Here is a 144,179-nt window from a genome sequence, read left to right as displayed (position 1 = left end):
TGCTTTCTTCTATCCTGTGATGCAGTTGTGGTGGTTTTGCCAGCCGGGAGACTTTTAGTACTGTGTAGTCAAATTTGTCCGTATTTTCTGGCTTTCGCGTCATAGTTAGAAAGGACTTCTCCACTCCAAAATTAAAAAGGAACTCTCCCGTTTTGCCTCTGGCAAATGCATGGTTACATTCACATCTTTGACTCCTCTAGAGTTTATCCTGATGGACAGTGTAAAGTTGAGATCATAGATTTACTTTTCCTCACAGCTACTCTCCGGTCTCATCAGATGACAGGCATTTTTGCTGTGTCATACAGAAAAGAAAGCAAGTCATTACTGTCAGAGGTTTTGTTTTTCATCCCTCCACAGAGACTCGAGGATATGTTCCTGCTGCATTCTCTTGGCTGCCTTTCCCACCTCTCTGCCACTGTTCAAACCCTGGGAATTCCTAGTCATTTTGTTTGTCAAGTCGGTCCTTCCAATCACCCAGCCAGTTTTGTCCTTTGTCTTTCTAATGAAGCTTTTTACGGAAGTATGACACCCAGACAGAAAAGCACACAGGTCATAAATAGCTTTATGAAGTCTCACAAAGCGAACACACCCGAATAACCACCCGGCTGCAGATCGAGGGCGTCCCAGCATCCCAGAGCCCCTGGGTCCTCCCTGCCAGTGTCTACCCCCGCCCAAAGGTAACCGCTCACGATTTGTCACCACAGGCTGGTCTGCTTTCGTTAAAGTGTGTATCAATCGCATATACCACATGCACTCTCTTGCCTCTGACTTCTTTCTCCCCGCATTGTGCTTATGGATTCCAACACGTTGTTCCCACTGTAGTTCTTCCTTTGTTCTTGTTGCTGTGCGTCTCACTGTGTGAACAGAACACCATGGGCTTATCCATTCTCCTGCTGACATTTGCATTGTTTCAAACTGGGGACCATTATGAGGACCGATGCTATCAACATGCTCGTTGTGTCCTTTGGTGCACCTGCGGGAGCTTTTCGACTGGGTAAATACCTTGGTGTGGGAGTCCTGAGTTAAGATATGCATACGGCTGGCTCTCCGCTCTACGGCGATGCAGTTTCTAACTATTTTTAAACTCGATTCAACAAAAGTGTAGTCACTTAAATCCCCAGCGAAATACAGCCCGTTAATTTCTTGGTGCCCCGCTGTCTTCAGATACCTTACATAAATTCTCTCTCTAGATACCCCCCATTGTCCCGAGATGTCATTCTATTATTGCCCCACTTTACAGCTGATAAGACTGAGCAGGGTCATGTTCTCCCAGTGGAGAATTTTCACTGCCGCATTGTAAAATGCTGACGCTATCATATTTTATAAAGCTACTTATCTCTGCAGCAATTTTGAGTTTGACTCCTGGGTTTTTAAGATAGATTTCAGAACAGGGATGGGTTTGGGCTATGAATACAAGAAGCAATTGCTAAGCGTTAAGAGATTGATGTGATTCAAGACAATGTGTATTATACTTAAGTTGTCATTTAAACTGCAGTGAGTTTCTATGTCTACAGGTGGTTGGGTAAGAAGTGTAAACATGTAAGAGGTCGTGAGTATCCATTCATTCATTCATTCATTCATTCATATGTTCCAGCAATGTTACTGAGCCCCTACCGAGTTCAGGACTAGAACAAAGCTTGGGGAAAATGGTAAAGTAAAATGGAATAAAAGATTATAAATGTCCTAGACATTGAAAGCTAAGACTCGCCAGTTTCTATTGAAACTAAAGCGAAACAATTCAAAGCAATCTGACAAGTACTATCAAAGACTATGGATAGGGTGCCTGGGTGGCTCCGTGAGTTAAGCGTCCGACTTCGGCTCGGGTCATGATCTCGCGGTTCGTGACTCGAGCCCTGCGTTGGGCTCTGTGATGACAGCTCAGGGCCTGGAGCCTACTTCGGATTCTCTGTCTTCCTCTCTGTCTGCCCCTCCCCTGCTCATGCGCACACGTGCTCTCTCTCTCTCCCAAAAATAAACATCAAAAAATTTTAATATTCTAACAAAAAAAAAGATTATGGACAAAACTATTGCAATAAAGGAGGGAATTGGAGAAGGCTTCCCAGAGATGGGACATTTGGGCTGGCCTTTGAAGGATAAATAGGGGTTCTCTGCACAGCTGAGCAAAGGAAAGAGCACGGTTGCAAAAAATGATAATTTAGGTGTTGTTCAAGGTATACAAGGGGAAGAAGAAAGAAGTGATGGGGAGTGACAGACGTATGTTGCTCAAGTCAAAGAAATCTCTGAATGCCACACCAAGGATTTAGCTTTTATTCTGTGTGTACTTGGGGGCAGGGTAACGACTCAAAGAGTTTGGCAACAACAATGTATAAAATGTACAAGTTTGTGCAATTTAAACACGAAATTGCCATTTTTGAATTTGTTTCATGTTTTTTATTTATTTTTGAGCCTCCTTTGGATTCTGTGTCTCCCTCTCTCTCTGCCCCTCCCCTACTCACGTTCTCTCTCTCTCTCTCAAAAATAAGGAAACATTAAAAAAAATCAAAACAGATAAATTTACATGGATTTGACACTATTCTAATGTAGGGACAAGACCTCTTCTTTCAGTGTAAAGTATTCAAATGCATTTCCAGTGTCTTTTTTACATATGAAATTTTTACACCATTAACACATGGCATACATTTTTGAGGAACTTTACCATGGAACAAGAACTTAGACACTTGCAAATAATCTTTTAAAATTTTCTAGCTTAGGGGAAACTGGGTGGCTCAGTCCGCTAAGCGTCCGACTTCAGCTCAGGTCATGATCTCACGGTTCACGGGTTCAAGCCCCACCCGGGGCTCTGTGCGGACAGCTCCGAGCCCGGAGCCTGCTTCCGATTCTGTGTCTCCCTCTCTCTCTGCCCCTCCCCTGCTCATGCTCTGTCTCTCTCTGTCTCCCAAAAATAAATAAATGGTAAAAAAAATTTTTCTTTCATAAAATAAAATTTTCTAGCTTCCTGTGACTCTTCAGTTTTCAATTACTGTGATTTTTTTTTAATCATTGTCTCAGCTACTCCTAATTCTATAGCAATTTTTCAATGACTTATCCATAGCATGTCTTTTTAATAGCATTCCACTCATATTTTTATAGATACAGGTCTTTTTCCCTTACCCCCCCCCCCCCCGTATGTCATTCATTCAGTCAACACTAAATTAGATGACCGGGTTACACTAACAAGGGCAACTGACATAAACAGGTTTGGGAACTAACACATTAGACTCTGGGCGGTCACACAATCCAGCCGGTGGGGAAAATGCATAGATGTCCTGAGTGAATGATCTCTAGACCAGCAACATCAGTATCCCCGACGACTGGTGAAAAGTGCAAATGCTTCAGCCCCACCCAGAGTTATTGAAGTAGAAACTGTGGGGGTGGAGCCCAGAAGCCCACGGCTTAACAAGTCTTCCAGGTACTTCTGATGTTCCCTAACATTTGAGAACCTCTGCCCTGCAGAGCAACCTGCTGGTCCCATGCTTTCTCCACAAGTGTGAACCATGTTTCGTCAAGGAATGGAGGGCACCAGTTCATCGGTTCACGGTCAAGAGGCTTCGGCTGCATAGCTCTATGTAGATATGGAAATTATTTTTTAACCGAATTGGATCAGTCTATAGTGGACTCCTCTGGGACCCTGGATCACATCCCCTGGACCACTCCTGATTTCAGCCCCAACGGGGCCAGGCAGTTGTATGTGAGCACCAACCTCCTCTCACACATACTGCCCACCTTCCTTTGCATCTTCTGTCCCAGAGGCTCCGTCTCCTGTCTTGCAGTCAGGGGACATCTCTGGAGCAATTCCGCCCTCTTCTCAGGAGGTTCCAGGTGGATGAAGCCTTCAATTCCCATTTTATGTGATGATTTTGCTTTTTCTTCCTCCCGGACTCACTCTCCCTGCCACCTCACTCCTGCTTCCTGGGATCTCTTCCCAAAGAAACTACCTGCACCGCACCCTTGTCTCAGGCTCTGCTTCCAAGGAAACCCACACTGAGACATAACCCCTTTTTTCTTAATCACATGCCTTCGATATTGTTTTTCAGCATAGGCATCTACCGTAATTCGACTAGTCATCTACTGTTAAGACACTGAGAGGGTTTCCAATCACAAGGTGATGACATTTTTTACAAAAGTCTTCCTACTCTTATACCGATATATCTATTGGGAAATTTTCAAAAGTAAAACTGCTGGGTATATGCATTTATTTTTTTTTTAATTTTTTTTAACGTGTATTTATTTTTGAGAGAGACAGAGACAGGATGCGAGTGGGTTAGGGGCAGAGAGAAAGGGAGACACAACATCCGAAGCAGGCTCCAGGCTCCGAGCTGTCAGCACAGAGCCTGACGCGGGGCTTGAACTCACGAGCTGTGAGATCATGACCTGAGCCGAAGTCGGACGCTCAACCGACTGAGCCACCCAGGTGCCCCTGGGTATGTGCATTAAAAATTTTTATTAGTGCTGCCAGATTTCCCTCCCAAAAAACTATGCCACTACGAACTCACACCCAAAGTTTATAATACTGCCTGTTACATTATCTTTCCCATCATTTAGTGTTAGCATTTTTTTAATCTCATAAGAAAAATTTATCTGACCTCAATTATAAGCTCTTTTGAGCATGAAAAAAACTTTAGTCTCTCCAATAGTCCACCCTTTTTTTCTACCTTTTGTGTTTTATTTTTGTTTCTAGTCTTGTGCTACTGTAAACAATGATATACAGTAAACATTGTTATTTATAAATTTTGACTATGTTTCTAATTGTTTTTAGCATAGATTTTAGAAGTTGAATTACTTGGGCACACCTGGGTGGCTCAGTAGGTTAAGCGTCCTGCTTCAGCTCGGGTCATGATCTCAAGGTTCATGGGTTTGAACCCCGCATAGGGCTCTGTGCTGACATCTCAGAGCCTGGAGGCTGCTTTGGATTCTGTGTCTCCCTCTCTCTCTGTGCCTCCCCAACTCATGCTCTGTCTGTGTCTCTCAAAAATAAATAAATGTTAAAAAAAATTTTTTTTAAGTTGAATTACTTGGTCGAAAAGTATGAACATTTTACAGGTGCCTGGGTGGCTTAGTCGGTTAAGCATCTGACTCTTAATTTCAGTCCAGGTCATGATCTCATGGCCGTGGGATTCAGCCCCGTGTCAGTCTACTAAAGATTCTCTTTCTCTCTCCCTCTGCCCCTCTCCCCTGCTTGTGGGCTTGCTCGCTCTCTCTCTCTCTCTCTCTCAAAAAAAAAAAAAAAAAGGTATGAACATTTTAAAGGCTTTTGAAGCATACTAACAAATTGCTTCCCAGAAACGTGGAATCATCCCACATGCTCAACTTAAGTAGATAAGAATGACTCATTCTTATAATCTTTGGAAGACATGGAATTTTATTGTTGTTTTTATTTTAATTCATTTAATGGCTAGTAAAGCAAAACAATTTTATGTTTATTCTCCATTTGTATTTTTTTCATTGACTTCTTACCCTTATCTTATTTTTCTATCATGTTGGACATTTTTCTTATCAGGTAGTGAGAACTATTTATATATTATTTTGACACTGGGTCTCTTTTTACTTTATATCTTTTAAGGGAAATCTATTAGAAATAAACAAGATCTAAATTTAAAAAATTATAAAGCCTTTTAACGAGAGACATTAAAGAAGGCCCACATGGAGAGAAAGCGTATGTTTATGGATAAAACAACTTCTCTTTTACTTTCTCTTTTTATTTTGAGTATCTTTGGAATATACATTTTTATCACGTATAGTACAGTTTTACGGTGAAAATATAAAAAGAACATGTTTCTATTGGGTTGATTATCTTTATTTTTAAGGACTTCGAGGGGATTTTTCATATTTTCTTGGCGATCAGACTTTGTCCCGTATCTCAACTGCAGATATCTCCCAGCTCGTGACTTTCCATTTCACTTTAAAAAAAATGGTTGTTGTTGTTTTTAATGGTTGCAGATTAAAGAAGACGAAGAATAGGAAGAGGAGGAGGAAGGCTTTCATTTGCATTTAGTCAGATTTAGCTTTCTTGCCTGTTGAAATTCACGTATTGGAGTTCTGTTGAAAAAAATCCATCCTGGCTCAAGATGAGAACGATATTCACCTCTATTTTTAACTTTTTTTTTAAATGTTTATTTGTTTTGAAAGAGAGACGGAGAGAACGCAAGCCAGCGAGGGGCAGAGGTGTCGGGGAAACAGAGCATCCCAAGCAGGCTCCACACTGTCAGTGCACAGCAGCCCGACACGGGGCTTGATCCCATGAACCGCGAGGTCATGATCTGAGCCGAAATCAAGAGTCGGGTGTTCCAGCCACTGAGCCACCCCAGCACCCCATTCACCTATATTTTGAAGTTTCGCTTTAATTCACTTGGAGTTGATAGAGACCCAATTTGGTTTTTCATAAGGGTAATTGACTTTTCAGCTTCATTTGTTGAGTGGTCGCTCTTTCCCCAGTGTTCTCTCATGCTACCCGCGTTGTATTTCAAAGTTCCACATACGCAAGGATCTCTTCTTGGTCTCTCTCTTCTTGGTCTCTCTTGGTCTCTCTTATTAGGTACTCTCACCTTCCTCCTACTGCTCCCTACACTTTCTGGAATTAACTTGTCAAACTCCACAGACCAGAATCGTGCTCACTCTGTATAGATCCAGTTGGGGGGGGGGGGGGCGGGTAGGAATCAAAATCCTATCCATGAATATAGAATATCTCTCAACTTCCCTAGACCTTCTGAATGTGACTCACTAAAGAATTTTATGTTTTTAAGTTTTTGCCTCGCACACCTTTTGTAGGGCTAATTGGAGGTGTTGTGTAATGTTGCTTGGCTATTATAAATAAGGACATTCTTTTTTTTAAAGATTTTTTTTAACATTTATTCATTTTTTGAGAGTCAGAGAGAGCACAAGCAGGGGAGGGGAAGGGAGAGGGGGAGACCCAGAATCCGAAGCAGGCTCCAGGCTCTGAGCTGTCAGCACAGAGCCCGATGCGGGGCTTGAACTCATGAAACGCGAGATCACGACCTGAGCCGAAGTCGGACACTTAACCGACTGAGCCACCCAGGCACCCCAATAATGACATTCTTAATATTACATTTTCTAACTGTTTATAGATGGTGTATAGAAATACCACTGGCATTTGTCTATTGGTTCCATATCCAGCCACCCTGCTAAGGTCTCCTGTTTTAGATTATTTGGAGTGTTCTATGCACTCAGTAATGTCATCTGCAAAGAATAATAGTCATATACTTCTTCCCAATCCTACTGTCTTTAATTTATTTTTCATGTCTTTATTATTCTTTGACAAGGACCTCCAGGACAGCATTGAATAGCAGGGGCATTAGCGGACATCCTTGTCTTATTCCTACAAATCAATGTAACAAAAACAAACAATGTAGTTGAAAAACAGAAAGGACATAAGCCTATAAATTCAGAGGGGGAAAAAGATATAGCCTACAAATGTATGAAAAGATATCCAATTTTATTAGAACTGTGAAAAGGCAGATCCAGACCACAATAAGATGCTATTTTATTCCCATTCGACTGACAAAAATTAAGAAGCCTGGCGTAGAAGTGCTGGGCAGAATGTGGACTGATGGGGTCTCTTGGACCTTGATGGTGGGTTGTAGGAGACGCTGGGGGGGGGGGCAGTACACAGGAAATGTAGGCCAATCTTATCGCTGGAGAGCTCAAGTTGGTTGTTGGGCATAGATGGTCACTGCAACTATCAGGCAAATCCTCAGATTAAATAGTCAAACAAGTAAATAAAAGAGAAAATAAAAGAGACCATTTATGAGTGTGTGTCCTAAACCAAGGCTTGTCATTAATCCTCCTCTGGGCATCAGAAGTCCAGGAGGCAAAAAAGGAAGAAGAAACAAAACAGAAAGTCAAATCCACTCATTAATCCCATTGTTGCGGGACACCTGCCATCAACATTTTCTGAGCATTCTTTCAGTCTGGTTTTATGCACACTTGTAGATAGATGAGATCGGCGGACGAAAGATAGACACACAAACAGCACAGCAATAACAAAACTGGGATAATGCCGTGTATGCTGCTTTATAAATTGATTGGTGTCTTTAATTTGCAGGCGTTTCTAAAAGTTCCTATTGTCCTCTGTGACTGAATCTCATGCTTTTCTGCTCAGAAATATTTTGAGAGAAGAATAAATAAAAATCATATGAGTAAATGAGAAGGCGGCTAAAGAAAAGAAAAAAATTAAGTTTGGCTTTAACATTTCCCTTGCAGATAATTGAGAAAAGGGTGCTATGGACAGACGGGGCAGGGGAGGTGAGAAAAATCTAGTAGAGAGCTGGTTTGAGAAGCATGCTCTGTAAAGCTTTAGAGACCTTGAGTTGAAGGTGAGCAACCAGTTGGGTATTTGGTTGAAAGTTCAATATAGAGATGTGAACTTCGGGGTCATCGGATTCAGGATGATGAGTGAAGCCAGGAAAATGAACGTTAGGGATGTCTAAAGAATAAGAAGGATTTGGGGCGCCTGGTGGCTCAGTCGGTTGGGTGGCTGACTTCGGCTCAGGTCATGATCTCGCGGTTCATGAGTTTGAGCCCCACGTCAGGCTCTGTGCTGACCGCTCGGAGCCTGGAGCCTGCTTCCGATTCTGTGTCTCCCTCTCTCTCTGCCCCTCCCCTGCTTGCTCTCTGTCTCTGTCTCTCTCTCTCAAAAATAATAAACATTAAAAATTTTTAATAAGAAAATAAGAAGGATTTGAAGAGATGGTCAGTGCTAAAAGAACGATATTGTAAAGAGATAAATCAGCGGACACTGTGAAAATCCATCATTTGGGAAAGAAAAAGAGAGACAGTGAGCAAGAGAAATAAGAAAGGGATGCCAAAGTTCCCACAGAATAAGGGGCCAGAGGGAGAAGAAGAGAACAGAGCAGTGGTGGGGGGAGGAAAGGCAGAGTTTGAGGGTCAGTAGGATCCAATCCAACAACAAAAATGGAGGAAGAGAAGAAAGCATTGTTGGCAGAGTGTGTGGAACAGAAATCAAATTGGAAGGGGTCAAGGAGACTGAAAGAAATGGAAATCGACCAGGAGGAAATAAACCTGAGGGTCGCAGCTCAGTGCCGTGAGCCATTGACAGGCCACGCAGATTATCTCCCGGCTCCCCCGGGATGGGCATCTCCATCCTGGCCAAAGAGGAAGGGATGGCGGAGGTTAAGGTCACACCCTCTGCAGGGAAGCAGGCTGGGGTTCCGACCATGCCCTTTCTGCTCTGCCATGTCGCTTCCCATTCTACCAGCCTTGAGAACCTCTCATTTCCCCAGAGCTGAGCACAGACCTGGCACTTGTCGGTGCTTAATCACTGTTTTCTGGGTGAATGGAAGAATAAAGACATTTTAAGGGAAGTTCTCAGAGGCTCCTGGTTGCCCTCTGGGGACGGGTGTCTTTCCCCAGCAAACATTAGCATACTGTCAAAGCTGAAACACCGGGTACTCTGCCTCCACTTAGAAAATAAATAAATGGATCTTGGCATTCAGGGAGCAAACCGCTAGCGGCCAAATATTTTTTAATTTTAAATAAGTGCCATGGGACTTCCGGGCTGAAGGATGAAGGCCCTTTAATTTGAACTTCAGCATCTTCCTATCTGCTACTTTCTCTAATATATGGCACAAAAATACTGAGTGCACGTGTATTTGCTAATGTGCCCGAAGTGATGTGAAAATGAAAAGCCTTAAGAAATCACACTTGCTATTTTCCAAAAGACATAGAGAAAATGTGATATCTATAGCCTAGATTACACAAGAGAGTTGCGTTTCTTTCTTTCTCCTGTTTAATCTGTTTACTGACAGGAAGGAAAAAAAAAGCAATAATGGGGGGCAGAAATCTGCTTTCTGCCTAACACATGATTCGGCTGACGGCACAAAGAATCAGATAATTCTACAAAAAACTGACTAGCTTGATAGTGATTGGGATGAGGGTGTAGACTTCTCTAAATACCCACAAATATTACCGTCTGATGCTTAACATTCACAAACCATTAGATCCAACGTGTATATTTACGGCTTGAAAATCAGCTGTCATTAAGAGGTGAATAAACAACATAATGCTCATGTTTAGAGGAATATAAAAGTGGGAAAAATAGAGCCAACAACCCAAGAACATTTACCTTGTTCCCCTCCACGAAAACAAAGGAGAATGAATCTCTATAGTTTTGATCAATCTTGTCTGATATCCTGTCTTGTCTTAGATGGCAGAGCCCGAGACTTCTCTTTTTTTTTCACATGAAATTTATAAATTTAGAATTTAGAATTTATAAATTTATAATTTATTTCGTCTCAAGGGAAAAGGTTGCATTAAAGTTACCAGATTAGAGATCATCATTCAATGGCTGTCTCTGTCTAATCAACCCCCAATAGCATCTAAGCAAACAAAAGAGGTCAACTATGCCTTTCAGGCTGAGAGAATGACTCGGTGATCTTAGTTGTACCTCTCACTAGCTTAGGGAAGTCACTTAATCTCTCCGGAGCTCAATCTCTTGAGCTCCCTCTTGGATTATGATAATGGACCTGGCAGTGTGCCAAGTAAAACTCCTCACCCTGGGTTATTGCATGGATGACAATGTGATGGTGATGATAATCATGATCATGATGGCGATGATCCCCTCTCAGTGCAATGGGAAATGTACACACAAATACATTGGATTTGGGGGTGAGTGGTCGGGGTCTCTTGTATAGCAGCCCTTTTAAAATTCAACAATGGTCATACAGCCATGTTCACAGCAGCATGACTCACAATGGCCAAAATGGCCAAAAAGGTGGAAGCCACCCAAGTGTCCGTTGATGGGTAAATGGATAAACAAAATATGGTCTATCCATACAACGGAATATCGTTCACCCTTAAAAAGGAAGGGAATTCTGACACAGAACCACAAGGTTCTGGACGAACCTTGAGGACCCGATGCTAAGGGAAACAAGCCAGTCACCAAAGGACACATATTGCTTGATCCCACGTAGGTGAGGTAGGTACCTGGGGCAATCAAATTTAGAACGACAGAGAGGAGAGTGGTGGTGCCTGGGAGGCGGGATGGGGAACCACCGTGTGACGGAGACAGAGTCGCTATTTGCAAGATGGAAAGAACTCTGGAGATGGATGGTGGTGGTCCCATGACACACGAATGTCCTTAACGCTACTGAACTCCACCTTTAAAACGGTTAAGACGTAAAATTCTATATTATATATATTTTACCGCAATTAAAAATTGAATTTTTAAAGCAATGAAGCTTAAAAAAGAAACTGCAACGGTAGCCTTCCAGGTGAAAACTGAACCCAGCATTCTCTTTCCCCCCGAGACTCCATTAAAATAATACTGAAGGAATAAAAAAAAAAATGGAGGATCTCACACCAATGAAGGAAACCAAAGGGAGCCATTAGAGAATAAGTCATATAAACCAGTTTCTAGGTAACGTAAACGTGATGGGTGAATCTTGGTTGTTAAATCAGAGCAGAGGGAGGCAAGAAGCTGTACATGAATGGTGTGCACGAGGGGTCATGCAGCCCAGAAGTACCCAGAGAGTCTCCAGACTTGAAAACTGCAGCCAGCTGGACCTCTCCAGGCACCTGCCCTTAGCTCTACTATACTCATGACACAAAAGGGTATGTTCATCGTAAGTACAGTATTTAAGGTAACCCCCCCGGGCGCCCGGGTGGTTCAGTTGGTTAAGCTTCCCACCCTGATTTCTGCTCAGGTCATGATCCCGCGTTGTGAGATCAAGCCCCACGATGGGCTCCATGCTGAGCACGGAGCCTGCTTGGGGTTCTCACTCCCTCTCCTTCTGCCCTTCTCCCCTGCCCACCCTCTGTCTTTCGCTCTCTCGCTCTCAAAACCAAAACATTTTTTTTAATTTAAAAAACAAAATAACTCACCAACATGAGCTACAAGATACCAGATATTACATACTGATCACCGCTACCATTTATTGAAGCTCTGCTGTGTGCCAGGCACCGTTCCGAGCACTTTGCTGCATTATCACGTTTGAGGCTCATGGCAATCCTATGGGGCGAGCAGTTTTATTACCATTTTCACTTTACACACCAGAAAACAGAAGCTCCAAGACGTTGCCCAAATCTGACTTCATTCACTTTGGTTTAAGTAACCCCCACATCTAGCTGACTTCTTATTGTCAACCACTGTGCTATTAGGCCTCCAGTATGTCCTGTTGAGAACACTGGGGGCTTAGACACAGACACATACGCAGCTACGGATATCTGTACGCAGATGTGCGTCCAAATAGGTATTATGGACCAGATATCTCAGGAGCGGGAGGAACAAAATCTCCTCTTGCCCCTACCTCTCAAGGACTGGACCCAATGGGGGAAAGTTGGACACAAGAGAGGGTATTGATGCAGTCCCCATGGACCACCAGGAGCACAGAGCCTCTCTGGGGTGAAGGAAGAAGGGGGGAGAATGGAGGTAAAGAAGGGAATCTGTCACTTTGGTTTGTTGTCTATTTCCCAATAAAAATGTAAGCTCTGGAGCCCCTGGGTGGCTCAGTTGGTTCAGCGTCCGACTTTGGCTCAGGTCATGATCTCACGGTTTGTGAACTCAAGCCCCGCGTCGGGCTCTGTGCTGACAGCTCAGAGCCTGGAGCCTGCTTCGGATTCTGTGTCTCCCTCTCTCTCTGCCCCTCCCCTGCTCCCGCTCTGTCTCTGTCTCTCTGTCTCTGTCTCTCTCTCTCTCAAAAATAACTAATCCTCAGTGTTTAAAAAAAAAAAAATGTAAGCTCTAAGAGCATGGAACTCTATGGACGTTTGCCTGGGCTGTTCACGGATAGATCTCCAACAGCTAGAACTGTGGGCAGTTTACAAGGCACCGAGCAGATGCACAGTGAACTTTTGCTAAATAAACGAACAATTTATTGCCTGAGCCAGCTGGCCAACCAACATCATCTAGGGCAGGAATCAGCAAACTCCAACACGGAGTCAAATCCTGCCTTCTTTCTGTTCTTGTAAATAAAGTTTTATAGAAACGCAGCCATGCCGTTTGTTTACACGTTGTCCGGGGCTCCTTTACATAATAACGGCAGGGTCGAGCAGGTGCTATGAGACTGTACGGCCCACGAAACTAAAAACGGTTACTATTTGGCCCCTTCCAGAAAAAGCTTGCCAATCCCTCTGGCTGTGGGACGGGGAGCCGGCGACCACGAGCTATTGAATCCCGACACCGAAGCAGCGTGTGTGGATGGCAGACGGTTTCCGAGCCCACGATTCCGTCTTGTGACTTGCCTCTGCCCAAACCCCAAATGATCCTGGAAGAAGTAAGTCTGCTTATGCAGAAGGAAACTCCCTCGCCAGGACACCTCACGCATAGCTGAGGACAATGGCGCCACCCATGAAGAGGAGTTTCATCTGAGGCGCTGACAAGGGTTTCTCATCTCCTCAATCCTGGTGACTTATGCGGTGAAGAGGTGCCCGAGGACGGGCCTGCCCAACAAGCTTCCATTTTCCAAAATTCTTGAGCCAAGCAGAGTGGCCAGGTAGAAGTCCCACCCTCCTGCCTGCCCTCTGCTCACCAGAACTCTCTCCTCTCAGAAGCTCTGCGGGGTTTGCGTTCAACCGTGAATCACATATTCCCCTCAGTTTTGAACCGGAAACCACACACTTCCACTTAGCTATTGACCTTTAGGGAATAGCAAGCCGGGGGACAAGGAGTGCAGGGTGGTTGACATTTCCAAGTCTCCCCATCGCGGCAGGGCTGAGGTGGGGCTTCTCATCGCGCGAGGGTGGCGTAGCCCATCCAAGAGGCCGCTCCTCCGCGCCTCACCTCCCTGCGGCTCTTCCACAGCCATCCTCTTCGTCTCCCTCCCAGAGGGACATCTACACATCCCTTTCTGCTGTGGACTGAAGGTTTGTGTCCCCCTGAAATGTGTATGTTGAAACCTCATTCATACCCCGGTGTGATGGCATCTGGAGGTGCTTTGGGGAGGTAATTCAGTCATGATGGTGGAGCCTTCATGACTGGGGCCACTGCCCCTACCAGGAGAGATGGCAGAGACGATCTCTCCCTCCGCTGTGTGAGGATACGAGAAAGAGGCTGTCCACAGCCCCGGAAGAGGACCCTAACCAGAATCCAACCACACGGACATCCTGATGTTGGACTTCCAGCTTCCGGAACCGTGAGACACAAGTGTCCGTTGTATGAGCTCCCTCAGTCTGTGGTACGTGTTGCCACTGAGCTGACTCTCCAGGTTCCCAGCTTGCCGGGGTTTGCTTCCTGCCCATGAGCTCTAGCGACACCTGGCCATCCACTCCACAAAGCCCGCCAGAACCACCACGGACGTCAATCGGACAAAAATTATGTGCGCCCGAAGACACATTCTTTGCACTTATAAAATGGCGTATTCAGGGGCACCTGGGTGGCTCAGTCGGTTGAGCGTCCAACTCGATTCTGGCTCAACTCGTGATCCCAGAGTCACGGAATCGAGCCCCAGAGTCATGGGATCGAGAGATTCTCTCTCTTTCTCTCTCTCTCTCCCTCCGCCCCTCTCCCCAGCTTGCTCTCTCTCTCTGCCCAAAATCAAAAGTAAAACAAAATGCTTTTCTAAATAAAATGGCATATTTATTTGCAGAGACACCAACAGCAAGCCATTTGCCTCTGGGATGAATAACTGATAATGAATAACTGAGTCCTGACCAACAGGGTCAAGGCTTTGCTGACACAGCACTGTATTCACTTTTCCTGGTGAACCTTCATTTGGGAGAATGACTTCTCAAGGGTTTCAGGAACTCCCTGACGAATTTTTGTGCCTGGGGACACACACCTATTATGCTACATAAATCGTGGTTCTGCGAACCTGCGATGAATACAAACATTTCTGTAAGCACAACTTATTACTGGAAGCTTCTTCATATTGCCAAAATGCAGCCGTAGTAATACTATTAACATTGCATTTGGAAGAGCCAAAACTGGGAACAGAGAAGATGCATTCCCCACCACTTCTCCGCACACTTCCAGAATACAGGAAATAGTTCCGAGAGACATGTGACTCATTCTTGGTGACTTTATCGTAACCCCCACCAGTCTTGCTTGAGTTCATAACGTTCTGTTCATGACAGCCTCTGAAGAGCAAGCAAGGTGCGTGGAAAGGTATTTCTGGCTCCGGGGAGGTTGTCTATTTGCCCGTCTGTTGTAGTAAGTGCTGAAAGTTGCAATGAAAGCTTCAATACTTATGCAAGATGGAGAGAGATGTACTCACATCTGTGTGTCAAACGAACAGATAAAATGGTGCCCACATTGGATGTGACGTCCCCCCTAGTGTTGGCAACATGCGAGGGAGGCCGGCGAGAGGTGGCAGGTGGCAGAGAAGGGCAAAAGTACAAGACCAGCCCGGTCCAGGCGGCAGCTGTCAGGTGACCTGCCCTGCCCATAGAGAAGCAAACGGAAAACACTGCAGGAATTGGGGTGCTGATGGCTGAACAGTGATCTGAGGAAGGCCGGCGAATCCGGGCCCGATCACAGCATTCGTCTGAAGCCCCAAGAACTGCAAGCCCGACGTTTAATTCACTTACACCGAATCCACCCAGCATCCCAGGCAGGCCCGCGTATCGCCCGGATTGCCCTGTTCAAATGCGTGTCTCCTAAAGGAACGTGGTAAGTCTTGGGGCTCCATCTCACCAGTTACTGGGAAAATTGGAAAGATGTTCCCGGTGCCATTTTGGAAAATGGAATCCAGCATATAAGCCACCCTGGAATGAGAACAAAGATGGCTTCCTGAAGCTACCACTTGGGAAAAAACAAAAGCTCTAAGAAAAAAAAAGCACAAATGCTCTATGACCACCAGCTAATGCATATGGAGTCAGCCTAGCCCAGCCTTGGACGGTGGGTGTTACAGGTTTCTGTCCTAAGACATTCTTTTTAACGCCGACATCTTGGCCCCGAAGATAAATGTTGGCTCACTCGTTCAGAATAAGAAATGGGTTATGCCGGTTTGGAAACTCAGAACGCAGTGGAATTTTTCTTTTATTCAGAATATATTACTTACCAATGGCATGGGAGGGGAGGAAGAGGTCTGCTTCAAAGCAAAAACAAGTTTCCTACAAGGTCATCTCAGTGGCCTTCTTGTGGACACGTGGACACACCAGCAAACGCAAGAGAAGTAGGTCCGCTTAGGTTTCTCCCTGTTCGGAAAACAAAGCAGTTTCCTCTTCAGCTTGCTATGTTATAAACAATTTGGTACAATGATACTGCCTTCCGTTTTCATTTGACAGCGCGAGGTCAAATCGAAACGCTACAAGGAAGTCTTCAGAGGGTGACGCTGGAGGAGGTTCAGAGTTCAAGGCTCGCCCACCGGGAGGGGAGTGGAGGAGGGGGACAGGGAAAGCCTTGCTGACCACAGACCTTGAGCACCAGGCAGCACAGGCCCTGGAAAAGCAGAGGGGGGGTCATACGGAGTCAAGCTCCTCTCTGACAAAGACAGGAGATCACTTGTCCTCGAAGGATACGGAAAGCGGCCGCCCCCGGCCGGGTGACTGGGGAGACGTTTCTGAAAGCAGTCTTCGGGTATCCGCAACCTGCCCGAGAAGCTGTGCATCTGAGCCGCTTTTGATTTTGAAACGAGGCTGAAGGGGTACGGAGAGCCGGAAGCCTGCAAACACCTCCCTTGCCAAAGCCATTTCTGTGGCAGAGCCTCCGCTCTGCTCATACCTGTGTCCAGATGGACACTTTGACCTTGGCCGCGGCCACTCGGGTCCTCTTCTGTCCATGCCGGGCCTGGGTTTGGCCGGACTGCCGTGGAGGGGCAGGAGGGATGGCCATCTGGTGTGGGAGGCGTTGCCTGACAGGTGGCTCAGCGGCGGGAGAACTTACCGGGCCGAAACGAATCCGAGGAGAGGCTGGCGGCCGGGGATGACGAGGCTCACAGAAACCTCCCAGGCCAGCTCAGGCGGTGACGTGGAGAGGCCAGCAAGCAGCGAGGAACTGGGTCACCCTTACCACTGCTGCCGTGGCGTGGCCCTGAGTGAGGTCCCTGGACCCCAAGCCTGCCAGCGACAGAAGGGCCAGCCCCAAGGTGAGACAAGGGGACCTCCTCCCTGGGGAGGAGGACGGGTTCTGTGAGTGGGCCCCTGTATCTGGGCCCTTGTGTCCCAAGCCACGTTCAGGGTAGCCTTTGAGGACCATCTCTGTGGCTTCTTCCTGAAGGGGACTGTGGCTCAGTCCAATCCAAAGTGACTCGAGTTGAGGATGCCATAAAGAGGGAGCCCCATATGGCATATGAGGTTTCTGTTCCTGGTGCGTGGGAACCAGCCTCCAGCAGCCTGGGGTCACCCAGAGCCGGACGCAGTACCGAAGGACCTCTGGGGGCCACCGCCTGGCAAGGAAAACAGCTGTTTGACACACCCCCTCTGACCCTGGTGAAGCTAGTAAGCTCTGCGGGCCACATTGGTTCACCGAGCAAGTGAAGGAGACACACCTGGTAAACTGTGTCTACACCCCTCACGGGAGGAATGAGGGCATCAGAGCCAGATAATTCGGAGTTTGGTCCTCCGAATTAGGTCCTCCAAGGCTCTACACCTTGCAAGTTATGTGATATTGGGGAGCTTTTTTTTTTTTAAGTTTATTTATTTATTTTGAGAGACAGAGGGAGGGAGGGAGGGGCAAAGAGAGAGGGAGAGACGGAATCCCAGGCAGGCTCCGCACTGTCAGCACAGAGCCCAACTCGGGGCTCGATCTCGCGAACCGTGACGTCGTGACCTGAGCTGAGATCAAGAGTCGGACGCTTCACCCGACTGAGCCCCCCAGGCGCCCCTGATCTCGAGGAACTTTCTTCCCTCACCTGACCTTCATTCTGTCGTTGGTAAGGTCCCGCCATAATGCATCACGTGATCCAAGGGCTGAGTGAGACACAAGGGCACCAGAGAGTGGATGACACAGAGCAGGCCAGCCTTTCTTCCCAGCCATCCTCCTCCCTCGGGTCCCTCCAGCTTAAAACTTCTGCAAATCCTGGAAAAGCCCATTGTTGGCCTATAACATCTTTGGGATCCTGTCCTCTTAAGGCTGACTTCATTTGCCCAGGTAGGGGATTTATTTGCACAGGTAGGGGATTTGCACAGGTAGGGGATTTATTTGCACAGGTAGGGGATTCGCACAGGTAAGGGATCCCATCAAAAGGTGCAGGTGCCATGCTATCACCTGGACTGGCTACACTTGCGCAAATCACCTTTCCTTCTGTAGCCACAAATAAACCACACCCGTCATTTCTCCTGGAGCCGCTGAGCGACAAATGGCATCCCCACACACCTGGTGTCCTTCTTCAGGGGCATCCAGCACTCTCAGAGATTTGCTGTCATGTCGTGTGGAAGGGGTGCTCACATCGGTGGCTCGTGACCACGACAGCACATCAGGACCACCTGAGCGGCTTGCCAAGGGGAGGGCAGCCAGCACCCCCACCCCCACCCCCCGCCCCAGGGCTCCCGCACCAGAGGTGTCCAGAGGGGGTCTGCTTTTCCGAAAGCTGAGGTTTCATGGAACAAGGAAACTGAAATCTAGGGGGCAAACGGTATCGAAGGAAGATTTTGAAAACAATGGGGAATTTGTTAGGGAAAAGGAGGGACTTGTCTAGGATTTTTTTTCCCCAAGGCTGATTATCTTTGCCAAAAGTCCAGATGAGCAATGCACTCTTGTGTTGATTCAACATCAACTTATTGGCCACCTAGTTGAGCATACACATCACACCGTGGGCTGGGGGGTTCAAATTCCTGAGGCTGAACAACACTTTAAAGATGGAATCTCCTAGACCTGTGACTCTATGGGATGAAGAAAATGAGGCCCAAGAAGGGACATGACTTGGACGATGTCACACAGCCAGTGGCTCTGGAGAACCAGCATCCAGGGGCCTGACTACCCCCTCCCCTGCCCCTCCACACCCTGCCTTCCCCTGGCTGCCCCCATGTGGACTACAGACACGCTTTGTTTGGCCCAGCCATGTTTTTCTGCCAATTTCAAGAAGTACAGAGAGCCATCTTCTCTTACTAAGATCTGACCACGCGGGAACACTGGGCCAGTGTTTCTCACAGGCAGGAATCTGCTGCCATGCTTCCTTTCAAAGCGAGCTGAGGGCCTCACTTGGCCACAGGCCTACCCTCCATGTGCCGTTTATTCCCGTCACCCGCCTGGCCCCTGAAGCCTGGGTTTGCAATCCCTGCATCAGGGAGAAGAGGCCGGCACCCTCCCCGCACCCCACACCCCACACCCACGAGAGAGGAGGGCCAGCAGTCAGGTCCCCCCGTGAAAGCTCATGGCCAAACCTCAGTGAGATGTTCGACCCTAAGAACGGTCGTGTGAACGCAAAAATTAAGAAGTATAATTGACATGTTTACATTTACATTTTAGCAAGAGTTATCGTCCAAGGGATTTCCACTGGGCCTGAAGCCGTGGGTCCCAGAATATGGGGATCCTTTCCTAGAGAACTCTGATATCCCCAGTGGGCCACAAAGGTTACAAAGGGTTTTTTCTCAACCTTTTCCCTGGCCCCACGCGGGTTGCCACAGAGAGATTCTGCGTTTCCTGCTGCCCTCGCCAGCTGGGACCAGTTACCTCCTCCACCAGATCCTGACCCGGCTTCTCACAAGCCCACCTCGGCCCCCCCTCCCGCCCCGCCCCACCACCGTAGCTGGTGTGGGTCCTGGAGAATTCGGGCTGCGTTTGTTGCCAAGTTCAGAGGAAAGGGGGTTCGCTCTGCAAATTAACCGTGTTAGCAGAGCAGAAAGTAAATGTTTCACCTACAGAGAAGATGCCATTTGAAAACACTTAGCTGCCCTTTTCTGCAGACAACCCACGTGCTTCTTGTGAAGACGTACGTTAAAACAGGCCCAGCCTGACCTGGGGGCCGGCTCGAGCACCTGACGGTGAGCCTGAGCGAGAGCGAGGGGCTTTGAATGTGGATCTGAGCAGGTGCTTCACCAGCCAGACCAGCTTTCCCGCGTTCATTTCACTTTTCAGTGCCGAGCTCCCAGTGTCTCGTAGGACATCTGCAAACAAGAACAATGGATTCAGTCTCTTCGGGTCATTTTCTTAAAGGACACTGGAGCAGGGCTAGGGTGACAGAGACTTTGTGACCAGCCACCGACCGGGAAAACACTGCTGGTCTTCCCAGAAAAGCGCAGTTCTGGAGTCAGTCTGAGCCACCACTTGAGGTAAGAGCCAGAGAGACCTCTGGAGACACCTCGATGCTTCTCCCTTGATCCTTCCAAAGGGGGTGGGGAAGGGGCTGGAATACGAGAACAAACGGGGAGCGTGGGCACCGAGCACGGGTGTCCCGTCCTCCAGGCTGCCGGTCAGAGCCCCCCATTCGTCCTCCGGGCTCAGCCCAAACCTCCCTCCCAGTCTTCCGCCGTCTCCCCAGTTCAAGCGTCACCACCTCCAGCCCCTTCCGCAGCTCCCTGGGTCCCAGCCGCCGCAGGGGGCCCTGAAGGCAGGTCCACTTTTCTTACTCACGAGTCTCCCCTGCCCTCTCCCCACCGTGAGCACCAGGACAGTGCTGAGCCCAAGACAGATGCTCAGTAAGATTTGCGGAGGTGGAGACAATGAGAGTTTAGAACCACAGGGAAAGACACACGGGAAATCGACAAGCACATTATGCTGAAGAAAGCGTGATACAAACTTGCAGGGTCAGGGCGGGGCTGCCTAGGAAAACACCTTGTTTGGAAGTTGGAATGTTCTCTTAACTGATTCGCTTCAGGGTGAGCCACTCAGTACCTGCTCTGGGCAAGGTACCACGAGCGCGTTGGTTCTCTGGAGTTGGACAAAACCACCCAGCGTCAGGGCTGAAAACCAGGGTCCGGGTGTGGGGAGAGACTAGTGAGATCCCCGGAGCGCGAGATCTAAGGAGGTATTCACTCTCGAGGTCGAGCAAGGACCTGAGAGCAAAACACCTCCTAGGTGCCTTCTTGCCCCCCTAGACCCCACCCTGCTTAAAACAACCAGTTTAACATCCCTTGTGGGGGGCACCTGGGTGGCTCAGTCGGTTGAGCATCCGACTCTTGATTGCGGCTCAGGTCGTGATCCCGGGGTTGTGGGATGGAACCCCTGCGTGGGGCTCTGCACTCCGCATGGAACCTGCTTGGGATTCTCTCTCTTTCCCTCTGCCCCTCTTTCCTGCTCATTTTCTCTCTCTTGAAAAAAATAATCCCTCCTGATACTGCAGGTTTGAAGGGCTCAGCTGGGCAGTCCTGCTGGTCTCACCCGAGACCTTGTGATCTCGTGAAGTGGCAGCCGATTGGCAGCTGGGCTGGCGTCCCCTGGAGGTTTTGCCGAAATGGCCCCACAGCTGAGTATCGTGCATGTAGCATTGCCCCGTGGCCTTTCCAAGAGGACGGTCGGTCTCACAAGGCTGTTAGGTGGCCCAACAGTAAGCGTTCTAAGAGGGAGGACGGCAACGTTGCCGGTCCCCTTGGACGCCGAGCCCGGAACTGGCACAGCTTCCCTTTTGCAGCCATCCTCTTGGTCAATGTCAGTTCAGTCTCAGGAGCGTCCCGGATCCGGGTGCAAAGCATGGACCACGTCTCCAGAGAGAATGTGATAAAGACTTTGTGGCCATTCTAACCCATCCTGGTGAATTGATGAGAATCCACTGTTTCCTAATTCCAAGAGGGATTATGGAAACAGGAAGGTTGGATGACCCGGGTCGGAAACCAGGCTATGTCACTTTCGCTGAGTTTCACTGCTGTCATGTATAAAATGGAGATACAAATATTTGCCCGACAAATACGTATTAGATGCCTTCGTTGCGCCAAGCACGCTGGCAGGGACTGGAAGTACGATGGCGAACAGGACGGTTGACCTGGCTCCTAGTGCAATTTTATTCTGAGAGAAATAAATTGTTTAAAAAGGAAACCTAGAAATAGAAATTGCAGCAAGTTCTGTGAAAGAAAGGGAAAGGGTGCTGAAAGAAAGGACAGATTGGGGAGAAGGGCTGGTGGACTCCTCCAGAATGATCACAAAAGGTCTATCTCGGGGGGGATAACGGTAGACTGAGATCTGAATGCTGAGGACTAAGGATTGATGGAAGCTGAGGGGCAGGGGAGGAGCTGGGACAGGGGAGGAGCTGAGAGGTAGTGATATTTTGAGCTGAAAGGGCATGAGAAGGCTTGTACTTATTCCCTGGCTTTCCACTAACCCTGAAATGTAAGTAAAATAAAACATTAAACAGTTTGCAAATACATTATGAGCACAGAATGCCAAGCAGTAGTTGCTCTAGGACTGCAAAGTATTTGATATTGACTATTCTTACTGAAGGCTTGAGTGATGGGACAGAAATAATCCCCCTGATGATGTCGCTGTTGTTGTTGTTTTTAATGGAGATGACTCTTAAGTGTTTGTTTGTTTGTTTTGAGAGACAGTAGGGGAAGGGCAGAGAGAGAGGGGAAAGAGAGAATCCCAAGCAGGCTCCTCGCTGTGAGTCAAGAGCCCCATGAGGGGCTCGATCTCACCAACAGTGAGCTCATGACCTGAGCCCAAACCAAGAGTCCACGCTTAACCGACTGAGCCCCTCCAGCTGCTGTTTTTTGTTCGTTTGTATGCTTTATTTATTTTTGAGAGAGTGCCAGAGAGGGAGGGGCAGAGAGGGAGGGGGGACAGAGGCTCTGAAGCGGGCTCTTCGCTGAAAGCAGGGAGCCTGATGCAGGGCTTGAACCAACGTGAGATCTTGATGACCTGAGCCAAAGGCAACTGCTTAACCGACTGAGCCACCCTCACGCCCCTTAAAAGTGATAAAGCTGAAGCTTTGCTCTACCCCAAAGCCCTGATCTCTTGGGGGTGTTCATGGCCCCACGCGCCAACACCACAGGGACAAGGGTGGTGGGGTTGGACTTCAGAGCCATCGCCCCTTTACCTTCAGGTCACCCCGTTCTTGTGGGGCCCTCACCTGTGGCTTTCAGGGTACCACTCTCTCGGTTTCCCTCCCAGGCTGACTGCTGTTTCTGGCTTTTTTGCTGGTTCTTCTTCTCCCAACTTAATTTTGGAGGGTGCACGGCTCAGTCTTTGGTTTTCTCCGCTGTATCCATATTGTCAATTATCTCACCTAGTTTCGTGGCTTTAAGTCAAATCTGTATGCTGACAATCCCCCAAATATATGTATTTGTCGCTGAGCTGTAGTTCCTAAGCTGGGCACTTGCATATCAATGGCCTACTCAGCAAACATCTCAAATTCAACGTGTCCAAAACTGAACTTCTGATTTCCGCCACCCCTCCCCCCACCACCACCAAAATCTGCACCATCCCCAGTCTTCCCCAATTCAGTTGGTACTAACTCTATCTTTACAAGTTTCCAGTGAAAACTCCTTAGAGAAAAACCAAAATTCTCTCAAGTTCCACAGTCTAACTTCAAAATATATCCAATCCTGGTTACTGTGCGAAGTTCTAATCAAACAGACTCTTGTGCAGATAATCAAATATAAAAATATAAGTACCCAAAGGCACTGGAGAACAACCCAGAGCAGATGGGTTTTTGAGGCGAGTGGACACCTGGGAGAAAGTAATGACCCTGGATGAGTTTCCCACTTTTGATGGGTGTTATCCGAGGGAAGCCTCAAATGTACACCAGGGGGGGCGTCTAAAAGTCCAACAGCAAAACTTTAGTCTTGTTCGAGGAACTAGAAGAGAGGGTCCAGGTCCACTGCATCTGATAGAAAATGAGAAGGGAAAGGTTGAAAGGGAGAGAACCGTAAAACTGAAACCTGAAATTCGGGATGTAAACTCAACCCAGATCTCTGAGTGACACCAAACCACGTGTGGGAAGGGCAGATTCCAGAGGCCCAGCTTGGGCTAAAGGAACTGAACTGAGATTTGATCGGCCGCCGACCGCAGGAATTCACCTGGACTGCACGACTTACGCCTGGGATTCACCCAGTTAAGTGACTGCTTAAAAAAATGGGCACTCTTCAAAGGAATATAATGGAACCCAGTGACTCCACAACATAACCTTCACTGTACAATCCAAAATTACTCAACAGACAAAGAAATGGGAAAAATGTGACCCATTTTTTTTTCAAGAGAAAAGATGACCTAGAAAAGACCATTTTTCTGTATTTTTTAAATGCTCATAATAACCTATGGGAAACTATGAAAAATCTACATTTCCAGAATCTGATCACACCTTAACCACCTCCTCGTCATTGCCCTGCTTAAATGACAGGTGGGAGCAGTGCACTGGCCTTCAAATTGATCTCCTGTTTCCACCGCTGCCCCCCTCTAGTCTACTCCCAACACAGCACCCAGAGAAATCCTCTCAAAATAGAAGTCGGATCGTACAGCCTGTGCTCAGAACCCTCTGGCGGCTTCCATCTTATTCAGAGTAAGAGCCAAAGCCCTTGCGATGGCAGATACAGCTATGTCCATCTGTTGAGGTTGCTCTAATGGAATATTGGAGACTTAATGGCTTGTAAACTACAGACATCGGTTTCTCACGGTTCTGGAGAGTGGAGGTCCAAATCAAGAAGCCAGCAGTTTCCATGAAGGCCTGCTACCTAGTTCGTGGCTGCCCATCTTCCCACTGTGTCCTCACAGGGCACGAGGGGTGAGGGAGCTCTGTGGGGCCTCTTGTACAAGGCCACCAATCCCGTTCGTGAGGGCTCCCCCCTTACAACTTAGCCGCCTCCTAAAGGCTCACCTCCTAACAACATCGCCTCGGGCTTAGAATTCAACATAATGGATGGTGGGTGGGGACGCACGTATTCAGTCCTTAGCAACGACCGTATGTGATCTGACCCCCATACCTCTTTGGCCTCTTTATCTCTTCCCTTCACTCACTGGGTGCCAGTCACATCAGCCTCCCAGCGGTTCAGAGGCTCCAGGCAAATGCTCCCTCCTTAGAGGCTAGTATGCCTTCTGCCGGGTCACTCTTCTCCAGATGCCTACTCGGTTAACTCTCTCCCCCTCCAGGTCTTTGCTCAGATTTCGCCTCCCCACTCGGACCACCCTGACCCCGCCCCCCCAGCCTGTTCTAATCTTTTTCCCATATGACTTACCGCCTTCTGACATATTCTATCGTTTTTCTTTTTTTTTTTTTTTTTTAATTTTTTTTTCAACGTTTTTTATTTATTTTTGGGACAGAGAGAGACAGAGCATGAACGGGGGAGGGGCAGAGAGAGAGGGAGACACAGAATCGAAAACAGGCTCCAGGCTCCGAGCGGTCAGCCCAGAGCCCGACGCGCGGCTCGAACTCACGGACCGCGAGATCGTGACCTGGCTGAAGTCGGACGCTTAACCGACTGCGCCACCCAGGCGCCCCTCTATCGTTTTTCTTTAGTCATATTATTTGTGGCAGGTTTTCCCAGCTTTGAAGACAGGAAGCTTTGTCTCTTTTGTTCACTAGTATGTCCCAAGAGCCCAGTACAGTGCCTGGTTCGTAGCAAGCACTCAGTAATGAGTGAAATGAATAAATACATTAACTATTGCTAGGGAAAACCATGTCATTGTGAGGACAAAAATCACAGGCTAAAATATATACACCTGTCTTTCCTTCCTTGCAAATTCCCACTGAAATGGGGGAAAAAAAAAAAAAAAAAAAGGAGATATTTTAAAAGATTTTAAAACTCGTCTTGAGGGGCCCCTGGGTGGCTCAGTCGGTTAAGTGTCGGTCTTCAGCTCAGGTCACGGTCTCACCGCTCATGGGTTCGAGCCCCTCATCGGGCTCTCTGCTGTCAGATCCTCTGTCCCCTTCTTTCTCTGTCCCTCCCCCACTCATCCTCTCTTCTCTCTCTCTCTCTCTGTCTCAAAAATGAACACTTTATAAAAATCAAAATCAAAATCAGCCTTGAAAAACAAGAAAGGGAGTCTGCAGCCAGAGTCTGTGGAAACTCTGGAAGGTAAGCCACAGGTGGACTGGATCAATTGTTACACAAAGCAGGTTGTCACCAAGCATGTCCCAGCACCTTTTATGATGAGGTACTGTTCCCAGTGCTGAGGGGGACAAGTCAGTGAATGTCCAGCCCTCAAGGAGTGTGGGGAAGGTGGGCAGATAATAGGAACGAACCTACTATCTTATACAGATAAGTGCCACAGATAGAGAAACACCGGTAATTTGGTAGAGAACTTAGAAGTCTGGACCTAGAACAAAAGGAGTAGGACACAAGATTTATAAGCTCTCCAAGGACTGGGTCCTTTCTGAAACCCTGTAAGAAGGTTGGATTTTACTCTAGCTACAAGGGGGTTGTGGTGGAAGGGTAAAAGCAAGAGAAGTGACATGACCAGATAGAGATTTTTTTAAGACCTCTCTGGTTTCTGAGTACTGGGGAGGTTGTGGGGACACAGGGCAAGAGGGGAGGCGGGGAGGTGAGTCAGAGACAGTTGCAGAAGTCCGGGCAAAAGGAGACCATGACTGGGACGAGGCTATGGCAGTGAAGACGTGAGAAGTTCTTTGAGTTTTTTTTTTTTTAATTTTTTTAATGTTTATTTATTTTTGAGAGAGAGAGAGAGAGAGAGGGAGGGAGGGGGAGAATCCTTAGCAGGCTCCAGGCTCTGAGCTGTCAGCATAGAGCCCGATACGGGGCTGGAACTCATGAGCTGTGAGATCACGACCTGAGCCGAAGTCGGATGCTTAACCGACTGAGCCACCCAGGCGCCCCAGGAGTTCTTTGAATTTTGATTTTGGGTGGCAATACCACAACAGGAATTGTCAATATATTGGATGCCACGGGTGAGGTAAAGGGAGGAATCAGTGGTGAATAATACTGCCTCGGGCCTGACTGCCACTGGATGGTGACTCAGTTTACTGAAAGGCTCAAACCGCGCAAGGCAACAGGTCGGCCCGAGCGGGAAGGTGCTCCCCCAGCAGGTGTCTCCGGATCCCCATCCGCGGGGCTTCTGTAAGAATCACGGTGTAGCCTGTGGGTAGCGGGCTGTCTCCGAATCTGCCATCAGCAAGGAAGGAAAATCACAGGCCGGCATCCTTCATGAGCATAGATGCGAAAGACCTAACCAAATATGAGCAAATCAACTTCGGCGGTAAGTGTCGGCTTCCAGCGCCACGCGTCAGGGGCTTGGAAGTGGCCACTCCGTCCCAACAAGTAAACAGCCAGATAGAGTGAAAACACGAACGGTTCTTCTCGAGTCCGCGAGCGAGGGGGAGACCGCGTGCACACGTCTCCCAGTGCCGGAGAAACAGGCGAATATAGCCAGTCACAGCTTCCCAGAGCAGAGACTTGCGAGCAGAAACCGCAGAGGGAACCGGGGCCGTGGTAGGAGATCATCCTGAGCTCTAATTGCCAAAGTTGCTCGAGGCTCAGCGCAGGCAAGTCTGAAGTTGAAAACTCCAGGGGGACCCGGTGGCGAGGGAGCCTCCCCCAGATATTGTGAAAGGTACTTCCAGGAGCTCGGCCACATTCCCACGGTAAATATCAGACGGAAAAATACCCCCTCGGGTTCCGGCAGGGGGCGTGGGAAAAGAGCCAGCCTGACACGGGTCTGAGCACCCTGTTGTTCCCTGGCCTCAAGGGAATCTCGTTAACCAGAGCCTCACTGGCTGTGGGGAGGAGAGATCCCCAACTCCACTCCAGCCACCCTGTCCCAGCTGAGGGAGAGAACGACACGGAGAAACACTTGTGACATTCCCGGCCCACAGGGCTAGGCTCACTAGACAACTGAGACCCAATCGCGGGACCGTAGAATGCTTCCCGACACGTCACCACCACATCCCTAAAGGCCTATTTACCCAGTACGTTCCTTCTACCTGGTGCATCATGTCTGAGTATCACTCTAAATTATAAGGCACACTGAAAGGCAAAAGCCACAATGTGAAGAGAGAGCAAGCATCGAACCAAGCATGGCAGGGACGTTGGAATTCTCAGACCAGGAATTTAAAACCACTGTGATTACTATGCCAAGGGCTCCGACGGATGAAGGAGACAGCACGCAAGAACAGGTGGGCGATCTAAGCGGAGAGATGGAAATCCTAAAAAGAACCAAAAAGAAATGGTAAAGGGGCGCCTGGGGGGCTCAGTTGGTTGAGCATCCGACTCTTGATTTTGGCCCGGGTGGTGATCCCGGGGTCATGAGATCCAGCCCCGCGTCGGGCTCTGCGCTGTGCGTGTGCTCTCTCTCTCCCTCTGCCCCTCTCTTCCACTCATGCTCTCTAAAAATTTTAAAAAAGAGAAGAAATGCCTCTGAATCCCCCGCGGAACCACACAAAAAAGAGAGTAGAGCAGACTATTTCGTGTTGAGACGAAAACACCACCAGCCTAGAATTCTGTGTCCTGTGGAATTATCCTTCAAAAGCGAAGGAGAAATCAAGACTTTTCAGATGAACAGAAGTCGAGGGAATGTTTGCCAGTAGTTCTTCCCTGCAGGAAATGTTACAAGGACGTTTTTTAGAAGGAAAAAAATAGAGCAGAGATGTGGATCTACATAAAGGAAGAAATAAGTGAAGGTAAAATAAAAACACTTATTTTTCTTAACTGACCAAACAGAGAACAGTTTGCTCAAAATAATCAGAGCCACGATGTATTCAGGCATGTCTGGTTTTGTGTATATCGTATATACGTATACCATATTAGTATATACCCAAAGACGAGTGTATGTGTACATTTAAGTAAAATGAATGACAGCAATGATGAAAGGGACGGAAAGGAGGAGGATCATTTCATGACTATAAGGCACTTGCACAATCCATAGAGTTCTTTGCAAGGGGATTTGGACTCATTGCAAGTATATTTTGCAAACTCTGGGGCAACCGCTGAAAAATGGAAGAAGAGGGGGTATACCTGACATGCTAAGAAAGCAGAGAAAATAGAATCCTATAAAATGCTCCATTCAAACAACAAAAGGCAGAAAAAGGAGTGGAAGACAAAAATAACAAAGAACAAGGGTAGCAAATGGAAACTGGAAGCCACTAATATCTAATGGTAGATAATAATCTAACTATGTCAAATTCAACGATAGATAAAAAAGGATGATGCATCATTATTAAGTTGGGTTTATGCTAAGATTTGGAAAGTTGTTTAACATTCTAAATTCAATCAAAATAATGTACCGCGTTATCAAATTATGCAATCATCTCAATAGATGCAGAAAAAGCACTTAATAAAATTCAATACCCATTCATAACAAACATATGGATAGTAAGGAACCTCGTTAAACTGAAAAAGAGTACCAGACAAAGAAACCGAACGAGCATCATAATTTAGTGGTGAGATACTGAAACTTTTCCCCCCTCGAGATTAAGAATAAGATACGATTGCTCACCACCACTTTTGTCAATATTGTGTAATAGAGGTCTTTGCTAGTGCAATAAAGCAAGGGAAAAAAATTTAAGGATAAAAAAAAAGCAAAAAACTGCCATTATTCACAGGCAACGTGTTTGAATGTTAGCAGTTGAAAAGATTTACAGCTAAGTGAATTCAAGGTCACTAGATATGAGGTCAATATACAGAAATCTATTGTACCAGCCACAAACACGTAGAAAACTAAATTCAAAAATGATATCACTTTACAGTGGCGTCAGAAAACAAAATGTCCAGGAATCAATCTAACAAAAGATGTTGCAAAATCTATACGCATCGCAAAATGCAAAACAGTATCCATGGTAATTTTCAAAGACCTGAGGGAGGGGAGGGAGGGAAGGAAGGAAGGACACATTCATGAATTTGAATAGTCAGTATTATAAAGATATTCCCAAACTGAATTACAGATTCAGTGCAGTCCCAATAAAAATTCAGAAGTTTTTTTTTTTTTCCCCTTTAATGTGTGTGTCTAAACTGACAAGCTGGTTTTCCAGTTTATGGGCCAATGAGAAAGGCCAAGAACAACCCAGATCATCTTAAAGATGCACAGAGCTTGAGGACTTACATGACCAGGTGTCAAGATTTGCTACAAAGCCACAGTGATGAAGGCAGTGTGGTATTGGTGCACGTACAGGAAACAGAGAAGTGGAGTGGAACACAGGATCCAGAAAGATCCGCGCATATACAGTCACTATATTCATAACAAAGGCGACATGATCTGCCTGATAGGAAATCTGCGTGATAGGAAAAGATGGCACTTTCTAGAAATGAAACCGAGTCAGCTGGATATCCCCGCGGGAAAAACAAATCCTAGCCAGAACCTCACGCCATTAAAAATCAATTCCAGATTGATTGAAGGTCAACTTGTGATGGGGAAAACAAAAAACCTTTTAGAAAAAAAAAAGCACAGGATTATCTTCATGGCTGCAAAGTGGGCACAGATCTCCTAAGCATAACTGTGAGGGGAAAAAATTAGAATTAAAAAAAAATTTAAGGTAAACATTTTTAACTCAAAAAATTAAGTTAGGGGTGCCTGGGTGGCTCAGTCGGTTAAGCATCCGACTCTTGACTGGGCTCAAGTCATGATCTCGCGGTTCGTGAGTTTGAGCCCTGCATCGGGCTCTGCACTGACAGTGTGGAGCCTACTTGAGATTCTCTGTGCCTCCCTCTCTCTCTGCTCTTCCCCTGCTCACGCTCCCTCTCTCTCTCTCTCTCTCTCTCTCTCTCACACATACACACAAAATATTTTTAAAAAGTCATCAAACAGACAAAAAACACCATAGAGAGTATAAAAAAGGAAAGCCATGCGGAGTGACAAGGCAGTCATTCCAAAATACATAAAGAATTCCTATGAATCAGTGAGAAAAAGACACACAACCCAGTGGAAAACTAAGATACTTGAGCAGATGCCTCACAAAAGAGGCTGCCAAATGGCCCAAAGCACATGGAAATCTCCCAAACTCATTAGTCATTAGAGAAATACAGATTAAAACCACAGTGAAAACTAACACGCATCCAGCAGCACGACTAAAATTAAAAAGACTGATCCTACCAAGCGCTGGTGAGGACCTTGAACTGACCTCTCCAACACGGCTGGTGGGAATTCGTCAGTATCAGCTACGGGTGAACATATTCTGTGCCTCAGAAATCTCTTCCCGATTAATAGACATTGACACGATAACATGTGCAAGAATGTTTATGGTAGTGCTATTTTCGATAGCCCCAAACTGGAAACAACTTTAATAGAAGTGTTAAATACACTGTGGCATATTTGTGTAATGGAATAGTATGTAGAAATACGAGGCACAGTACTTAGAAATGCGAGCAAACTGACGGCTACATACTTATGTGGATTTCACAAGCATAATACTGAGTGAAAGAATTTAGACCTAGAGAGATACATCCCGCATGATGCCATTCCGATAAAGTTCACAATTAGAAGTCAAAACAGTGGTTACCTTTTGGTTGGTAGCATATGGGAGTACAGAGAAGGTTTTTGGCGTGTTGGTCATTTTATTTATCTTTTGGTTGGTTATACGAACGTGTTCCCTTGGTGAAAATTTATTGAACTTCCCACTTATGACTTGCGTTCTTTTTTGTACTTGTACAAAACGCTTAAAAATGAATATTAAACCCATAACAAAACTGCCGATCCATCTGATACAAAGAATAACCAGAGAAATAAAGTTCTTAGAAATTAAAAATAATTAAAAATAGGGAGCCGGGTGGCTCAGTCGGTTAAGCGTCCCGTCTTGGTCTCCGCTCCGGTCGTGATCTCACGGTTCGTGAGTTCGGGCCCCGTGTCCGGCTCCGTACTGACAGCACAGAGCCTGCTTGGGATTCTCTCTCTCAGCCCCTCCCCTGTTCTCTCTCTCTCTCTCTCTTTAAAACTATAGTAATTAAAAATAATGATTGTTGAAGAAAACTTTCAGTGGACCGCCTGAGCAATAGAATGAGCATGGCTAAAATCCATGCTGGTATTCTCGGACAGGAATCGGCAAACTTTCTCTGTAAAGGGCAGATAGTTAATATTTTAGGCCTTGTGAGCCATACGGTCTCTGCCACAGCCGTGTAACTGCCATTACAGCCCAAAGCAACCGGAGACCACATGTAAGTGAATAGGCGGGACTGTACTTCAATGAAACTTGATGTACGAACACTGAAATTTAAGTGTCCTATAATTGTCAACTGCCTTGCAGTATTAGTTTTCTTTTTCTCCACCAGTTAAAAATATACGTTAGCCCGCAAGCCGTAGAAAACCACGTAGTAGACCAGATTTGCCCCATGGTCCACATCAGCCAAGGAAACCTCGTATACTTTAGAGCAGACCCACACGGAAAAATTAGCAAAGGTGAAGAAAGAAGCATGGCAGAGCCAGAAGGCAAAATATTACTTTTATTCGACTTCCAGAAGCGGGGGGGGGGGGGGGGGGGGGGAAGAGTACATAAGGGTGGAAGAGAAGGTGTGATATTCAGACTACCAGGGACCATCAAGTGCCCCGAGGGACCAATGGAAGAAGGCCCACACATAGACACTTGGGGTGCCATTTCAGAGCTCCAAAGGTGAAGAGGAAATTCAAAAATGTTCTAGAGAGAACAAAACATTTTACCAGATAGGCATGAGAGTCAGGCTTACCTCAGACATCTCTTCAGACACAGTGAGTGCTGGAAGGTGGCGGAACCATACCTCAAAGTCCCCGGGCACAGTGCTTTTGATCCGGAAGTCTACACCCGGCCAGACCGGCAGTGAAATATAGTGGCAAATAGAGATACCTCTGGGTACACAAGGAGTCAACACTGTCTCCTGTGTAAAATGAAGATCTCCAGAGCGTTTCCTGGGAATCAGGATGGGCATGTTTCTTGGGTGCTCTGTTGTCACCAAAACCCGGGGGGCTGCAGACGCGGTGAGTCGCTTGTCCTACAGCCGCTTCTCCTCACTCACGTGGCTAACAAACCCCGATTTTCTCCAACACCAGATGGCAATGTGCTTTAGGCAGGCAGCTCAGAAAGTTCAATGTCAATCTACACCTTTCACGGGAAATACATTCCCTTTGCCACCGACCAGTCAAGGGTGGGTCTATGATGAAATCCTGGACTGTGAGATGTTAGGGGCAACTTCTAGAAGGCTCCGGTGCAAGTTCTTCCTTGCTGATAAAGGGAAACACACAGGAGAAGACGGCTCCCCTCTGCCACTCCCTTCACTGTGTCTGCCCAGAGGGCTGGGCACTGGGGCACCGATCGGTAACGACAGAGAACAAGCCTAAGAACAATAAGTAACATGAGGGTTGTGACGGAGTGGAAAAATAGAAAGCACCTGGGCCTCTGATAATATCTGAGCCGCTTAATTAACCCGGCCTGAACCAGCCTACCTCCAGAATTCTTGACACGTGAGGTAATAAATACTCTTTTGCTTAAGTCATTCCTGGTTGGAGTCGTTTCTCACCAATTGGCATCCAATTGACATAAGTGCATAAAAAGACTGGACAGCGTTTACCTGTCTCCGTGTTTGTAAAACCATGGCTCTGGGGCCTAGGCTAGGCCGCCCAGGGAAGGACTGCGGAAATGACCCTGGGGCTGCTGGGAAGGACAGGCTGCAAGCTTGGGGCCTCTTTGGTCCAGACAGACTAAATCTGGGAGTAAATACGATCAAAATCCATTAAGAATAGATATCGTTGATACGATCGGTGTGGACTTGGATGCCACATCCAGATATGTCGGAGCACCATAAGCATCAGTGGGAACACAAGCCCTGCGTAAGTAGCCTGAGCTGTGGGGACACAATCTAGCTGAATCGCTAAGACCTCTCGGGACTTAGGACCTTTGCCATCCAGCCAGGACTTAAGAAAGCCACAAGCCTCCCGGCACACTGTTCTATAAACACCTGGTTGACGCTCATCAACCATACAGGAGCTATGCATTATTCAATTCCGCAGAACTGGAGGAAGGTGGACAAGTGCCAGCCTGTGGTCATTAGACCACTAATTACCCTGCGCCATTCAGGATCCATCCCGGGTGTGTGTCAACACGGGATCAGCCTCAAAGTCATTTCCTCGAGGGCCTTCTAGTGGATACTGACGCCATCATGAAGCATTTTCTTAGGTGAGCTTCGATTTTCCAGTCATGCCCCTTGAGGACTCGCCAGGAGGCCTGTCTCCCCTTTGCTTGGGCTGTGTGCGCGAAGTGTGTGGGCCCAGAGACCCTGACGTTACTGGAAGAGCTGGGTCCTTTGGAATTCCTATAATTATTTGGTGGGAGTGGAGATCAGATCTGAAGTCTGGTTGGTCGTGAAGCCCGCAGGCTCAACAGGTAGGACACTTCTCTGCGTCCTCCTCAAAGCGCATTTTGTTGCTGTCGTTCCTGTCGTTGATGTTTTACGTGGCTTTGTATATCACCCCGAAAAGTCAGGCACAGCTGAGAAGTAGAAGCACCCCCCGTGTCAGGAACAAGATATTTTCTAATATTTCATTTGTGAGTTGGTGATTCGTTGTGTATACGGGGTCGGCCAGTGGAGGACTGCCCTTTCGGTTTTGATTGCTTGTTGCTTACTTTTTCTGCTGCTCTCAACTTGACCATGGAGCAGGCCTCCTACAATTACCGTGTCCTTCATTGCTTATTATTCGGGTAACACACAGGAGTGTGTTGGGGCTGGCTTGTACCAGCTCATGGGAGCTAATTGTCTGTGTCCCTTCCCAACTCTGCATTCAGTGCCATTACATCGGGAGCCGGAAATTGGCCATGGTGGCAGGATTTGCACCATGAAAATGAGCAAATGCTACAAATCAGGGCTCCCCCCACCCCCCCGCCACCCCCAGAGGGCCACTCATGCAGCATTTCCCGGCACACCATTGAGTTCACATCTTCATATTTCAGGAAGCACATAAAACAAATGAAGATACTCACTATTCATGGTGAAGAATTGACTATGTGCATTTATCTTTCCTGCCTCCTGTCACCCCTCCTAAATCATGGTAAACAACAACCAAAAAGGGTATAAGTCAATGACAGAGAGAACAAGAGGCAGACCACTGGCCAGAGTCGTTCATGGGATATACCTACCTCTTCAGCCCCACTTCAGAAACTCTCGTCCTAGCCACAGAGCAGGGAGTGCTTTGGCCAGTTTCCAGCGGGCAGGACCTGACAAGGTCTTACCTCCTGCTTTGGTCTTCCCTGGGGCATGGGATGCTGCAGACGGCTCCAGGACTTCTGCAACCTGGAAGTGTGGGGTGGTCAAGTCTCAGGGGGTAAGCCTTTGATTAATGAGAGATGGGGCCACTGGACCCCTCACGGTATCTTGGTCCTGCAAGACCAGTCTACTGAACTTAGTGGGCCAGCACATCCTTGTACGGGTTCTCCCTCCTCCCCATGGCCCTTTAACCTGGAGTTGCACCTCCTAGTAAAGTGGTAGCTCGTCAGCCTTTACCTCTGCTCAGTCTGGAACAGGACAAAATTTATGGAGGACGGCAAGGAGGTAACTGCTGAGGCCCAGGTGACAGAACTGTAGCAAGGAGCACAGCACAGGAGTTGGACTCCTATGGGGGAGGACTGGTCGACCCCCAAGGACCTTGGATGCCCAAGAACAAGAAATACTGTGCCTGATAGAAGGTGGGACAGAGACATAGACCAAAGAGTGTCGGGGAGGGGGGGATTCAGTGCACCCTGTAGCTTTCTACTCCAGGCCACTCAAGGTAAACGTGGTCAAATGACAACAGGGAGGATTAACTCATGGTGTGTGGGTGAACCAGGACTCTTGGGAAGGTCAATATCCTAGGGGAAAATCCAGATTTTAAAAACCTGAAAAGAAATGACAGTGCAATGCATAAAACATCACTGGATCCCGGTTCAAAAAATGAAAACCAGGGCACCTGGGTGGCTCAGTCGGTTAAGCATCCGACTTTGGCCCAGGTCATGATCTCGCGGTCCGTGAGTTCGAGCCCCGCGTCGGGATCTGCACTGGTGGTGCGGGGCCTGCTTGGGGTTCTCTCTCTGTCTCTGCCCCTTCTTTACTTTCTCTCTCCCAAAATAAGTAAATAAACTTTAAAAAAAAAAAAAAGCTGAGAAACAGTGAACATTATATATACCATTGGGACAGCTGGGGAAAACAATATGGACTGGATATTAGATGACATTTTGAAATTTGTGTTAATTTTTTTAGGTGTGATAATAGTATTGTGGATATATCGGGGAAATGTCCTTATTTATAAAAGATACGTGCTAAAGCAGTTAGGGATGAAGTGACAATTTTGCCTGCAACTTACCTTCAAATAGTTCTGTAAATAGCCGTGTGTATGTAAATGCAGGTATATACATTATACACACGGGCACACACACAGATAAAGCAAATATATCAACCTGTTACCAACAGTTGAATCTAGGTAAAGGATATCAAGGCGTATATTGTAGTATTTCAATGTTTCTATTCATGTTTTAAAATTTATAATAAAATGGGGATGGGGAGGCAACAGACTAATGGTTTCAAGATCTGAGGAAATGTCTTCTTTGCCAAATAAAATCTACATATGTACGCACATATATAATTTCACACACATATATAAATACATCATCAGTGCTTTGTAACATACTCTTATTTTTTTTGTTTTCCTTTCTCATTTGACTTTGTTTTCTCCCTCTTTTTCCTTCCCACCTCCCTCCAACACCAACATAAGTAACTTATGTTGGCGATCTATAAGGAAGCCTTTATTCTCCACGCTCATAAAATTGTAAACAGACACAAAAGTGCACATGTAAGTACACGTTTGCATAAATACACATACACACGCAAGAGGTTTTATACTCCATTACACACGCATTGTGCTATTTTACTTTTAAGCACTCTTGTGGGTTGAAAGATTACATAGCTAATTTGAAATTCCCTTAACACCGGTACACTTAAGCCTCTTTGCCTGTTGGCTGACCTTTCTGTTTTGTGCTCTCTTGAACGCCCTGTTCACATCCTTTATCCACTCTCTTCTCGATTGGATCGCTTCTATCAGCTTTTTATTGTCATTTTGTTGACTTTATTTATAACATCACTCACTGTGCAAAGGTTCTTAATTTCTATATATTCAAATGTCTTTTTTTAATGAAATTTTTTTTAACATTTTAAGTTTTATAGCAGCACTCTCAACAATAGCCAAATTATGGAAAGAGCCTAAATGTCCATCAACTGATGAATGGATAAAGAAATTGTGGTTTATATACACAATGGAGTACTACGTGGCAATGAGAAAGAATGAAATATGGCCTTTTGTAGCAATGTGGATGGAACTGGAGAGTGTGATGCTAAGTGAAATAAGCCATACAGAGAAAGACAGATACCATATGTTTTCACTCTTATGTGGATCCTGAGAAACTTAACAGAAACCCATGGGGGAGGGGAAGAAAAAAAAAAAAGAGGTTAGAGTGGGAGAGAGCCAAAGCGTAAGAGACTCTTAAAAACTGAGAACAAACTGAGGGTTGATGGGGGGTGGGAGGGAGCGGAGGGTGGGCGATGGGCATTGAGGAGGGCACCTGTTGGGATGAGCCCTGGGCGTTGTATGGAAACCAATCTGACAATAAATTTCATATATTGAAAAAAACCAAAAAAAACAAAAAAGCAAAAAAAATGAATAAAGACTCATGTATCAAAATGTAAAAAAAAAAAAAAAAATTTTAAGTTCACTTAGAGAAAGAGCGCAAGTAGGGGAAGGACAGAGAGAGAGGGAGACAGAGAATCCCGAGATTCGAACTCACGAAACCAGGAGATCATGACTTGACCCAAAGCCAAGAGTCGGATGCTTAACTGACTGAGCTACCAGGGGCCCCTGTCTTTTTCTTTCAAAGTTTTTGAATTGTCGGTCTGATAAAGAAAGTCTCCCCACCCCTCATTATACACAGAGTGGGCCAGGTTTTGCTTCTTGTATTTATTCCATATTCTGTAATGTGTGATCAATAGATATAAGATAGAGATTCACTTTTATTTTCTTCTAGATGTTAGGTGGATTGTGCCACCGAGACTTATTAAATAATCTTGTACTTTCCCAAAAACTAAACCACCATTTTTGTCCTATAGAAGTTTTCTTCTGGCTCTGATTTCAGATTCCCTCTTCTGATTCACTGATCTATTTGCCTGTTTGGAAACAAATACCATGTTGATTTCCCTGCAGTACCTTTATTGGATCATCTGACACCAGATAAGACAAATGTCCCCTCATTAAGCTTCTCTCTTACGTATCCTTGACTACCCTCTAGGATTTATCCATTCGCAGAATTTTTTGGATTATTTTTATCAGGAAAATTCCAATGGCCTTTTTTTACAGAATAGAAACACAAACCTAAAATCATCTGAAGCCACCAAAGACCCCGAATAGCCAAAGGAATCCTAAGAAAGAACAAAGCTGGAAGCATCACACCTCCTGGTTTCAAACTATATTACAAAGCTATCGTGATCAAGTCAGTATGGTATCCGCATAAGAATAGGCACACAGACCAGTGGAACAGAATCAAGAGCCCAAAAATAAACCCTCACATACATGGTCAACTAATATTTGACAATGGAGCCAAGAGTATTCAATGCAGGAAAGATAGTCTCTTCAATAAATGGTGCTGGGAAAAGTGGATGTTCACATATAAAAGAACGAAACTGAACCCCTATCTCATACCATTTACAAAAATTAACTTGAAGTGGAGTAAAGACTTAAAGGTACAACCATAAAATTTCTAGAAGGAAACACAGGGGGAAAGCTCCTTGACAGCAGTTTCGGCAATGATTTTATAGATGTGCCCCTAAAAGCACACGCACCAAAAACAAAAAAAAGTGGGTCTACATCAAACTAAAAAGCTTCTGCACAGCAAAGAAACCATCAACAAAACGAAAGGGCAATCTTTAGTTGAGTGGGAGAAAATATTTATAAACCGTACACCTGATAAGAGTTCATATCCAAAATATACAAGGGATTTATATAACTCAAAAGCAGCAAAAACAAAAAACAAAAAAAATCCAGTTTTAAAATGGGCAGAGGACCTGAATAGACATCTTTCCAAAGAAGATATTCAAATGGGCAACAGGTATAGGAACAGGTGCGCAATATTGCTGATCATTGGGAAAATGCAAATGAAAACCACGATGAGCTGTTACCTCACACCTGTTAGAATGTCTGTTATAAAAATGACAAGAGATGACAAGTACTTGCAAGGACGTGGACAAAAAGAATCCTATTACACTGTTGGTGAAAATAGGAATTGATATAGACACTATGGAAAACAACATGGAGGTTCGTCAAATTAAAAAAAAAAAAAAAAGCCAACAGAACTACCATATGATCCAGCAACGCCACTTTGGATATTTATCTGAAGGAAGTGAAATCGCTGTCGTAAAGAGGTATCTGCACCGTCGTGTTCATTACAGCATCGTTTACAATAGCCGAGATACGGAAACAACCTAAGTATTCATCGATGGACAAATGGATAAAGAAAATGTGCTGCACCCACCTACATATAGCTTTCTTCTTGGTTGCATTTGCTTAATGTCACTTTGCCAACCCATTACTTTCAACCATTTTTATCACTTATCTTTAAATACGTACACGTTGCATTTAGCTGGGGTTTTTTTCTTTTCATGTTTTAAATTCCCATGTACTTAACATAGTGTTCTATTAATTTCAGGTGTACAATATGGTGATTCAACAATTCTATACATTTCTCAGTGCTCGTCATGATAAGCGTGCTCTTAATTCCCCTTACTTCATCCGTCCCCCTACACGCCTCCCCTCTGGCAACCATCTGTTCTTTATCCTTAAGAGTCTGTTTTATTGGTCTCTTTTTCTTTCTTTGTTCACTTGTTCTGTTTCTTAAATTCCAAATATGAGTGAAATCATATGGTATTTGTCTTTCTCTGACTGACTTATTTCACTTAGCATAATACACTCGTTCCATCCATGTCATTGCATGGCAAGATTTCATTCTTTTTCATGGCTGAGTAATATTCTATTGAAGATAGATGTACCTTCTGTATCTTAGTTGGCTTTGGTTTTAAACTCTAATATGAAAATCTCTGTCTTCAGGGATAGAATTTAGTTCATTCATTTTTAATATAATGACTGATATACTTGATTTTATTCCTTCTGTCTTTATTAAAGTATTAGGTCCTTTTACATTTTCTTTATTAAAGTATTAGGTCCTTTTACATTTTCTTGTTTTTGCATGTTTGATCAAGTTGCTAGTCATTCCATTTCTCCTCTTAAAATTGTCTCAATTTTTTTATTTGTCGTACTCAACTTGGGCTGCTATGACAAAATACTATAAACGGAGTGGCTTATGAACAACAGAAATTCATTTCCTATAGTTCTGGAGGCTGAAAAGTCCAAGATCAAGGTACCAGCAGATTCAGTGTAGGGTGAGAGCCTGCTTCCTAGTCGATAGATGGCTCTCTTCTCACTGGGTCCTCACAGAGAAGCAGAGGCAATCTAACTCTCTAGGGTCTCTCTTATACGGCCGCTAATCTCAATCATGAACCTTCATGACCTAATCGCCTCTCAAAGGACCTACCCCATAATATCATCACCCTGGGGATTAGGATTTCTACATATGAATTTTGAAGGGATACAGACATTCAACCTACAGCATTATTATTAAATGAAACACACACCCAAAACCTACATAAAATAAGCAGATGACAATGTATTATTATAAAGTGAACACCTTATAACCACCACTTCTGTCAAAAAAATAAAATTTTGCTAGCACTCCAAGAGCGTCTCCAAAAGACCTGCTTCTTTTAGTGTAAAGGACCAGACACTGAGCAATAGAGATGCCCGTTGCTATTGAACGAGGTTGGTGTTACGGGCTGAATCGTGTCCCCCACAGAACTCATATGTTGAATTCGTAATCTCCAGTACCTCAAAATGTAACTGCCTTCAGAGATGGGGTCTTTAAAGGGATAATTAAGGGGGCACCCGGGTGGCTCAGTCCGTTGAGCACCCGACTTTGGCTCAAGTCATGATCTCATGTTCGTGAGCTCGAGTCCCACATCAGGCTCTGTGCTGACAGCTCAGAGCCTGGAACCTGCTTTGGATTCTGTGTCTTCCTCTCTCTCTGCCCCTCCCCTATTCTCTCTCTCTCTCTCTCTCAAAAATAAGTAAACATTAAAGATGTTTTTTTAAAAAAAAAAAAAAAAAAGAATAATTAAGTTAAAATGAGATCATCAATGTTGACCCTAATCCAAAATGGCCAGTGTCCTTTTAAGAAGAGATCAAGACACAAGGAGAAAAACCATGTGAAGACACTGAGAGGAGGCAAACATCTGCAGGTCAAGGAGAGGGGCCTCTGAAGGAACCATCACCTTGATCTCAGAACTCCAGTCTCTGGACCTGTGAGAAACTACTCTTATTTAAATTTTTTTTTTTAACGTTTATTTATTTTTGAGACAGAGAGACAGAGCATGAACGGGAGAGGGTCAGAGAGAGAGAGGGAGACACAGAATCTGAAACAGGCTCCAGGCTCTGAGCTGTCAGCACAGAGCCCGACGCGGGGCTCGAACTCACGGACCGCGAGACCGTGACCTGAGCCGAAGTCGGCCGCTTAACCGACTGAGCCACCCAGGCGCCCCAGAGAAACTACTCTTATTTAAGCCACCCAGACTGTGGTCCTTTGTTGTGGTAGCCCTAGCAGACCAATACAGTTGGTCATTGGATCTAGACCTTTCCAGCAGACAGAGCTAGAAAATAAGTAAGCAAATGCACATGCCTGCTATTCCCTCTCATCCATTACATCTCTATCTCCCTTCCCCACGCTGAGATCCTGGTTTTTAAAGTCATGGGGGGTGATAGGATTAGAATGTCCTGTAACTCATGATTTGTTTTATCCTGTGTAATATGTACAACCACCCCAGAAGAATAATAATATAATTACTAGGCTTACTAAAACTGTTAAGCATTGTATATGCTCTCCCACTCTCCCCCATTGTGGTAGTTTGACTGTATTGTAAGAGTACATGGCCGTTATACACTGGACGTGCTCTCTCTTTCCCCTCGCTGGGTCTACGTTCTGTGGGTAATTATATTTCCTGCTTCCCCGGTGATTCTCCCATCGTTTGGGGTGTCTGAATCTTGTTCTCTGGTAGGTTCTCAGGAAGGGCCCATGGGATCAATAGTACAATTTGTCCATGATCCCTATGCCTGAAAGTTAGTTTTGCTGGATCTAAATCCTTGGCTCATGTTTTCTTTCTTTGGGATTCAGGTTCCATCTGTTCATGGGTATGGCTTTCTTGCAGGTGTCCGGAGGGTGTTGTTCTGCTCTTTATTCTCTCCCTTTCTTTTTTCAGTAATAATTTTGTATACAATTTGGCCTCGATGCTTTTCTGTTATCTGCCTTTATGGAAAATTAGTTCTTAAATTTTAGGATAAGGGAGGAGTTCAAAACAGTTTTCCTGACTTCAGAATTCCCTCTTCTGTTCTTTGTGCATAGTGTCCCCAGAATACTGTGTCTTGTTTTTTAAGCTCTCCTGCCTCTCTGTTCCTCTGCCCTGCTTTGATCTGGACTTATTTGTTCCTTCCTTTCTCTTGTCCTTGTCATGCTCAGTTTTTCTATTCCCAGAATTTTCTTCCTTGTGTAGGACCCCTTCAGTTCTTCTTACCACAGGCCCCTTGCACTTGCCTCTTATTTAGAGAGGGAAAACCCCTCCTGGTTCCAGCCGTTGCTCTCTAGTTTTCCTACCTTCTTTCCAGTGGGTACTTCCTGGCATTCCAGGTTCTCCTGTACTTAGATTCATTCAACGCTACTCCATTTTCTTCCTCCTTCTTCCCCCTGCAGAACTGGTGATGTGAAAGTCTTACAGTTCTTGGTGTTTCTCCCACCCAGTTGTATTTTGGGGTAGATAGAAACAATTTAGTATTGCCTAGCTTTGTTGTAAATGTGGTCCATGGATTTGGGGTTTTGCTATGTTGTTTCCCTTTCTGTTTTCACGCAGATTCAGAGAAATTGAAAAACTCTACTGTATTCATGAGTCCCTACTACTAAAATGAATGAACGAATGAATGAATGAATGAATGATGGGGGAGAATAGACAAAGCTTCTGTGCAGAAGTCCAGATAATTTATGTGGTGGCTCACTTTCATTCACATATCCTTGCCATATTGTAATCAGAATGACACTTTACCTCTGTGATCTTTCTCCCCACAACCCACGACCCTAGTCTAACCACGAGAGAAACATCAAATTCCAATCGAGGAGTGCCCCACAAAACACCTGACCAGCCCTCTTCAAAACCGTCAAGGTTCATCAAAAACAAAGTCTGAGAAACAGTCACAGCCAACAGGAGCCTGAGGAGATGCGATAACTCAATGTAATGTGGTTTCCAGAATGGAATCAGAAAAAAGATGTTACATTAAAACTAAGGAAATCTAAAGAAAGTATGGGCTTTAGTTAATAATGATGCATCAATATCAGTTCATTAATAGTGACGAATGTACTACGCTAACGTGAAATGTCAATAACAGAAGAAACTGGGTGTGGGGTGTATGGAAACTCTCTGAACTATCTTCACATTTTTTCCTGTAAATCGAAAACTATTCTAAAATGGAAACGTCGTCTTTTTAATCCAGGGGCAGGAGAAGGGCACAGATGTATAAAAAAGGCAGTGCTCAGATATGAAGAAGGGCCAAACGTGACATGATCTTAAGGAAATGATGGAATGCAAAAATGGAGAAGCCATTTGAACATTCCCTTTTCCCTTGGAGTGATCCAGGAAAAGTGATAGCGGAGCGGTAGAGAAGGAAGTACGATCCTGGTACCAGGCTTGGTTCTTTTCTGAAAAGTACTTGGATCATCACGTTGACGTAAATGCCGCTTACGGATTTCAATCCTGTGAAGTTTACTTGTGTCAAACGTTGGCATTCTTTGCAAAACAAAAGTAAATGTACGATTTGGAGACGTTTGGGAAATGGAAGCGGGAGAGCAGGAGCAGCGGGAGATGGGGTAACCATCTTGCCCCACAAAGAAGGAAGTGGACAGCCCTGTTTCTAGCTGACGGAACAAGAGAGAGTTGTGTCATGTTTTATATATTTTAACAGCCCTCTTGAGGTATAATTTACATTCCATAAAATTCGCTCTTGACGCGCACAATTCAATGATTATTAGTCAATCGACAGATCTGTGCAACGTGTCTTTCGGCTCGGGAAGAACCTTCACGCCCAGTTGCAGTTTTGCCCCAATCCCAACCCCCCAGCTCCTGGCAACCACTAATATTCCTGTCTCTATCCACGTGCCTTTTCTAGACATTCTGCACATGTGGAATTCTACAGCGCGTGGTCTTTCGGGTCTGGCTTCTTTCACGTGGCATGATGTCTTCAAGGCTTATCCGTGTTGTAGCACGTGTTGGTACTTCCTTCTTATTGGTGAATAATATTTTTGTCTGGACATAGCACACTTTATCCATTCATAAGTGGACAGACATTTGGGTCATTTCCACCTTTTGGTGATTATAGATAGCGCTGCCATGAACCTTCTGGCGCAAGTCTTCGTGGAGACATAGGTGTTTGTTCCTCTTTGGACACGTGGTAAATTCATGTTTAACTTTCTAAGAAACTTCCAGACTGTAGATAAATAAGTATATGTGTATGGATGCAAACTATTAAAAAAAAAAAAACTAAAAATAATGATATAATTATGGGGGAGAGGACTATAAAGTTACCAAACTATGACTTAATGGTTAAAGGGATCGCCCGTGAGGAGCAGGATTGGGTCATGAGCGACAAGGCAAGGGGCCCACGATAAATCCCTCTGTGCAGCTTTATTTTCTGACCTTGAGCTCGTGTTACTTCGATTTGAATTTTCTTTAGTAAAAATAAGCATGTAGGTGCACATAGATGGGAAGGGAAGCCACAGGAACCGGGTGGGAGCAAGACAGTGGATCAGGGTGCTTGTGCTGGGGATGACGAAAAGACAAATTCTAGTGGTCTTCAGGGAGGAATATTTGAAAAAACTAGAAACGGCCGAATGTCAAGCCACTCCAGTTATGTTGGAATCACACACGTCGTTGTAACTGTTCACAGTCAATACGTAATGTCAACACTGAGAAACCTCTATGCCGAAGATTCAACTTTCTAATGGCCTGAGTCATTTAGAATTCTCCAGAATGAGACGGCTTCTCTGTCCGGTATCCTATCACCTAGAATGACAGACTTTTCAGTGGGATTCCTTTGTGTGCTTTTTAATCACGGCATCACTTAGCGTATTTTCCAACCCAACATTGCATATTCAGGTAAGAGTAGCTTCGGTGTGGGGTTTGTTTCTTTTCTATACCCAAGAGTGTGGGGGTAAGCAGTTTCCAGGGCTCTGGGGCCATACCCTGGCAATCCTCTTAACCTTCCTCCAAAGAATCTCAAGATGCCTGCCGCAGCGCCAGGCTTCACATCCGCACAGGACAACATTCAAAAGCAAGCAGAAGGTTCTTCTAAGGTGTCTGTCTCTCACAGGGAGGAAAGTCTTTTCCGGAAGCCCCCAGCAGACTTTCCTTTATCTCTCATTGGTTAGCATGGGTCACGTGCCCATGCCTGAGCTGCAGGGGATTAGCTGGCACCCGTGGACGGACAGATACAGCAGCCTGCTGGGGCTGCCTAACAGCCTGGGTAGCTGAAGCTGGAATTTGTTTTCTCACGGTTCTGGGAGCTGGAAGTCCAGGATCAAGGTGTCAGTGGGTTGGTTTCCGATGAAAACTCTATTCTCGGCTTGTCGATGGCCATCTTCCCATCGTGTCCTTGCGTGGCCTTTTCTCCGTACTTACGCACTCCTGGTGTCTTCTTGTAAAGACACCAGTCTTAATTCAGGCCCTACCCTTTGGACTTAATTTAACCTTAATTCCCTTCTTAAAGGCCCCACCTCTAAATACAATCACACTGGGAGTTAGGACTTTATCTTATGGATGGGGGGGAAGGCGGGGGACACAATTCAGTACATAACTAACCATAGACAACCAGGATTGTGTGTCCATTACCAGATTGTGGGAGATGATACTGGCTGCTCTTCCTCTCGGAGATAAGTAGCCTTTATGTCTATACACACTTGTGCTTTCCTTTATTTTCATTCTAACATTCTTGGTACAACGGACATTCTAGAAAGCCGGGAGCAGGCGTCGCTTTTGGCTGTCACCAACAGAGCTGTGAAGTCTTCCCACTGTCTTCTCTATCCCAGAAAGCACCCTCTGCCTATCACTTAACACCGCTCACAAGGGTCTTGACTTTTAAGCAATGCGACATCAGTGTGTATTTAAATGCCATCCATTACCATCAAATGGTGACATTTACTTCATTTGTAATTCAGAAAAAAGAAAACACATCTTCGCAGACAGCAAAGAGACACTCATATCAAAGATAATGGACCCAAACAATTGTCGTCCCTTGTATTTCGAGTTTGGAGAACAGAGCTAATGAAAGATTAAAGAGAAGGTCCAGGAGCTGTAGGAACAAGTTTGAGCGATCGCTTGTCACTTGAGGTTAGCGCAGAAGTTATTTTAACAAGATATTACTCGCAAAATTTCCACCATAAATCTTTTATTAAGTCCAGGAATCTCAGTCAAGACATTTTCCATGCAGGATTGTCAGAAATGCTCCTTCATCGCTTCCTTTAAAATCCGAGGATGAGAGAAGCTAAGTGCTGAACGGCTTGACCTTCACATAAACCTAATATTATCATTGATTTTCCTCTACTCAAAGAGGCGAAATATATTTTTTGGAAACTCCCATTAACGAGCCTGTTTGGATAAGCCTGGACAAAGCCACTGAGTATTTATTTTGCACTCCTATTTGCTTGGAACAGAAGCCCCTGGCTGGGCGTAATAAGCCTCGATACATTTTGATTGCCCTGCATCACCCCTGGGCACGATAAAGAAAGGGCAGCCGAGGCAGCATAGTCGGGGGGGGGGGGGGGGGGAAATACTGTAGAATTCTAGCAACCTTAGCAAGACCTGCTGACCTTCCCAATTAGGGCAGAATTGTTTATTAGAGATTTCAGGAAAGAAGTCCCCACTCCCTCCTCGGTAGCCCCACTCTGGCATTTCATCTAACGTTTCCTCCCCCTCATGCCTAATAATCTGGTCCCATCCATTACAAATGTCTAGATTCTTTTTGTTTTTAATTGCATGTGGATGTCCAGCTGTTCCACTACCACTTGTTGAAAAGACTATCTTTGATCCATTCTATGGCTTTTGCTCCTTCTTCAAAGATCAGTTGACCGCTTATATGGGTCTATTTCTCTCTCTATTCCGTTCCATTAATCTATTTGTTCTTTCCCCGATACCACACTGTCTGTAGCTTTATAGTCAGTCGTAAAGTCAAGTAGTGTCAGTCGTCCAACTTTGTTCTTCTTCAATATTGTGTTGGCTCTTCTGGCCTTCTGACTCCGTATAAACTTTAGAATCAATTTGTTGCTATCCACAAAATAACGCGCCAGGACTTTGACGTCCGTCGCAAGTGGAAAGTTCTCTCTGCTCCAGTCGTGTTTTTTCCTTTTACTTACATCCTTTTCCATGTTTTAAAATTAAAAAAAAAAAAAGAAAAAAAGACTTTGGAAGAAAGTGCCAGACTTCCCATTTCTTTCCAAAGCAGGAAGTTTTATTGGCCTTGATTTGATACAACTAAGTCTGGGGCCGAAGCTCAGTCCCCAAAGGCCATTGTGTGGCTGTCAGTGTCACTGATGGCGCTGGGCTAGTGGTTTATTATCGGTCAACTGCCAATATCTTCTTATACATTAAGATCACTCTCTTGGAATCTGAGACTAAGCAAAATAAAAATCCATCATTTAGACAATGGGGATGTTTGAAATGAAGCAGAAACAAATACTCTAAAGAAATCATATGTGTAATATATATTTGATACAGTTATCCTCTTGGCCTTTGGTTTAAAAAAAAAAAAACACCGCTAAATAGGTTGTGAATGTTCTGATGAGTGCCAATTTTTTTAGATCTTCCCAAACCCTGTAAATCCGATAATTAAAATCCATGGTATATTAAACAAGGCAATTTATTAAGGGGGGAAAGACTTTCAAAACAAACTAACAGAGACTGTGTGGGTTATAGGATGCTTATGTTATGCTACATAAAGTGATTTGAAAATACTTTTAAATTTCAGCCGTGCGGGGACTTATTGTGGGCTGAAGCCCGACAAGAACAAAATTCATTAGCCATAATATTTACCTAAAACATGCCCTGTCTTCTGCTGTGAATGCCTGCCAATTCTAAACGCAGATATGCATGATATTTACAGGTGTCTGCAGTTCCTGGGACTCAAAACTTATGGATTGAGTTTTGTTCCGCTTTTTAATTTTTTAAATAACAAAAACTTTTTTTTAATCTTGATTTGTTTTTAAGAGAGAGAGAGAGAGAGCATGAGCAGGGCAGGAGCAGAGAGAGAGGGAGACACAGAATCTGAAGCAGGCTCCAGGCTCTGAGCTGTCAGCATAGGGCTTGACGCGGGGCTCGAACTCACGAACTGCGAGATCACGAACTGCGAGATCACGACCTGAGCCGAAGTCGGACGCTTAACCAACTGGGCCACCCAGGCGCCCCAACAACAAAAACTTTTTTACATCTATCACATACCCTGATGGTGAGGGATAAATTGGAACCATCTCAATGGAAGGCAATTTGGTGATATCAGTCAAAAATGTGAATGAACACCCCCTCTGACCCAACAGTTCTGCCTGTAATGATTTCTCCTACAGATCGACTCACAGACCTACAGAAAAGATGTAGGGACCGCGGTGTTTGCCAAGACAGTGTTTGGTAATAGCAAACAATTGGAAGCGAACTCCACGTCCGTCAATAGGAGCTTAAGAAAAAATTACGGTCCGTTCATAAAATAGAATGCCGTCAACCTTTTATTTTTAAAAAGTGCAGAATTGGGGCGCCTGGGTGGCTCAGTCGGTTGAGCATCCGACTTCAGCTCAGGTCACGATCTCGCGGTCCGTGAGTTCGAGCCCCGTGTCGGGCTCTGGGCTGATGGCTCAGAGCCCGGAGCCTGCTTCCGATTCTGTGTCTCCCTCTCTCTATGCCCCTCCCCTGTTCATGCTTTGTCTCTCTCTGTCTCAAAAATAAATAAACGTTAAAAAAAAAATTTTTTTTAATAAAAATAAAAAGTGCAGAATCTCTGTACGTAAAGAGAGAACTATCTTCAAGATGCTCTGTCAAGTTTCGAAGAGCAAGTCATAGGAAAGTGTGTGTAGAACGCTACCATTTGGGCAAAAAAACACACTTGTGTGAACTCAGACCGTCTCTCGGGAAAAATTCCTAACCGGTAACAGTTGTTGACCGGAGGGAGTTGTTGACTGTAATTGTTTGTAGCTTTGACTTGGTACGGTGTGCCATTTTACCTGTGGAGAAAATAATCATTTGGGGAATAAGACACTTTAAGGAAATGTATAGTAAGATGTAAACTATAAAAATAAATATACGAAGGCTAAATCTAACATGATAAATAAAAAAATAATTACCACCCCATATTCCCGGCGCCCAGAATTGACCACTGCTTAACATTTTGCCATATTTGCTCCCCATTTGTTTATGTTTATTATTTGTAAAGATTATACAACCCATATGAACCCATTGTCCTTTTTTAAAAAATGAAGCTATTCCAAATAAAGCTGAACTCCGTTGACCTTCAACACATCCAGACACCACCCCCCCCACACCCCGCCAGAGGGGACACCCCCACAGGTGGTGTTCGACATTATGCTCTTAGGTAATAAATACACTTACCGACGTGTCCATTGATAGAAAACACTTTGTGCCTTGAAATTTTTACATAAATGGGGGCACCTGGGTGGCTCAGTCGGTTAAGCACCTGACTTCAACCCGGGTCATGATCTTGCGGTTGGTTCAAGCCCCACGTCGGGCTCTGTGCTGACAGCTTAGAGCCTAGGGCCAGCTTGGGATTCTGTGCCTCCCTCTCTTTCTGCCCCTCCCTGACTTGTGTGCATGCGCTCACTCTCTCTCTCTCTCTCTCTCTTTCAAAAATAAACATAAGAAGATGGAAAAGATAAAATAAAAAATAAATGTATATAAATGATGTCATAGAAGAGTCCTCTTTCTCCAACTTAATTTTTTTTTACCGCAGTTCTACCTTTTAAGGTTCATCCGTGTGAATATATATAGGTCTTGCTCAGGGTTTGCTTTTCCGAGATACAAAAATCCCCATGACCCAACTTACCGCTATCTTAAAGGTATCTTATCTTCTGGTTCCCTTCGTCCGAATGAGCTTGTATCCATTCATCTCTTCTCACATGTGCAGCATCCATAAAACACCACGGCGGTCGAGGATGCCGAGCTCCTGAGACGACTCAGAGGATGGGGCCGGACGTCAGGCCCGGCTGCACACCTCTCGGGCGATGCGGAAAGCGGTAACTGCCAGAGGAGAAGCCGAAGGTACCACTGGGGGTTCCGAGGGGGCGCGATGGGCTTCTGGTGGACTAAGTCTACTGGATGGCTCCTGGTTGGAATAACCGTTGCTGTTACCGTTCCCCGCGGCGACCCGGGCCTGGCTCCGTGTGCTTTATGCGGATTTTCTCATTCGATCTTGACGGCTCTCTGAGGTGGTGCTATGACTTGTCCCGTCCTCTGGATTCAGAAGAAGGAGTCTCAGAGAAGTTTAAGGAACTTGTTCATGGTCACCTGGCTAATACGCGGTAGATCAGCTCTAGGCCCTGGCAAGAGGCCCTCAGAGTGCATAGAATTCCCAATTCACAGGGGACGAATAAGAGGCTCAGAGGGTTTGTTAAAGAGCCCCCCCGCCCCCAACTGAGTCACTCGGCTAGCGTTTTGCACGCCGGTTCCCTGGGTCCGCTCTGTCTCCTGAATCGAGTATACTTGTCATGGCATTCAAGGCTTACATTGATGAGGTCACGCATAGCAAGTCCTGCCCCCACAGTGGGTCTGTAAGAGGTGTGGGAAGAAACGGGGCCCACACCACCTGCTGCACCCAGGTGCCTGCACTGTCCCTACTCCCTGATACCCACCCCCTCACCCCATCCTTAAACTTTCTTCCAAGCGTTGTGTCTTTAGTCACGTGACTTCTTCCTTTTGACTTGAGTTTTTCTACCTCTCTGCCTAGGAGTTTCACCATCCAAGTCTATGTAGTGGCCCAAACTTCTGTTTGGTTGACATTTTATGTGCCATGTGGTACTAAATCCGTACCTGTGCCTTCTCTCTCTCTCTCTCTCTCTCTCTCTCTCTCTCTCTCGGCAGAGCCGTCTTTCTGTCACTCCATAGATAGCCTGCACAGTCCATGTGACTCCAGGGGCTGCCCTCGTTCCCTTACACCCGCCAGAGCCCCAAGATGGGTGCAGTGAGGCCAGTGAGAGAAGCCCATGTCCCTGGCCACAATGGCTGGTTCAGAGATGGACGCTTAATCTAAGTCAGGCCAATCAGAGTCTTTCCCAAGCTTTCCTCTCTCTTGGGGATCAGGAGGTATAAAGAGAATATAAGTTCAGAATATAATGCCAACTGCTATTTACTGCATGGAAAGAACATGCTTGGGAATAAACGCAGCTATAGGCAAACAAGCTGAGAGGTGGCAAAAGTAACAGAACTCTGATAACGTTATTTGAACCCCTAGATCCGGCCATTCCTGACTTCCCCCCGAAGATTTCTCAGTTACAAATGTAAACATATTCCTTTCTTTTTTTTTTTTTTTTTTTTTTTTTGAGTTGTGTTTTTGGCTTGCAGCCCAAAGAGTCCTAAGTAGTTCAGACCTCAATATATAAAATAGGTACTTTAGAAATTCTATTTGTATCCTATTTCCTTGGAAATAAAAACAGCAAGAACCTTCATAATCACACAAAAATGAAAACCAGGGGCTACCGATAAAGATTGTAATATCAGCACCAGCAATCAATTTCTTTATTTTGGGTTCTCAATATCAAGAGAATCCGGAGTCAAACAGATAAGTAGCTACAAATGGTAACACTTTTAAGCAGTTTACAGAAACCCCTCAGGCTTGTCTCCTAACTAATTTCAAAAGCTTGAAAGAGGAGTAGGTCAGTTTTGAGAACCATCAAAAGCGTGATACAGCTGCTCCCATGGCGGTGGGAAGTTTGAGCCGGTGAGAGCTGAATATTACATTCTCCGGAATTTTGCTGCCAATCCTTGAACCAGTATAGCTTGGAACTGGCATGGTGAGAATATTTACACCAGGGAAATTAGCAAAAAGAAGTCAGCAAGCACCAGAAGTCAGAGTGGGCAACTTTTCCCCTACAGAATTGGGTAAACATTTGCCAACGCACTGCGGGCTCTAATTTCCTTTACATTTCTATTGCAATGTTACATCCATACAATAAAGTGTGCAAATCTTAGGTGTCCTCTGGGTGGATGGATTTTTACTGTATATGCACCTAAGTAACCACCACTCTGATCATGAAATAGAATGTTTCCATTACTCTAGAAAATTCCCACAGGCCCCCTTGCTGGTCATAGCACAAGCAGGCGCACGCTGTTTTGATCTCCGTCCTTACAGGTTTGTTTTGCCTGTGGGTAAACATCTTATCAATGGATACATGACGTATACTCTTGCGTGCCTGGTTTTTTTTCATTCATTATGTCTGTGAGATTCGTCCGTGTTGTTTTCTAGAGCAATAGTTTACTCTTTTTTTATATCTGTGTCGTATTCCAGTGTATAAATATACTGCAGTGTGTTCATCCGTTATGCTCTTTTTTCTTAAGTTTGTTTATTTATTGTGAGAGAGAGAGAGAGAGACAGAGTGTGAGAGCACACGGGTTGGGAGTGGGGAAGAGAGAGAGGGAGAGAGCAGGCTCCACACCGTCAACTCAGAGCCCAGTGAGGGGCTCAACTCACAAACCAAACGATGAGATTGTGACCTGAGCCAAAACCAAGAGTTGGGTGCTTACCCGACTGAGCCACCCAGGTGCCCCTCTATTTTTAATATTTTGAGGAACCCCCATGCTGGTTTTCACAGGGGCCGCACCAGCTTGCGTTCCTACCGACAGCGCGGGAGGGTTCTTTTTATTCTACATCCTTGCCAACACTTGTTTCTTGTGGTGTTGATTTTAGCCACTCTGACAGGTGTGAGGTGACATCTCATTATAGTTTTGATTTGCGTTTCCCTGATGATGAGTGGTGTTGAGCATCTTTTCATGTATCTGTTAGCTATTTGGATGTCTTCTTTGGAGAAATGGCTGTCCGTGTCTTCTGTCCATTTAAAAAAAAATTTTTTTTTAATGTTTATTTATTTTTGAGAGAGAGAGAGAGAAAGAGAGTGCAAATGGGGGAGAGGCAGAGAGAGGGAGACACAGAATCCGAAGCAGGTTGCAGGCTCTGAGCTGTCAGCACAGAGCCTGACGTGGGGCTTGAACTCATGAACGATGAGATCATGACCTGAGCTGAAACCAGATGCTTAACTGACTGAGCCACCCAGGCGCCCCTCTTCTGCCCATTTTTCAACTGGATTGTTCGTTGTTGTGTTGTACAAGTTCCTTTTATATTTTGGATACGAACCCTTTATCGGATATGTCATTCGCAAATACCCTCTCCCATTCAGTAAGTCGGCTTTTAGTTTTGTTGATTGTTTCCTTCTCTGTGCAGAAGCATTTTATTTTTGATGTAGTCCCAGTAGTTTAATTTTGCTTTTTGTTTCCCTTGCCTCAGGAGATAGATCTAGACAAAATATTGCTATCACTAATGTCAGAGAAATCACTGCCAGAGAAATCCTCTTCTAGGATCTTTATGATTTCAGGCCTTACATTTCGATCCTTAATCCATTTTGAGTTTATTTCTGTGTATGGTGTAAGAAGGTGGTCCAGTTTCATTGTTTTTCAGGTAGCTGCCCCGTTTTCCCAGCACCGTTTGTGGAAAAGACTGTCTTTTCCCCATCGTACATTCTTCCCTCCTTTGTGAAAGATTAATTGGCCATATAAGCATGGATTTGTTTCTGGGGCTCTGTTGTATTCTATTGATCTATGTGTCTATTTTGTGCCACTGCCGTACGATCTTGATCACCACAGCTTTGTAGGATACCTTGAAATCTGGGATTGTGATTTCCTCCTGCTTTGTTCTTTCTCAAGATTGCTTTGGCCCTTTGGGGTCTTTTGTGGTTCCATACACATTTTAGGATTATTTGTTCTAGTTGTGTGGACAATGCTATTGGTATTTTCATGGGGATTACATTAAATCTGTAAATTGCTTTGGGTAGTGTAGACATTTTAACGATATTTGTTCTCCCAACCCATAAGCATGGAACATCTTTCCATGCTGCAATTTCTTTCATCAGTATTTTAGGATTTTCAGACTACAGGTCTTTGACCTCCTTGGTTAAGTTTATTCCTAAGGTATTTTAGTACTTTTAGTGCAGTTGTAAATGGGATTGTTTCCTTAATTTCTCCTTCTGCTACTTCATTACTAGTGCACAGAAATGCAACAGATTTCTGTATATTGATTCTGTATCCTGGAACCTTACTGGATTTATCAGTTCTAGTAGTTTTTTGGTGGATTCTGTAGGATTTTCTATATATAGTATTATGTCATCTACAAATAGTGAAAGTTTTACTTCTTCCTTACCAATCCGAATGCCTTTTATTTCTTTTTCTTGCCTGATTGCTGTGGCTAGGACTTCCAGTGCTACATTGAATACATGTGAGAGTGGACATCCTTGTCTGGTTCCTGTTCTTAGGGGAGAAGCTCTGTTTTTCCCCATTGAATATGATGTCAGCTGTGGGTTTTTCATATGCAGCCTTTATTATGTTGAGGTATGTTCCCTCTAAATCTACTTTGCTGAGGGTTTTTAATACGGATGGATGTTGTACTTTGTCAGATGTTTTTTCTGTATCTATTGAGATGATCATATGGTTTTTATCCTTTCTCTTGTTGATATGATGTATCATGTTGATTGATTTGTAAACATTGAACCAGCCTTGCATCCCCAGAATAAATCCCACTTGATCATGGTAAAGAATCTCTTTAATGTATTGTTGGATTCTGTTTGCTAGTATTTTGTTGAGGATTTCTGCATCTATGTTCATCAGAGATGTTAGCCTGTAGTTCTCTTTTTTTGTAGTGTATTTATCTGGTTGTGGTGTCAGGGTCATGCAGACCTCATAGAATGAATATGAAAGTTTTCCTCTTCTATATTTTGGAATTTTTTGAGAAGAATATATAATTAACTCTTCTTTAAATGTTTAGTAGAATTCACCTGCAAAGCCATCTGGTCCTGGACTTTTGCTTGTTGGGAGTTTTTTATTGCTGATTTAATCTCCTTGCTGATAATTGGTCTGTTCAAATTTGCTATTTCTTCTTTAAAAGTTTTTTAAGGTTTATTTTTGAGAGAGAGAGAGAGAGACAGAATGCAAGCGGGGGTGGGGCAGAGAGAGAAGGAGACACAGAATCTAAAGCAGGCTGCAGGCTCTGAGCTGTCAGCACAGAGCCTGATGCAGAGCTCAAACTCACAGACTACAAGATCATGACCTGAGCCAAAGTTGGGCACTTAACCGATTGAGCCATCCAGGAACCCCAAATTTTCCATTTCTTCCTGATTCAGTTTAGAGAGGTTATATGTTTCTAGGAATTTAGCTATTCCTTCTAGGTTGTCCAATTTACTAACATAGAATATTGCCCTATAATTCTTTGTATTTCTGTGGTGTCCATTGTTATTTCTCCTCTTTCATTTCTGATTTTATTTGAGTCCTCTATTTTTTAATGTGTCTGGCTAAGGGTTTATCCATTTTTGTTGCTCTTTTCAAAGAACCAGCTCCTGGTTTCATAGATCTGTTCAATCGGGTTTTTTTAGTTTTTATTTCATTTATTTCTCCTCTAATTTTTTTTTAACATTTATTTTTATTTTTGAGAGATAGAAACAGAGGGAAAACGGGGGAGGGGTAGAGAGAGACACACACAGAAGCAGGCTCCAGGCTCCAAACCATCAGCGCAGAGCCCGATGCGAGGCTCAAACCCATGAACTGTGAGATCATGACCTGAACTGAAGTTGGATGCTCAACCGACTGAGCCACCAAGGCGCCCCTATTTCTCCTCTAATATTTATTATTTCCTTCCTTCTATTGGTTTGGGGTTTTGTCTGTTCCTCTTTTTCTAGCTCCTTTAGATATAAGGTTAGGTTGTTTATTTGAGATTTTTCTGGCTTCTTTATCCATTCTATTCTTAATGGACATTTGGGTTGTTTCCAGTTTTTTTTAATTCAAGTATAATTAAAATACAGTGTTATATTAGTTTCAGATGTCAGTATAATAACTCAACAATTCTATACATTTCTCAGTGCTCATCATGATAAGTGTGCTCTGAATCTCCTTCGCCTATTCCAGCCATAGTCCCACCCCCCTCCCCTTTAGCAAACACCAATTCTGTATATTTAAGAGTCTATTTTTGTCTCTTTTTTTCTTTGTTTTGTTTCTTAGATTTCACATATGAGTGAAATCATATGGTATTTGTCTCTCCTTGTCCGACTTATTTCACTTAGCATTATACCCTCTAGGTCCATCCATATTGTTGCAAATGGTAAGGTCTCATTCTTTTTATGGCTGAGTAATATTCTTCTGTGTGTGTGTGTGTGTATGTGTGTGTGTGTGTGTGTGTGTGTGTATATATATATATATATATATATATATATATATATACACCACATCGTCTGTATCCATTCATCTGTGGATGAATACTTGGGTGCTTTCATGTCTTGGCTATTGTAAATAATGCTTTGTATCCTAAATTATTTCCGGTTTGTAAACAAAGCTGGCGTAAACATTTTTGTACATTCTTTTGGGAGATAGATAAACTTATGTCTTGGGTATATACCTAGGAATCTAATTACTTGGCCGTAGGATATGTGTTTCCACAACTGAAATAGATTCTGACAAATAGAGATTGTAGCAATTAACTCTCCACGAGCAATGTGTCCTCATCGTCACCAACACTTATTATTAACATTTTTTTCAGTTTTAGCCGTTCTAAAGAGTATACAGTGAAGTCTTATGATTTTAATTTGCATTTCCTAGTGAGTAATGTTGAGTATCTTTTCACATGTTTATTTGCCATTTGAACATTATTTTTGGTGAAGTACGCGTTCAAGTCTTTTCCTTATTGACTTGTAAGGTCTGTTTATATATTCTGGAGACAAATCCTTTGTCAGATATATATGGTGCAAATATCTTCTCCAGCCTTTATTGTACCTTTTCACTCTCTTAATAGCATATTTTGATGGGCAAAAGTTCTTAATTTTAATTGTATCTCTATTTTTCTTTAAGTTCTTAACTTTAACGATGTCAAATTTGGCAGTCTTTTGTGGATCGCATTTGTGAGACTGTGGATATCCTAAGATATCTCTGTCTAACCCGTCCGTGATCATGAAGCTATTCTCCTCTGTTTCACTTTAGATGATACATCGTTCTGCCTTTTCAACTGCCTCCATGTTTTATCAACTAGAAGCCAGACAGTAAATACTTAAAATTCACTAGTTCCAAAACCATAAGACAGCATTATCGTAGCATAAACTGTAACTGCCCTCTTGACTAATTATGTAGTCTAGGAACGTGTATCAGGTAGGTGCACTCGAATTGGCCTAGCCTTTAATTGGGCATGACATGTAGGTTCTGTGATTCATAAGAAGGCTAGTGGAGAGCTGCAACCTTCCTTACAGAAACACATTTATTGGAAGCTCCTACCTTTCCGCAGGAATGATCCCAGAATCCTCACTCCAGGGTCAGCCCATGTGACTGAGCTGGTAGATCCATCTGGTTAAAATTGGACTATTGCACATTTGTGTGGACATGATAGGGTTTTTTTTTTAATTAAAGTCCTATAAAACTTGCCACTAATCTATTTGAAAGGTAAATTTTAAGTCAAATAAATATTTCGTATACCATTGGTGATTCTGGCTTGAAAACCGCTGATATTTAAGTTTTATAAAATTCGGGACAAATCTGCAGCCGTCATCCACCCTTGGAGGGTGACCAAAAGCCCCTTGACCAGCTTGGAAATCTCTATTGATGACAAAGCAGATATTAGACTCCATTCTCCATGACCAATGGAAACCATGCCCGCCTCCGAATCGTGGGGGAGATCTGTCCGTCTTCATTGGGATGATGTACAGAAATTTTATAACGTTTAGTAAAACATGCAGCGGCAATCAATACAGATTTACAGCTGCATCCTCAATGAGTCTTTAAATATTTATGCCATTGCTTTACTTAAGTCACTCACTGAATTATATTGCATGCGATCCTCAGGCATTCAACAAAAGGTTGATTAAATATCTACTATGTTTAGTGTTCTGTATTAGCAAATTACATTCTGTGAGATAGCAAACAGGCGGCAAGCGAACCAGCCCCCGTGGAAGCAGGATGAACAGAAGGACAGTGTACTGGTCTGATGTACTTCTCCTTGTCTGCACGTATGCTGGGGGGCACAGAGGCTAGAAAAGGAAGGTAAGACGTACTAGTCACCCAATCTTATGAGAAGGATATGTTACTCGTGAGGAAACTGAGGTTTTGGAGAGTTTGAGTAACTTGTGGAAGATCACGCCATAACTTCTGGAAGGTGGGAGGTGGGGATTGGGATTCAGTTGCAAGTTTCCCTCGCTCCCAGATCTGTGCCTTGTGCATCCCGTGGTGGCCACATGCTGGAGAGGGGAGCAAAGCCAAGGCTGCCTGGGACAGCTTGTTTCATGTCAGGTGTTTCTAGGTGGGTTTAGGCGGATTTAAGTCTGACTATACCCAAGGACCTTTTGTTTATGTGTAGGGATCCATAGGTTTCTCTCTTGCGGACTTTTATAGTTTTAGGCTTAGTGTTTTTGCTGATAAATGTGTGTGGACAGGCTTTTCAATTTCCTTTTCATTCCTGGAGATATTATTTAGTACATTTCTTTGATGGCTGGTGATGCACAAATCGGTTTTAATATCAATAATGTACCATTTGGAAAACATTCAGTTTCTAGACCCGCCAAAAAAATATCCCTCTGTGTCAGAATTTATTGAATCCAATCCTAGGAGGCTGCGGGAGAGAGGAGTTCCTTAAGCAGAAGAGTAAACAGATGGTCTTTGGAAAGCGCTCACGTTCTTCAGCATTGAATTCGTTTTGGACAGAATGGAGTCACATATGCCAACGCTTGTTGGCCAGCAGGGTGGTAGCACGGAGACATCAAAACTATCATGACATTCTTCAAGCCTTTGGGCTTAATCTGGGCCTCGGTGATCTGAGAGAAATGGTCACAAATTGCCAGATGCCCCTTGGTTGGATAACTTAGGGAGAAAATGTATGACTGGCAGACAGTAATGGGACACCCCAGAGATGCTTAGAGCAGTTGAGAGCATTTGATGCCCAATACATCTTCAGGGTCGCTGCCTCGTTGGGCCAGAAATCAGTAAAGCTGTGACCGCTAGCTGCTGGCCGCATCCAAAATGGTAACCCGCAAGGTGAAACCCACTGGCATAGCACGGCCTGGGTTCAGAAGACTCCAGTTGCCGGTTCATTCAAGGCATCCCTCTCCCAATTAACCCCTCCTTCCCTGGCTCCTTCATTCTCCTTCTCTTTGGGGCTCTCTCCCCTCCATCTTCAATGGTTCCCTCAACCCACCATCGTAGCACGGACATTCTCACTTGCTGCTGAGGTCTTGCCCGCTCCCACGTCCAGCGTCTTGTGCCTCTACATCTGGTCCTTCCGTTTCCTCTCCGCACATCCCCACCTGAAACACCTAAGACCTGACTTCCCTGCCCAGCATTCCACTTCCTCAAAAAACACTGAAATCCCCATAACCAGCATGGAGCCTGGCATACCACAGGAGCTCAGTAAATAGATGTTGGATGATTCAACCCAGTGACCTTTCCTACAGCTTCTCTTTCTTCCACTGTTCTACCTGACTGAGCACTGCTGGCCACCTGCTCCCCATCCATACCTCACTCCCAGGCTCCTGGGGCCCTGAACCTCAGTGTTCTACTTCTCTGGCCAACCCTGTGCTTCCCATTCTGGCTCCCCCGCCACTTCCGGATCCCTGGACACTTCTCTTCTCCAATGCTCTCTTGACAGGCCAGGATTCCCAAAGTCCACCTCCTTTGAACTTATTTTTATTTCGTTTTTTTTTTATTGAGGTGAAATCCACAGAACATAAAAGGAACTATTTTAGGGGCACCTGGGTGGCTCAGTCGGTTAAGCGTCTGACTTCAGCTCAGGTCATGATCTCACGGTTGGTGGGCTCGAGCCCCGTGTTGGGCTCTGTGTCGGCAGCTCAGAGGCTGGAGTGTGCTTCGGGTTCTGTGTCTCCCTCTCTCTCTGCCCCTCCCCTGCTCGCTCTCCCTCTTTCTCTCTCTCTCTCTCTCTCTCTCTCTCAAAAATAAGTAAACATTAAAAAATTGTAAACAAAAGAAACTGGTTTTTTTTTTTTTTAATTTTTTTTTCAACGTTTTTTATTTATTTTTGGGACAGAGAGAGACAGAGCGTGAACGGGGGAGGGGCAGAGAGAGAGGGAGACACAGAATCGGAAACAGGCTCCAGGCTCCGAGCCATCAGCCCAGAGCCCGACACGGGGCTCGAACTCACAGACCGCGAGATCGTGACCTGGCTGAAGTCGGACGCTTAACCAACTGCGCCACCCAGGCGCCCCAAGAAACTGTTTTAAAGTATATCGTTCAGTGGCATTTAGTACATTAACAGTGTTGTATGCCTACCCCTCTACCTCTCCCAGAATATTTGCCTCATCCCCAAAGGAGACTGAGAACTCATTAAGCAGTCATCCTTCATCCTGTCCTCTCCCTCACCCCTGACAACCACTATTCTACTTTGTGTCTCCGTGGATCTACCCGTTCTAGACATTTCCTATAAATGGAATCGTATACGTGGTCTTTTGTGTCTGGTTTATTTTGCTTGGCATAGTGTTCCCAAGGTTCTTCCATGTTGTCGCGTGTATCGGTACCTTGGTCCTTTAGGGTGGCTGAATAACAGTCCAGTGTATGGATAGACCACATTTTCTTACCCATTCATCTGTCGATGGGCATTTGGGTAGCTTCTACCTTTAGACGCTTGTGGTAGTGCTGGTAGGAACATGATGTACAAATTTTTCTTTGAAACCTGGTTTCCATTCTTCAGGGTGTATACCCAGGAGTGGAATCGTGGGGTCAGAGGGCAACTCTACACTTCACTTTTTGAGGAATTCCGAAATCTCCTTTTGCCACCCTTTGGTGACTTGCCTCTGCACTGGTGGGTGGAGTGCACATCGTCACTTCGGGGGGCTGTCCTCTCATCACTGCACACCGTGAGTCCAGGGTTGGCCTTGTACCCTCTGCCTCAGCCAGGCCTTGCTCCTGCTGGTGGCCCTCTTGCCAGCCGGCGTCACCATTCCTCCAGTTTCCCAGGCTAAAACCTAGATTTGAGCCAAATCTTCATAAAACCCAGGGTTTTGTCCACCCCAAGCTCCAAATTCTAGCCCTCAAGACCATCCAACGAGAAAGACTGTTGTATTGACTCATTCACCCGTTCGTGCATTCAATCATGATCTATCACGGCCTTACCCTGCACCGAGAGCTACAGAAGACAAAGTTGCAGGAGAGAGAGTCCTTGCCTCAAAAGGCTTGAAAACACCAGTGATTAAAAACAAAAACAAAAACAAAAAAGCCCACAACGCCACAAGCGTCTCCAGAGACATGATACAGATCAGCCTCGAGAACTGCAGAGGCTGAGGGAATCCAGTAAAAGCATCTTGAAGGAGGTACATCTGAGCCGTGCCTTACTAGATACTTTCTAGAGGCAAGAGAGAAGGGCCAGGGCGAGGCAAAAGGAAGGCTGTGAACAACGTGCCTCTGTGCCACAGTATGTATTGTCCACGAGGAGGAACCCCCTAGCTCAGAAGGTGTCTCTTGAGGTCGGAGAACAAAGACCCTGGGCGAAGGAAAGCAAAGACTGTCCTCGGGAAGCATGGGGAGCCAGTGGAAGCGTCGAGAGGGAAGACGGAACTGCCCCGGCAGTGGTCCAGGAAGACGCCATAGCATCGGTGTGGGTATGAATATGGCGGCCAAGACTGAGGCGGGAGCCCACTCGTTGGGCCGGCATTTCCCGCTGAAGGCTCCTTATGACCTCAAAAGTGTTACGTGAAAAGGGATGCTGAGTTTTCTTTAAATTTTCTTATCATTTATTTATTTTTGAGAGAGAGAGAGGCAGAGAGACAGAGCACGAGCAGGGGAGGGGCAGAGAGCGAGAGGAAGACACGGAACCCGAAGCAGGCTCCAGGCTCTGGCCGGTCAGCATGGAGCCTGACTCACAAACTACAAGATCATGACCTGAGCCCAAGTCGTACGCCTAACCGACTGAGCCGCCAGGTGCCCCGGGATGCTGAATTTTCTAAAACTCTGAAATAGTATGACAAAATGCTAAGACTGAAGGGCGATGGGTACAAGGAAGGGTACTTATGTTGGCCTCTGTGTTTAACATGTGCTTAAAATGCATCACAGGAATCATTTTTCAATACAAGCCCAAAGAGGGGTGATTGTGTATGTTTGGGCCACACTGGAGTGAACAGTTAAATTGAGTTATTTACAGCAGGCTTTCTCGGGGCCTCTGGAATTCAAGTGTGGGCTATAAATTTCCATAAGATGACTGTCCTTCTCTAACAGAAATCTTCATCCAGATCCTAATGCGGATCTGCCTGGATCAGTGTTCTGCCTGCTCACGGCTTTACAAATATCCCCCAACATCTGGGGACATTGAGATTTAAGGCATGCTTGGCCTCAAGGATCTTAGACCCCGGGGGTGGGGGGTGTTTATTAACAAATAATGAAAACCCAGAGCCTATCAGGATCCAATAAAGACATGGGGCTTACCTGCGTGCAGGCTAATTAATTATCTGGCCCCTTCTTCAAAGCAACGCATTTTAAACATTGAACAGTTGGAGAGAGAGAAGAAATTCCTTTTCTGTGAACAAGAACGGCATTACTTTTCTTTACGGTTCAAATAAGCAACACATCGCACGTACTGAGCATAACGTTAGAGCTTATTTGGCACTGTTTTTCCTTCGGCAGTTTTCTGAGACCCCCAAACCGGAGAACATCAGTCCCTCAGGTCCACTAAGGATAGAGGTGTCCTGTATGGAGACAGCCAAGGCGTCTCATCCAATACGCGTTGCAAAGTTATTGTCCAGGCTTCGCGGCCAGCACGACATTTCTTGCATTGCTGTAGCGCAGGTTTTCATTTCTGTTTTGTTCTGTGATTTACCAAACTGGGCAAGTGTCGCTGAAGGAGTGGGGTCCTATTCGACTGTGTGAGACGTAGATAGATCCCTCGTTCACAGTAAATGGAACCATGCCATGGACTACGATGGTTTCAGAATTTTGGTGTCCTGAGACTGCCAGATCCAGGCAGCTGTCACCGGTGGGTCTCAGGCTAGAGGGTGTGGCCTAAGGTTGTCCTCACCTTGCTCGCAGCAGCTGCAGAAATCACTCAATGGGTTGCCACTGGCAAGGATGTTTTCGTGGCACCGGCTTTCTCTTTTACTGAGAATGGAACCAATTTGCATTTCACCTGTCGAGTAAGGAGTCCCGCGTGGAAAACTGTGCTAACTAGCACTGATCTGTGATTGAGGCCAATGATATTTTATAGAAAGTGGGAGTCACCCCTATCCCTAAACGCTCCTCCTTCCACTGTAATCAGACCTTTACCGGGGCGCACAACCACCAAGAATATAAAAACTACACTTCCCAGACTCCTTTGCAGCTCATCGAGGCTATTTAACGTCTTGTCAACGGAATGTGAACAAAAGTAAAGTTGTTTCCTTAAAGGGAGGGGACAAACCCTCCACTTTTCCTTTGTCCTCTCTCCTGGCCAAAATAAGGACATGGTGGTTAAGTATCTTGGACCTTGTAGACAAGGGCCACACGCCAGGGACTGCGGAGCCACAGGAGAGAAAGGGCTTGTACCCTGATGACTCCATGGCACGGACCCACATTCCTGCTCAGACCTTGACATACATGAGAATAAATACCTGTCTTGGTGAAGCCACTGGTGTTAAGTCCTTATCACACACATCTGAAACTACATCCTAATAATGCTGACCTTTTGGAAGCCGCCTGTCTTGTCGCCCCCTTAATCACTGCACAACGGAGGCATAAGGGAGTGCGAACATGACCCTTCTCTTGGGATTCGAGAAGGCTCTTCAGAGAAGATGATATTTGGCTGGGTCTTGGGACGATATGGAGCTTGGACGGTCTGACTAGGGGACAGGAGATAAGGGGACCCAGGAAATAAAGTGGACAGTGCACTCATCTGTTTTTTTCAACAGTCCTGGGCAGACACACAAGCCCCCAGAGAATGCCGGGAAAGACGTGGAGGAATTTGTGAGAAACCGAACACACGTTCAAGGTAAACCAGTGGGGAGAAGGAAGGTGGGTGCGGTATCAGGAGGCCTGGGGTTGCAAGATCAAACCCCCCACACAAACCGAAATCACTGGTTCCCGGGACACCAGACTCCGGGTAAACGGGACGCCAGTCGTGGCTGACCAGGCAGCCCAGTGCCACCAAGATCCAATGTCTTCCAAGATCTGTGCATCCACATCTTTGTCATTGGTCTCCTCCTCAAGCTGGCTCCCTCCTGGCTGTAAGAGAGCCGCTAGCGTGCGGGGCGGCTCACCTCTTTGCTCACCTTCAGAAGGAACCAGAAATCCTGCCTCTCTTACGAGGGAGGAAGAACTTTCTCGGGAGCTGCCAGAGACAGACTCAAGTCGGAATGGCCAGAATGGAGTTCTCCGTCCGGTCCAAGGGGAAACGGATTACCTTTCACCCAATGTTGCCCATTCTCGACCTGGGTCAGTCCCCGACATGGCCTGCCGCTGCGCGGTGCGAGGGGCTGGCGCGCGTGTTGGGGAGTCGCCCCAAAGTGCCCCTAACATTCACCTCAAGGATACGGGGCCAGAGTTTTGAAATCGTTCCAGAGAGCTAGCTCTAATCCTCTGAAACGGGACAGAAAGTCTTCAGCTCAGAGTCAAAAAAAAAAAAAAAACCAGAAACGTAACCATTTACCTACACTTAGGTCCCTTTTTCCGTGCCCGCTGAAAATGGCGGCTCAGGAAGGGAGAGAAGGGAGAATTAAACACATAAACAAGGTAGCCCTCTCCTGGGGCCGGGGAAGATCAGGCGCTCGCCTGGAGGTAATGTTGAAGGTTAAATACAGGAGAAAAAAAAAGAACACAGTACACAATTATAGTTGTTCACTCTTCTGCTTAAAATGGAGACTAAAGGTCACGAATCAAATCACCACCTTAAGTGCAACGGTCACCTGCCTCCAATCACCTCAGTCCCTTTGTTAGCTGGTGACAAAGGTGCCCCTGTTCCTGTTCATTAGAAGGCCAGGGCTCTCCGTGGCTCTGGAGCTAACAGGTGAGGGTCTTGGGGCCCTCGGGTTAATTGCCCCATTTGAAGCCAGGGGCTTCCGGGCTGTGGAGCCGAGGTGGCCGGGAGGCCAGGGCATCTGCCCCACTGGGCGAAGTTAGCATTGGCCTGAAGCAAAAAAGAGAAACAGAAGTGGTCTGGTACCACACTGCACGTGTCCAGCGTGCAGCACGGTCCTCCATTCTGAGGTTCGGTCCTTCCTGTTTTACGGGGGTGGAAATTCCCCCGTTTTCTGACGTGACGGTGATCGGAGACGGTGAGTCTGGGATTTGCAAACGTCTCCCTGACTCGAATAAATAACAGGTTGGCAACGCGAGGTCAGTGCCTACCGTTTTGCGCTCTTGATCACGCTAGACTGTGAAACCCACATGTCTGGAGCCACTGATCAGGTCTGTCCCTGATGCGGGAGACACTTCCGTGCTCACTCCCCCGTCCCCAGAGCGTTCCCCTTTGTCCTCCCACAACTAAGTAGGCGTGGCTCACGTACTGGTTTATCTGGCCAAACCCCACGCTACCTGTCTTACTGCGTAATTCCACGCCCGGAACCTTTTACCAAGTCCTTCTTTTCCAGCCTCTGCTTCGTGTTCATCCTTTGCTTTTCTGCATGTTTTCTTCATCTGCCTCATGGGAATTAGAACGTACCCTGGGCCGAGCTCCGCACAGGCACCAGGAGGCAGCCCGGCCTGGGCGCCCGGCTGGCCAGTTGTCTTTCTTTTCCTCTCCACCTCTGGCTGTCCTCACCCCCAGGTCCTTCCTGGCCTCGTGCCAGCTCAGCCTCCCAAACGCTTCCTTGTCACCGCCTGGGCGGCAGCCCCAGCCCCACTGAGCTGGGCTCCCTTCACTCTGCTCCCCTCTCTACCCGGGATCCCCAGCCATCCTGGCTGTAAGGAAAAGAATCTTCAATTCAATTCTGTCCTTCAGGGCAGTTTCTTCTAAAATGCCTAGGATGCGGGTAATGTCTCAGTTTTAAAAAGCAGCCCTACCGGGGAGCCTGGGCGGCTCAGTCGGTTAAGCGTCTGACTCTTGATTTCAGCTCCGGTCATGATCTCACGGTTCATGAGTTGTGAGTTCAAGCCCCGGGTTGGGCTCTGTGCTGACAGTGCAGGGTCCTGCTTGGGATTCTCTCTCTCCCTCTCTCTCTGCCTCTCCCCACCACTCACTCACACTTTCTATCTCAAAATAAATAAACATTAAAACACACACACACACACACACACACACACACATCCCTCCTAACCCAAGGAAATGTTGCAGGGAACGTGCTGTGTTCCCAGCAAGGATCCAACTTATGCAGAGGTCAGATGCATGTGATTCTGGATTTTCTGCTTCATCATCTGTCACCTGTCAGTTGTCAGTCGCCCACTGCCATGGTGCCACTGCGAATTACACTTCCTCCATTAATCTTAATTCCATGTCTGGCAAGCAAACAGCTTCCCGTGGAGCATATCTACAGACTTGGGGTGAAGACGAGGGGACTATTCCGTTAATCTGATCAGCATAGACATCTATAAGTGACTCTGAGTTACTGCGCATCACATCTGTGAGTTACATCTGTGAGTTACATCTGTGAGTTACATCTGTGAGTTACATCTGCGGGTAACTGAAAACAGAACCGGTACGTGACACAAGTCTAAGTGTCAGGACAGTGTCTTCTGGAAGGGCCTCCGGAGCTCATCAGATCCCCTGGAAAAAGGCCACACGTCTACTTCTCTTTAAACAGCAGCCCTGTGGCTGAGTTTGGTTTGGGCTAAATCGATGCTGGGCCGATAGTGAACCAGATGATATGATAAGATATGAAAGAAGAATTAGAGAGCATTCTAAACCTTCTTTCCCTATGAAGCTCATAAAAGTTGAATGGGGCGCCTGGGTGGCTCAGTCGGTTGGGCGTCTGACTTCAGCTCAGGTCACGATCTCGCGCTCCGTGAGTTCGAGCCCCGCGTCGGGCTCTGGGCTGATGGCTCAGAGCCTGGAGCCTGCTTCCGATTCTGTGTCTCCCTCTCTCTCTGCCCCTCCCCCGTTCATGCTCGGTCTCTCTCTGTCTCAAAAAAAAAAAAAAAAAAAAAAAAGTTGATGCAGGGAAGGTCCTAGGAACCTTCATTAATGTCACGGATGGTACACTCTGGCAACTGCTAGATCCTGTCCCCCGAGCCTGGAACCACTCCAGAAAGGACGCCTGATTTCAATACAACCTGAGAGGGTGTTGTTCTTCTTGCCCAACGTAAGAAATAACCTTTTATTTTGGAAATGCCCAACCTATTTTTTTAAATGTGGCCATAGTGCCGTGATCAACACTCATGTACCCTCTACCTGCACACCTGCATTCATCAGTTGAGTCAGAACTGCATGGATGTGCCCGCTCTCTCCCAGTCTCTCTCTCTCTCTCTCTCTCTCTCTCCCTCCCTCCCCATCTCATGTGTTACAGAATTTTTTTTCGCTCCGCTAATTGAGAATAAGTTGCAGAACCACAACCCGTCACCCTTAAATATCTCAGCCTAGGTTTCATAAGAACAAAGACATCCTCTTATGTAACCACAATATAATTATCAGGAAATTTTACCCTGATACAAGATTACTCTCATAGCATCCATACCCAATTCCCAATTGTTCCAACAACGTCTTTTAGCGCAACGTGTTTCTGACCCAAGAGCCAAGCATTAACTTCCGTGGCTCTGGTTTCCATTAACCTGGACCACATCTGCAGCTTGTCTGCCTTCTGGGACGCTGACTGCTTTAAAGAGAACGGGCCAGTTGTTTTCTAACGTGGTCTCCAATTGGAATTTGTTGGATTTGCTGTTGGATCCAGGCCGTGCGTATTGGGCAAAATACGCAGCAGAGCGGATGACGGTCCCAGATACCCGTGTTCGTCCCCCTATGGGCGATGTTGGCTCTGATCACTTGGTTAAGGCACAGTCTGCCGAATGTCTCTACCGTGAAAGGGAGACTTCCAAAAAACTTCGTGATGAATAAACGTGTGGGGAAATTCTCTGCCACCTCCATTCAGAGTTCTTGGTTAAATAGTGAAAGGAGTAAGCATGACTCTTAAACGGGCCACAATCTCTGCCATTAAGTTCAGTCCTGCAGAAGACAGACACCCACCGCACACGATGCGGCCTGCAATCCTTTGAGGAAGGAAGCAGGACGTGAAGTGAACAAATTCACGTATTTCCCGTATACGAAACCAAACAAAATAAATGTTCTGATAGAGGCCTTAGCTAGCTGCAGGTACCAAGGGGCCAAACACCTAATTCTAAATGTGATGATTAAGAAACACGTCCTGGAGACACAAAAAAATGGAGAGAGCCTATAGGCAAAGACTTGCAATTATATGCACACGTGCGTGTGTGTTTATACACATATATATACATTTTTTGATGTTTATTTTTGAGAGAGAGCGCCAGTGGGGGAGGGGCAGAGAGCGAGAGGGGGCCAGAGGATCCAAAGCTGTGCGCTGACAGCAGCGAGCCTCACGAGCCCTCACAAAGCGTGAGATCACGACCTGAGCCAAAATCAAGAGTTGGACACCAAATGAACCAGCCAGGTGCCCCCGTACTGACAGTTACAACAAACAAATCACAAAAGAAAAGGGGTACCTGAGCAACAAACATGCAAAACGCTCGACCTCGTCAGTGTCCAGAGAAATACACACGGAAATACGGAGTTTTAAGCCATCCTAGAATCAAAACATACAAATATTGGTCACACCCCATGCTGACAAGGGTTTAGGGAAGCTGGTGGGCACAAACCCAATCCCCACCCCCACCCCCACCCCCAGGTGTCAGAGGACACTCCCAAATGCTTTCACCTCCCAGGAAATGTTTCCCATGTTCCCAAGGGCTCTTTCAACCAGGGCCCTCTGCTCACAAAAACCTGGGTGGAGGGTGCCAGGTGGTTACCAGGCCACACCAAGGTTGCCAACAGGCCTTGTTGGTGTGAATGATGGACACAACCTCGACTATGAACTCCCTGAGGGTGGGCTGCGTCCTTTATCTTGGCACCATCCAAGTGCACGATCTGGCAAGTTGTAGGTCCCCGGTCAATGTTTATGGAACGAATGAAGAAACAAAAGCGTGGATGGACAGAATGATGGAAGATGGATGAACGCATGCGTGGGTGAGTAGATGGCTAGGTAGGTGGCTGAATGGCTGGATGGGTGGATAAGTATTCATGCGAGTGAATGGATGGGCAGATGGGTCGTCACACCAGCAAAGAAGTTTGGATGGATGAACAGATGTATGGGCTGGCCGCTGAGTCAATGGATGGGGTGGGGGGCGTGGATGAGTGGATGATAGATAGGTAAGTGAATGGATGAGTGGACAGGCAGATAAGCGTATGAATGAGCAGTTGGATGGGTGGTTAGGTAGATGAAGGAATAGGTAGGTGAATGAATGGAGAGTTGGGTGGGTAGACGGATGGAACTGGAAAAAATGTGACTTAGAAGAGTTTTCAGGGCACACTAGTTTTAGGAAGGCCGGAATAAGGACTTCTCTTTTCTCTCCAATGCCTGTAGAGTAAGCAGTGATCCTCCTAAAAGTCCCCTGGACAATGGCCAGCCTACTGTGTCACTTGCTTCCTTGAGGCCTGCCTCATTCACTCTGGGGCTCGGAAGGGCTCTCAGCATGCCTGGGGCCCCATGCTCTGAGCAGCTCACGGGTAGCACAACAGACCTTCACTGAGGACATGCCTCATCCAGGACATGCCTCACTGACTACACACTGCTCCACGGAGCAAAATAGGTGAGATGCATTGAACGAAGGAATCTATCGGCGAAAATGTGGATAAATCACCCCTAATTCTGCCATCTGGAAACAGAGTTATAGTTAACCAGTTTCGTGTATTTTTTTTCATTATTTTTAATTAGCCCATGTGTATTTCAGTGCAAAATTATGTACTACTCCAGAACCAGATTACTTTATGTAACAATGCGTTTTGAATAATTTCCATTTCGGTCAATATTCTTCAAAAACGTCACACGCCATTACATAAGTGTGCCATGATTAATGAGCCAGACTCTTGTCGTTTTCGACGGTTCGTTATAATCCGCTCTACTATAATGGACACGCTTACAACTCTGTTGACAAGCATTCAGGATTATTTCCTTAGAAGAAATCCCAATTTGCAGAATCGTGCCATCGAAGGACATGCAGAATCATAAGGCTTTTCTTGAATGTCACCAGATCGTCCTCTAGAAGGACGGTGTTAATTCACACTCCAACCGGCGGGGTCAGAGAATCCGTGCCTCTGACACATTAACCTGGGCTGGTTTCTAAACACAGAAGCAAGTTGCCATGTAAAATCTGCCTCCTCTTTACAGAGTGCAAGAACCCTTGATTCGCTTGCTGCAACTCTTGAGAGTAACTTTCATTTATTTTTTTTTACTTAAAAATTTTTAATGTTTATTTTTGAGAGAGACAGAGCGTGAGTGGGGGAGGGGCAGAGAGAGAGGGAGACACAGAATCCGAAGCAGGCTCCAGGCTCCGAGCTGTCAGCACAGAGCCTGACACGGGGCTCGAACCCACGAACGGTGAGATCGTGACCTGAGCCGAAGTCGGACGCATGACTGACTGAGCCACCTAGGCTGTAATTTTCATTTCTAAAACACCCCTCATGTTTCGAATGCCACCACAAAGGGGCTGGTTCCTCAACAAGAACAATACCGTGCTCCGCACGAGGTGTGTCTGAGCAGGGAACCGAAGCAGAGGGAAGGAACCGACTTCTGCTCTCAGATATGTTTGCATACCCGGCATGGGAGGCAGCCCTTGGGAGAAACCGCCAGCGCTCCCCGCGGTTTTACTGAAGGCAGGGTAATTAGCATCCTCCCATTTCTTATTTCCAATAAATGATCTCCATCATAACAGTAGTGATCTTCTCATTAAAGAAAAGGACATAAAAGGAATGGGGGCAGGGGTTCTCACCTACAATTCCACTCCCCAAGAACAACCAGGGTAATGTTTCTTTGCATTTCCTTCCAGGATTCGTTTTCTCCCATGTATAGCTTATTCCTTTTATGTGGCTGTAATAAATACAGGAATGCAGTGGTATGTCCTGTTTTCAGGTGCCCACACACTTTAAGCATGTCCCTCTCTTATTACAAACTCCCAGTAGACCTAATTTTAACAAGTGTATGCTACTCCTTCGGGTGGTTGGGACATAGCTTAACCATTTCCCCGTGGGACACATAAGTTACCTTTGGTGTTATTAACAACGTGGCACAAAGGTTGGCATGTGTCCATATATCTATTATCTCCTTGCTTTAAGCACATAGGATGACAATCGGAGAATTCATTTGGAGAGAGGGGGAAGGGAAAGGAACACTTTGAGATGCCGACGCCTTGGCAGACAGTCAAATAAGGCTGTGAGTGGGTCTTTATGCCATCCACCAGTGGGATGCCGTCTTGAGCGCATTTCAGCAGAGTACTGCCAGATTCTCAGGGTCTGGGGTTGCAGGCCAGTAGGTGAAAGCACCCCCGGGGACTCCCACCTGGCATCCCGTGAGCCTTCCTGGTTCCGAACACAGAGTGCAGCCAGCAGGGCGGTGGGGACTTTGCTTTCGCGAGACCGTGTACTTTCTACGGATGCGATTAGAAGAAAACGCTCCATCTGGTTTCGCAGCGATCCCTCATTTCTGCTTACTAACTTCTTTCCAACTTTGACTTTCCAGAGAACCAGCATTGTACTTCTGATGACAGTCATTGGGTTCAAGTGCATAAGTGGCATTTTACAGCCTCCGTCTCCTCCAGGAGCGTGCTAATGCGGGGGGGGGGGGGGGGGGGGGGGGGGGGCGGGGCAGGAGTGCATAAAGGAGTAGGAATTCTTCTTTAGAAACGCTGTTCCTACCCACTCAGCATTGCTTTCAATGTGAAAATCAAAACTGCCTGGGCTGGGGGCGCCTGGGTCGGTTAAGCGCCTGACTCTTGATTCCAGCTCAGGTCATGATCTCACGGTACGTGGGACTGGGCCCCACGTCAGGCTCGGCAGTGACAGCACGGAGCCTGCTTGGGATTCTCTCTCTCTCCCTGTCCCTGCCCCTCCCCTGCTCGCTCTCTCGCGCGCGCTCTCTCTCTCTCTCTCTCTCTCTCTATATATATATATATATACACATACATATATCTATAAATAAACTTTTTTTAAAAGTGCATGGGCTGAAGAACAAAAGATAAATACAAACAACTAATAAACAGAAGAAAAACCGGCAGTCTCACTAATGATCAGAACAAAGAAAAATAAAACAGTAATACCTTTATATGTCACATCAAAGTATAAACACTAACAATGTATATTGTGTGGTGACAAGGGTACTGTTCTTAGACCGGACTTAGGCTAGTTTAACCTTTCTTTTTTCTCAAATATTCTTATTTATCAACAACTACTTAAATATAAATGAGTGTAAATGGTAATTAATATGAAAAATGAGGGGCGCCTGGGTGGCTCAGTCGGTGAAGCGTCCGACTTCGGCTCAGGTCACGATCTCACCATTTGTGGGTTCGAGCCCCGCGTCAGGCTCTGTGCCGACAGCTCGGAGCCTGGAGCTTGCTTTGGATTCTGTGTCCCCCTCTCTCTCTCTGCCCCTCCCTGACTCGTGTTCTCTCTCTCTCTCTCTCTCTCCCTCTCTCAAAAATAAACATTTAAAAAATTTAATGAAATAAGCCAGACACAAAAGAATGAATATTGTATGAATCTACTTCTGTGTGGTCCCTAGAATTGTCAAATTCATAGAAAGAAACAGAATGGAGGTCCAGGGACCAGGGGAGGTCAGAACGTGAAATTATTGCTCAGTAGGTACAAAGTTTCTGTTCGCAGTGATGACAAGTTTTGGAAGCAGCTAGTAGAGAGGGTTGTACCACACTGTGAATGTAGACTTAATTTATGCCACTGCGTTAGACGCTTAGAAACGGTTATGATGGCAAATTTTATATATATTTGACTACAATTTTTAAAATGCTTTTTAATGCAGAAAATACCAAGAGAACAAAAGGGCACAAGGCATCAAGGTGGCGACGACCCTTCCCTCTTGTCTCAACTCCCCCCAGCTTTGATCGGGGGCCCTCCGATCAGTAGCAGCTGGCTACTTAGCTGGGGCCAGCATTCACCCCCCACCACCGTCTTAGAGGCCCCTCCACCTGCCTTTCTCCTTGTTGCTTGCCCAGTTTCCTGCCTCCCGGTCTTCCTTTATGTTCACTTTGCTATTTTGGTAAAATATACACTATGGCAGCTTTATGAGAAACGTGCGTATGGGATATAAATTTTCTAGGACTTTACACACATGAAACTAAGTTTATGCTACTCTCAGATTTGATTGGTAGGTCAGTTGGGTAGAATTTGGGGCTGAGAATCACTTTCCTTCCATGTTACGAAAGCATTGCTCATTGTCTGGGAACTGCCAGGTGGCTTGCAAGCTAAGAAATCCAAAGCCAGCCTGACATCTGTCCCTACGAGTAGGACTTATTCTCTTGCATTGGGTTTATTTTATTTCTTTTCTCTGTGATAGCTCATAGTTTGTCCTCGGTGCCTTGGAATTCCATAATGTGACTCTATACTGATTCAGGGTAAACTCATGAGCCCCTTTCATTCTGAAACCTATGTCCTTTCAGTTTGAAATTTTTTTATTGGATCAGGTCCCTTGCTATTTTCTCTTTTCTCTTTCCTCTCTTCCTACTCTCTAAACTGGTCTGCTCATTGTCTCATCTTTTTTATTTTCCATCCCATGGTCTTTTCACTCTGTTTCTGTGAGATTCTTCAACTTTATCTTTTTTAGCCCTATTCTGGGCTTCTCATTTCTAGAAGAATTTTTTGAGAGAGAGAGCGAGAGAGAGCAAGCATGAGCAGGAGAGAGGCAGAGAGAGAGGAAAAGAGAGAATCCCAAGCAGGCTCCACGCTGTCAGTCCAGAGCCCAACATGGGGCTCAATCTCACAAACCAGGAGATCATGACCTGAGCCGAGATCAAGAGCCAGAAGCTTAACCGACTGAGCCACCCAGGCGCCCCATTTCTAGAAGACTTTTAATCTTCAAACAATCTTTTTTTTACTGGCTGGTTTTTTTTTAATTATTGGTTTGTAGAGTTCTCTATATAATCTGGATAGAAGCCCTTTGTCTAATATAAGAATTACAAATATCTAGTCCCGTTCTGTGTCTTATGTTTTCATTCTCTAAATGGTGTCCTTTGAGGAGCGGAACTTCTAAATCTTCGTGAATTCTAATTAATTAATCTTTTATTTCTTAATTAATGGGTTGTGTGTGTGTGTGTGTGTGTGTGTGTGTGTGTCTCCTAGTTTAAAAATCTTTGCCTACTTCAAAATCATGACAGTTCCGCTATGTTTTCTTCTGGAAGCTCTATGACTTATTGTACCTTTCACATTCAGACTCATGGTCCATCTCAGACTGGTTTTTGTGTGCGGCGTGAGGTAGAGGCCAGTGTTTCTGACAGTTTGCTTTGGCCCTTTCCTTCCACGTTAGAGACGTTCTTCAGATATCTGGTAATCCTTGGTGACCTTCACATGCTCAAACATGAGGAACTAAAAAATCGGTCTAGGGATTCTGCGTGTGTGGGAAGGGCATGTCAACTACAAACATCCTTGGAAGTTCATCTGAAGTTCTGCACATTAGTATCTTTACAGTCTTTCCTCCTGTGCTGAACAGTCTCCCTAAAGAAAATTCCTGCAGGGGCGCCTGGGTGGCTCAGTCGGTTAAGCATCTGACTTTGGCTCAGGTCATGATCTCACAATCCGGGAGTTCGAGCCCGCCATTGGGCTCTGTGCTGACAGCTCAGAGCCTGGAGTCTGCTTTGGATTCTGTGTCTCCCTCTCTCTCTATGTCCCTTCCCCTGCTCATGCTTGCTCTCTCTCTCTCTTTCTCTCTCTCTCTCCCCCTCCCTTCTCTCTCTCTCTCTCTCAAAAATAAGTAAACATTAAAAAAAAAATCCTTCAGTCTCCAGCCTGGCGGTCTCTGCCTGGCTGTCCATGTCCCAGGAGTCTTGGGGGGGGGGGTGTTTTAGTGGGGGTTCCAGCAGCCACCCTGCCTAGGTTCACTCAGACTATCAGGTATGGTAAACACCCCACCCCAACTGCATCTAATGGCCCAATGCAATGTTGCTTGGTCTTACCTTCTCCAGAGAATAACATCCAAATGCATGCAAGGTGTAGGAGGGTGTGGGACTCACTCCATGCCCCGCCAACAGAGTTCAGTAGGAAGTCGAGGGATCTGACTGCTTCTGGAAAAACTCTCAGCTTCCGAGACTCACTTGGTACCACCCCTGCCTGTTTCGAGGACTCGGCTGAGTGTATTGAATTGGTTTTCTGTTTTCTCCACTACCGGCTGGGAGTTCAGTCTTCCCAAATCTGCTAAAGCAGCTACCTACCCCTTGTTCATCTGCTTCCCAGATTCCCAGATTGTGCTGCTGTGCTCCTCTCGTATTCTTGCAAGTTTATGCCTTTTCAAAAAATCCTGCTGTACTGGGGGGGAAGGAGAGCGAAATTAGTGTGTTTTCATCTGCCATCTTTACCTGGAAGTTGGTTTAAACTTTTATTTAAGTGTATTTCTTTTGAGAGAGAGAGAGAGGCAGAGAGAGAGAATCCCTAGCAGGCTCCATGCTACCAGTGCAGAGCCCAACGCGGGGCTCGAACTCACTAACCAAGAGATCATGATCTGAGCCGAAGAGTCAGACACTTCTTAACCAACTGAACCATCCAGGCGCCCCTGGTTTGAACTTTTTTTAAAGAAAGCAATCGATGTGTACCAAAAAACCTTAGAAACATTCATACCCTTTCGTTCCACTTTTAGAGTTCTAGGAATTTATCCTGAAGAACTCATCAGAAATATGGACAAAAGTATTGATCTTGTCGTTCACTGCAGTGTCAAAAAAACTGAAAACAAACTGAATGTCCTACGCGAGAGAACAGTTTAGAAACCGATGGTACATCCATGTGATGAAGTATTAAGTCGTTAAAAATAATATCGAGGAAGAATATTTAACGATAGGGGAAATGTTCATAACATAATCCGTAAGTGCCATAAGGATATAAAAACTAGGTGTGCAATTTCATCCCGACTCTGGAGAGAGAGATAAATGAGTAGGGAAGAAGTCTGCTCGTAGAGGAGGCAGTGGGGGGAGGATGCAGCGGAGGAGGAATACCCAAGTTTTAACCGCGGTGATCTTTAAACATTTATTATTGCTCTACTCAGAAAAACTTACTTGTTTTCAAATTAAAATAGGGTCTTGCCTCATTTCAGCCACTGGGTCACCCTTCCTGCCCCTAGACTTGCAGTCTGCTTGAGTGCCTCCATATCGTGACTCATGGAGCCCTCCTGCCTGGAACAGACTTGTTCTCTGACTCCTACTTACCCTTCAAGCGCCAGCCTCTCTTAGATTCCTGTCCATTCCAAACTGGCTTGGGAATCCGTTCGCTAGTTCCTAACCCCCGTGTGCACGTCTTTATTAGAATGCCTTGCGGGGCACCTGGGTGGCTCAGTCGGTTAAGCGTCCGACTTCGGCTCAGGTCATGATCTCGCGGTCCGTGGGTTCGAGCCCCGCGTGGGGCTCTGTGCTGACAGCTCAGAGCCTGGAGCCTGCTTCGGATTCTGTGTCTCCTTCTCTCTGCCCCTCGCCCACTTGTGCTCTGTCTCTCACTGTCTTTCAAAAATAAAAAAATTTAAAAAATTAAATAAAAAGAATGCCTTGCACGTTATTATGACCAGTGGTTTCGTGCTCTCTGAACTCCTGGAAAGGGGAAGCATATCCTGTTTCCCTCTGGGTCCTCAGCCTCAGGCCGGGCACCAGGCACAGAAGAAAGCTTCCCTCAATGGCCATCACTAGTCTTGGAATGGGACGGAGGTGCCTGGATAAAAGAATGAATAGCGTTTGCGTGGACGGTCATCCGGGCATTGAGTGTGCATCAGTCTCCACAATCCTAGTTTTCCGTGACCACGGAAGGCCTAAGCTGCTGGACGTACGATGCCAAACGCCAAATGTCTGGGTTCATCTGGTGATGCCTACCCAAAGCGCAGTTAGGAAGTTTGGGAGGAAATAATCGCACGCATCTGTAGACTGGCCTCACAAACCGATCTCGGAGAGAAATGACAAACCCCACAGGCCCCAGCTGCAGTTGACGAGAGTTGCTCAACGCACAGGGCTCCGTAATAATGATCATTAGTTAACATCTTTCCACAAGGAACCATTAGAGGAACAAGGCTGGAAATTAGAGTCAAATGATTCCCCCTTCTCTTCCGTCCATGCACACAAGGCCCCAGCAGCACAGCAAGAGGGGTGGGAAAGCTGTGCTCAGTTGTGCTGTAATTATTTCTAACTCTATCCCCAACCCCAAAATACCATCTCGTCACATGGCTTGTCGTTTTTGCTTGGCTCGGTCTGTCATAAGTTGTCAGGTTTTCCCAGCTTTTATTCTGGCTTTCGTGAAGCGCCTGCATTCCTGGTAGAACGAGGCTCGTGCTGGGGAATTCTCTTTAAAAGCTGCCGAACGTATGTACTGCCTCTGCTCCTGCAAAGGCTTGGGGACAGTTCTCTCCCACTGACACGGGGGCTACCGCGGCCGGGACATGAGCTCTCTGTACCGCAGGGGCACCCGAACGGCCTTGCCTAGAGCCCCACGCCACCAGCCGGTATGAGGCCTGTGGATACTCCGAGGGTTACCCTGAAGGCCAAAGGCCAACCTGTCCCTGCTGGCAACACTCTCGACAACCAGGCGTGAGCCACAGACTCTCCAGGAGAGTGTGCATGTCTAGTGGGCCGTGGTGTGGCTCAGGGCCGCCCGCCCCCCGTTCACCTTCCTAATGCAGTGTCTTTATGGGGAACTTACTCTACCTGTGGGATTGTAGGAGGGCCCTGCCCTCCCCGAGCCAAGAGGAAGATGGGTGGCTCACGCTGGGATCTGAGCTGAGGCCCCGTGAGTGCGGATCTTGAGCGGGTAGACTAGTTGTCCAGGAATGTTCCCAGCATTCCCGCCCTGAGGCTATTCCCACCGTTCTACTCCACCCTCCCCCTCTCCCACCCCCACCCTCCGCCCCCAAGAAGCTTCCTTGGTTTCTGCCTATTTCTGAGCCAGGTCTCCAGCCTTCCCGTTGATTCTGGATACTCGTCCAATAAATTCTCTTTAGCTTCACTCCAGAGTTCGTTTCTACTGCTTGCAACCTGAGCACCCTGGCCAACCAACTTGTTCCTCCCTCTTCTCAAGGCCCTCAGAGGCTGCTGAGAAATCCTGAGCCTGGGAAAGTCTGTGATAAAGCCTTTTTCTCCTAGATCAGAACTCCACGTCCTGTCCCCCTCCCCAGGAGCCCTCCAGGTCTCCGATCTCTACCAACCCCTCCCTCTTCTCCCCTGTCGCATCAGTGCCCACCGTCTGCTGGCTGACGATCACCTGTCTGGCCAGTGAATCTTGTTCCAGCTGTACTCCCTAACTAGAATGGCCACCCCAAATGGTATGGGACACCCGCCCCACAGAGCCGTTCCCTTCCACCCCGGAGGGGCACAACTGCCCCTCCCACAGCCCTTTACGTGCACCTTTCAGACACTTAGCACATCTGACCTTCTGTTACAGCTGCGTCCAAAGATGTCCTTTCAACACCCCCAGCAGGAGCGACGTGTCGGCAAGCCGTCGGAGAAGCCGGGACGTCCCCAGCTTTGTGCCTCCGCCAGCCACGCTCGCACGCAGTGACTTGGCTGCAACTCTACGGAGACTCAGCCGAGCACTGACAGAGTCCCCGCAACAGAAGCCAGACCTGTCCTCCCCAGTTGCAGGATAATCTCTGGAAGAACACGTGCCCATCTTGCTTACCTTCTCTTGCAGACCCGGACTCTGTTTTCCATTAAATGTCAAGTCCAGTGGCCCATCTTGATCGGAAAGGGCAGCCTTTCACTGCCATTAAAAACATCTTATTAAAAAGATGGACAGATTCAATAATAGAGTTAAAAGGTGATTCAGGTTCGGAGTCTGCACCTGGGAGATAGCACCGCTTTCCACAGAATGAAACTCAAAGGGCTGGGCCGAGCTTTCAGCCTCCCTGTCCCCTCTGATGCGCGCACACACACACACACACACACACACACACACACGGAGCCAGCACCCAGCTGCAGCTCAGCAAGGACCTCTCTCCCCGCCACACGTCCTCACTCTCTGTCCTCTGCCACTGCTGTGCCCCGTCTGAGGCCCCTCTCTCTTCCCATCTCCGCCCAGCGACACTCCACTGGATTTTCAGAGTCCCCTCTTGAAACCCACCACTGCCAAAAGCCTCCCCACCGCCGCTAATCTGAGTCCCACCCCCGCGCCTTCTCCCAGTACCTTCTGTAGCCCTTTGGCGAGGCTTACCAGCGCACTCCACTTAGGGGGACCGTCGGTGCCTCCTGCCAGATCCTAATCCAGGAGGAGAAAGAACGAACGCCTCTCCTTCAGGCTCCTCACCTGCAAAATGGGTAGAACCACAGCCACAGCACCACGCTGAGAATTACGTGAGCCTGATGTGTGCAAAGCGCTTAAACAGCACGTGGCACGTGGTGATGCTCTCTGGGCTCCTGGGTGCCCGCCGAGGGCCACTGGTCTTACCGCCACGCTCTCAGCCGCTTCTCCGGGCCTGGAGAGATGAGGTCACTGAAGCACGCAGAGGTCACGTGCATGCCTCAAAGTCATAGAGCCCCTGAGGAGAGTCGCAGGAGCGGGGTGGTGGGGGGGCTCACATCCAGGTCTGGCTGGCTCTCAGGTGCACGTTCTAGGACCATCTCTGACTCTTCCCAAGGTCGGGCCTTCAAGGGCTGCCTTTTTGAATTTTGAGGGAGGAAATGATCATGACAATCCTTTTTTTTTTTTTTTTTTTTTTTAAGAAATACCCCCCAGGAGCGCCTGGGTGGCTCAGTCGGTTGAGCGGCCGACTTCGGCTCAGGTCATGATCTCGCGGTCTGTGGGTTCGAGCCCCGCGTCGGGCTCTGTGCTGACAGCTCAGACCCCGGAGCCTGCTTCGGATTCTGTGTCTCCCTCTCTCTTGGCCCCTCCCCCACGCATGCTCTGTCTCTCTCTCAAAAATGAATAAACATTAAAAAAAAAAATCTAAAGTCCCCCCAGTTTAGGAACACGTGTCCCAGCTTAGCAGAGCTCCAGTAGACTTTCAGCATCATCTTTGTGCCCCCACAGCCAACTCCAAGCAGAATTTGGTACGAGACAGGCCAAAAGGGATCAGGCAGGAGGGAGAGACCCATGTGGATAATTGAAAGCACTGTGGAACTTTCCAGAGTAGGAGGGGAGGAAGCCTTTCCTCGGCAGAAGGAAAACCGTCTCCAGGAACTGATACCCAGACATCCCTGGAACACGAAACCAAGTTCCTCGATCCAGGTGCCATCCACCCCCAACACCCACTGCCAGAGACGTCACGGTCCTCAGCGCCCAGAACTGCAGGTGCCTGCGTGGGGCTGGCCTTCATAGTCTCCCCGTAGTAATGGCAACACGCCGGAACAAGTCGGACCCAGAGCTTCCAGAAGCTGTTTTGCCTGCATCACCTCAGGGGGGATGAACCCAGTAGGTCCTGAGAACACGTAGGTGTCCCCCGAGGCCAGCTTTGCCTGCTGACCGCCCGGCAGGATCCTGCTCCCGCTCGTACAAATCACAGATGCCCGGACACGGGACACATCATGTGCGATCCCCACAAGTGCTGACTCTTCCTGTTGACACAAGGGAGGCAGCTGGACCAGGGGAGCCAGACGGTCATCAGCATCCGGGTTCTTGCAGTCGGAAGCGTGCAGGTGACATCGTCGGATCCTCCCTGACGTGTGGCCCCAGCGGCTCCTGGGAAGGAGGAGCCCTGTCAATGAAGGATCCCACAGAGACCACGGCCTCTAAGCCGACACACTGTCCAGTGAGCAGGATTTCCCCGGCCAGTCAGACTGGCCGTGGAGACAGCAGTGCGGTGCCCTTTCCGTCCAAACAGCTTCCAGTTCAAGTCGTTCAGAATTGTTGTTTCCATTCCGAAAACTAAGACATGATCTCTCTCTCTCTGTGTCCCACACGCGCGCGCGCACACACACACACACACACACACGCATTGTTTCTTAGGACACAGCTGGCAGCTTCTTCTTATCAATGGTTACCAAAGACTAGGGTTGCCTGGTCAAATAACAGCACACCCAGGAAATTTGCATTTCATATAAACAGCAAACAATTTTTAGTCTGAGTATACCCCCAAAGAGTGGGTGGGATATACTTATACTACAAAATTATCCCTTTTTTTTTTTTTTTCTTTTTCCGCCCCTGAAAATCAAATTTAACGGAGCATCCTGTACTTCCATTTGCTGGATCCAGCAACCCCATCAAAAAGCTGTAGTTTCAAGCGCGGTGTGGATGCGGCCACAGAGGAGGCACAGGCGCTGGGAAATCTCACCCTGCAGCCTAAGTGCACTGAGAAATGCTAGCCGTCCATTCGTACCCTGTCCCTCTGGGGGTCGCCAAGCATTGGTAGGATCAGAAGAGGAAAGATGCCGCGGAAAGGCTGACGGGTCCTACTGCTGAAGTACTCCGCCCTGCGCCACCTTCCCCTGACCCCCTTCCACTCCCCCCTGCATCTGTCCTGCCCGTCCCCATGCAGAAGCCACCATGCCCCCCCCTGTGCAAATGACCCCATGCCGCCTCCGGTGGCCATGCCTTTCATCCCCTTCACTCCTCCATCCCTGGGCATCTCAGCACCCTCCCGTGGGTCTCTCCCTTCCAGCCACACTCCAATTCTTCCGTCCCGCACACCGCCGCTCTGCTGTGCTCCCTAAAGCACATCTGGCTCTCATCACGCACTCCTCCGCTCGACTACCTGTCTTGGCTCCCTACTGCGCCTGGCTAAGATGTATACTCCTGAGCCTGGTGTTCAAGTTCTTCCCGGCCCCCCTTCCCGCCTCCTGTCTTCTGTCTACTCTTCTGCGCCCCTGTTCTCCTCCAGGGTTCTTCCCTCAGGACACTCTGCCTGGAGCACCCTGCCATCCTTTCCTCCAAGGACCCACTTCTACACATTCATCAAGGCCCCGGACATCTTCATTCTCTGAACTCATCACTCCCTGTCAAGGGTCCTTTCCATTTACTCATTGGCTTGTTCATTGTCTGCCGCTGGGCCTCACCTCCCCGACGATGTGAGCTCCGTAAGCACAGGGACCTTCTAGCCCAGACCTTATGGCAGGTAGGGAGCCTTAAGAGACGTGCTCAGGAGATGCTTATTGGTTTTCTTTTTTATCTTTTTTTAACGTTTATTCATTTTTGAGAGACTGAGTGCGAGTGGGGGAGGGGCAGAGAGAGGGAGACACAGAATCCGAAGCAGGCTCCAGGCTCTGAGCGGTCAGCACAGCGCCCGACGCGGGGCTCGGACCCACAGAGCGCAAGTTCATGACCTGAGCCCAGGTCGGATGCTCCACCGGCTGAGCCACCCAGGCGCCCCAGGAAATGCTTGCTGTTGAATGAATACAAAGCCACCTCTTCTACGAAGCCCTCCTTGATTCCCCCCAGCTGCCTATGATCCCCCCAGGCTCAGAACCAAGGCAGCACCAGAGAAGGCCTGTCTAAGTCACTGACGATTTCTGACTTGGGTTACACAGTGTGTCTTACGAGTACTCCCACTGGACTGCAAGTTCCTGAAGGGCAGAAACTGAGCCTTATCCTGTGCATTCTGGGCAGATTGTAGGTACCCCATGTTTTGAACCAGTGCATCCATGAAAATGTAAGTACAGACAACTGGCCTAGGTCTCTGGGACCCACAGAATATGTTATGCGAGAACATCAAGGCTCAAGCTCTCAGCCCCAGCGTTTGCCAGACAAATCTCTACATCTCTCTCCAGGCTGGCTGCGATCCCAGGCCTTCTGGCTTCACCTCCTAGTGCTTCTGATCTGCCCCGGCCTGTGTCCCGGCCCCAAGCAGCGGTACTCCGGGAACAGGGAATCCCTCACACCCATATGATCCATTCAGGGGAGACGAGGGTCTGCGTCCGAAGGGGTATCGCCACCTGCTTCACAGAGGCCAGAGCTCCCTCAACCCCGGAAGCCCCGGGTGAGGCGAAGTGTGGGTGAGAGGGTGAGTGGTGGGGCTGGGGAGCAGCAGCACTTACGGGGGCGCTGGCCGGGGTCCAGCATCCATGGACAGAGAGGTCTTGAGTTTGCACTTGATAAGTGTATATCTCGTGGTGAAAATGACAACCCGGCTACCCGTTCGGGAGCCGTGAGGGAATGCACCTGCAGGGCCGTACAAACCCACACCCACACCCCAGACCACCCAGCGGTTCCACTGCTGGAACAACACAACCATCCAAACCATTTCAGTCAGTGTGCCCCCCTGCTGGGGGATTCAAGGGGAAGGTCACCAAGAGGTGCGGCCGTCTTCCCCCAACTCGTTCATGCAGCAAGCGTTTACTGAGCCATCGCCCACCAAGGCTGGAATGCCACCCTCCACCCACGGCTTCCCCACGCTGTGGCTAATTCCCGCCCCCGCTTGTTCTATAGGAAATTGACGATCGAAAACGTGGTGCAACGCGCCCAAGGTCACGTCGGAAGCGTGTCCGGGTCTAAGTGATTCCCACCCGCGTACTCAGCGTCCATCATGCCTCTTACTGGTTTTTCACTGTGTTTCGTTCAAGAAGAATGTGGGCTTCTGTGTGCTCTCCAGGTGTGTAAATGCAGGTTTTAAACTCAAAGGAGAAAGCTCCTTTCTTTCCGGAGTCCGCTCAGCAAACACATCCTGAGGGCCAACCTCGCATGAGGTCCGAGGGATAACCTACCGGAAACACACACGAGCCCCACATGCCCTTCCTCAAGCAGCTGGCAGTCCGGTGGGGGACAGCGTGAGGCCCACAAGCCGCTGTTCTGACCCCTGGACTTTTCTTCTAACTTATCTGCAAGACCGGGATAAAAATAACAAGTGAGTCATCTCCAAACCCACGTGTCACCCACACAGAGAGATCTCGTGTGCACACGCGCACACTCACACACACACACACACACACACTCTCAAGGAAACACTTCCCCGTTGCAATGAGCGTCATTTTGTTTTCATACTCCTGTTTTGGTTTCGCTCATCACAGGCTAGGATTTTCCTGTTGTCTTTTTTTTTTTTTTTTTTTTTCCACTCCTTTCCTTTCTTTATTTCCCTGCTATGACAACCCTCTCAGAGAAGCATTGGAATATCAGGCTGGATGAGAGGTATCATTAGAAGTGCACTGATATTATTTAAGACAGGGCTCATTAAAGCAAAATAATAAAGATCGGATGATAGCAGGGAAAGCCAGGTTGTCTGGGTACCCCACACAAAATACTTCGTTAGTGTTCCTAATTAATACTAGCAACTGTCATGAAATAAAAATATCACACCCTTGAAGATCTGCCTGCCTATCAGGCGCGGTCCTAGCTGGAAAGCCCCCGTGTCTATTTCACTGTGATCCCGTTCGGAAATAATTGGAGTGGTTTGATGGATAATGTGAATTCCTCTTTAAAAGAAAACACACTATTTTTCATAATCAGAGCCAGAATGCATAATGAGCAGGCGGGTGATGCCTTCAGCATCAGGTCTGTCAAAGCGCACGGTTATTTCCATCTTGATGCAAACTAAGATATTACACTCCCTCATTACGTTGACGTGGCACATCTTTCAACAGTCAGCTCCGAATCATACATTCCTTGCAAACAAAATTACCTTCATTTTCTCCTTTGGTTCGGCGGAGCTAGCAGTTAAAATATGCCCTAACAAGCTAATCAACTAATTTTTAGAATATGTTGGAACCGTTTAATATTCTCAAAGAAAACAAGAAAAAGTTGCTAATGGGTCTGCAGGCACAAACAGAAATAAATAGACAACTGGTTCATTGAGCATTAGCATACTTAAGTTTGAGCCAGTCACGGTGGAATTCATTTTGCAAGTCAAAAAAGCAGTATCTATTTGTATCCATAAGCCAAACAACCTCATTTACTCGGTACATACTTGAGCAGATAACCTTGGCGTGAAAATAACAAGGAGAAAGCGTTCTTTTAAAGAGTGGTGGCTGCCCGGAGGGAAGCCAGCCCAGGGGAGGGCCTGGACTTTGAGGCCTGGGCTTGGCCTCCTGGCTCTGACAAAAAGAAATGCTCAGCATTGTCTGGGGGTGGTCTGAGAGCTCAAAGGAGCCCCAAGGCCAAGTGCATCCCAAGGAAGAGGATGAATGGAACTTTTGATGGCGGTCGGTGGTCAGTAAAGGGGCCTGGGGACACCTGTCGAGGGCCCCACACCTGGGGTGGCCCCAGACTGGCTGAGAAGAGTCAGCAGGCTCAGACAAACCTAGTGTATTAGCTTGGGCTGCTATAACGAAACATCACAGACTATGGCATTTAAATAATAGAGAGTTAATTCTCAGTCTGGGAGGCTAAGAAGCCCAAGATCGAGGTATCCCCCCCACTCCATATTGGTTCCTGGCTTTTCTCCCCGGCTTGCCTTCTCGCCGTGTCCTCACATGACAGAGAGAGTGCAATCTTCTCTCCCTCTTCTTATAAGGACACAAATTCCACCATGGGTGTCCCACCCTCATGACCTCCTTTAACCCTTATTACCTCCCCAAAGCGCCCTACCTCCCAAATACCATCATGTTGAGGGCTAGGGCTGCACCCTATGAACTTGAGAGGGACAATTCAGTCCATAGCATCTGGATTTAAATGTCAGAGTCACTGGGATCGTACCAGCTGTTTAGCCTTGAGCAGGTGTCTCAGTGTTGTCACTATGAAGCAAGGGAGAGGGGGATGGCAGCTCCCCTTCCTAGAGCTAGAGCAAGGGTTAAGTGTAGTAATGGATACAAAGGGCTTAGTACATGGGATGCCCCACTTGAGTGTTAGCCATGGTCTCCCACTTCTCCTCTGTAGGGACCCTAGTATCCTGCTGTCCAGGCAGACCTAGGTCCCCTCTGGTCCCCAAACGTGCCCATAAGGTCCCGCCTTCCTGCCTTTGCCCATTCATGCCTTCCTCTGAATTGTCTTCCCTTCCTCCTTCCCCACAACCTGAATCCTGCCCATCCTTGGCTTTCAAGGTTCTTCTCAAAGACACCAATGCTCCCAAATCCTTCCCCGGCCCCCACTTAACACACTCACCAACAGACGCAGTCTTCCCTGACTTTGAGCTCCGAGAGCATTTTCGCAAAGATCGAGTGAGTGAGTGACTGTCTCCGTCCACTGAGCCATGAGGCCTTGAGGATGAAGACAGAATCTTGGTTTTCTGGTATCCACATTGGACATGGTGCCTCAGACCATGTTTGCTGGATAGACAAACGGATGGACGGACAAATGTGTGGATGGATGGGGGAATAGTACTCTATGTACGTTTTTATTATGGTGCTCCCTATCCTTCTCATTGGTTGACAGCCAATTGTCGTCCCTTTCACTGTGCTGTCCTCAAGAGGCCCCTCCCACCCTGACCAGTCGACACCTGCTGTCCCCTGGGTCTGGCAGGCCCCCTCTTCCACTGAGGATCTGACACTATTAGAATGTGGCATCACCTACATGTGGGGTGATATCCGACATCGTTAACATTCTGTATGGCACCAGCACGGACAAACGGGACAGACACTGGCAGACGCACCAGGTAGAGGTGTGCTGGCTATACGCCAACCCAGCGAGGCCCAGGCAGACCGAGGGTCAGGCTTACCTCTCCGTGGCGAGCCCAGTGCCCAGCACAAAGTCAGTGACATTCAATGGAGTCTGGATGAGGCTACATTGCCCCATGCTGGCCAGGCCACTTGGAGATGCTGGGTGCCCCTGCCCCTCCTATAGGTACTCAGGACCCAGGACCACCCCCAGACCACACAATGAACGCTTCTTGTCTTCAGCCAGCCCAACTGCGCTACACAGCGAAGATCAAGGAGTGGCACTTTCCTCCCATCACCGATCCCGAAAGCCACTTTTTACAAAAACCCAAAATGAAATATAGTCTACTAGGCACCATTCATCATTTCCCCAGGAATCTCTCTCCGGTTTAGGACTCAGTTATATGTGAATCATACGCCTCCCCTTTGCCTGGCCTTTTCCACAGCACCCACACGTCAATTCCCCATTGGTCCCATCGGCCTTCACGTCAGACCTGGTACTGTTATCTGTCTTTCCAGGTGAGGAAGGCTGATGTTCCTTGACGCTGAGCAATTTGCCCAAGAACTTTGCTAGGAAGAGCTGGGGTCAGGATTTGAACACGAGTCTTGGCCAACTAAGCACACTTGCTCTCCTACACCCCAAGGCCTTCTCTCGATTCTGTGAGGTCTACTCATCACTCAGCAAACAGCTTCTGGGTGTCTACTCTTGGCCAAGTCCTGTTCTGAGAACTGAGGGGAGAAAGAGCCCCGGGGGCAGGAAAGAAGCTGATGCGTCCACAGAGAGAGGGGGGGTCTTGTTCTGTCGGAGTAAGGACCACAGGGAGATAGGAGGGGAGTAATAGGTACGAACACAAGTTGACTTTCAGATCAGGAGACTTTTAGGAGATGTGCATAATTTATGCCCTTTTGAAAACCCCCCATTTAAATTTATAAACACAGCCCTGAATTCTCCTCTTTCGAAGAAGACCAACAGGCAGAAATTGCTAACCCATCGCCCACAGTCCAGGGGAAGTAAGGACATCACGCGCTGGCTCGAAAAAGTAATTTTCAGAGCTTATCACTGGTAGACGCGCGGAGAAAGCCCCACAAGTGTCACTTTTTAACAAATTGGCAAAGGCCACACGGGATGAGGACATGCCTTTGGCAGGTAGGTGGGAAGCTTGGGGTCGGAGGCGCGCAGGCTGGATACGAGGTCACAAGGAAAGTCCGTTTTCTCCAGCAACAGCGGAGAGCCCTGCTTCAACACAGAAGTAGACACTCGCCGTGCAACACTGTTTAGAGGGTAGAACTCTGTTTCATTTAGTCGCTTCCCTAAGGCAGGGAGGTATCGTCCTATTTTTACCTTTCTGAATCCTTAAAAAAAAAATCTTTAAAAAAAAGCTCAAAGGACCCAGCTTCAATTTCCTAGAGAGACATGAGAAATCGTCGTGAACAGAGCCTCTAACACTGCCTTTAGGGGGTCAGAAGGCAGCCGAAGTTGCGTGAGCTCGAGTACCGGCAGATGCACTTTCGGATGTTATGGCAACAAAACGTGTTACAGACGCAGAAAACACGCGTGTGGAGGTGGCAGGCTCGCTCGGTCCTTTGTGCAGGCGTGACCTCAAATACCCACGTGTGAAGGGTTGTCAAGGAAACAGCAGCTCGCCCTCTGGACCTGTGAGACAAAATGGCCCCAAGCATCTGAGCGACCAGCTGGGTGGGGGTGAGGGCGAGGGGAGGCAGAAACCCGGTAGGGACGATGCGCCCCACAGTGCGCCCCAGGACCCCTCCTTCCTGAGCCCCTGTGGGTGGCACCGGAGCCGGGGTGGCCATAAAGGAGACGGGGGCTCAGCCCTCAGGAGGCTCCCAATCCAGAAAGAGCCACTGGAGTGAGGACAAATCACCCCACTCGAGGGGGGTGTGGCTGGTGCCAGAACAGGTGGAGCAGGACCTGGAGGGTCAGCAATGACCTGGAGGGAGGAATGACCGTGACCGCGGAGTGCAGAGAAGCCTTTCTCAAGGATGTGGACGTTCAGCTGGGCACGCAAGGCAGGGTGGGACTCCGCGGAGGGACAGTGCAGACAGAGGGACCCGTGTTTCACTGCATGGAGCGTGTACCCAGGGGTGGGAGTGAAAGACACATCTGGAGAGGCAGATGTGCAGCTCAACATGGACAAACAGCCCCAGTGCACACACTGTTGAGCTTTGTGTCTAGCGGGTGACCCTGGCGGAGATGACCCTCTTTGAAAATGCAGGTTGTAGCTTCTTGAGGGTTACGACGCATGGGTTTTAAAGATTCTGACGTTGAATGTTTCCCAACACTTCAGTGGTTCCTCTCGTGTCTTGCCTTGTATATGGCAGCACAGAAAACTCCTGGAAATGAGCGTCTGTAATAAATGCGGGGGGTTTTAGGACGCAGCGTTTTGGGGGGATCGAGTTTTATAATCAAATTACGCATGTCGTTTTATAATCAAACTCTGGGGTGGGGACGGGGTGTTCTCTAGGAATCACAAGTTAGTTATGGAAGGCGGGGCATCACCGGGAGCCCCTCCCCCGTGTCCTGGCTGTGGGACCATCAGCCATGTGTCCCCTCCCGGGTCATACAGATGCTCACAGTGACCCTCACGTGGAACCTCTGAGGCCGCGCCCGTGTCTTTGGGTAACAGTCGTCCCAGGCAACTGGAAGATACTTGAGCTTGAACCAGATTGCACGTCACAAAGATAACGGGACTGGATGCCTGGTAAATCAAGGTGAAAAGAAACAGACAGGTTTGCTCTGGGCTCAGCCTCCCTGGGACCTGATGTGGCTGAGCTGCACCGTGGACGAGTTTCAGGCTGGGGTGACGTATGGTCTGGGGGCAACCTGGAGGCAAACACATTCACTCCGGACTTTGGGGGCCCCATTTGGGACCTCCAAATGCTGCAGGAGATGAAAAAATTTGTCCTGGCGGCCAGGGCAGATGGGTAAGGGGGTCCCATCTGGGGCACAGCAGAGGGAATCACCGAGCATGCCCAGTGGCAGCCTGGGCCCGCTCCTGCCTGACTCCCGGAGCTAGCCAAGTACCCATTAGAGCAGACCCACCCAACAGCATCTGCAAACTCGCCAAGAACTCCCACCCTAAAACACTGTGGCTGCTTTGCTCAAAGTGTACTTATTGACTATGGCATCCTGTCTTGTTGATTAATTAGCTCATATTTTCAGAATGCTTTGATGATGAAAAGAGCTACTTGGGAGCTAAGTTTCTCTGGTTATTTCTGCCGTTACTTATGTAAGGCCACACAGACAATGCTCCGCAGCCCTGTGGATGATGGCGAGCTTTAAACAAAGAGCAAGTCCTGCCCCAGCAGAGTTGGAAGGTGCCGACACAATAGCAAAAACAAAATGAAACAAAACACCAGCAAAATGGAATGCAGATGAATCAGACTTTTCTGAGCATGGTGACTGGAAATTGAGGGCTTACAGAGCTTCAGGCAGTCCAGAAGCTGGTCCAAAGAGCATTCGTTCCCCGGACACTGAGGCGTGGGAAGCATCTGAAATGACGAGCTCTTTGTTGTTCTTGAGGCTGCACCCCGTGGACCCCATGGGGAACCTCACGTACCCCCCAGGCTCTCAAAACAGCTTCACGTGTATTGTTCCCATTCTTTGGGATGGGAAAACTGAGGTGAGCCTGCACCACAGATCCCCTTTCCTGGCCCCCTCTCGCCTCGACAGAATGATCTTGGTGTTCACTCGGTATAAGGAGGTGGAGAAAATACTCTCCTGCGGCAAGCCTGTGAATTTCCCTCAGGGAAACTCCTATCTTCTGGGATAAATTAATTGACAAATCCGATTGGGACAGAAGCAAAGGTCCCAGGAGCCTGAGGGGGGTGAAGCTGCCCCACAAGGGTGGTTGTTGGAGGGGCAGGAAAAGAAGAGGCAGGACAGGGGAGGCAGGCAAGAAGGGGGCAAGAGACTGTGCAAAGCACAATGGGGTGTTCTAGGAACTTCTGAAGTTGCCATATTCATCAAATGCTTGCTACAAATGAGTCTTTAATGGAAACAAACGAAGGAGATTGACATGAAGGAAGCTAAAGAGAAGACTCTACATTTCTCCCAGGTGTGGTCTTAGGGGTTCAAGCCACGTTTACCTAAATTCCTGCCTGAAAGGCTCAGCCCTCATCAGGTGACACCAGAATCTGAGCTCCAAGAGAGTTGGGAGGCCACATCTGCAAAGGGGGATTCATCCAGAAGCCAACAAAGCTTAAGCTTCAGGGTCTCTCACTCCCATGGGCACCTTCAGAAGCTGTGGGAAAGCCCTAGAAATTTTGTATCTGTGAGTGTGTGTCCTTTTAAAGAGGGACCCCCAAACTGCATAAGCGTTAGGTCACATAAACCTGGGGCCCCTTCTGCTCAACTGCCTTATTCACCACTGTACCCTCAGAACCTACTACCACTGTGCCTGGTACACAGCAGGCGACTTAAATCTGTGTACTAGAGAGGTGGGTGGATGGAAGGAAAGAAACATGAATGGATAGATAGTTGCATAGAAGAGAGGGAGGAAGGAAACATGGATGAACCATAGCTGGTTGAATGGAGGGAGGAAGGAAAGAACAGATGGATGGAGAGATGGACAGATGGTTGGAAGGGAGGAAACATGGATAAAAAGAGATGGATGAAGAAAGAGAGGTAGAGTGGGAGGGAGGAAGGAAGGGAGGGAGGGATAGTAGGAAACATGTCTGCATGGACAGTTGAATGGGTGGGTGGGTGGATGGGAAAATGGGTGGATGGATGGATGGATGGGTGGATGGATGGATGGATGGGTAAATGGGTGAATGGGTAGATGGGTGGGTGGATGGATGGATGGATGGATGGATGGTTGGATGGTTGGATGGTTGGATGGATGGATGGATGGATGGATGGATGGATGGATAAATAGGTGAATGGGTAGATGGGTGGGTGGGTGGGTGGATGGATGGGTAAATGGGTGGATGGATGGATGGATGGATGGATGGATGGATGGATGGGTAGATGGGTGGATGAATGGGTGGGTGGATGGATGGATGGGTAGATGGGTGGGTGGGTGGATGGATGAGTGGATGGATGGATGGATGGATGGATGGATGGATGGATGGACAGATGAGCGAATGGATGGGTAGATGGATGAATGGATAGATGAGTGGACAGATGGGTGGATGGGTGGGTGGGTAAATGGAAGGGAGAGAGGTGTAGATAAAACAGTGATGGCCAATTTAGAACTGAAGAGAAATTGAAAGCACATGACTAAAGTGCCATTTTAATTTGATTTGTATAATGCCAAAAAATATCTTAGTTGGAAAAGGCGTACAAAATCATATAGCTCAAATTCCTCCATTTTTACACATGAGAATACTGAGATCATCACATAATAGAGAATTTCCAATACAGCCACAAAGACAGAAGTGCTTACAGAGAGGTCTCCACAGCCGCAGATAACATCAGCCGATATTCAAAGCAGGGAGAACAAACTATAAGTTCTGTTTATATTTCTAGTTTCAAGGTCAGCTGTTTATTTTTAAAGTTTCCATCTTGATGAGTTCATTAACCACCATTAGCAAGTTGAGAAATGCTTGAATTTCAAGAAGAATATTTTCTCCCTCCAGCCTACCATGACATAGCAGGGCCTTGGGAACAGCAGGAAGTGTCTTGTCTTGGCATTTCTAATGGAGTTGTAACCAACAGCAGAGGGTTCCTGTCCACCCACAGCTCCGTGAAGAGGTGAACCAAAGGAAGGTGCTAGGGTGCTTGAACACTCTTCTCTGTTTTGTCCTTTGTCCCCCAGTCTTAAAAGGAAAACTGAAGGCTTCAAGACAGGGGAACGACCCCCATTTGCTAAGAGCTGGCACTTAACATGTTAATAGTGATCAGCCATCCATGTTGACCTTCAAAAGCTCTACCCGGAAAAATTATGCTTTAGTGGATTGAAGTTTGCACCTCCCCCCTAAAGATATGTCCACCAGACCCTCAGGATGTGATCATATTCAGCATAAGTGTCTTTGCAGATATAATTAAGGTAAAGATCTCCTGATGAGATCATCCTGGATTAGGGTGGGCCTGAAATCCAATGAGTGTTCCCAAAAGAGACAGAAAAGGAGAAGCCACAGAGACACGGGGGAGAAGCCTGCATGAACACAGAGGCAGACATGGAACCATGTGGTCACAAGCCCAGGAACGCCCGAGGCCACCAGAAGCTGGAAGAGGCCAGAGAGGATTCTCCACCTCGGAAGGAACACAACTCTGCCAACACCTTGACTTCAGACTTTTGGTCTCCAGAGCACTGAAAGGATAAATATCTGATGTTTAAAGCCACCCAGTTTATGGTACTTGATTGCAGCAACCCTAGGAAGCTCATACGGGTATTTTCTCTAAATTGACCCAAATGAAAACCCTCTTTCCGCCTCCTCTGTTTCCTCCTTTGGTGATAAGTTATCTGTCTAAAGAAAATGGAAATTATCCAAGTAAAATGATCATTGTGATTAAACTCCTTCTTCCTCCAAGAAATAAAATTCCAACTAGCGAGACAAATGTAAACATTTGGGAAAGATGGTCCTGTCTCTGCCTTTGCTGGGTGTTCTCTACGGCCTTGGTCCCGTTTTCATGTCCACGTAATCAGGCTGATAATTATTTGAAATGTACATTGGCTACATTCTTATAGACTCGTCGCACACCACATGGTACCTTTTATCGGTAATTACTCAATAATTCTGTATTTGACCAGGTATGGTTCAAGTGGTGTTCACTTCAGAAATGGTACCTGCCCCATCACCTCATTCACTGGGAACATAGAGAATCCAAAACACTAATTTAAAACTTAGGGAAAATATGTATTCCTCTGGAGGAAAACAATCCCCATTTTACCAGCAGCATGATTTCCAAGTTAGAAATTAAATACTTTGATTGGGGAAAACAAGAAAAGAAACCCGGGATCATTCCTAAGTCATCATGCATTGGGTACATTTAAGCAACACAGCATTAGGCTTGAAAGCAAGAACCTTCTGACAACAATAATCAGAGTTAGAATAGTAGCTGCTATTGGTTGAGTGTGGGCTTCACAAAGTACAAAGCCAAATGCTCTACCTACGGAAGTGGTTCCCAACTGGGAGGGACTTGTCCCCCCCCCCCGCCCCCACCCAGGGGATATTTGGCTTGGATGTCACAAATGCAGAGGGTCTGGCGTGGAGGCTGTGCTAGTGGGCACAGGCCAGGAGAGCTGCTAAACATCCTGCAAGGCACAGGACAGGCCCCCCAGAATTCTCCAGCCCACAGTGTCAGTTGTGCGAAGGTGAGAAACCCCAGCACAGACCCACCTAGGGTCCCCATCAGGCCCAGCCAACAGATAAGGACACTGCGTTTCAGGGACAATAAATAATATGCCCACGTTCCCATGGCAAGTTGGGAAATCCGTGGTTTACTCTGCAGGGATAGATAACCAAACAGCAATTGTTTCCCAGGCGTAGGAACCTGGGAATGGATTAAAGACAGACAGACGTTGCAGAGATGTTAGCGTTCAACGGCATGTGAAAGACATGACGTAATTTTCATGGCCGTGCATGTTTCTGGGTGTTGACCACCAGCAGATCCTGGTTCCAAGCGGGCAAAGAACACGTTCTTTACAACCTGCCGACCTGTGTTTGCCTCGTCTCTGATTTTTTTTCTCTGCTTTATCATCCGTAATTGGATAACTTTTCTCCAATTTTCTCCTTGGAGCAGTGAAGATAAGGTTTCTGTTTAATCATCCTCCTCGAAGCACTTGCAATCAGGCAGGATATTGCTGCTTTTAAAATAAGACAATGACATTTAATGACTTTCATTTCTTCCTATACAAAAGATTAATTTATATGCTGGAGTCATCGGTTCATTGGAAAACTCGGCCTATTCTTTGTGAAATGCTGCAGTATGATTAACAGCTCAATCCCACCCTTATATTTTTAATTTTGTGGCTTTCTCTGTGTCTATTTACCTTTGCAGTCTAATTTAGCCTTTGCCTTGGCGTTAGGATAAACTTCGCAAACCGAGCTGAGGGGTGGGAACCTGCCTGGAGGGGACGCCGTGGGATTCCCATCTCCAGACAGAACAGTCGGGTCAGTGAATGGGGTACAAGGGACCTTGCCTGGAGGGCCTGCTTAGCCCAGCTTCTCTGCTCTGACCCTAACACCTCCACCCCCGTTGCCTCATTCCACACACCCCAGGCTCTGGCCACACCAGACGGCTCCTTTTCCCCAAAATAGCCAATGTATCCCCCCATTTCCGCATCCTTTTGCAAGACTTTCCCTTCTGCCCAAATGCCTTCTCTTGTCTCTTCCATCAAAATCCTGCCTACCCCTCAAAGTCCATCTCGAGCGTCCTGTGTCCAAACCCTGCTCTGACTCTCCTGAAGAAGTGACTCACTCCTTCCTGGACCCACACAGTCCTTGCTGTGAGGCTCCTGTCTCGTTATGCCTTTTGTCGTGGTGCAAACAGCCGTCACTTGCTGGTCGCTCTCTTGTCACGAGAGCCCTGAGCTGCTGAATCACCCTTGTCATGTTACAGACGAGGAAGTCAAGATTTAGAGAACGTCAGTGTTACGTTCAGGTTCATACGGTTATTAAGAGGGTGTAGTGAGCTGTCGAGTCAAAGTCTGAAGCGTTTTGTTTTTTGTTTTGTTTTGTTTTCCCTCCTAAAACTCAAGGAAGAGCCCCCTGCGGGAGCGAAGGGTCTGAATGGAAGTTTCCCCAACAGAGAGAGGTCAACATGGCGGCAGCCTGATGCCTCCACACTCAGTGAGGGCCACCTCTCCCAACACGCTGCAAAAGGTGGGCCAGAGCTCTCCCCAGGCCCCCGTAGACCTGTTCCCAATTAGAAATTGCCACATTAAGGGGCGCCTGGGTGGCTCAGTCAGTGAAGCATCCAACTCTTGACCCTGGTTCAGGTCATGATCTTGTGAGTTCATCTCAGGTCGTGATCTTGTACGTTCGTGAGTTCAAGCCCTGCATCAGGCTCTGTGCTGACAGTGCAGAGCCGGCTTGGGATTCTCTCTCTCTCTCTCTCTCTCTCTCTCTGCCCCATCCCCCTCTCTAAAAACAAATAAACTTAAAAAAAAAAAAAAAAGAACTTGCCACATTGAACACGCAGTGGAAAACCTTCCAACGTGATGCCATGAATCATTATTAATAAAATGTGTTTATCTCTCACCCACAATGAGATTTTCCCCCACCGAAAATTCACATCACTTCATGTCTCAAGCCAAGAGAAAGGGTTCAGCTGATCCCCAGGCCAAGTCCTGGCCTCAGAAACTTGCTTCTAATTCTTCCTGATGTTAATGGTTAGTGTGACCCGTTTCCTAAGAGAAAAGATGCCCTTTTGGGATGGAGACTTACAGTTCCAATGGTCCCCAGTGCTCACAGGTGACCTGATCCATTGTGACAACTTCTTGGTGCCCCCAAAGCTATGTATTACAGAAACTAAGAATTCTTACTGCACAGGGTTGAACAGATGCTGTCAGGAAAAAGAAATCGTTGTCACAGTTTTGCCTGAGACGAGTGACTGATGCCTCTGTGGTGCAGAAAGCCCCCGCCTGCCCCCCACCCCCCGCTCGTTCCCGGATATGACATAACCCCGTGATGGCAGGTAGAAAAGTGGTCCCATCTTTCCTCCCAGTGCCCCCCACCCCCTCTCTCTCTGACACAGAGACAACTTTAACTCCACCCTGACTTTCAGCTCCGTGCCACCAAGTATAAAATACGCCCTCCACAGCATAAAATTGCCTGGGGCCCGGGAAATCATGACAGGCAAAGCTATAGGTGCCTTGGGGATCATCTTTTGAATGACTCTTAGCCTTTTTAGGTTCCAGACACCTAAAAGAGTTTGGTAAAAAGCTCTGGTCCTCTCCCCCAAAACACACATAGACACAGGCTTACAGCTTCAGGGACCGTACAGACCTACAAGCCCAGCCATGAAGCCCCATGGGTTGAAAGCCCATGATCCAGTCCAAGAGAGAGACCCAGAAAACCATCACGACTGGCCAAGATCTTGCACCCGAGGGCAGAAGTAGGGCAAAAATGCAGACCCTGCGTCCTTTGGGCAGTACTGGTAAAGCTCCTCCCCCAGTCTCCCCCACCCACGGTCCCTCCCAGGAGCCTCCCACACCCCCATACTCCCCTCAAGACTGAATCAGGCACACCTCTCCCATGACCATACACAGGGTCATTCGTGAAGCTCTTTAAAGTAAACTTTTTAATGAAGAAGGACACACATGCCAAAAAGTACGCGGCTCGGTAAATGTTCACAAAACAAGCACACCGGCCAAATCGACACACAGCACACTCTGAGCCCCTCATAGTCTTCCTGACACCCCCCTGGCAGTCACCCCACCTGGAAAGATAAACACTATACTGATCGCGGTCACTCTAATTAGCTTCGCGTACTTCTGAACCTGATATCAACGGAATCAAAGAACACATTCCCTTTTGTGTGTGGACTCTTTCCCTCAAAACCGTGCTTGAGAGATTCATCCATATCGTTGTATATAATTATAATTTGTTCTTTCTCATCGCTGTAGAGTGTTCCATGGTATGACTAGGCCACAATTTAGTTTTCTATTTTACTGTTGATGGCCATTTGAGTTGTTTCCAGTGTGGGGCTCTTCCAGATTGGGCTGCTGTGAGTTTTCTCATGCATGTCTTTTGATGAATAAATATGCTATATTGAGCATATGCCTAGGTATCGAAACACGGGGTCACAGGGTGTATATATGTTCAAATTTAGTAGATAATACCAAAACGTTTCCCCCAGTTTGCATTGCCACCAACAACCAATAAGAATTCCAATTGCTGGGGCGCCTGGGTGGCTCAGGCGGTTAAGCATCTGACTTTGGCTCAGGTCGTAATCTTAGGGTTCGGGAGTTCGAGCTGTGCTGATGGCTCAGAGCCTGGAGCCCGCTTCAGATTCTATGTTGCCCTCTCTCTCTGCCCCTCCCCCCTCGCGCTCTGTCTCTCTCTCTCTCAAAAATAAACAAACATTAAAAAATTTTTAATAAAATAAAATGCAAACTCATTAAAATAAAAAAGAATTCCAATTGCTTCGCATTCTCTCCAACACAAGGTAGTATTCCGTCTTTTGAATTCTAACCATTCAAGTGGTTATTTCATTGTGGCTTTCAAATACATTTTCCTGGTGATTGGTACCGTGATTAAACTTTCCAGATATTTATTGGAACACCTGGGTGGCTCAGTCCGTTAAGCTCTTTGCTGGGGCTCTGACTTCTGGTTTCCGCTTAGGTCACAATCGCACAGTTTGTGAGTTCGAGCTCCGCATCGGGTTCTGAGGTGACAGTGAGGGTCTGCTTGGAATTTTCTCTCTGCCTCTCTCTCTCTCTCCCTCTCAAAAGAAATAAAGAAATATTAAAATTTTTAAAGAAACTTTTCAGGGGCGCCTGGGTGGCGCAGTCGGTTAAGCGTCCGACTTCGGCCAGGTCACAATCTCGCGCTCCGTGATTTCGAGCCCCGCGTCAGGCTCTGGGCTGATGGCTCGGAGCCTGGAGCCTGTTTCCGATTCTGTGTCTCCCTCTCTCTCTGCCCCTCCCCCGTTCATGCTCTGTTTCTCTCTGTCCCAAAAATAAATAAAAAACGTTGAAAAAAAAAAAGTTTTCAGCTATTTATTGGTTTATAAAACATTAATTCAAGTCTTTTTGCCCATTTTTCTATGGGGTTATCTTTTTCTTATTGGTTTCTGGGGTTTTTAAGAATACATTCTAGTATGAGTTCTTAGTCAGATATACGTACGGTAAATATCTTCTCCTACCCCGAGGTATGAATTTTTATTCTTTATTAGCGTCTTTTGGTGAACAAAAATTCTTAATTTTAATGTAGTCCAACTTATTATTCCTGTTCTTTATCATTAGTGCTATTGGTGTCATGTTTTAGAAATCTTTGCCAAAGCCAAAGGTCATAAAGATATTCTCTACAGTTTCTCCTAGAAGCCTTATTAATTTATTTTTCATATTTAAATCTTGGGGCACCTGGGTAGTCGGTCGTTTAAGCGTCCGACTTTGGCTCAGGTCATAATCTCACAGTTTGTGGGGTCAAGCCCTGCATCGCACTCTATGCTGATAGCTCAGAGCCTGGAGTCTGCTTCAAATTCAGTCTCTCCCTCTCTCTCTGTCCCTCCCCCACTTACAGTCTGCCTCCGTCTCTCTCTCAAAAATAAATAAACATTAAAAAAAATTAAATCCGTAGTCTATAAATCTATAATAGAATTGTTTTTGTGTATGGTATGAGATAAGAGTCAGGCTTTTTTTTTTTTTTTTTAATGGATATCCAGTTTATTTAGTACCTCTTGTTGAAAAGACTTTTCCTTCCCTAGTGTACTGTGTATAAACCAACTAACTTCATACGTATGGGTCTATTTCTGGACTCTATTCTCTTTCTTTAGACAATTTTTTATCCTTGCACCAATGCCTCGCTCTTTTAATTATTGTAGCCGTACGATAAATCTTGATACCTAATAATGTAAGTCTTTCAACTTTGCCCTTCTTTAAGATTGTCTTAGCTCTTTTGGGCTCTGTGCACTTTCATATAAATAGAAGAATCAGACTGCAATTTCCACAAAAATCATCTGAGAATTTGGATTCAGACTGCATTGAATCTATACTTTATTTGTTTGTTTTGGGTCGGCTTTAGCTCAAGTGGTTACTTCGCCTGTGGTTTTTGTTTGTTCCTTTATATTTTAGAGAGAGAGAGTGGGGGAGAGAGGCAGAGAGAGAGAAAGAGAGAGAATCTTAAGTAGGCTCTATGCTCACTCCAGAATGGAGCCCAATCCCACAACCCTGGGATCATGACCTGAGCTGCAATCAAGAGTTGGATGCTCAACTGACTGAAGCACCCAGGCTCCTCAAATCTGTACTCTAATTTGAGAAAGATTTGATATCTTTATAGTATTTAATTTTTCTAGTCCATGAACATGGTATATACCTCCATTATTTGTCATCTTTAATTCCCTGCAATAATATTGTGTACTTTTCGGTGTTGAAGAGTTACACATTTTTCACTAGATTAATTCCTAGAAATTCAATGTGAGTCTTTTGGTTGTTTGGGGGTCAGGGGGTGGGTAAAAGGGGCTGGTGCTACATGATGTGATTATTTTATTTTATTTTGTGATTTTTTTTGTTGCTGCTATTAAAAAATACAATTTATTTTTATATATAGACTTTGTATCCAGATCTTGCTAGGCTGATTTATTCTAATTATTTATATATTACTTTGTGTTTTCTACATACACAATCATGTTGTCTATAAAGAAGAACGGTTTTATGTCTATTTCTTTCTTTCTTCATTTCTTTCTTTCTCTTTCTGCCTCTTTTTCTTTTTCTTGCCTTATTACACGAGCCAGGATGACCAGTAAAATGCAAAACTTGTGATAGTGGCCATCCTTGTCACTTAGACTATTTCAGAGAGAAAAATGTTTGTATTGTACCATTAAATATGATGTTTTACTAAGGATTTGTTCCAATTTAAGACGTTATCTTCTATTCTTACTCTCAACTTTTACTTTTTAATCACATGCTTTTATCGCATTTAGTTGTTTTTTTTTCCTTTATTCTGTTAATGTGACAATCACAGTGATTAATTTTTTACTATTATACTGACTTTGCATCCTTGGAGTAACCCAGCATAGCTTTTATATATCATTGTATTCTAGTTAAAATATTTTGTTTAAGATTTTTATGTTCACAAAAGAAATTAATGCATGATTTTCCTTTTTTTTTTTTAATCTCTTTATCAAGTTGTTGTAAGATTATGCTAGCCTCATAAAGCAAGTTGGGGAAGGATTCTTTTTCTAAATTTTGATACAACTGGTTGTCTATTTCTTCCTTGAATATTTGAAAGAATTCACCATGGAAGCCATCTGAATCCAGAGCTTTCTTTGTGGGAAGAATTCAATTACAGAATGAGTTTCTCTGACAGGCATAGGACTATTCAGGGTGTCTGTTTTTGAGTAATTTGTAGTAAGTGTTGTTTTTCTAACATGTTGTCTGTTTGGCCTAACTTTCAAATGTATTGGAATAAAGTTGTTCATAATATTGGCATTAGTATCTGTAGGATCTATAGTGATTTTTTTTTCAGTCCAGATTTTGGTACATTGTGCTCTCTCTCAGTCTTGCTAGAGGGTTACCAATTTTATTAGTCTTTTTGAAGAATGAACATATGGCTTTATTCTATGTTTGTTTCCTATCTTATTAATTTCTGCTGACCTGAGGCTGGATTATAGCCTTTGAAAACTCTAGTTTCCCTGCTAAGGGTGTCGCCTGCCAGGTGTCCAGTTTAGAGTCTGGAATATTTACTAGGGCCCCTCCTTCTGTGTGTCTCCTGAATACAAATGTTTCTCATCCCAGTACCATAAAACTACCCATAACTTGCTATTTTTTCAGCCACTTCTTTGCTTCTTGGCATCTTGCTCTGGGTAACTTGTTAATGCCTAAAGGTGAAAAACATCAAGTATTGGGCTCACTTCTGTTCACTTCTCTTCTCCCTGTGATGACTCCTTAAGTTCTGGCTGCCTAAGCAATCTCAGACTCTAATGTTTGCTTTCCTAGCCCTACAGGATTGCCAAAACTTTCTGCTGGCTTCCCTGCCTCTCAGCAAGGGCCTTTTAGCAAGCATCTCAGCCTCTAGTCACAACCAAATGTCAACAAAGCACCCAAAAGGAAAAGTGGTAGATAATATGTTGCCCTGCCCTCAATGATCCCTGCATTCTAAGCCCTTTCCCCTCAAGTCCTGGCTGCTTTCACAGCTTTCTAATTCCTTCAAACATATGCTTGGGCGGGGGGGTGGTTTATTTAGTTTTGTGTGGGTTTTCTATTTGTTTCTGTGGGTCTGTTGGTTTGATAAAAGCTGCTCCATCAAACACAGTGAAATCTCATTTTTATTTCAGCCCGGAATCCAGGTTCCAAACAACATGCAAAGCCCCCACTCTTCCTTCCAGTTTTATCTCCCAGCTTCTCCCTAAATGTGAAACATTCTGCTCTCCCTCTCAGCACTTGATGTTGCTGTGTTCCTTACCAGAAATTCTATCACTTGCCAATTCCACCTGTCAAAGTCTTGGTCATGTTCTGAGACTCATCAGAAATGTCACTTCCTCTGTGAATCCTGTCCTTATCCTGCTGGCCGAAGGTTATCTTTTCCTTCTCTGGCCATCCATCCTGCCTTGTCTGTGGGACATTGAGCTCCTGCCCGAAACTACAAGTTCCTTGAGGGAAGGACTGGGACTCATTCATTCACCTGCAGTCAGTGCTAAGCAGGAGACTTGGCCCATTCACATAGGCTCAATAGCTACATTATCCCATTTAGGTCTCTGAATCAAGTTGAAGTTCGGTATCACTATAGTAGTCAAGAATCTTGTATCTAAGTGGCAGAAACACAAGTCAAGCTTGCTTTAAAATATACTTTTATATGTATATATATTATATAATTTATATTATATTGTATTACATTACATTATATTACAATGAATGCATGCTGAGAAGGCAGAAACCATGGCCTCCTGTTGAGGTGAGAGCCCAGAAAGAAATATATTGTCAAAGCAAGTTCATGAATCACTCCTGGGGACCCAACTACTCTCTAATGAAATGAAAAGAAAGAGTTTTTCAGCCAACCTACTGCTCACTTTCTTTTTTTTTTTTTAATGTTTATTTATTTTTGAGAGACAGAGACAGAACACAAGCAGGAGAGGGGCAGAGAGAGAGGGAGACAGAGAATCCAAGGCAGGCTCCAGGCTCCCAGCTGTCAGCACAGAGCCCGACGCGGGACTCAAACTCACAAACTCATGACCTGAGCCGAAGTCGGATGCTTAACCGACTGAGCCACCCAGGTACCCCCCCCACCCGCCCACTGCTCGCTTTCTAGGGCTGGTATCCCATAGAATCCCACTCGGTGAAAACCCAACTGTAAACTGCCTGTAAATCTAGAACCTTCTATGATCATGATTCCAGCCACAATGCTACTACAACCAGCTCTGTGCAACAGCCACTTCTTCTAGAAAGCTGCTGAATCTTATTACTCTATCTGGACTGAATCGCCATCAACAGATAAAGAATCTTGGCTGTCTGCCTTCCCCACCAAGGATTAGCTGTGGTTTGAGGAGGAGGTTGCAACTTCCTCCCCAGGGAGCTGTGGCTCCAGGGTCCTTTGGTCATTTTCTGTGTCTGCTCCTGGGGTGGGGGCTGGTAGCAGCCCTCACCTTTAGCCCTTCTTGCCAAGAATATGTTCCACATGACTACTACCGGGGCAGCAGATTTGTCTTAAAGCAATTTGCTTCTTTTACCAAGGAGAATGCTATTTTTAAGAGGAATAAATGGTAATGGCCGTGTGCATAACCTTTGACTCAGTATCCCCGTATCTAAGAATTTATCTTGAGGAAAGTATAGTAGACATGGGCAAAGATGCCTATGGAAGGACGTTCGCTGAAGCATCATCCTTAATAGCAAAACAAAAAAAGCCTACATTTTCATCAGGCACGAAAAGCCTACAAAATGGTGGTCTCAGTCGAGCAGTGGAAACCTTTGCAGCCATTAAAAGTCACATGCTGAAATATTTGCTGACTTGGGAAAACGTTTAAAGTAGAGTAAGAGAAAAGGGGCCAAAAAGTAATAAAGTCCAGTTTGCTTTTTAAAAGATTAATCTTTATGTAGAAAACGCACATCAAGCAGGTCTAAAAAGACACACACCAAAATATCACTGGTGGTTATTGCTGGGAAGCATAACAGTGGTTGATTTGAGGGATTTGTATACAAAGAACCATCATTTCATTTCCTTCTTAGGAGACAGGGAAAATTTCTACACCCATCCAAGCAGCCAATGCCTCGTTCACATCAACATTGGACCACAAACACATCTGTTTTAAAGAATCTGCTTCTGTTAACTGGGCTCCTAAGGACAATTGTATTTTTTTAAAGCATTAATATTAGCCTTGAACTTGGTTTTATTGGCAGCAAAAGAAAAAAAAATGTAGAGCTATAATGTTGGAAAGGGACCAACTTCCAAGACCAGAAGCAGGCTTTGAGGCCAAGAGTCCCAGCTTGGACATAAAAGCCAGAGGCAGGCCTCCCATCGGGCTGGTGTCTGAGACAGCTTGTCTTCAGCCGCTAGAGTGACAGGTGATGGCCCTACTGTTTTCCAAACTCTGAAATATGTAGGTCCATTGTCTCTAGGACATTTCCAAAGGATAAAATATGTGACATGGGCTCCAAAGGTCCCTTCCAAGCCACAGTCGGCTCAGAGATGATGTAAACCCAACAGAAGTTCGGCCAGAAATCCAGCAGAAGTGAGGAGGGACCCGGAGTATCTAGACAGCCTTGTGCAGGAACCTGCAGGTGATGAAAGGCACCAGGCGGGAATTTTCTCCTCATTTAAATATGTGATTTTGACTCTCCCTGGGTCCCTTTATTTGTTTTTCTTGCTTCTTGCTACGTCTTAAATTTCAGCATTATTTTAAGCAAAGTTGTTGTATGTTAATTTACTTTACCAAACACACACAGAGCTGTCTCGAGAGCTGGCATGATAAATGGTAACTGCACTGGCTATTGGCCCCAAAGGCGGTAATTTGTGTTTTGAAATTCCTTAATTATATATGTACACAGCAACTCTAATGGCCCCCATAGAGGCCCTGGGCCCGGCCAAGGTCCCTAAACGCTGTCGCAGGAACTGGAATAAAAACTTATAAAGGAAGAGCTTTAAATCAGTAATGGGGATAAATCGCATAAAAGAAAATCTGTAACGTAGTGTACAAGGCATTGTAACCACCACATCTATCATTACAAAGAAGAGTAAATCACTAAAAGAATTAAGGGTCCTTGATACAGTAAAGAAGAATTAACTTTTAACTCGGAGCTTCCCTCCTGATGTTGGATGACTTCCCCCCCTCCCCGTGCCAACCAGCTAACCCTTGGGAAATCTAAGGATGACAGCGGAAATCAAGTTTCAGAAGGGAGGAGCGTGCTAGTCGCTTCCATGGGGGTTCCTATCTCATTTTTTTACACAGCCAGACAAATAAATGAGCCGCTGAAAAGATCATGCGTATGAGAGTGTCTCTGTGTAAATACCCAAATGTTAAAAATAAAAAAGCAATTCCATTTTACGATGTACACAACGTGCACAGTGTAGCACGTATGTCTCTTCACAACGCACAAAGCATTTTCACATGGAGCTATTGGTGTGGGCTCACCACAGCCCCGTGGGCCCAGCTGGGCAGACAGCATTGTGCCATTTTACAGAAGAGGAAACCAAGGCTCGATGTGTCGGTGCCTGGCATAGGGCCCCATGGTCAGGACGGATGGAGCCAGGGCCAGAAATCCAGACCCCCCTAGCTCTTCCCGACTGTGTAAGGGCCTTCAATGCAAAAAGCAGGAAAGACGTCATGGGGCAGTCCTCTGCGCCACTGGCGCCTGGCGTAGGCAGGACGGCTGGCGGGGAAGCCGCCAAGGGCTTCAAAATTCAAGAGTTCAAAAACACCAGCCAGCCGCCATGGAGATCTCCCAGTGAGAAGAAGCAAGCCCCCGCTCCTGCTACTGGTCCCGATTCTCCTCCAGGGAAGTGGGGACAGGTCCCAGTCTTGCCATCGTCCCCTAGGACACCAGAGGTGACACAGTTGACACTTCTCTAAACAACAGGTTGCCCTTCCTGGCAGGAGAGTAACTCACAAAATTGCCGCCCTACTTAACCCACAGATTGCTGTAATGATGATATGAGAAAATTCGCGCCTAGCATGAAGGCCAGGAGGAAGTGTTGGTTCCATCAGAAGAGAGATGGCAGGTCCTGAATCAAGCACGTGGAGGTGCTCGTGAACTGCAAAGTCTTCACACAGATGACGGGCTGTTGTTACTATTTCGTCAACAAATAGCACTGAGGACACATCGCTCGCTCTGCACGGTGCTAGACCCTCTAGGGGATGCAAAGGATCAGGTGAGGTTCACTCCCCATCCTCGGGGAGCAAAGCTTCATGCAGGTAAACAAAAATGTCCTTAGCCTGTGAGTGTCAACAGCAGCAGAAACCACAAGAGCCAGCTGTTTGTCAGGGAGGCGGGAACTGATCATGAGAAAGAGCTTTCGAGATGAGTGCAGGCTCGGGGATGAGGGAGTCCATCAGAGATCCTCCCAGCCCTCTTGACTCCAAGGCGGGCCAGCGACCAGCAACCTCTTCGTCTCCTGGGAGCTTGTCAGTGATGCGGACTCTCGGGCCCGGCCCCAGACGGAGGACCTGGGCTTCGAGAATGTGTTTTACAATATCTAAAGTGACCACAGCGAGATGCTACTTCACACCCGTTAGGACTGCTATTATGGAGGAAGGAGAAGGAGAAGAGACCATTGGGACTGCTATTATGGACAAAGGAGAAGAGGAAGGGGAGAGGGAGGAAGATGAGGAGGAGGTGAAGGAAGAAAACAAGTGTTGGCGAGGATGTGGAGAAATTGGAGCCCTCGTGCACCAGCGGTGGGAATGCAATATGGCGCACCCGCGGTGGAAAACAGCATGGCGGTTCTGCAAAAGACAGAGAATTATCACGTGATCCAGCAATTCCACTTCTGAGTGTATTCCCAAAAGAACTGAAAACAAGGTCTCAAACAGGGATTTGCACATCCACGTGCTTAGCAGCAGTATCCACAACGACCAAAAGGCGGAAACAACCCAAACGTCCATTGACAGGTGAACAACGAACAAAATGCGACATCCACATGCGGTGGGATATTATTCAGCCTTAAAAAGGAATGAAGTTCCGGCACAGGCTGGAACACGGATGAACCCTGAGAACATTATGTGGAGTGAAATAAGGCCCTCACAGAAGGATGGATATTGTATGATTCCGCTTATACGAAGGGCCCTAGAATAGTCAGATTCAGAGAGACAGTAGGATGGGCCTGGCCAGGGGCGAGGGGTGGAGGGCACAGAGGGTTGTTGTTCAACAGATCCAGCGTTTCAGTGTTGCAAGAGGAGAGGAGTTCTGGAGATGGATGGCAGTGCTGGTGGTGGTGTCACCACAATGTGAATGTCCTTAAGGCCATCAAAGCATACATTGGAAAGTGGTAAGTTTTAGTTATGTATATTTTACCACCACCGACAGAAAGGCACGAGCACTATATAAACAAATACCTAGAAAGCTCCCCTGTGCCACCAGTAAGGAGCTTGGGAGTCGCCACTCCACCCTCACAATCAGCCAAAAGGTGAGCAAACTGAACAACCAACAACTCTTCTCAGATCTGTGAAGAGAAGTGAGGTCCCAGAGCAGCCCACTGCCCCCAAAGCTGGAGAGACAGACGGGGCGGATCCGGAGAATCCCAGCTGATGCAGCAGAAATCTCCACAAACCCTAGGGCCTTGGGAGGGAACCAGGAACTGTAACTGACAACCTGCTGGAGGCTCAGTGGGGACAAGTCCCAGAGTGGCTGGGTCATAGGGAAGGTCCCACACTTCCATGGGTCTTACCTCCAGAAGCTCTATCAGGTTCTTGCAGTAAATAGCAGAGAAAAATCCCCTTGTGTTTCTGGTAGGGAGGGGGAAATCGAGTTTTTTGAAATATGCCAGAGCCCTCATAATAAGGCCTGCCTTTGGGAGAAACTAGTTAACCAGCACCTGCCCTGCTGGGGTTTTATCAGAGCCTAACTGACCTACGGGAAGGGAAATACTCCACTCCAGTCCACTCGAGCCATCCTGTCCCACCTAAGCATGGAGGAGAAAACAAACAGAGAAACATTTGTGAAGTTCTCAGCCCAGAAGCACAGGCTCACTAAAAGCCCTCCCCCTCCCCCTTACATCACGTTACCAGAGGCCTATTTACAGCAACTCCTTTTACCCAGCGCATCACATCCTAATATCAGCTAAAAAAATTATAAGGCGTACTAAAAGACAAAAAACAGTTTGAAGAGACAGAGCAAGCATTAAAACCAGACATGGCAGGGATTATCAGACCAGGAATTTAAAACAACTATGATTAATATGCCAAGGGCCCTAATGGATAAAGAAAACGGTATGCAAGAGCTGGTGGGTGATCTAAGCAGAGATGGAAATCCTAAAATGGACCGGAAGGAAGGAAGGAAGGAAGGAAGGAAGGAAGGAAGAAGAAAAGAAAAGAAAAGAAAAGAAGGAAGAGATCAAAAACGCTGTAAGAGAAATGGAGAGTGCCTTTGATGGACTTAATGGATTTAACATGGCTGAGGAAAGAATCCCTGATCTCGAGGATATGACAGTAGAAACTCCCAAAACTGAAAATCAAAGAGAAAAAGACTGAAAAAACACCAGAATGATCCAGAACTTGTAGGACAACTACAAAGGTGTAACACATGCACAATGGGAATACCAAAAGGAGGAGAGAGAGAGAGAGAGACAGAGAGAGAGAGAGAGAGAGAGAGAAAGGAACAGAAGGGATACTATAGAAGCAAGAGTCACTGAGAACTTCCCCCAAGTTAACAACAGACACCAAACCACAGATGCAGGAAGCTCAGAGAACGCGGAGCAGGAAACATGCCAAAGAAACTACACCTAGGCATATCATTTTCAAATTCCAGAACATTCAGGATAGAGGAAAGATCCTGAAAGAAACTAGAAGAAAGGAAACCTTACCTATGGAGGAGAAAAGATGAGAATTGCAGTCAACGTCTCCTCAGAACCTTGCAAGCAAGAAGAGAATGGAGTGAAATATTTAAGTGTTGAGAGAGAAAAAATACCAACCTAGAATTCTGTGCCCTGTGAAATTATCTTTCAAAAGTGAAGGAGAAATGAAACTTTCTCAGACAAACAAAAATTGAGCGAATTTGTTAACAGGAGACCTGCCTTGCAAGAAATGTTAAAAGAAGTTTTTTATGGGCACCTGGGTGGCTGAGTTGAGCATCCAACTCTTGATTTCTGCTCAGGTCATGATCCCAGGGTTGTGGGATCAAGCCCCAGTCAGGCACCACACTGATTGTGGAGCCTGGTTAAGAGTCTCTCTCTTTCTCTCTGCCCCTCTCCCCAGCTCACACATGCTCTCTCTTTAAAATAAAATAAATAAATAAATAAATAAATAAATAAATAAATAAAATAAAAAAGTTTGTTTGTGCAAAGGAAAATAATATCAGAAACTCAGAACTACATTAAGAAAGGAAGAGCATCAAAGAAGGAATAAGTGAAAGTATAATTAAAACATATTTTTTCTAAGTATATTTATTTTTGAGAGAGAGCGAGAGAGAAGCAGTGAGGGAGGGGCAAAGAGAGAGGGAGAGAGAGAGTCCCAAGCAGGCTCCCCACTGTCAGTGCAAAGCCCAATGTGGGGCTTGAACTCACAAACCATGAGATCATAACCTGAGCTGAGGTTGGATGCCTAACCAACTAAGCCACCCAGGTGCCCCTAACACATATTTTTTTTAATTCTTGATTGACCTAACAAATAGAAGTTTGTTGAAAATAATAATTGCAACAACGTATTCAATTATATATCCTTAATTATGTATCTAATATACCTATTAGCATATAACTTCTATACACTAACCAAAAGAAAGCTGAAGTAGCTATAGTAATTTCAGACAGAGAAGACTTCAAAGCAAGGAAAGTTATCAGGGATAACAAGGGCATTACATAACGAGAAAGGAGTCAAATCTCCAAGACATAACAATCCTTAACTTATATGCTCCTAACAACAGAGCATCAAAATATGTGAGGCAAAAACAGGTAAGACTGCAAGAATAAATAGATTAATCCACAATTATAGGCAACATCCCTCTATCATAAATGGATAAATCCCTCAGGCAGAAACTTAGTAAAGACATAGTTGAACTCAGCAATGCCATCAACAATAAATGTCTGTTGACTATTCATTCAACAACAGCAGAATACATATTCTTCTCAAGCTTACATGGATCATTCACCAGGATAGATTGCATTCTGGGCCATGAAACACACCTTAACAAATTCAGATGTACAGAAATCATATAATATCTTTTCCCACACCACAATTGGATCAAACTAGAAATCAATAACAGAAAGATAATCCCAAAATATGTGGAGATTTAAAAACATACTTTGAGCACCAGGATAGCTCAGTTGGTTAAGTGTCTGACTTTGGCTAAGGACTTTGGCTAAGGACTCACGGTTCATGAGTTTGAGCCCTGCATTGGGCTCTGTGCTGACAGCTTGGAGCCTGGAGGCTGCTTCAGATTCTGTGTCTCCCTTTCTATCTGGCCCTCCCCTGTTTGTGTTCTGTCTCTCTCTCAAAAATAAATAAATATATTTTTAAAAAATTTTTAATTAAAAAATTTAAAAAAACCATCCTTGTGAATAACACATGGGTCAAAAAAGAAATTTCAAGAGAAATTAAAAATATTTTTAACTAGGGTGCCTGGGTGGCTCAGTTGGTTAAGCATCTGACTCTTGATCTCAGCTCAGGTCATGATCTCACCATTTGTGGGATCGATCCCCACATTGAGCTCTACACTGACAGGGTGGCACCTGCTTGGGATTCTCTCTCTCCCTCTCTGCCCCTCCTCCACTCACCCTCTCTCTTTCTCTCTTTCAAAATAAAGTAATACACATTAAAAAATATTTTTAACCAGAGAGAAATGAAAACACAACTAATCAAGATTTGTAGGATGCATGGGGCGCCTGGGTGGCTCAGTCGGTTAAGCGTCCGACTTCGGCTCAGGTCATGATCTCACGGTCCGTGAGTTCAAGCCCCGCGTCGGGCTCTGCGCTGACAGCTCAGAGCCTGGAGCCTGCTTCGGATTCTGTGTCTCCCTCTCTATCTGACCCTCCCCTGTTCATGCTCTGTCTCTCTGTCTCAAAAATAAATAAACATTAAAAAAAATTAAAAAAAAAAAAAAAAGATTTGTAGGATGCAGGGAAAGCAGTGCTTTGAGGGAAATTTATAGCATTGAATGCACATACTTAGACAAAAAGAAAGCTCTACGATCAGTTATCTAAGCTTCTGCCATAGGAAACTAGAAAAAAAGAGCAAATTAATCCCAAAATAAGTAGAAGAAATAATAAAAATAAGAGCAGACATCAATGAAATTGAAAACAGGATATCAATAGAAAATATCCATGAGAACAAAAGCTGATTCTTTAAAAAGACCAATATAATTGATAAGCCTTTGGCCAAGCTAACCAAGAAAAAAAAAAAGACTAAGAACACAAATTACTAATATCAGAAATGAAAGAAGGGACATCACTACAAATTCCATGGACATTAAAAGGATAATAAAGAAATACTATAAACAATTCTGTGCCCACAAATTTGATAACCTAGATGAAATGGACCAATTTCTCGAAAGACCCAGTCTGCCAAAACTCACACGAGAAGAAATAAATAATCTGAATAGACCTGTATCTATTAAAGATAGTGAATCAATAATTAATAACTTTCAGAAACAGAAAGTACTAGGCATAGATGGGGTCAGTGGTGAATTCTATCAAACATTTAAGAAAGAAATTACACCCATACTCTACAGTCTCTTTCATAAGTTAGAAGTAGAGGGAATACTTTGTAGCTCATTCTGGGAGTCCAACATCACCCTAATACCAAATCAAAGACATATCAAAAAAAGAAAACTCCTCACCAATATCTCCCATGAATTTAAAAGCAAAAAAGTCCTCAAAATATATATTAGCAAATTAAATCCAATAACATAATAAAAAGATTTTTACACCACAACCAAGTGGTATTTGTAAGGCTGATCCAAAAACCAATCACTATAATCCATTACCTCAGCAGTTTAAAGAAGAAAAATCATGAGATCATGGTAGAGGCAGAAATAAACATCTATTGACAAAACCCAATATCCATTCATGGTAAAAACTCTCAGTAAACTAGGAATAGAAGGGAACTTCTTCAACTTGACAAAAAGATCTACAGGGCACCTGGGTGACTCAGTCAGTTGAGTGCCCGACTCTTGATTTTGGCACAGGTCGTGATCCCAGGGTTGTGGGTTTGAGATTCCCTCTCCTCTCACCCACTTGCTCTCTCTCAAAAAAAAAAAAAAGTATATCTACAAAATACCTACAGCTAACACCATAATCAATGGTGAGAAACTTGAAGCTTTTCTACTAAGATTAGGAACATGGTAAGGATGTCCCTCTCACCACTCCTTTCCAATATCATTCTCAAAGTCCTAGATAATGCAGTAAAATGATAAAAGGAATAGAAGGTATACTTATTAGGGAGGAAGAAATAAAACTTTTGCAGATGACATGACTGCCTATGAAGAAAATCTGAAAAAAGATCAACAACAACAATCAAAAATCCTGAAACTAATAAACAATGATAGCAAGGCTACCGATACAAGATATAAAAGTCAACTGCTTTCCTATATACTAGCAATGAACAAGTGGAATTTGAAATTAAAAGCACAATACTATTTACATTAGCACCCCCAAAATGAAATACTGAGGTGTATACCTAACAAAGTATGTATAAGATCTATATGAGGAAAACCATAAAACTTTGATGAATGAAATCAAAGAACTAAATAAATGGAAAGATATTCCATGTTCATGGATAGGAAGACAAGTCCTGACAAGATTTCAATTCTTCCCAACTTGATGTAGAGGTTCACTGCAATCCCAAACAAAACCCCAAAATATGGAAAGGCCAAAGACCCAGAAGAGCAAACACCATACTGAGGAGGAAAAACAAAGTCAGGACTGACACTAACCTGACTTCAAGATTTAATATAAGACTACAATAACCCAAACAGTGTGGGATTGGTGAAATAATAGGAAAATAGATCAATGGAACTGAGTAGGAGAGAAAGAGACTCACATAAATATAGTCAACCAACCTTTAAGAAAGAAGCAAAGTTAATAAAATGGAGAAAAGGCCCTCTTTTCAACAAATGGTGCTCGAACAATTGGACATCCTCATGTAAAAAAAAAAAAAATGAGTATAGACACCATTCTTACACTCTTCACAAAAACTGACTCAAAATGGATCACTGACCTAAATGTGAGGTGCAAAATTATACAACTCCTAGAAAATAACAGGAGAAAATCTAGATGATTTTCACCAACCCGTGGGTTTGGTGGTGCTTACTAGATATGACACCAAAGGCATAAAAGAACGAGGTGATAAGCAGAAGTTGATCAAAAGTAAAAATTTCTGCTCTGTGAAAGACACTGTTAAGAGGATGAACAGGGGCGCCTGGGGGGCTCAGTCGGTTAGGTGTCCGACTTCAGCTCAGGTCATGACAGTTCGTGAGTTCAATCCCCGCGTCGGGCTCTGTGCTGACAGCTCAGAGCCTGGAGCTTGCTTCCGATTCTGTGTCTCCCTCTCTCTCTGCCCCCTGCCCTGCTCACACTCTGTCTCTGTCTCTCCAAAAGTGAATAAACGTTAAAAAAAAAAAGAGGATGAACAGACAAGCCACAGCCTGGAAGAAAAGATTTGCAAAAGACACATGTGGTAAAGGACTGTTATCCAAGATATACAGAGAAACTTACAACTAAACAAGAAAACAGACAACCTAAATTAAAAGATGGATCAGATCCTTAACACACACTTTACCAAAGAAGATATACAGTAGCAAAAAAGTATATGAAAAGATGCTCCACCTCATATGTCATCAGGGAAATACAAATTAAAGCAATGAGACACCACCACACTCCTATCGTAATGGACAAAATCCAAAACACTGACACCAAATGCTGGCAACGATGTAGAGAAACTCGGATTCATTGCTGGTGGGCATGTAAAATGGTCCAGGCACTTTGGAAGACAGTCTGGCGGTTTCTTACATAACTAAGCACACTTACCACATGATCCAGCAGTCAAGCTCCTTGATATTGACCCAAAGGAGATGAAAACTATGTCTACACCAAAGCCTGCTCATGGATGTTTATAGCAGCTTTCTTCATAAAATGGGGATAAGAAAGCGTCCACCTGAAGGGGGCTATTGAAGAACCCACTGGGGTAATGCAGAATAGTGTCCCCAAATTCGTGGTTACTGCTGTCCACTGCACCCCACCCCGGCCCAGGAGGAAGCTGGTGCTAACCAACCCGTACAGGCCCCGTAGGGCAGAGTTATCAGCTGAAGCTGAAGCCTGGGGACAAGAAGCGTGACAGGGGGCACGGAGAAGCCCAGATGATCGGACCAGGGCCAGCTGAGGTCAGGAGTCAGAGAAGAGGGACCAATGAGGAGGGTCTGGGGTGAGGCGGGGCCGAGGCAGACTCTGAGGGAGGCCCGCCAGCCACTGAGACCCTGCCGGTGCCCAGCGTCTGAAGGGTGCCGCTCGGACCTCCCACCCAGAGCCCCTACCCTCAGCCCTACCTCTTTCTGCCCAGACTCACACACGGCAAAGCCAACCTGGGTTACGGTGGAGAAGGCAGCGGGCCTGGCCTTAAGGACCGGGGTCTGCAGGCGGCTCTGGGTTGAGCCATCTTTGAGGCCGGAAACGTCAAGACCAATGCCAAGGTCGCACTCGAGTCAGTGCCTGTTCCAAGATCTACTCCGGGCTGACTTCAGAATGGACACCTTCCCACAGATTGCTCCACAGGCCAACCAGCTCTCTCGTGTGAGCTACCCGCTTGGGCTGTGGGGCTCGGGCCCACTCCCCTCAGACTCCCTCAGACACAGACCCAAGCCCACCGCTCCTGGGGCACAGAATACCCCCACCAAAGACTTGATAAACAGAGGCAGGGTGACCTACGCCCGAACACAAGAATTCGGAGACAAGACGGAACGGGGCGCAGCCGGCCACAGAAGTTGTCCAGTCCCCAGGCTCCATAAGCGCCCCAGGGGGCTCTTCTCCTTCCCACCAAAGCATCCAGGGGCCTGGCTCCTATCTGCCCCGAACCCCAAGACCCAGTGCCCCAGAAGACAGAAGGTGCCGATCAAAATCGCTATCACAGCACATTTAGTCTAATTGTGAGTCTTCGCAGAGAAGAGGGGGGCTGAGGAGGGCGCCAACGTGAACGGTAAATCATTTCTGCGGAAAGGGGAGAAGCTTCCCTTGGAAATTAAGGGACGGCTGTTGACAGGCCGGACCATCAGAACGCCAGCTGCCTAATGAAGCAATAAAGGCCTTTGTTCTCTCCACTTCTTGCTGCCCTGCTCTTACATGTACAATTATTACAAAAATCAAAGAGAGGAATGTTGCCTTGAGATATGATTTCCATATTGGTATGGATTTTATTATACAAGCCGTACAATACGCTCCATTATCATTTTGATTATATGCGCCTTTCATTTGCAGTATTGGACCATTATCTGTGGTACATTCATTACATTATAAGAAACTGGAACTCTATCCTTAAGATGAATTGTAAAAAAGGATTTCTATTTTTGCAGATTGATATTTCAGGGGAGAACATTAAGCAGCAACCATTATTTGTAAAGTTTGGGGTTTTTTTTTTTTAACGTAAACTCTTAAAAGAAGGAAATAACCCTGATATTTCTAACAGACAGAAAAGCCCCAGGCGAGATGCAATAAATGATTGCAATTTAGAATGTGTGTACTATTAGGGACTCCTGATTAAATTGTAAGTTCCTTGAGAGAAAGGAAGTCAAACAGATGACGTTGGGGGTTCAGCCTGGTGCCTGGGTGAGAGCAGCTCTCAGACTTGGAGGACAGAAAGATTGTACCTTCAGCTCAGGCCCCCAGACCGGGGAGGTTAGGTTCCCAGAGAACGAGGGAAGTTTCAGCGTGGGGCGGGGGGACAGTTATCCCTGAGTCTGGGTGGGATGCTTAAGGTCACCAAGTTCATTTCTCCTGATGGAGACCCTAGAAGAGGGGTCATCTGGCTGTGATGCAGGAGAGCTGGCTGAGGTCTCTCGGAGGAGCCCACAGCCTGACATGCCTCCCAAGGTGCCCAGGGCATCGGCCAGAGAGGTACCAGCAGGGACACTGGGGAAGGGAAGGGCTAGGGAGGAAAAGAGGAAAAGAATCTTGTAAGGTCGGTGGCCACCCTACTCGTCCCCCCGCATCCCACCAATCAGAAGTGAAACAGAGTCCAGCCTGGTGCTTCTCTCTGCGGGGTCCCAAGGGGGGGCTGCAATCCAGGCAGATTCAAGCCCAGACTGGGTGCTGCTGAAGTCGAGGAGCTCTGTGTCCTTGGGCAAAATCCTTTACCTCTCTGACTCAGTTTCCCCATTGATAAAAAGCAGCTAATATCTAACTTGGTCAAGGGTTTGCTAGGATGATCCAGTAAAGCTATCGGTGGAAAAGCCCCTTGGGGAGGAGAACGCTCTTTACTTCACTAATAATAATAATAATAATAATAATAATAATATAATGTATACACGATTACAAATACAATCGCTCTGTCCAACTCAGCCCATCTAAATTGCAAGCACCATCCATCATTCAGGGCCCAGCAGGAATGCCACCTCCACCATGGGGCCCTCCCTGATCTCCCAGCCAGAAGCGACTGCCACGCATAGCACTTTTCTTTCTCTTAAATCACTCTTCACTTCTGCCCTTGCATTAGAGCAGAATTTTCAAACTTCAGGTCACTGGGCATTAGTAGTGGGTCATGAAATCAATTTTGAGGCTAGCAACCAGCCCTTCCTCTTTTTCAACAGAATCGCCTAGAATAGAAAATAGAGCGCGTTACACAAAGTGCAAGCGACTGTCGCGTCATGAGGCTTTTTTCCCAGACGGTACTGCGTGTGCTGGGAATCCCTTGTGATACGGGTTTCTTCTGATGGGCGCGGTTCAAAAGTTTGAAAGCCGCCCCATCAGAGTCTGAGCTCCCCCCGGGGGGGCAAAGCTCCCTCCTCGTGAGTTTCCCGTCCATCCGGGTGGCGCAGAACCGGCCCCTGACTTGGGGCATGGATTCCACCCATGTTCGTTGAATGACTCTTCGTTATTCTAGTTTCTATATCACTGTGTCCTCTACCAATTGGGCCTGTGAGGGGTCAGGGAGAGTGTTCAGTTACTGTCGCAGCTGATGGGAAGGTCCGGCGTTTTATTATCTGTTCCTGCGGAGGCAATTAGAACTCTTTAGAAACAGTTTTTCCACGTGTACCAGGAATCGCCCAAATACTCCCGCCTCATTAGCTGCACGCCAGAGAGGATTAAACACCACCCCCTCTTCTGTGGCTCACTGAAGCCCCGCTCCGCCCCGGTGGATGGGGCTGAGTCGGATCTTTAGAAGATCCTTTTATACACTGTTATATTGATTTTTAAAACATTTTTCCTCAACACAATGAAAAGCTCAGCCAGGGGTCTTCCTTCAACTTTGAGTTGAAATCCATACCTTAACCCCTTCCTGCCCAGAACCCACCCTGCCCTAGAGTGACTGGTGGGGGGGGGGGGGAGGGGGGAGGGGGCGGGGGGCTACAGCAGGACCAGACGTTACCCGTGTGGTTCTCCAACCCCATTTAGGATAAATATATTGATTTTTGAATAAACATCTTCATTTCCCCGTTCTCTCCAGCCTCCTAAGTGCTCGACATGGAGCCTCATGGGGTGAGTCACACGTTGATCTTTACCTTATTTAAAAAAAAAAAAAAAAAACAACGAGTGTTATTCTTAGAGCTCGTAGCTCTTTATTTATGTGAACGTATGTCTCAAGTACAAGTTCATCAATTACTTTAATTCCCAGTGAATGTGGAGCTGGGTTTCGAGTGGTGCTGGGAGGTTAATGCATCCTTTTAGCTTGCTTTCAATCTTGATGGGGGTTGGAAGTAAAGGTTCCCAACCATCATCTGCTTTAGCCTGTTGCCAAGGGGAGGGCCCAAGCCGGCATGGCCCCCCTCTTCCTCAGGGAGGGCAGGCCGGCCTCAGGGGTGGTCAGGGAGAAGGCAGCCCTAGAGGCCTGCACCCTCTACATTGAGGGGTGCACACCATCTGCCCGGTTACTAGCCCTCTCCTGCTCTCCAGAGCCTACCTGACAACCTTCTCTGCCCCACCTGCACCTCCGTGCCCTAGGCTGAGACCCCCACCCCGTGCCAGGCTGTGGTGGGGCTGGAAGGCACGGTCCCTGCCTCAAGGGAGAGGGGATGGTCATGGAACCTCTGAGAGTAAGACCAGTGTTCAGGTCGAGGTAAATGCAGGGCTCCAATGTGGAGGTTCGGGGAGTCTCCTGGAGATGGTGACCCTGACCTAGGGGTTGAAGGAGAGAACAGGACGGCAGGGGGATGCATCAGAGGCCTTTTAGACACGACCAGTGGGATGATGGGTTCAGACGGCAGGGTGCCATGTCTGAGGAGTCAGGGCTGGGGCAGTGCGAGGCTCAGTAGACCAGCTGCATCTCAGAAGAGATGGTTGGACCCTGGACCTGGGCTTCTCTGCTGGGAGGAGGTCCCCACAAGAGACTGAGCAGAGGGAGCCAGGAGAAGGATTCGGGGCAGAGGCATGAGGGGCCAACTCTAAAGGGCCAGCCTGGGAGGGGAGCCCGGGAAGGAAGGGGTAGCCACGGAGACGGGCAGCCTGGGGGAGGGAGGGCAGAAGCCCAGGAGAAGGAACTCTGTAGAAGGCTGCATGCCTGAAACAGCACGGAGGGTCAAGGGAAGAGTCCCCTTGGGTGCAGCAGTGACGACACAAGAGAGTACATCATGTGCAAATCTCTCTCCCTTTCGGCAGGTTGTCTCTTCACTCCGTCGATTTCCTTCTCTGTGCAAAAGCTTTTTAGTTTAACGGAGTTACAGTTGTTGATTTTTGCTTCGGTTGCCCTTGCCTGAGGACACATCCATAAATACCTTGCTAAGACCCCTGTGCCAAAACTTACTGCCCATGTTTTCTTTCAGGAGTTTTATGATTTCTGGTTTAGGTTTTTTATCCATTTTGGTTTTTAATCCTTTAGTCATCTAGGTTTTTAATCCATTTTGATTTTATTTGTGTATCGGCTGTAAGAAAGCGGTCCAGTTTCATTCTTTTGCGTGTGGCTGTTCAGTTTTCCCAGCGCCATTCGTCGAAGAGACTGTCTTTTTCCCCATCGTATATCCTTGCCTCCTTTGTTGTAGATTAATTGACCACATAAACATGGGTTTATTTTAGGCTGTCTCTTCTGTCCCGTTGATCTGCGTGTCTGTTTTTGTGCGAGCACCATACTGTTTTCATTACTACAGCTTTGTGGTATAGTTTGAAATCTGGGATTGTGATGCCCCCAGTTTTGTTCTTCTTTCTCAGGATTGCTTTGGCTCTTTGGAATCTCTTGTGGTCCCACACAAATGTTAGGATTATTTGTTCTCGTCGGGTGAAAAAGCTGTTGGTAAGTTGACAGGGATTGCCCTGAATCTATAGATCGCTTTCGGTAGTGTGGACATTTAACAGTATTAATTCTTCCAGTCCATAAGCCTTGGTACATTAACATCCAAAATCTACAAAGAACTCATACAGCTCAACAACAAAAAAAGCAAACCATCCAATTTAAAATGGGCAGAGGACCAGAAGAGACATTCTTTCAAAGAAGACATACAGATGGCCAATAGACGCATGAAAAGATGCTCAACGTCATGAATCATCGGGGAAATGCAAATCAGAACCACAATGAGATATCACCTCACACCTGTCAGAAAAGCGAGAATCAAAACGACAAAAAATATCAAGGGTGGTGAGGACGTGGAGAAAAGGGAACCCTCGTGCACTGTCGGTGGGCCTGCAAACTAGCACAGCCGCCGTGGAAAACAGTGTGGAGACGCCTCAAAAACTTAAAAATAGAACTACCATATGAGCCAGCACTTCCACGGCTGTGCATTTACCCTAAAGAAAATGAAAACACTGATTCAAGAAGATCCCTGCACGCCTCATATTTACCGCAGGGTCTCAAGATGCGGAAGTGACCTAAGTGAGTGTTGATGGATAGATGAGTGGACAGAGACGTGGCGTATATATGCAATGGAAAGCACTCAGCCCCCAAGGAAGAGTGAAATCTTGCCAACACGGGTGGACCTAGAGGTATAGTGCTAAGTGCCGTAAGTCAGAGAGAGAGGGACAAATGGCGCATAATTTGACCCTCGTGCGGAATCTAGAAAAACAAAACAAACGAGCAAGTGGACACAAACTCGTAAGGACGGAGAACACACCAGTGGCTGCCGGAAGGGAGGTGGGTGAGGGGGCGGGCAAAAGAGCTGACGAGGAGTAAGAGGGGCAAACTTCCAGAGATGAAATCAACAAGTCACGGGGTGCAAAGCACAGCGTTACGGGAACACGGTCAACCACCCTGCAGTAACCTCGCATGGTGATGGATGGTGACCACCCTTTCATAGGGAGCGTTTCATAATGTATACGTGTCAAATCACCGTGACCTACACCTAAAACTTATACAGTGCTGTAGGTCAACCATACTCTAACTTCAAAAAAAAAACTAATTTAAAAAGGGAAGAGGCAATCGCTTCCTTTGCCCGAGTTATTTGACCAAAACAAGGAGAGCGAAGGCCGTGTTGTTGTGCGGGAGGGAAGATGGAAGCAATTCACACCGTTTCTAAGGAGGGGGGGTGGGGGGGTCATCCCACCAGCATCAAAGAAGCTGACCCTCAGACCGCCAGTCAGCGAACCACCACCCAAAGAAACTTGACCTTTGAAAGATTTGCCACCGCTGCGGTCCCCTGGCCGGCCTGGGTGTCCTCAGCCTCAGAACTCCGCCTTCTTGCTTTCCTTCATTTGTTCACTCAACAGATATTTGGTAGTTTCCGTCCATGTGCCGGACAGCGGGGGATGGGACAGAGACAATCATGCCTGAACAGAACCCACCGGCTATGGGGGCTGCCGCTGCGGACTAAGGCCAAGTCGACAGGACCATGGAGAGAGCCCAATGCGGTGACGGGGAGGCAGGCAACGGAATAACAGGGGGCACCCACCCCCAACCCAAGGGGCCCAGAGGAAGCTCCCAGAAGGCCAGGTGTGTGAGCGGAGACGAGGAGATTGCATGCTGGTCAGGGAGGGGACGGCCTGGGGGAGGACTCAGGCCTGAGAAACAGGAGCGTTTTGACATCCTGGGAGAGTTGGATAGAGAGGGCAGCTGCGATGAGACCGGAGTGGGGAGCAAGGCCTGGACCCGCTAAGGCTTTGGATTTTGTCCTTAGAACATACAGAACCAGGGGCGCCTGGGCGGCTCTGTCGGTTAAGCGTCCGACTTCGGCTCAGGTCATGATCTCATGGTTCGTGAGTTCGAGCCCCACGTCGGGCTCTGTGCTGACAGCTCAGAGCCTGGAGCCTGTTTCCGATTCTGTGTCTCCCTCTCTCTCTCGGCCCCTCACCTGCTTGCTCTCTCTCCAAATAAAAACATTTAAAATTGTTAAACAAAAAAACATATGGAACCAGCTAAGGGCTTGAAGATGCTAGATAACATAACCAGATTCACATTCTGTCAACGTCATTTAGACCAGGGGTCAGCAAACTCGCTCTATGAAGGACCAGAGGGTAACCCTTTTAGGCTTTATGGGCCAAGAGGCAACATCACGGCTATCATACAAGGACATATATAACAAGAGAAGAAAGAAGTTTCCACAAAACGTTTTATTGATGAATGTTTGGTATATTTTTGTGGCACAGGTCTACTAAGAAGAATGGGATTCTTTTGGGGAGGACAGTGCTTTGCTTAATCGCGGTTCAAAGCCGGTGTTCCCTATCATGTCGATTGCATATGTTCATCTGTAAAAACCATTCTCAGCTCACGCAAGAACAGGCAGTGGGCCCAGGGTTACAGCACGGACAGTGAAAGATGTGAGAAAGTCCTAGACCCTCTAAGGGAGAAGAAGCCTGCAATCCTAGGACAGCCAGAGTCAGCCCGAGGAGGTGTCCAGGAAGGCTTCTCGGAGGAGGCAAGATTCAAGCCGAGGTTCAAGATCAGTGAGGGCAGAGCAAGGTGCAGTCGGGGGCGTGGGGCAGAAGGGACAGTCTGCATCCAGGTGCAGAGTAAGTCGGGGGTTGCAGTCGGAGAGCCAGAGTGTCATGAAGAAGGGACTGGTTCTACAGAGCTCACAGAGCAGGACAGGGACCCAGGGTCCCCCTGAAGGCTGAAAAGCCTACCACCCTATTGTAAGCAGGGAAAAGGTCTGCTCAGACAGGCATCTTGGGAAGATCTCTGGGGCTCCAGGATTGAGAAGGAACCTGAGGGGCCGGGCCGGGGTGCGGGAAAGGCCGTGCCCCACTCCAGGTGAGTGGCGAGAGCCTTGATGACGGCAGGGACCTCAGGGCCACAGAGGAGGTACGTGCACCCGAGGAAGAGGACGGCAGTCTCCAGTCTCTGGAGGAGGGACTGGGGCTCAGGAGACACCAGCTCAGGGGGGCCCGGGAGACACCCGGCCATGCAGGGCTGAACCTCAGAGGAGAGAACTGGACGAGAGACACGCGGCTGGGGGCCTTCAGCAGAGGGAAACCAGCGACCCCCCAGGAAAGGCACAGGGACCGAGGAAGCAGAGCTGGCCCTCAGAGAACAGGAGAAATCAGGGAAGCGAGGTCCAGGAAAGAGAAGTTTGCCTGAGGAAGGAGCAGCCAGCAGGGGGCCCAGGCCCCACAAACAAAGGAGGTGTCCATGGTGCCCAGCTCCAGGGAGAGGACACAGAATCACAACACGGGGCAGACAACTATTTCCAGAAGCTTGCCTTTGAAAGGGAATTAAGATCCTGTTGGATGTGGAAGGGCGGGTGTGAACAGTGATGATAAGCCAGGAAAGAAGGAAGAAACACCGTGAAATGTGTACCACACTAGGACGTTAGACCCTCATCTTATACCAGAGGATGCCAGGGTGACCCACACCCTCAGCACGAGAAGATTGGTGTCTCCTCGCAAAGTAGTACGTCCGCCTTCCCCCCCACACACACACACCTTTTCCTTGTTTGAGACGGAGTAAATCTTAACACATACAATGCTCTTCTTTTCGCTTTGGCCGCCAGGAAGCTCAGCGCTAAGTCCGTGGGCCAAAGTAACAGCTATATGGAAGAATGAGCCTTGCACATCAAATCTCTCCCCCTTAAACTGATCACACCCTTCGCCTGTATTCTCTGTGGTCCCCAATTCCGTTTCGTATTTTTTAATTTGTGACCACGTTCCATCGCTTTCTCCCAGCAGGCTGCTGCAGACGTTTTGTGGAACGAGGCCATGTGCCCGTGAGCGATTTTGTTCCCAACAGCACCCTTCCCCAGAAAACCCCGGGGGCTGGGGAGTGTGCCGAGGCCCGAGCTTTGCAGGCCGCTGCAAGGTGCACCGGGGACGGAGCTGTGTCATCCCCGCTGGCATCCCCACGACCCTCCCGCTGTCCGAGCAGAGCTGCTGTTCCACCACCGCGTACACGTTGCTGAGCAAAAAGAGGGGGAAAGGCCGCGCGATTTCTAACTAATCTCCAATAAGTCAGATATAGGGTGTTTTTTTTCCCCCACCTCTGGGAAGATTGTCAAATGAAACAATGTGGCTTTGAGCTTCTGACAGATGCTAATGAATTGTTGTTTACATTTTTGATTTACTGCCTAAACAAAGATAAGACATGCTCTTGAAAACACATTGAATGCACAATCCAAACACATCCATTAAATCTGTCACAATAAACATGACAGCTTTCTTCTAACCTAACAACTGGCATGCCTCATTTGCATATTAATGAGAAAACTGGGATCAGCCTGCACAAATTACTTATATCTCATGAAGGGGCTGCTCCTGATGGCAGCAAAGCACTTGGGGTGTAAATACACCAAGTTAATACCTTTGCCGTTTTGATGCCTTTTCCGGCTCTTCACTTGGGCAGGCCTACAGGCCCGGCTTGGTTACCTCTGCCGGCCCTCCGGTCCAGGGACCCGCGATGAGCGTCAGCGTGAACTCAGAAAGAGCTGGATCCACTTATAATTCTCTCAGCGCTCCACGGATACTTACTGAGCAACTACTATGCGCCCGTCAGTACGGTGAAACCTTGGCTTGCGAGCATAATTCATTCCAGAAACGCGCTTGTAATCCAAAGCACCTGTACGTGAAAGCGAGTTTCAAGAACCATCGGCTCACTAGCGATCATGTGACGTTCAGCGTCGCGTCCTACTCGTGTCGCAAGACCCCGCTCGTTCGTCAAGTTAAAACGTATTAGAAATGTTTGCTTGTCTTGCGGACACTCGCAGGACGAGTTCCTCGCAACCCAAGGTTTGGCTGTATACTAGATATTTATCGAGCCTCGACTAGGTATGAGGAACTTTCACGTACATCAACACATTCACGCCTCACTGGAAGCCTTCAAACAGGGTTGACCAAAGCAAAGGTGTACGTGCCCCCCACTGCCCTTCCTCGCCTGCAGCAGACATGACTAATCAACACCAGACCCCTCCCGTGGACCCTGCGATAAAACTCACAGTCCTCCCAGCGCAAGAATCCAGGAGGCTGCCGCCATCCACAGGCAATGAAACCCTCTGGGATCAGCCTTAGATTAGTCACGACTGCTGCCTTTAGAGAAGTGAGGAGCGACTAACTCAGAGAGGCCCAGGTCAACCAGTTGGTAAGAAAAGTCGAGATTCAAGCCTGGATCCTCCTGCTACCGGCCAAGTCCTCCCTTCCCTGATATCTCTTGGCTCCCGGGAGCACCTCGGACTCCCGCTCTCCACACGGCTCCGCCTGGCCCACGCTCTTGGGTAGAAATTCCGTTGGTTATGACTTATCGGCTACCAGATCACTCGAACTTAAGCGGCCGGGAAAGGAAGTCCTTCTAGGAAGGGGAGTCCAGGTGCCAACATGACGCCCCAGGGATTTCTCCAGCGTCACCACTGCTGAAAATCTGCGGGGAGGTCTGCCCTCCATGCACACCTCAGACAAGACATCAGAATCGAAGAACAACAAGTTGGCAGGTTACAAGGTGGAGAGGACCGAAGGCGTTTCGTAAGAAGAGGGATTCTCTGGGACTGCTGCCCCTGGGCATTTTAGTCCAGATTATTCTATCCATCTCCTTTCACCAAGGGAAAAAAAAAAATTGTATTCCAATTAAACTAAGATGCAAATGGAAACATATCTGGTTCTGTTTCTCTTCCCCTTCATTAATTCTCCTTAACCGCCGTTTCTTGAGGTTTGTGTGCTAGATGCTGGGCTGAGTGTAACATGTTCTAGGAGAAGGATCCCAAGACGGACCCCAGTGTCGCCGGCTTCCTGGTTTTCACACTTATTAAAAAAAAAAAAAAGTTTATTTGTTTTTGAGAGACAGAGCACAGAAAGGGGAGGGTCAGGGGGGCGCAGAGGATCTGAAGCGGGCTCCGCGTTGACGGTGCAGAGCCCGACGCGGGGCTCAAACTCACGAACCGCGAGATCGTGACCTGGGCCGAAGTCGGACGCTCAACCGACTGAGCCGCCCAGGCACCCCTGGTTTTCACACTCTTATGTAATAATCCCCTCCCGTTGAGCGTAGGCTAGGCTCGAAAGCTTGCTTCTAACAAATAGGATGTGGCAGGGGAGATGAAACATCACGTCCAATATGAGGTCATAAAGACTGTGGCTTCCATGTTGGGCTCTCTCTCTCTCTCTCTCTCTCTCTCTCTCAGTTGCTCGCTCTGGGGCAACCATGTCATGAGACAGCCCAGTGGAGAAGTCTACATCGTGGGGAACTCCCTCCAGGCAGCCTCGAGCCAACAACCAGCCAGGAATTGAGCCCTCACTTCATCAGCTCCTACGAACAGCCAGGGAGCGAGCCGACGTTGCGGCTGAGCCGCACGTCCCCCTCGGGTGAGTCCTCAGATGAAACCACAGCCCTGGCAACAGCTCGGCTCAGCCACACCTGGGTCCCTGACTCACAGAAACAGTGAGATCATAAATGTTTGTTGTGCTCAGTTGCCAAATCGGGGGGTCGTTTATTCGGCAGTAATAACTAACTAATACATGTTAGGTGGAACCACATGAAATTGTGGCTTAGTGAGTTCAAAAAATAGTTAAATACCGACAGTTTTCTATAGGTCAAACTAAATGCTTTATTCTACCCATTGCATGTAACATCTTGCAAACTGCAAACGTGCTATTGAAACTCACTCCAAAAAATGTGGAAATGGGCCCTGAGGGGCTAAGTGATTTCCCAGAAGTTACAGTCTGCATGTGTTGGAGTCAGGACGCAAACCCACGACATCAAGACCCATCCTCCTAAGTGCGGTGCGCCCCCTGTGTGCCAGGAATCGTGGTCGGCACCAGGGGACAAATGAAAGGGCCACCGCCATTGCCATCAAGAAGACAGAAGGGCTCCCCAACAGTCTTTAAACAAAGAGAAAGCCGGAACCACTGGAGCAGAGTTGATCTGGGGATCCCCGCAGCACCCCCACGGACCAAAGGGTAGGCATGAAACACACAGACACCTGAATGTAATTATCTTGAAGCGATCAGACCTCTGGTATTTCTTCAAGGAGGCTGATCCTGCCTCGATCCCTCCGGTCTATCAGTCACTCTCTCACAATTATTTGCCTTTTCTAATCAGCAGGCAGGCTTCTGAAGCCCGTTCTTGAACCCATTTATCATCTCCAATACTATGTGCAGGGAATCAATTTTATTTTCCCTTGCTGAGCCTACCAGCATCTCGTTTGTAATTAGAGAAGTACGCGTGAGGAAAAGGATTTGTTGTTGCTAAATTAGGTCAAATGTGCTCTTCCTCGGAGTGTCTGGCATGTTTGTGATGTGCCCTGCGTTGCTGGCCGTGGGCGGGCTCAGGCTGCGTCACCTTCCTTCCCTAAATCGATAGCCGTCATTATTTTTCCTCGAAGTCACTTCCGGAATTGTCTCCACGGCCCCCGGCCCTGTCCGAGGGATCCACGGATGGAGGGAGATTGTTCCCAGTCCACTAGGGCTAGATCTGACATTGACCTTGCCAAATCCTAGTAAGAAACTCTGCTACTGGGAACAGTGCCACTTGTGATGCCCCACCTGTGTCCAAGTGGTCACTTCCTTGGGGGCCACGAGGGCTCTTCTAATCACGGTTGGGAAGCAGAGAGGAAGTTTCATCGCCTTGAACCCTTGGTGGCATGAGAACTGTGCTTTGCCTTGAGAGGAACTTTCAAGAACTGCTCTGTTGGGGGGAGGGGTTGGCCCACAGTGTGACCCAGTCTGGGATCTCACTGCCCTCTTTCTCACCCTCTTACTTCCCCATACGGAGTAGACAGCTGGGCTCGGGAACCACACCTCTCATGGGCTCTTTATCTGGGAGTTTGCCAGAAAGAGAAAATGGGAAACACGTCCTCAGACATCACAAGAGAGGATGATCCAGCAGCCCCCCCCCCCCCACCAACCCCGTTTTCACATTAAAGGCATACCTGACAGCTTGCCCCACGGAGAAACCTCATAAAAATTAAGATATTCTAGATATTCTTAGGAAAATGATATATTGAAGAACGACTCCCCGAGCTGATAATGGTAGTGCATTTGAAAAATAGACCAGAGCACCGTGTTTAAAAGCCTAAGGTCATAAAAGGTATTATGAATGGATGGATTGGGAACCTCTACAAGCAGACTTCATTGATGTCACCGTAAACGATGAAATGCTGTCACTCTTTTTTATATATGACAAGAGGATATGCCGCTGCATCCAGATCTCATTGTAGAAACTGTCACACTCACTGAAATGGCATCACATAAGCTATTTATGACGATATGCGGGAAAATACGAGGTTAAGAGATCTTTATCTGCCGTCTATGGAAATGTGCTTCCACACTGAGGCGGGTACAGGAAATAACCTTCAGGATTAACCCATGACAACTGGGAGAACGGAAAAGGGAGATTAACCATCGGAGACACAGCTGCATCCAAATTACGTTTCGGGGCGTCCGGGTGGCCTCGGTCGGTTGAGCGTCCGACTCGATCTTAGCTCAGGTCTTGATCCCGGGGGCATGGGATCGAGCCCCACCTCAGGCCCTGTGCTGACAGCACGGAGCCTGCTTGGAAGTCTCCCTCTCCCTCTCTTTCTCTCGGCCCCTCCCCCCCCCCGAAATAAATAAATAAACTTAAGAAATGGATCATGTCTCTGCTCACTCTGATGCCTGGGCCTCGTGGACACAAACGTTCTTCTGGCGTTCTCTCTGCGTCAGCCTCTTGAAATTCCACAACAGTGTCGGCCTGACAGGCTCACAACAAAAAGTTCATCCTCCCCCTTACAGAAAGTAGAGAGGCTTCTGGAAACAGCTACCCAGTTGGGAGCCACATCTCCTGGCCACCCTCACCGCAGGCATGGCCACAGGACTGGCTGCCACCAGTGAGATATGAGTGGAGGTGAGGTGTGTGGGAGTCACTTCCAGGTCAGTGTTCTAGAAGCAGCTGTGTTTCTCCACAGTCTGTCTGCCCTTTCGATGCCTGGAGGCAGAGGACTCCAGGCTCTACAAGACAGTCAGGTCACAACATCAAAGAACTCTGAGCCCTGGATCAGGAGAAATGGAGAAATGGCCCCATGGAGAAATGGCCCCATGGAGAAATGGCCCCAGCCAACCTTGGACCACCCACATCACACTTTACATAAATGGGAAACGAACTTGTATTTCCCTGCGAAGCCAAATGAAATGTAGAGGTCTGTTTGTGACAGCAGCTAGCGTTATCCTTACGAATACAATTTAGTAACAGTCTTTTTTTTTTTTTTTTTTTTTTACGTTTATTTATTTTTGAGACAGAGACACAGCATGAACGGGGAGGGGCAGAGAGAGAGGGAGACACAGAATCGGAAGCAAGCTCCAGGCTCCGAGCCATCAGTCCAGAGCCCGACCCGGGGCTCGAACTCGCAGACCGCGAGATCGTGACCTGAGCTGAAGTCGGACGCTCAACCGACTGAGCCACCCAGGCGCCCCAGTAACAGTCTTATTCATCCATTCAATGCCTGGGGAGAGCTCTGGTGCAGCAGCCGCCAATCGGCATGGAGTTCAGACCTGCTTCTGCCACTGACCGGTTTGGTAACATGAGGTACCTGGGGAAAATCGCTTACTTTCTCTCAGCCACCGTATACTTTTTTTGTAAAGTGAAGATTTAAAAACTCCTGACCCTTGGGGCGCCTGGGTGGCTCAGTGGGTTGAGCGTCCGACTTCAGCTCAGGTCGCGATCTCACGGCTCATGAGTTTGAACCCCGTATCAGGCTTGTTACTGTCAGAGCAGAACCCGCATTAGATCCTCTGTCCCCCTCTCTCTCTCTGTCCTTCCCCTGCTTGCACTCCCTCTCTCGTCCATCAACAGGCACGTGGATAAATAAAACACGGTATCTTCTCATACAGTGGAATATTGTGCAGCCATAAAAAGGGAGGAAATTCTGAACCATACTACATCGCGAATAAACCTTGAGGACATCCGTGCTAAGTGAGATAAACCAGGTACAGGGGGACAAGTATTGTATGATTCCACTTCTACGAGGCCCCCCAAGTAGTCAGATTCATAGAGACAGAGAGCGGAATGGTGTTTGCCAGAGGCTGGGGACCAGAAACGCGCAGTTACTATTTAGGGAGTACAGAGTTTTCGTTTGGGGGGACAAAGAGAGTTCTGGAAATGGATGGTAGTGGTGGTTGACACAACAATGTGAATGTATTTAATGCCATTGAACTACCCGTGCTCAAAGAGGGTCCGAAATGTTAAATTTTATGTGTATTTTAGCACAGTTGTTTTTTACCTTGAACTTACGGGGTGAATGGGAATACGAAATCAAAGAATATATGTAAAGTGCTTGCCATAAAGTGTGTGGCATAATTAAAGCTCTTGATGGTGGCAATTATTGTATGCTTTAAGTGCCTACTACCTGCCTGGCACTGTGCTAAATTCTGGGGCTACAACAGTGAAGAAGGCCAGACCAGGCCAGTAAACAGAGCAATGAAAGAAACAAATACTGGTGAAGGACCGGAAGCACAGAGTAAGGTCCCCAACTCAGCCTGCCTGTCTGGGAAGTCTTCCTGCTGAGGCCTCCTCATGCATTTGCCTGGGAGCATTCGGGGGGGACAGCAAGAGGCTTGCTCCTGGCACCCGTTGAGGCAGAGGCGCCCCAAGCATCCTTGTCCAGGTGTCGCCAGCCCTGGCCCAGCACCGAGGACGCAGAGGGCTCTCTGAAGCATTTATCTCAGTTCTCAGGTCCGAGGTATTCCTTAAAAGCAAGATTTCCATTTTGCAAGTTCTAGCCTTGGAAAGCCAGATAGACAAAGACGCACGGCATCCATTGCAAACAACCTTCCTAATTCAGAACTCAGAATCCCCTGGGAGGAGAGGGAAGTGCCACTGGAAGGCCTGTCCCCGCCGTCTGCCAGGCCCTCGTTGGCTCGCAGGGTGGGAGCAGCGATTAAAATTCCGTAGGAAAATGCTCCAGAGGAAAGCAGGAGGCCGCCCAGCCGGGTCTGGGTTGGACCGGGACCGAGAGGCAGGGAAGGCAGGCTCCCCTGGGGTCTGTGCCTGTCTGGCACCCTCACGTCGCCAGTGACCCCTGAGGATGCACCTGCCGCGTCCCCAGGGCTCCTTGCGGGGGGGAGGGACGCAGCAGTCCTACCCGGCCCAGGCCGAGAGGATGCAGAGGACCTCCTGCCACAGGGGGCGCTGTCCTCGCGGGAATGCGAGCCGCCCGAGGCCGCCGGCCGCCCCCCACCCGCCCCCAGCTCGCCCGAGACTCAGAGATGCTTCCACGGCGCGTTACCTGAGCCCGGGAGCTCTCCCGCTTGCCCACGGCTGCTTAGATCGTGTTTGCGTAACTTCCCAATCTTGTGTCCCCACCGCTGGGAACCAGCTCAGGGCGCATGGAGCTAGAAAGCATCGCAGTGACTGTTAAATATTCTCATTTGTGGGCCAACCGGTCACCCGGCTCTTCCTGGGATTGAGCGGTTTCAGGGCTAAAGCCCGGCCAGCAGCGGGCAAACTGGGCCCGCGGGTCACCCTGGATGACGCCCACCTGCCGGGGCTTCTGGAAACCGGGGGAGTCTCTGGCCCCTCCTGCCATCCCTCAGGCTGCTGAGGGCACTCAATCCGCTGCCCCCGTCTGAGCCCCCTCCCTCCCAGGGACCCTCGAGGCCCAAGGCCTCTGCAAAACCAGAGCTTCCTGCCGGCTGGGGTGCTGGGGGACCTTTGCAGGTGGGATAGTCCCTCAGCAGGACCGCCTACCCAGAAACATTCAAATCCACCGCGGTGGGTGCTGCTTACTGACATTTTGGGGCACGCGCCACTGGCCTCTGCACAACCAGTCAGTGGTTTGGTTTTTTGTTTGTTTTTTTTCCCTGGTGGTGCACTATTTGCAATTTGATGGCAAAACAGAAACGGTTGTGGGCAGAAGCTTCTAGAAAAGAGGGTGCTTTCTGCCTTCGTGTCCTACCATCCCCCATTAGGTCCTGTTGGTTGTGCTGTAAGGGAAACCGTTCGTTTCACATTCTGTTTGAGGTTCTTAAAGAAGCCCCCCTAACCACAGCCCCAGTAACAACTGGCTGGGCCTCCCTCCGCTGACCAGGGAGCCCGCCTCTGGGGACCAGGAGACAACCGGTTTTGAGGGCAGATGGAGTCGGCAAGGGACAGGAAATGAGTGTGGGTTCCCTGCTGGAAAGCTTCCTTCGCAGGCGAATAGAGCTACATTCCCCCACTTTCAACGATCTCTTTCCCTTGCTTTCTCTTTCTGTCAATACGCTATTATCTTCGGTGACTCCTGCCCTCCCAAGAAAAATGAGGCAGGAAATAGACAATATAATGGGAAATATGGCAAATGCACATTTCCTGTCAACAATATGCCTTACTAATAGATCGTCAGATGAGTATTTTATTAGAACAACGATTGTGACAGCTACAATATTTCCAGAGACACACTAGGGCGGGCCCGAGTCAAAGGAACGTGGAGGGGCTTTGCCAAGAAACAGCGTGGGCTGGGGGCTTCGCTGTGTATCTGGGAGCCAGAAACCTACCCCATTCAGTCTTAGATCTGGCTCTGATCGCTGTGTGGCCGTGAGCTGTGTGTCTGATCGCAGACACTCTGTCTCCTCCCTTTCTCCCTCTCCCGTGTGAGGTCGATGACCCTCCTGAGGCCTGACGTTGGGGGGGGTGGGGGCGCTCAGGCAGGTGACCCTGGAGATGCTGAGGGGTCCAGAGGCAGCCGGGAGGGGTTGTCTCCTGCAGCCCGGCTGTTCTTTCTGGCTCTGACTGCTGGTCGCAGGGTGGCTGAGCTCCGCCTCAGCCAGACAGGTCCCCCCTGCCACGGTCCCGCTGAGCCGGGGCTCCACGCCCAGAGCCATCTCAGCCTGCCCGCAGCCCACGCAGAGGGATCCCAGCCAGGAGCACAGATGTCTTCCAGGGTGGTGGGAGGGGGACATAAAGGGCAAAGACTCCATGAAAATGCCTCTGTTTGTGTGTGCTTCCTTTTCCATCCTTGGAGCACCCCGAGTGCCTAAGAAAAGCAGCTGGCCTTGTCCCCGTCTGATGAAGGAGACCGTAGAGGCACGATGTTGAGAGACCCACTCAGTCACAGAGCTCAATTTCGGGAACTGGGCCCTTGTGGAAGTACTTACCGCGGTTCAAAATATCACTTGTGTGGTTTCTCATGAATGCCCCACCCGTCACCCCTCGCGGGACCGTGCGTTCCGTGAGGACAGGAGCCGGCTGTGTTCGTCACTTTTCCCAGCGCCGATGGCAGCACCTGGCACCTACTAAGTGCTCAATAAACATTTATTGAATGAATGAATGAATGAACGAACGAATGAACGAATCTATGAATCATCTAATTGAGCAAATACCCTGCTGTGGTTGCAGCTGAGAGCAGACAGTCTCCTATCATCTCACTCACAGAAGGGACAGAAATCTACCATGGGTCCCCAACCTTAACACTCGGTGCCATTTCCTTCCACCTCCCCAGAGGCAGAGCAGGCCTCTTTCTCCAGCTCGGGGGAGGATCATATACCCAGAAGTCAGTGATCTCTGTGTTTTCTTGGCTCTGGAATTAATGAGCTGGAAGGTCCTTTTCCCAGGGAGAGGTGGAAGATGGTGGGACAGAGCAGGGGCTCACTTTCTGCCGGATCTAGAAGAATGGGCAAAGGAAAACGACCGTGCCCAGGATTCAGAACCGCGAACTGAAATGAAGACTTCGTCTCATGAGTCCAGAGACAAGAGGAGAGCAAAGGGCAGAGAACTATTCGAGTCCGTGGGGAATCTTAATTTTCCTAATAGCAAATTTATTTAAAAGGCTTCATCATAAAGTGAGGATTGCCTATGCATGTTCAATTTCAAACTTCATCAGATTCTGAGGCGATAAAGCCGTCTCCATCAGGTTAGCAGAAATATAAAAATGAAAGAGGGAAGGGGAGGGGGAGACGGTTTGAGGGTTTAAAAAAAAAAGGCAGAAGTTGAATCTCCAGAGTGGTGTCTGTAAATAGACCCCCAAAATCAGTGAGAAATAAAAATCGATAGTTAAGCAAAAACAAGAGTTAAGTTCCTCAAGAACAAAAAGGTTGTGTGCCACAATCAACTACTCAATTTATGGAACCATTTCCACGAGTAAATGGAATGACGAGAATTGAGTTCCTGCCAAGGGCTCCTTGCCCCTTACTGGCCACTCGTGTTCTTTTAAGCAGCCCCTGTCCCATGCCCCCCCCACCCACCCCGGTCTGCATCCTTCTCAGACATGGGGAGCCCAAAGCCCTTAGGGCTGGTTTCAAAGAAAGCCAATCCAATTTCTTCAACTAGTTAACGAGGTCCTACGACATCCAAAGATAGACTAGGCGTTTAGGGCCCCCAAAAGTGAGCTTTAAAAAAAAAGATAGTATATGTCCCTTAGGGGTTTACACTGATAAAAAAGAATGGACACAAGTACCCCCAAAACTGTAAAGCATGACAGGAGAATCTCCCCATGAGAGATATACAAAGCTCTGTGCTTTCTTTTGAGGTGAAAGCAGTTTAATCTTAATCATAAAGGCGATACACCTCCAAAGCCAGACAAACAGAGATCATAAAGAAGAGATTTTTAAATAATCTGTAAACTACTAACTAGAAATAACCACTGTCACCTATTAGCCTAGTTCCTTCCGGGCTTTGTGCCCATGTAAAAATATTTATGGTTTGTTTTTTTTTTTTAACGTTTATTTATTTTTGAGACAGAGAGAGACAGAGCATGAACAGGGGAGGGGCAGAGAGAGAGGGAGACACAGAATCTGAAACAGGCTCCAGGCTCTGAGCCGTCAGCACAGAGCCCGACGCGGGGCTCGAACTCACGGAGTGCGAGATCGTGACCCGAGCCGAAGTCGGCCGCTTAACCGACTGAGCCACCCAGGCGCCCCAGAATATTTATGTTTTTTAAGTTGCCCGCGTTGTTCAGATGTTACGCCACAAGCAGGTTCCCATGCCGTTGGACGCTCTCTGCAAACGCAGTTGGTACGTGGTTGCGTGTTTCATCACAGGAACGTGCTGTGATCTATTGAGCCATGACACTGTTAACGAACAAGATTCGAGATTCCAGACTGTTTCCATTCAGGGAACACACGAGTAACACTGCAGCACATCTCCTTCGCAGGAGTCTCTGACGGCATTTCCGATGTTTTCCATAAAATATACTCTTCCAAGTGGACTTACCGGGTTTGCCGAGAGAATTCTAAAATCTCCTGATGCATGTGCCGAACTGGATTCCTGAGTGATTGTGTCGCTTTAGACCGTACAGGCAAGAGATGGTCTGCTTGCTGCCCGCTGGCCGAGTTTGGGTGCCATCGCGATCTTAGAATCCTGTACCGTGAAAGTTTTAAAGTAGAAGACATTCTTCCCGATTGGTTTGATCAGGAGTTTTCCTGGAGGAAGTAGGGTTCGAAGTAGGAGGGTACTGTGGTGGAGACACGTGGTGTGGAAACGGCGATGTGGCTGGGAGACCCTCTGAGCAAAGGGTCAAGGGCGGCAATGATGCTCACGTTCAGAGAATGATGGTTGTCCTGTGGGGTGTGTGACAAAGGGGTACGAGATGGACAGGACAAACAAGAAGGGCCTTTAAAAAGGGCCGTGGTGGGGCGCCTGGGTGGCTCAGTTGAGCACGTAACTCTTGATTTCGGCTCAGGTCACAATCCCAGGATCGTGGGATCAAGCCCCACATCAGGCTCCACACTAAGCATGGAGCCTGCTTGGGATGCTCTCTCCCTCTCTCTCTCTCTCTCTCTCTCTCCTGCCCCTCTACGCGACTCGTGTGTTCTCTCTCTCTCTCTCTCTCTTAGATTAAAAAAAAAATTTTTTTAAATATTCTTTTTAAAAAAAAACAGCCGTTGTAAGTGGGCAACTCTTTGTGGCTCACTCACAAATAATGGGGAGGCACGGAAGCTTGGCAGGGGCCACGCAGTGAGCGGTGCTTCATCCAGGAAGCTTCGTCCGGCCCGATGCGCTGGAAGGACCGGAGCGGAGGGGAGCCGACTGCATGGAGATCAGTCCTGAGCAGCTGCGTGGTCCAGGGAGGAGGCGATGACAACCGCGTCTTTGGGGACGGATAGAGACCAGGAGCGTTAGTGTTCATGCGTGCGGACGTAGTGGTAGATGGATGTGAGTGTGTGTTCTCTCTGTCACAAAGCTGTTAGCTCCCCAGGGTCAGGGACTGGGTCTCGCTCTGTTTTATAGAGTTCCTAGCACCATGCACACGGGATGCATTCGATACACCCTCACCGAATCGAACATGATGGCTCAATCTGGTTTCAATCACTCAAGAAACACACAAGAACCACCAGATGAGCAGACACGTACCTGGACCTCTGAGGACACAGACACAGCCTCTGCCCCCAAGGAGCCTCCGGGGTGGCACCTTGAGGCCGGTAAATCTGCTTCTGGCTCCTTCCACCGTGGGCTCCACAGGCACAGGCAAGAGCAGAGAATTGGGGGAGTGATTTGGCTGGCCGGCCCCTTGTAATGGTGACTGCGGTCATCAACCATCAATACATTCTTTCTCTGGGTAAAAGCCATGGTCAGAGAGAGGCTATGACTCATGTGGAGGCTTTAGAGGAGAGGGATGTTCGATATTCGTCGGCCAAAGGGGGCCACCAACTGTCCTAAACGCAGGCGACATGCGAAGGGCCCTGAACTGTGGGGGTGATGGCAGAAAATGGAGGGCGGCTGGCACAGAGGAGCAGGAGAAGGTGGGGGGAGGGCTCGAGCTACAAAGAAGCCAAGGAAAGAAGGGCAAGCAGTTCAACAGCGGAGTCAGGTGCAGGGTGGACGTGGGGAGAATGTGCTGGAGACACAGAGACTGGGCTGGAGAGAGGACAGCAGGTACATGAGGCATGAACCTGCACGGGGCAATACCGACGTCAACCTGGGGCTGAGGTCAGAGGTTCCTAGGGAAGCCAAGGGGACCCCAAGCACATCCCTCACTTGAATTGCTTGAGAAAATCACCGACCTTTGACCCCATGCTGCCAGCTGGGCCCTGCCCACGGAGGAGTCACGAGTACTGCAGCTGTGACCCCCCTGCCTGGGCCACACGTCTTCCAGAGGCTCTTGAGAGCTTAACACGAAAGCAGAGAGGTGGGAGCTCCTTCCTCCCCTGCTCTGGCTGGGTCCAAAGCAGTGACCTATTTCCGAATCCACACCACTGGACCCTTTTCAAATCGCATCGTGGTCTCCCGTCGACACCACCTGTCTAGTCGACAAGTTGGTCGTGTGCGTTATCTCCGTGAGGCCAGCGTTGCTGGATCATTTCCCAGATTAGGAGACCAGGGCTCGGAGCGGAAGCAACTCGCCCACAGTCCCCCGAGGAGTAGGACAGGACCCGCACCCAGGCCCTCGGACCGCAGCCCCCCTGCTCTCTCCGTGCATCGCCCAGCCTGCTGGAACCCAGCCGAGACCTGGTGTCTGAAGGCGAAAGCTGCCTCAGCTCCAGTTTTCCCACGAGGGGACCTTGTGAGAGGCCGGGGGAGCAGCCCTGCTCCCGGGGGACCGGACTGGGACGGTGGGGGGTGGTGGCAAGAAGTCTTTGAAGAGAGAAAGGAAAACACGCTGAAGCCACGTTGTGAAGCTGATGGAAAACGAAGAACACGTCATCGGCATGTGATCGAATTCACTTGGCGTCTCCAAATCCGGTCCCTCGGTCTTCCCTCCGGCGGGGGGGGGGGGGTGGGGTGGGCCCCCGAGCCTCTTCCTCGCTCGCTCCTTCCTGCCCCACCCGCACCTAATCCACCCTGGCCGTGACCCGTCCCTCCCCGTGAACGCCTGCCTGTGTGCTTCCCTCACCCCACGCGGGTGCAGATCCTCCTCATCTTCCCAGTCCCTACCGCGAGCTCCCAGGCCAGGGGGCCTCCAATTCTAATGGGGGCCAGAAGCACATAGCTCCCGCAAAAAGCTCAGACCCCTTTATGTCCTCTAACTTGACGGTAAGTCAGGTATATATACCTCATATATATATAATATATATTATATATGTTTATATATATTATGTTTTATAGTTTTTACATTTATATAAAGATATATTTTATATTTATATTTATATATTTTATATACATTTTATACATATATTTATATATATTTATATGTTATAAATACATATACATATATATACAAATATGTGTATGTATACACATATATAAATATATGTATAAAATATATATTATATATAAATATAAAATGTATATTTATATAAATGTAATATATATATTTATATAAATGTAAAATATATATTTATATAAATGTAAAAGATATATATTTATATAAATGTAAAATATATATTTATATAAATGTAATATATATATTTATATAAATGTAATATATATATTTATATAAATGTAAAAGATATATATTTATATAAATGTAAAAGATATATATTTATATAAATGTAAAATATATATTTATATAAATGTAAAATACATATATTTATATAAATGTAAAATATATATTTATATAAATGTAAAATATATTTATATAAATGTAAAAGATATATATTTATATAAATGTAAAATGTATATTTTATATAAATGTAAAAGATATATATTTATATAAATGTAAAATGTATATTTTATATAAATGTAAAAAATATATATTACATATAAATATAAATATAAAATATATTTCTATAAATATAAATATATAAATATATAATATAAATATATATAAATATATAAATATATAATATATAATATAAATATATATAAATATAAAATATATATTTATATAAATATAAATATATAAATATATTGATATGAATATAAAATATATTGATATGAATATATATTTAATTTCTATTAATAAATTAATATTTATTAGATTATAAATATAATAATATTTGTTTTTAATATTGACCACCCCTAGGCCTGAAGGAGAGAGGAGTAAGGGCCTCGGGCACCCACAGGGAGTGGTTCTATGCAGGAAACTTCTGGAGAGCAGCTTTGGTCTCTAGTGGGATGGGAAGGGAGGGTGTGCAACCAGCAAGCAGGGAACTAAACTCCTTCCCCCCCCCCTTCTCCCATGTCACCTCTGGGCAGTGCCTCCAATTGACTCAGGTTGACCAGAAGCCAGAGGGCTAGGGAGCCTCTGGATGTGGGCCAAACATACCAGCGCCCCAGGGCACAGAAGAGAGCGCGGGGGTGGGGCGATGGTGGGGGGGGGGGATCTGGAGAACCAGCTGGAAGGTGCAGCACAATCCCACAGCCAGCGAGTGGCAGACAGAGCCAGATTGGGACCCATATCCTTCATCACTGCCCTGCTCTGTCCTGGTGACTCCAGGAGAACTCAGTGCCTGGGATTCCATAGGGTCTCCGTGCCCATTTGTCATCTGAATGAATGAATGAATGAATGGCTAAGTGGAATGCATATGGGTATCGGAATCAGACCAGGGGATGAAGATTCACCACTTAGGACTGTGTGACCTCACGTCTCTGTGCCTCAGTTTCCTCGTCTGTGATTTACGGGTAATCATGCCACCTGCCTTACAGCCCTGATGTGAGATGCACGAAAGGTAGGGCATATAACATACCAGGCACGAAGCACCAACAAATGCTGACAATCGTTATTATTGGTGATATAACACATAATTGAATGCGGGTATTGTGTCTGGGTGATCTAGACTTAGCCTGGCCATTTGGTCTACTCATCTGATATTTGGCAGAGGGGAGGTGGGGAGAGAGGTGGAGAGGGGCAGGGAGAAGCCTTCTCCCCATTGTCAATGGCTGGCCGACCGCCGTGTTTTGTTCTCTGTATGAAGAGCCCCCCCCCCCCAACTTCATTAGTCATAAGCACAGCATCAAGCAATAAGTTAATTTCTAACTGTGGCACTTGATAAATTTTCCATTTACCTCATTAGTTTTTACAGCCTGCAATATTGGTGAGAACACTTCCAATTAACCATATGGGAAGCTTCAGTATGGAATCACAACAATTTTTTTAAATGTGTTATTTAACCAAATAAGAATCACAGCCCCCAGAAATAAAGATGCTCGGTACCCGCACTGGAGTCCCAGGGAAGAGGTGTTTCCAGAAGGCCTGTCAGTCGGGGAGTTGAGGGGCTCACCTGGAGGGGAGAGGTCTGAGCCGGCTGCTCCCCCCCCCCCCGCCCCATTCCCTAAGGGCCTTTGGGAAGGAACCAGCGAGGGAGCCCAGAAGCCTGGCATTGAGGCCAGATCGTGAAACTGGGTAGCGGGGGACCCCATTGCAAAACCTAACCTATAGCTGTAGATTTCCCTCCTTGGTTCAGTTAGTGAGCGGATCTCAACTCCTCATCTGACTTGATGATCACGGCAGTCTGTGCTACGAGAAACGCCCTCCTCCTTTCATAGCTGGGGACCCCAAGACCCAAAGAGATTCCAGGACTGCCAAGATCACGCGGAAGTACACGGTCAAGCCCCGGCTCGGTCCAGGCCTCCCGAAGCTGACTCTTCTCACTGCATCAAGGAACCTAGGACAGGTGCAGGCTGGGGGACCTGCCTCACTCCTCCTGCTTTCCCAGGGGTCATGACTCTACTGCCTGCAAATTCTCTGGTATCAGCGCCCCAGGGCCCAGACGGAGTTTGTGGCAAAGGCTGGGCCATTGGGCAGCTCAGTCCCCTGGTGCCATGCGCGAGCGGTCCGAGCTGTGGGCGCAGGACCCAGGAGTCTTCGTGCAGACTGAGAAGGAGACGTCTGGAATCGTGTCCTTGGGCTAAACTGGAGAGATCAGCCCGGAGGCCACGGCAGCTCATTCTTGACCGTGAACGAGATTGCAGTCATATTTGACGTCCCTGAGGACAACCGCACCCCTGGCTGTTCCGGTTTTACCAGATGAGCCAGTAAGTCCCCCTCCCCGTCGCACAGGCCACCTTGAGCAGGGTCTCTCTCTGCCGCCCGCAGCCAGCTAAGAGAGGACCTGGTCTCAGTTTCCTCGCCTCTGAGCAGACCTGGGCGGACTAAATCTTGTTTTCAAATCATGCTCCACGGGGTACCAGGAAGTAGTAGTCGGGGCCGTGGTACAGGATGAAGAAGGGGGACTGGGGGCTCCCAATCCCACTTTGGGTTCGCCAGCAAACTTTTCGTGTGATGGTGAGTCTCGACAAAGCGGTGACGAGCAGTGAAAGCCACTGGTCCCGGGGGACCCATGCAGCCGATACCCCGGGAAAAACCTGGGGCTTAGCCTCAGGACACCCTCTATCAGCGGTTGGGGGCCACCACACTCTCTCCCCCTGCCTTTTGAGCTCTGCCCTGAGCTACTCAGAGCAAGTTTTCTTTTCAAGAACGTGGGGCGGGTGGCCCTGCCCACTCAAGACCAGAGTTCCGCGGTGACTGGCTCCCAGTCTCACTTTCTCTCCTCTGCCCAAGCTGCGGTCGCCTTCCCCGGCAAGCGAACAACAGGTTCAGCTTTCTGACCTCTGCCGTGGTCTTCCGCGGGTGGAGCGGCCGGCGCGACTCCAAGCTGAAAGGCAAGGCTTCTGGCTCCGATTCAGCTGCAACGCGGAGGCTGCTTCAGCCACAAGGACTGGATCTGCTCAAATCCAAGTGGCTTGAAGAATTCGGACCTCCCGTATCCCCAGTCCGAGAAATCCAGTAGGAGGTGAGGTGCAGACTGGTCCATGACTGACGCAGAAGGCACAGAGCCTTTCCATCTTGCTGGCCTCACATCCTCGACGTGGTGATAGGTCACTGCTGTCCGATCTGGGACCCATTCCCTGGTCTGCTTGCGTTTCAGGGAACTGTAATTCCCAGGATGCTGGGGCAGTGTGGCCAACGGAGGACCCTGACGGAGGAGGATTGGAGGGCAGGTGGAAGGGTGAAGTCCGGGCATTTCTCTTCCAGCACATCCCTGGCAGTGACTGAATCTCTGTTGTGTTCAAGCCCCACCCCAGATAACTCCTCCCTATCCCCCAGCTCCTTCCAGGACACTTTTGCCATAATTCTAGGTCCCGAGTCCAACTCCTGGGCTCTCATAACACCCCTTTCTCCTCTCTCCTTCCAGTCCTAGGAGTATCCTGCAATTGCTAACCTCTGGGGTAGGGATGGGACGGGGGGTGGGGGAGCGCCTCATCACTGCCTTTGGCCTGTCAGCTGTTCCATCACCTGTATGAGCAATTCCTGCATTAATTTCCCCGGTTTTAAGCACATAGAGTAGCTCACGTTCCCTGGCTAGACCCCAGATAATACAACGGTCATCTTCAAGCTTTGCTTTCGTGATTACAAAGCAGCTGCTGCAGCTCCAGCCATCACATCCTTACCACAGCCACATCAAAAGAAGAAAGATAATTTCTCCTGTTTGCTTCTTCTTTGCCAGGCAGGTAAACCATTCCCACAACGGGACAGAACTGAGTCAATGCCCATACTCTCGCTGGAAGCGTGGTTGGGAAACTGAGTAATCCTGCATTTTTAACCCCTATAATGTGAGATGGGCTCTTCAAGCAAGAGGCAGGGAGCTGCGCAATGGCTGCTGAGTGAGCAACCAAACATGTCTGCCACACTTACCTGGAGTGTGACTGTGGTCAAATCACTTCCTCTCTCTGGACCTCCGTTTCCTCATCTGGAAAATGGGGGAGTTCGGTGAGATCAGTCGTCTCCATATTCTTCAAAGCCCTTGTGTTTCAAGGAGGTGCCCTAGGGCCACTGTGGGGGACAGAGAATTGGGGTCTGAGCAGGTGGGACCCCAACCCCGCTTCAACAACAAAAAAACAACAGCCTCGATTGATCTTTGTGAAAATGAAAAAAAAAAAAAATCTACTGGGTTCGCTGATTTCGAATGTCCCTTGCAGCTCTCTCAAGGACCAGGATTCAAAGTTATAGATCAATTTATAAAAACGAGAAAATAACCAGAATGATGTTCTTGCTAAGGATGATCCATTAGCTTTGGGGGTCATTCATCATAAACTTTGGAGGTTGATTAAGCTCCTTGGCCTTTTGCCAACTATTAACCAGTCTGCACAAAACTGCAGACTCTGCCACGGAGCCAAAGACATCCTCCCTGAAATATTCTTATTTCTATTTAAAAAAACCTTTTTTGGGGGGGGGCGCCTGGGTGGCGCAGTCGGTTAAGCGTCCGACTTCAGCCAGGTCACGATCTCGCGGTCCGTGAGTTCGAGCCCCGCATCAGGCTCTGGGCTGATGGCTCGGAGCCTGGAGCCTGTTTCCGATTCTGTGCCTCCCTCTCTCTGCCCCTCCCCCGTTCATGCTCTGTCTCTCTCTGTCCCCAAAAATAAATAAAAAACGTTGAAAAAAAAAAACAAACCTTTTTTTTACATTTATTTATTTTTGAGACACAGAGCACAAGTGGGGGAGGGGCAGAGAGAGAGGGAGACACAGAATCCGAAGCAGCCTCCAGGCTCCGAGCCATCAGCACAGAGCCCGACGCGGGGCTCGAACCCCCGAACTGTGAGATCGTGACCTGAGCTGAAGTCCGACGCTCAACCGACTGAGCCACCCGGGCGCCCCGCCCCTGAGATATTCTTGACTCCCTCTGTTCTCTTCCATTATGAGGAGGCAAACCCCTTCCATATATACAATTATTTTAAACTATTTATCTTGCACAGAGGAATTGATCTTTTCAGGTCCTTCTCACCAGCCTCGACACTGACGAATCGCCTCGGAGATGGTCTCAGAAAGGGAAGACGTGCCCCAAATAGATGGCTCTTCTCATCTTAATTTTCCCCTGGAGGGCCTTCTCCACCTGGAACCTTCCTCCTTGCCCCTTGTGGATTTAACTCCGTGCGCGCCAGGCCAGCGACAGCACTTAACGTTGCTTCTGTTGCCAGAGGCCTCTTGCGGATCAGAGGTTCAAAGGTACAGGCAGGGAAGACAGTGAAACCCTCAAAAACCTCCCTGCTCGTCTCAAGGCTTCATCCTCCACCGAGAACGACCAGCACTATCCGACAGCTATCTTCAAGGACTAGTTATTGAACTATTACTCTGTAACCTGCGTGATCAGAAAACAATTCTTACCCCCTAAGTCTGTGCACCCTTTCACATTCTCTCTCTTACGTAGGTCTGTGGGCTCCCTGAGACTGTTCTATTCTGTTAGCACCCACTTTACAGATGAAGAAACTGAGGCCCAAAGAGGCTAAATGGTTAAATGTCTCCCCCGAGGTCACACAGGTAATAAGTGGCAAGGTCAACACTTGAATTCAACGCTGAGTCAAATGGCTGCACCAGGACAGACCCTAACACAGGGTCTGACACACAGGAGATGCTCAGTATATCCCGCTCTCTCTTCCTCCTCTCTTCTCCTCTCCCCGTGGCTCCGGGTTGCCTCTGTGGATTCAACAGAGATGAAACCGGCAGGGCGGGGGCGGGGGGCAGCCTTCTTGCCGATCTCCCAGAATCTGCTGGCCTGAGCTGCACGCCAGCTTTTTGTGTGCAACAGAAATACAGTCTGTCTTAGTCCGCTCAGGCTGCTATAACAAAGTACCATAGACTGGGTGGCTTATGAACAACAGGCATCTATTTCACTCTGTTCTGGAGGCTGGAAGTCCAAGGTCAAGGTGCCAACATGGTCAGGTTCAGGGAGAAGCCCTCAAGGGCGCAGACTGCGGACCTCTCGTCGTGTCCTCCCACGGTGGGAAACCAAAAACCAGTGAAAATAAGCTCTGTTCGTTGGAGGGCGCTAATCCCATTCATGAGCCTTCCACCGTCACGATGCGATCACCTCCCAAAGGCCCCACCTCCTAACACCATCACATGGGTGGGGAGGGGTGGTTATTGTTCAACGCATGAATTTGGGGCAACACAACATTTAGCCCATAACACAGTCTCGTCATGAAATATTCAAACGGCACGGATAAAATAATACAAATGATCACAATAGCACGAATCAGGCAACTCAAGTCCCCCCGAGGAACTCGCCTCTGATTCCAGGCTCCTCCCCAAAATAACCACTGGCATTTGCGTAGGGTGGATCCTTCCAGATCTACTTCTGTGCCTTTATGAATCTATGCATATAAAAATATCGTGTAAAGAAATATGGAGTTGAGGTTTTTTAATCTGCTGGGATTTTATTATTTAAGTGGTATCATCCCATACACATCCCTCTGCAATTTGCTTTACAGAATGTTCCCAATCAGTATGTACATATTGGCCTCATTTGTCTTCTTCCTGTAGCTGGTAGTCGTATAGTTAGTATGGATGTGCTGTGGTTTGTATAACTAGTCCCTTATTGATGGACATAAGGGGTTTTTCCAGCATCTCGCTATTAATAACAGGGCCGCAACGGGCATCCTTGTCGTGGCTCCTTGCACATGAATGAGTATTTCTCTGGAGGAAAAAAGCGAGTATCACGGTAGGAAAAAATAAACCATAAACTAGGTGAAAAGAGAAGCCGATTGGGAGCGAGCATTTGCAACATATACGACACGGTATTAGTAAGCCCATTATGTGAAGGAGAGCTTCCATTTAATAATGAAAAGACAAACGACCCAATAG

At 47.1% G+C, this 144,179-nt stretch overlaps 1 long non-coding RNA gene across 1 annotated transcript; it reads left to right on the top strand.

Moving 5' to 3' along the window:
• Window positions 1-25,892: 25,892 nt before the first annotated feature.
• LOC109252293 (uncharacterized) lies at window positions 25,893-127,357 on the top strand. The gene is made up of 3 exons (XR_002073933.2): window positions 25,893-25,935; window positions 49,955-50,088; window positions 124,959-127,357. It is a non-coding gene; the product is annotated as an uncharacterized LOC109252293 (long non-coding RNA).
• The last annotated feature ends 16,822 nt before the right edge of the window (window positions 127,358-144,179 follow it).

The sequence above is a fragment of the Panthera pardus genome, unplaced genomic scaffold, assembly GCF_024362965.1.
Source record: "Panthera pardus isolate Hobbes unplaced genomic scaffold, ASM2436296v1 HiC_scaffold_22, whole genome shotgun sequence".
Classification (NCBI taxonomy): domain Eukaryota; kingdom Metazoa; phylum Chordata; class Mammalia; order Carnivora; family Felidae; genus Panthera; species Panthera pardus.
Note: the sequence above shows the minus strand (reverse complement) of the source record. Positions and strands in the feature narration are given on the sequence as shown.